This window comes from Lytechinus variegatus, chromosome 2 (genome assembly GCF_018143015.1).
Source record: "Lytechinus variegatus isolate NC3 chromosome 2, Lvar_3.0, whole genome shotgun sequence".
Lineage (NCBI taxonomy): Eukaryota > Metazoa > Echinodermata > Echinoidea > Temnopleuroida > Toxopneustidae > Lytechinus > Lytechinus variegatus.
The window spans coordinates 58,480,237-58,602,132 of NC_054741.1; the positions used below are offsets into that span (position 1 = coordinate 58,480,237).

At 36.7% G+C, this 121,896-nt stretch overlaps 3 protein-coding genes across 3 annotated transcripts; 2 read left to right on the forward strand and 1 right to left on the reverse strand.

The window, feature by feature from the left end:
• Positions 1–20,133: 20,133 nt before the first annotated feature.
• Positions 20,134–48,599, reverse strand: LOC121408476. Its single transcript, XM_041599956.1, has 8 exons — positions 48,327–48,599; positions 43,364–43,582; positions 41,714–41,805; positions 39,904–39,968; positions 38,939–39,053; positions 37,187–37,248; positions 34,649–34,773; positions 20,134–23,252 (listed from the first exon to the last, which is right to left on the reverse strand). The coding sequence occupies exons 1-8, from the start codon at positions 48,483–48,485 to the stop codon at positions 22,908–22,910; spliced, it is 1,182 nt and encodes a 393-aa protein (XP_041455890.1). The 5' UTR covers positions 48,486–48,599; the 3' UTR covers positions 20,134–22,907.
• A 2,902-nt stretch (positions 48,600–51,501) lies between these two features.
• On the forward strand, positions 51,502–52,059 carry LOC121406885. The gene has a single exon (XM_041597756.1). The coding sequence runs from the start codon at positions 51,502–51,504 to the stop codon at positions 52,057–52,059; it is 558 nt and encodes a 185-aa protein (XP_041453690.1).
• A 13,455-nt stretch (positions 52,060–65,514) lies between these two features.
• On the forward strand, positions 65,515–121,615 carry LOC121406886 (deleted in malignant brain tumors 1 protein-like). Its single transcript, XM_041597758.1, has 34 exons — positions 65,515–65,656; positions 67,691–68,011; positions 69,687–70,019; positions 70,686–71,018; positions 71,758–72,090; positions 72,824–73,156; positions 73,891–74,223; positions 74,956–75,288; positions 76,022–76,354; positions 77,088–77,420; positions 78,161–78,493; positions 81,475–81,807; positions 83,761–84,093; positions 84,843–85,175; positions 85,613–85,945; positions 86,681–86,998; positions 88,367–88,699; positions 89,916–90,248; positions 91,170–91,490; positions 91,892–92,206; positions 93,093–93,413; positions 95,168–95,500; positions 101,517–101,837; positions 102,225–102,545; positions 103,217–103,537; positions 104,201–104,533; positions 104,789–105,100; positions 105,447–105,767; positions 106,172–106,492; positions 108,437–108,748; positions 109,211–109,531; positions 118,439–118,759; positions 119,225–119,557; positions 120,871–121,615. Exons 1-34 carry the CDS (start codon positions 65,515–65,517, stop codon positions 120,876–120,878), a joined length of 10,611 nt encoding a protein of 3,536 aa, XP_041453692.1. The 3' UTR covers positions 120,879–121,615.
• The last annotated feature ends 281 nt before the right edge of the window (positions 121,616–121,896 follow it).

A 121,896-nucleotide genomic window follows, 5' to 3' on the forward strand; every position in this document is an offset into this window, starting at 1 on the left:
CAATATTCTTATGCGAAACTGAATTTTAATGATACCCTACCATGAGAATAAAAATTGGGTATAAAAGAAATCTACCTGTCTTCATATTTTTTTAGGATATTCTTTTCCAAAAAATCTGTGTTGACCTTTTGAAACTAAACTGAAATGGACCTAACCCCTTTTGAAAAAAATGTGATTTTTCTTTGCTTTCTTTTTTTAATAGGAATTTCAACTTTTCTTTGGTATCATCTTATGGAGCTACTAAAAATCTATATTACATTGAGACATAAAAATCAAATTTGATGAAAAATGGATCAAACCTCTTTGGCAAGTGAGCTATTTTATAAAGGCAGAGGTAGACAGCAAGTATTTAAGTGTGCGGTGTGAGGATAAGGGAGTGTGCGTGTGCGTGACAGTGTCTGTGAGTGTAGAGATAGAGAAAGGAACACTTGAAGTGTGTTCGTGTGTTCTGAGTTTGTGAAAAATGAGTAAATGTGTTTGAGGGTGTGCATGTGTGATAAAGAGAGAGATATAGTGTGTGTGTTAGTATATGTGCGTTGTGTTGAGTGTTAAAGAGAGATGAATAAGATGAAAAGAGAGAAATGTGTGTGCATGTAGAGAGGGAGAGAGAGAGAAGGAGGAATAAAACGATGTGAGGTGTGAGAAAGTGTAAGTGAGTGTACAAGTAGGTGTCTTGAAAAGGTGTCGAATTTCGACAGGTATAAATGCTTTAGACCGCACCGTCATCAGTTACTTTTTCCGAAGTAATCACGAGGAATAATGATCATGCTCATATTGGGATCTGAAAGAATATACTGTATCACAGTATTTCACGCCATTTCTAAACTACGTCGAAATATACAGTACATAGGTAGGGCTTAAATTTTAATGAAGTTTACATTCATTTCTCCCCATTCAAGTAATACCAGTAATAATGGCATTTATGATTTTCTACGCTACAGTTTTAGGTCTAACAGGTGTCTAATCCTTTCTTATTCATTATCACATCTATTATTTGATCATGGTTTGTGTGTACATTTCCTTGTGTAATAAAGAATTACAAAAATTAATGCAGATTCCTTTAAAAAGGTGAAACCGAAACAGTTTTCAATTTAAAATTTGTTGATGGGATTCCAACTAAAAGAACACAAGGGGAGGGGGAGGGGTTAGCGGCGTGTGTAAGAAATTATTCTAAACATACTTCATTCTTTTCATGTATAAAACGTCTGATAACGCCACCAAATGCAGATTCAGGACAAACTCTTGAGGAGCAAGCTTAAAAGTTATGACATTAAATTGCTTAGCTGGATGTGTTTTATCTTATTCTTATTCTTACTCATGCTATGTCAAATTTGATTTGTGTGTGTGTGTGAAAGGTGGGATACTTTTGGTATATCCCACTTTCTTCTGCTCTTCAGCCAAACACATTCATTCCGTCTTTGAATCATAGTTACATAGATGAAAAAGAAAGCATGATCATACAAGATTATGTCACGCATCGAATAATGAAATAATGAAAAATAAATGTTTGAAAAATATAGATCCCGATCGATGGCAGCGGAGGAAAATAACTCACATAATCAAGACAAATCTGTCATGATTTTTCTTCAAAGTTCCCATCTTAAATTTCATCTCATTCTGCACCGTGATTTGTTGCTCAATACATGATTGAGCCCTGTCTATGTATATATGTATGAGTCATGGAAGAATGTTATCATTTCTTAGACATGATTTTGCATTATGCATGAGGCCCTGTCATTAAGAGATATGACATGTGGATTTTATTTGAAAGGTTTATTGACCCCTCGTATTTGGAGGACGCTGTGGAATCATAATGTGGACGGTTACGGATGCAGTTGAGTGCTAGTTATATAATACGTGATTCTTATGGTGGCCCTGAAGGGACATCGCATATAGACCAAATCGCGAATATTCACGACGAAATTGGCGACTAAATTCACGACGTCGCCAATTTCGTCGTGAATTTCAAATTCACGACGAAATTGGCGACGTCGTGAATTTCGTTGCCAATTTCGTCGTGAATATTCGCGATTTGGTCTACATGCGATGTCCCTTCAGGGGCACGATAGATTCTGAATAAAATCTAGTAGTAAGAGATCGAAAGATCAGTGATAAACTCTATTTGAAAAAACAAATATGAGAAGTGACTGGCTCGTCCTGCTGACAACAAAGTGGGTGTATGGGACGGCTCGTACACAGCAAAAACTGTGGTTTTAACCGGTGTACATAGAGGACCACACCAGTTATTCTACACTGGTATTAAATTTGTGGTGTTAGTTTTACACCTACAGGTGTTATTACAACACCTTTTGTTGTTACATTTACACTCTTTAGTGTTATGTGTAATCTCGAGGGTGTAATTTTAACACCTCAGGGTGTGGTCCTCTATTAACACCAATTGGTGTCAGTTTTAACACCGCAGTTTTTACAGTGTACCATAGAGAATGGTTGACATTAGAAGACGTTATGTGTCCCTTGTAAAGGATTACAAAAGGAACACGTTTTGACATCATCATGGTTTACATAAATTAAAGTTACATATTAATAATTATATAGCACCTAAAACCTTTTATCAGAAGCCTATAAGCTTTCTATAACAAATGCAGCCTGGCTTTAGCCGATCTACTGTTACGCGTCCTAGGTTTCAAGGAAAAAAATTCTCCCAGGTACCTATTTACCTATATTATTTACGTAGCTACATTAACGATATCAGTATTCCGCTACAAGTTTTTAAAGGTTTCATTCGTTAGTGGAGTAGATTGAACAATATTCTTATCTTTCTTATCTTAAGCTAAACAAACCACAGCTACTGGAAAATTTCCTCAAATTAACATTAAAAATTATATAAAATGGTGCATTTTCATGAACTAGGTTATATTCGAAAGCAATATAATCTGTATGCATTGAAATATACACTCTATAAAATATTGGGTAAAAGTGCTCCATGAGGAATAAAGTAATTAAGTAATTAAAGTAATTAATGCTTATTATTTAACCTTACTGGACAATATGCTTCCCGCATTAGGTAAAGTACTGCCCAAAATTGGTTGAACACATAATTACCCTCGTGGCGGTGAAAATTTAACCCAATATTTTTTACAGTGTACAATACAGTACAGTCGCACTCAGAACATTGTTCATAGAAACATTTGCAAAAAGTACATCTCATCTAATTAGCTGATTGGAATTAGCAGTCTTAGCGAAAATTCGCAGTAATATCACATTAAGACACATTCAACTGCAAATGAGCGTCATATACATCTTTCGCTCTGTTACCATCACTTTGTATTAGATTGCTTTAATTCATGCCAACAAAATGCAATATACAGAATTATCAATATCCATAGTAATCATTACAGAATTAGATTTTGGAACGAAAATATAAATCGAATTATAATTATGTTTCATTATCATAAACATTAACCTTCAAACAAAGCAAAATTAAAGGACATGATCATTATGGCTGAATGTTTTTCATTCGTTTAAATAATGAATGGTCCATGCCTGTACTTCATGACTTATTAATTAATTTTAATTATTTTTTCTTGGGGCTGATCGTATAACTTTCAATATCAGCAGATGGCTTTTATACACGTAATTTATTTGTTACTTTCATTCCTCAAACTTTTTTTTTATTTTTCAACATAATCAACCACAAATATTCACCAAGTTATCTGATATGTTTGTTAAGCTCCAATAATAATGTCTGACAAAGGTAATAATCACTGTTGATTTGGCATATTAGCAAATGCAAATGAAATATTGAACAGTAATATATATGTAATAAAAAAGTAGCAATATTAAATATAAATAATAAAAATAATGTGAGATTTAGGAAACGATTTTTTTTTCGATTATGTAGATTTATTGTGAAGTATGCCCTTGTTTCCACGATATAAACAATAGATGGTTGATTAGAGTTTTTCATTGTCTATTCCTACTGTACATGTATAACGTATTTGGTGAAAACCTATTTTCGTTCGAGACACAAACCTATTATCCATTGCTAATGAGATAAAAACCTTTTATTAGACATGGTATTCTACAACAATGGCGTCGCGTGGGTGAAGAGAGGCTTATGGGATTGATCATATTTTTATATCAAATTTGAAATATCAAGAATTGCACATACAAATTCAGCAATTCAGCATTGGAGTTAAACATCAATCCTCTTAACTTTAAGGGATACATTATACACCAAGTGTTGAAGTTAGGGAAGAGAGGGAAGGAGAGAGAGAGAGGTGGAGAGAGAAACGAGAGATTATGGGAGAATGTCAAGGCAAATTATAAAGTCAACGCATCATGACATTTCATAAATGTTCGAGTATTCCCTAGATGTTCTGCCCTGTATCCAAAACAGGAAGGGGAGAGAGAAAAGAGAAAGGAGTGAGGAGACGGGGGATATGTGAGCCAGAAACTGAAAGGGGGGAGGGAAATTATGAACGGGGGAGCGAAAGAGATATATAAAAAGGGTAGAAAGAGTTATCAGGATTGACATGAAAAAGGGTGAGGAAGAAGAAGAAGAAGGAGTAGGAGGATGAGTAGTAGGAGAAGTTTCATGCCTTAGAAAGACGATTTTTTTGGGTCAAATTGACCTTTTTTGAATGTATGCCTAGTTTCACATCTACCTTAGATTGTTATAAAAGATTGTCATTTCTTGATTACTCACTATCCCATAATGATATTCATTTAAAATAATTCCTATGGACCATAATGATGAATCTTGCTACGAGGTGTAGCGATTGCAATCAAAATAATGAAAGCATGAAAAATCAGTCGTTTACAGAAAAAAAGAGAGAGAAAGGAAAAACGTAATGAGCAAAGACGTAGGTTTTAATGGAAGTTTTGAAGGCACGAATGCTGGCACCCACTTTTAATCAAAGATGAATATCATTCCAGGTCTTGGAGGCTATACTTCGTGTAAAAAAAAGCAAATCAAAACTAATGAATAAAACTGACATAAAATAGTGATGGTTTATATTTTTCTCTGGTCAGATTAAGTCAGACATAAAAAGCAACAGATAACTTAAGAATCAAAATACAATCAGTCAATATTGTATATTGTTAGTCTTTTATCTGGCGACATGACAATGACAGAAACAGGTATTGCGAGGAATATAGAAAGGAGAACAAAGAATTGGACCCAATTATGCCAAATGCCACACACAGACAAACCCACCCTCCCACACAGAGAACTAATTTTCGACCCGATGTTCCTCTCAATATCATTTTGTCATGTAAAATTTTACGAAAATATGCTCTCTGTAGTCAGGTAAACAAATGCTATCCTAATTGTCGCGTGAGGCAATGTTGAGGGTGGAAAAGCCAAAATATATAAGGTTAAATTGTTGGAAAGAGAAAACATGTAAGAATGATTTACGGGAGAGGACAGCCTCTGGCCGCAAAGAGAGCGATCATCATACATAATTCTTCGTTATATCACACGCTTTGGCTCCTTTTGGTCAGATCTACACAGTATATCATATAACCTATGATTAATGCATTGACGGAAAAGGCAATATGATATTGACGGTAAGGTTTGAAACACTGTTGTTATTATTATCAGTAATAAAATGAAAAATGGAAAATACGTTTAGTAAATTAGGAATATTACGTTTTAATTCTTTATCTACAGAAGAAGGAATGTTTGATAATAATTGAAAGGAAAAAGCAAAAGTCCATGCATTGGCATGTGCTATACTTGGCGCCAAATAAAATGAAAATATCTACTTTTTAATATCTATAAAATTCATATTCATGTATCAATTGAGGCATTTATAAATGGCCTATTTATATTTCTGGCTTATACACAATTTTACAAATCTGATTTTAAAATGATTTAAAAGTAAGTAAAACTACCGTTTCAAGGTCCGGATGATAGAGTATAGAAAACGATTTAAAAGTAACATTTTCACATTAGAATTTTAAACAACATCCTTCAGTGTCAAAATGTCTTTCTTGAATTTAAGAATTTTAGCGAAGGCTTTAAATCAAAGTTCATAAATAACTGATTAATTGTTTATCTCCTATCGGTAATCATAACACGAGAATGCTCAAATCCAGTCTGTTAGAATAATTACAAATAACCCATGAAAATTTTGACGCCCACATGTACTTTATTTCGCTCCCATCGCGATCATAAATGAAAGCTAGCCGATAAACGGTGTGCTGTAATTTCATAGACACCAGAAGATAGCTCACGATCAAACGATACCGCGGCAAATTTACAGCGAACAGGGCAAGATTGAAAAGTAATTCTAGCTAATATGAGCTTTACGAGAGTGAATTCACACAGGCTTACTCTGTCAGGCTAAACAGGGTTGGCTTAAGTTGCCTTTCACTCTCAAGAGCTATGAATATTTGATGAATTAAGTATCATAGCTCGTAAACTGGGCTATCATCATTTCCCCTCTCTTACAAATGCATCTCGCTGATAGCCGCGTCGCCCGCCAGATAAGCGCAGCATTACGACACTGGTCTCTATCATCAATGATCTTTGCCGGATCTTTGCAAAGGTGATCGAAATTAAGCGAATATGAAATGACGTTTTTGAATAGGTGTGTTATGTAGGTGTATGCAAAATGGTCTAGGGATCCGATGGAAATTAGAATAGGTGCTTGGGGCGGGGATAAGGTTGTATTATCGCACAACAGTCATTTTACGGTATAAATTTTTCACCTCGGGTAATCGCAGCGTTATTAATATCGCAGGACTCCTCTACCTCCAGTCGCGTGGGAACAGTCACTAATGGAGCCATGCATGATATTGTTGTACAACGAGGAGAGATAAGGGAAAATGTTGAAATTGGATGACCGTGTGCAGCTTAGGCGTTGTGTGAATGTGATTTCTGGGTTAATTTGTAAGAGAGAGGGAAACGGGTCGGTGTACCGTGAGCGAGAGAGCATGGCCCACGGCCCGAAAAGGTCATTTCATATTTTAATTCAAATAAGAAATAATTCAATCATGGCTATGACTTCCATCTCTTCCTTCGCACGGAAGTCACTCGCTTTAAAATGTATTTAGGTTGGGCGTACACAACCGGAAACCACGCCACATTTTTAAGGGAAAGGGAAAGAGAGAGGGGGAAGAGGGCAAACATAGGTAAGAAAAAGATAGACATATTTACAGAGAGAGAGATGGTGGGGGAGAGAGAAAGAGAGAGAGAGAGGGGGGGGGGCTACTGATAGGCCTATACCGGGACTTATAATTAACACTTGGTGTAATTTCAGACCATTTAAGCTGAAGAAAGTTCATTTGAAAAAATAACAGTAACAACGCAGCTGCCTTTAAATAATATCAACGTTCATGTTGCAAAATACAAGCATTTCTGAACATGCCAAAGCGGCGGGGGAGGGGGATTTTTATTCTTGATTCATATCTCATTATATTGCCATCCATCGACCCTTCCTTGATACCAACATGATAGAGCCTCACCTATTACCTGTATCTCGCATTACCCTCTTTTGCTATACATTTTCCTCAACTGCTCTAACATCCAATAACCCCTTTTCTGTAAACGCATAAATTCTAAGCATATCAGTGAAAGCAACCTCCCTGTAGCGTAAATCAAATTCTACTATTTTTTTAATACATATAAAACAAAAATCAGATAGACGCAAGAGAACCGAATACTAATGACCGCAGAATTCCCGGCGAAGCACCATAATTGCCCCAATTTACAAATTCGAGCACGAAATGAGTTAGCAGGTGAATAATAAACATTGAGGTCACCGTCCCTTGACTAGGTAATGAACTTACTTGCACTATCTTGATGTTAATATAGTTTCATCAAAGTGATGGAGATATTGTTTTTCACCTTCGGTATTGTATCCGTTAGATTACTGATGAAAAAATTCACTTCATATGATAAATAACTGTACGAAGAAAACCAACGTAAAAGTGCCTGTTGATAGGATAAGGGGTCTAACTTTTTTGGTCTTCTCCTTCTTATCAGATCATTTTGTATATTCTGCCGTAACTGCATTCCCTTTTTTGTATTGGGAGGTATGATTTGAATTAATTTATCATTGAATTGATTTGAGACAATACTGTTTCTTGATATAAATATTCTTATTCTAGCCCTTTTTTCAAGAAATAAAAAAGAAACAGGAAAAGGGCACTGGCGTTAGATCAAGTAGCAAACTTATATTGTTCGAGGGGGGGGGGGTAAACTATCGAAAGTGAAAGTGGTAGCAACGGGACTGGCAACTGGAATGACCATTGTTTTTGTAGAGGTCTTTGAATACCTAAAAAGTAATTATGTAGTTGTGTCACTCCCACATGTATAAAGAGGAGGGGGGGTCTGGGTTATGTAAATCTACATCAGTATAATTATTAAATGAAAATAATGACGTCATCTTTATGTCGTCTTGCGACCCCCATCCATCAATATACCCTGGCGCCACCCTTGCGAAAAATTTATCTATCAATTATCAATATTGTGATTAATAAAGTGGGTCTCGAAATATAAAAGCACATTCTATGGACTGTGGTCAAAAGTACAGCGAGGGAAACAGAACTCAATAGACGCAGTATACACACTGATGTACTTACAGCATGGACAACGTTGATGGCGTTATCACAATTCACTTTCATTTGGAAAGTGAAATTGGTAGCTGGAATAAGCCATTGTCTTTTTAGAAGTCTTAAATACCTAAAACAGTAATAATGAAATAACATAGCGACATTCACAATAAAACTCTCTTTTTTTACAAAAGCCTCCAAGATTAATGAAAAATTGGGAAGAGAAGCATAAATGGTAATAGGCAGATGAATCGTAGCTGACTAATAATAATGTGGTTAATTATGAATATGATGAGTAGATACGTTATCAGAGTGTCAACTATGTCTTAATAGATTCATTAAACGTATTAGAAATTACTAAATGTCATTTTAGCTCCGTTGATTCTTAGAACAATCTTGTATATTCATCGTGACATTACTGACATGTTCCTCCAATGAAATATCCTTTCAAATTCAGATCAGTTGATTTGAGAGTGTGAATAATGCAAACCTCACTTCACTGTTAAAAAACCTGATTTTACAGAAAAAAGAAGATTTTGCAGAAAGCAATAACAGAATCATTCTGTAAATTCATAAAACAGGAATTTTCTGCAATTTAACAGAACAGGTCTGTTTAAAAAGGGGAAAATTGTGTTTTCTTTAAAGAAATTTGTAAGGTTCCATACACCAAATACCAATTAAGATTACGCAACCTGGTAAGAATCTAGATTACAGGTGTTCTCGAGACTCTTCTGCATGAACTTCTTTTATTTCAAGGATAAATTTTCTAACAGTGTACCGGCTCACACACAAGGGGCCTGTTGCATAAAAATTTGTCATAAAAAACTGTCGAAAATAAGCAAAAATACTGGCAAACAAATTTATGTCAGAGACATATAGCATAATTATTGAAAGACTCTCTGGCAAAAAAAGCCAGAGTTTTATTTTTATGCAACAGGCCTCAGGCAAAGAAAAAAAAATGACGGTGGAAAGCGTTGAACAACAGGTCTCATGACTTGACCCTCATTTCATCAACCAAGATTGCAACCATTCTCTTGCAACATTGCTGGACTGGGGTCTAAATATGAATGTCGCTTTTAAACTGACAGCATCTCCTCGTTCATGTGATTGGCTAAACGAATATGGGTGACAGGAATGAACAATCACAGAATTAATTGATTTAAGTTTTGCGAGAGAGGAGTCTTCAAAAGCCATCCTTCCACGCTGTCATTCTCAACAGTCCTCATCTTGACCAAAGACCCGGATGTTACATTTCACCATGGGATCCTCCATTTTAGGGGCCGTTTCACAAAGCTGTTCGTAAGTTAAGAGCGACTTTAAGAACGACTGGTGATCCTTTCTTGTGGTAAATGTTATGTTCATTGGTGATTACTTAGCGCGTAAGAAAGGTTCACCAGTCGTTCTTAAAGTCGCTCTTAACTTACGAACAGCTTTATGAAACACCCACCTGGAAGGGGGGGGGGGTCGAGTGACTCAAAGGTGACTCTAATTCATTTCTCTTTTAATGAGTAGGCCTATTGCATATTTCATGAAGAATCCACACGATAAGTTTTTTTTACCTTAATTTAATAAATATCATTCCTTTTCATCCATTGTCTTAAGCAAAATTTTACCTTGTGCGGTTGACAAAGAAATAGTTGTATGTATGTTAAGTTATGATATTTTTCTTTTAAAACGGGACAATGTATTCTATATCTCGCATGCTGGAAATCAAATATGAACTTGAAGCTGAACTTAGTTAAACATCCCAGAACGCTCTCTTTTAATATATCTCTTTATACTCTCCTCTTTCATTTTCTCGTTTCCTCCATTTGTTATCACTTAAAAAATACGGGGGTCGCCCCTGCCCCCCTTAACGCCGCCCCTGATCTTTCTCCTTTACATTTCTTTGGGGGGTAGAGTTGGATAATCCAGCAGGAGGGATGATTGATGTTTTGAGGTGGTAGGCTCTTAGAAAAAAAGCAGATGAAGGAAGAGGAGAGCGTGACCAAGTCACGAACAAGTGGCGAGGAGAGACCAGAGTCCCATGTCCATCGTCCTTAAAGCTCAACAAATCTCTGCACCTCTTCAACAAACTCAATCATACTAATGGCTTTCATTTTGGGCGTTACACATATCAGAAGGGGTGCAAGGGGTTGAGGAGGCCTGGGGAGGGGTGGCCATTCACGTACATGATCACGACGATGCCGTCATGATGATGATGGCGGTGGGGGGGGGGTTGAGATAGATGACCATTCATGTCGTTGATAATCATGATAAAAGCGTAATGATTTAAGTCAGCTGACGGTACAAAGTTGAGCATTCGCATCGTTTGATAAGAAAAGAAGAAAATCATGAAGAATCATATTTTTCAAAATAAAATCCAAATTGGATGGCTAATTTATCACCGAAAAAACCTAGTAAAATAATTATTTTCCAATTATTTCATATTTTGCGCGGAGTGGCAAATTTTGATTCTCTTGTTTTTGTTCCTTATATTATTTTATTATCTTTCTTATATTTTTTCTTTATCTATTTTTTTTTTACTTTAGTTTGGTAAAGATCGAGCATGCGATCTTAAACACATAGGAGTAATGCCGACAATTTATTTACGAATTACTTTAGTTTACTCTCTCCTCTTTCCTTTCTTTCTTTCTTCCTTTCTTTCTTTCTTTCTTTCTTTCTCTCTTTCTTTCTTTCTCTCTTTCTTTTTTTTCTCTTTTTCTTTCTTTCTTTCTTTCATTCTTTCTTTCTTTCTTCCTTTCTTTTTTTCTTTTTTTTATTTCTTTCTTTCTATCTTTTTTTTTCTTTCTTTCTTTCTTTCTTTCTTTCTTTCTTTCCTTCCTTCCTTCCTTCCTTCCTTCCTTCTTTCTTTCTTTCTTCCTTTCTTCCTTTCTATCCCCCTCTCACATCCTGTTCCCTTGTCTGTCTCCCTCGCTCTCTATCCTCTTCGTCTCGTACTCTTTACATCAATCTCTTTAAACACACATTTTCAACCTTCTTATTAATTTTAGTATTATACTAGTAAAATTAATTTTCTTCCACCAATCGATGCTTATTTCAGCGCCGGTATCTGTGAGGTAATGAAATTGGTTGGAATGACAAGTGGTAGGGGGTGAAAGTCCCCTTTGATTTTGCAAGTAGTAGGGGAAACAGAGGAGGGGTTAACCCCCCCCCCCCAAAAAAAAAAAGGAGGAAGACGAATACGGGGTATGAAAAAGAGAGAGAAATGACGTCATCTTTAAGTCATGTTGCCCCTATCAAACTACTTTGGCCCCATCCCCTTATGATACCATGGAGCAATTAACACAGCTGTTAATAGCTCCATGATGATACAGATCATGCCGAGTTTCCCCACACGCCTGGGCAGTACACTTTCATCATTTTTTTTTTCTCTCTCTCTGACTGCATGTAGGGTCCTCAATGAGTCAAGGTGTTACTTCAAAGTGAAATAAACACATACATTTTAATTGAGGCCATGTTAAAGCTCTATCATAATTCTCGTTAGTAAGTGTTGACAAAAAACATTTGATATTTTTACGAAAAGATCTATATAAAACCAGCGTTTCTTAACATCTAGACGAGCATCATGAAAAGGGGCTGTAATTACAGAAGGACGCGTTTCTTGATACCAATAATACATTTCGTTAAATTCTTCACATTTTTTAAATCAAGAATATGAATACACTCCAAAAACACAGAAGAATTTTCCTAAATATTGGGTAGAAAGGGAACATTCATGTTTGATGGGTGATTTTTTTTACCCCATATTGGGCAAAATGCCTGTTTTAAGGGTAAATTTGACAAAATATTTCATATCATTTTAACCCCACCAACATGCATGTTCCCATTTTACCCAATATTGGGTAAACCTTTTTTTTTAGAATTTATGGCAAGCCGTAGTATCATTTATAAATGATACTACGGCTTGCCATAAATTCGTTAGCATGAAATGGCTTAGACTTTCAGCTGTGAACTGATTAAAAACGTCCAATAGAAAGTATCTTTGCATGTCAGTATGTGTTAGGGTTTATCCGCACACACACTTTTTTTTTGTTTTGAATGTTTTTATTCTGATTTCATGAACAAATAGTTACATAACATTTCAATTTAACATTTCAAATCATATATAATACTTTACACTTCATATTTTCACTTTTTTTCCACTAACTTAACAAAATCATGAGTCATATATATCTTTAAAAAAACAACAATGAAATCAGTTATTATAAAAATGCTTAAAGACCAAACTTCCCCCTCCCCCCACCACAAACACACCCAAACACACACACACACACCCAACACACCACTGCCCAGAAGATCTGCTCACACTCATTATAAATAAATCATGTTTAAAAGTACAAAACAATTCGATGAACAATTTTGAATATAACACACGTAACACCCACCCACTTTACGCACACACACACACCCTTGCATCATCACCCCTTTCAATATTTGGCGCCTAGCCATGCCTCCGTTTATTCCAATTTCCATCCGTGGTGTGCTGTGTACACAGTCGGGCTTTTTAGGGATTTCTTTTTGCTCCCATTTGCTTGCTCGATTCCATCACTTAGACAAATCTTGACAGAACCTGCATCTAACATTCGAGATGAATTATCTCGTCCTCTCTTAGAATGTTCAGAAAAATGACTTCAAACATGCCAAATCTAGGTCACACAAGTCGATAGCGAGATCGAATGGTCCACACACTAAACCCCGAGATTGGCGTACACTAGTCGAGTAACACGTTTGGAAGAGTTCATGTTAGTTCATTCGTTTAATATGAACATTAATACTCCTTTTATCTTTAGAAAGAAAAGGGAAATTTTATTCTTCAAAACGAGATATACAATGCTAATATAAAGAGCCAAAGCAGTTGAAATAAAGCAAAAAGGAAGGGGTTGTTTTGGAAGCGATGGACTAATATTAAAAGGTTGCGAGCGAGGATAGAGATTGAGCGTGTAAAAAATATAAATAAAAGTCAGATATATAAAATTAGATGAAATTTTGATGTTCAAAATACAATGATGTGACTACCACTTCTGTGTAGAAAGAAATGCATTTGTATCGTCTTCCCCTATATATACTGTATGGCCCGTATTCTGAAGTCGGGTTTAACTTAAACTAAGGTTTAAAGTTGTGGTTTAAGTATGGGAAGCCAAAAGTATCAAATTTTTTATTAAGTTGTATGTTTACTGTGCTCTTCCCTGATTCATCGATGGTGAATACAATCTTATACTTCCTACACAATTATGAATGATTTTAGAGCCGAATGAGCTGAAGTATGATCTCTCTATTGTTAATGATTATGTAACATTTGGCTGTCCATACTTAAACCACAACTTTAAACCTGAGTTTAAGTTAAACCCGACTTCACAATACGGGCCTATGAGAATAATCTAAAGAGATCAAAGAGTATTATATTCCCAAAAGTGGTGTTTTGAGTTCACAAGTCGTGTCAGATGGTAGGTCTTCATTTTAATAATATAATATAGCTAGGTATTTATATTGCGCACATATCCACCTTGTTAGGTGCTCAAGGCGATCCTATATTACCCGGCTAAGCTAGGCGTTCATAGCGCAAACAGCTTTTTAAGGAATTACTTCCTACCGGTACCCATTTACCTCACCTGGGTTGAGTGCAGCACACTGTGGATCAGTTTCTTTCTCGCCATGGCTGGGATTCGAACACACGACCCTCTGTGTCAAAGTCCGAAGACTAATCCACTGGGCCACAATGCTCCATTTTGTTAGATTCATGTCACAATAAGAATTACTTTATTATCTCAAGATGGCGTGTTTCACTTTTAAAAAATCTTGATGACACCCCCCCAAAAAAGATTTAGCAGAAAGCAAAAACAGAATCATTCTGTAAATTCATAAAACATAAATGTTTCTACAATTTAACAGAACAGGTCTGTTTAAAAAGGGAAAATGGTGTTTTATTTAAGGAAATTTTGTAAGGTTCCATACACCAAACACCAATTTTCTGCAATTTTACATGATATAATGTAAGATTACGCAATCTGGTAAGATTACAGTGTTCTCGAGACTCTGCTGCAGGAACTTCTTTTATTTTAAGGATAAATTTTCTAACAGTGTACATATATGTTTTCATAAGAAGCTGATGAGATTCTGAACGTTTAAATCATTTGATTTTTTTTGACAAATTTATTTAAAGCGATACACATTCAAAAATAAAAGTGTCAAATCGATTTTTCTGTCTGTCCTATCCCATTTTAGAGGCATTAGACTTATTATTGCCATATGCAGCAGGAATGACAAACAATAAAATTAAAAAAATAAAATCAAGTATATTATGCTTCCTAAAATAAAATAGCACACATCTCGTATTTACGGATTTCAACCGGAAAATAAAATGGAAATAGACAAACTGACTTGAGGTATTTACTTTTACAGGAGACTGTTACACCACTTAACCTCTTATGTAAATATGAAACACACGACATTAATTTCAAGTGCAGTTTGCTTTGTTTGTTTCTAGGCGCCGTATGCTTTAAGTGTCTAGTTATAAATATATATTAAAAATCAATGTTATTTTGGTAAATCATGAAAAACACAATCAAACCAAAATTTTCGACAAGAAGATAATAAATACGCACATTTTAATGACACTGCTTTTATGATAATTATAATGGAAAATAGAAATTCTTGAAGTTTGTGCTCGGTACACTTATAAGAAATTAGACATCCACCAACCAAAACATATAGGCCTAAAACTGAAAGGGAGTAAGGCTAATGAAATGAACACTTTGGTTTTTAGAAATATGACATCCAATCTCTTTGGATTTCGCGAAGGCATTTCTTGCACGACAGGAAAAATAAAAAAAAATATAGAAAAAAATACCCTGATGATTAATTTCTTAACCTATTTTTCTAAACAGCAATTAAGAATGAAAGAAAATATCTAAACAAATCTCATGTCCCCTTTATATTTGTCCACTGCACAATTATGATAATAAACATGTTTAGTTCTCAGCAGATCTAGAGGAATTTCTTTCTGTGAAGAAGTTTATTATTCTAGAATTTGGTGAAAATACATGAATCATTTGTGGAGTATATGACCGTAATAGAAGTCGGAACTAAAACAATTTACAAAATAATTCACAGCAATAAACAATCTTTATTCAATTTGATTGAGTGCTCGTCCGACTAGATAAGGATTCTTTTTTTCCAGTCTTAGAAATATAAAAGATTATGAATATAAGGAAAATTCATTCTTCTTCATACAGATACTTTTTAAATGTTTTAAGCATAGGCAGCGGAAGCGGGGGGGGGGGGTCCTGTCCCCTTTTATTTCAGGTGTGGGCGAACCCCCGCCTAAAATTTCTGTTGATAACCTTTTTTTTTTGTTTGTCGATGTTGTTTCCTGCGTCCCCCTTTAAAGTCAGGTGGACCCCCTAAAATTTTGGTTGATAACCCTTTTTTTTTTGCTTGTCCAATTTTTACCTGTGTCTATCCCAGAATTGCAGGTGGACCCCCCCCTAAATTTTTGGCTTCCGCCACCAATGGTTTAAAAACAAGAGACGTGATCCCTTTCTTTCAAGTAGACCTGGGCCTAATTTCACTAAACTTATCATAACATTACAACTACAAGCCACTTAAATTGTAATATCTGACTGTGACTGGCCGATAGCAAATTTGTCTTATATTTTCCATGTGCTGATGTAGCAAGGTCTTATGAAAGGGGGACCCATATCATCTTGTCCTCCATCTAAAGAATGATGAAGCATTAATTCTGATTGACAACATACGTCAGAGAGGGACTAAAATCTCAATAATAATCCAATCTGGATGGGGACACATCAGTATGACAACACGACTTTGTTTGTTGTGTCAATTTGCTCACATCACTAATTCGTGTAGTTTCCGCCTATTCCCCGCCACCTTACCTTACAGGCTAGCAGTGCAGCTTATATACCCGAGGATACGTGTGTTTATGAGTGTACAATATAGATTGCTAGTGGTCTGACCCTTTTATAAAACAATGCATTATTCAACACAGGAAATATAACAATATAAGTAGCACGTTAGCCATGTATTTTACAATAAAATAAATTTCCCATTTTATTCATTTAATAATTTACATAGTATATTGAGTAGGTCCTTATATTTCGAACTCTATTCCCCTTGTTGAATATCTATTTTATCTATCTTTCTATCTATCCATATTTCCATCCATATTTCCATCCACATTTCCATGATCCATCTATCTATCCATCGAACTATCTAAGAATCACGTTTCAGTTCGTATAGATTTATTTCATCTCTCCATTCATCTCTATTTCTTGCCTTTCTATACTTTCCATAATGATAATCATGGTAGGTAATAAAGTGACATTAAGACATCATATTTCGTTTATTTACAATACTAGTATTTGTGCTTATCCTAAACGCGAAAACATATTTCATGAATACTAAACCTTCGGAATTACGAAGTGTAACCATGAGATTCATATCAATGGGTGTCTGAGTATGGAGATAGATTATTACAACAGAGAAAAAAAGGAGACAAAATGGCATTCTGTCAATCTAGAATATAGGCCGAATTATAAAACATAATATACCATAATCCCCCCCCCCCCGACCTCTTTATGTGGATGACAGAATTTTCATCATCTTCCAATTACATATTCAGGTCATCGTGGAGCGACAAACTAATTACGAAACTAAAGGCAAAAGGATAGTGGAGACTATAGAAATTAGAAACAACAACTCGTGTATAGATTGCCATGGACAGCAAGCCAGGCAATATCAAAAGATATTCACCGACCCGGTCAATATAGTATCGGGCTGCCCGAATCGGGCATATTCATATTGAATAATAACTGGAGTAATGCTGATAATGCAGACTTTTTATTTTAATTCCAAGGCGATAGAAATAAATGACCCTCATTGTAGAGACGCCTTATACTCTTTTAAAATTCTCTCTCTTTTTACAAGGAGACAGGAGAGTGGGGAAGGGGGAGGGTTAATGACATTGTTTCGATAATATTTTGCAATCTTAGTCATCATTTTGGAATAAAAAACCTAATTAGCAATGTACTTTGAATAATAAATATTGTAAGTTGATTAAAAAAGTCATTGACTGGTATTCCTTCAATCACTAATTTTATTATTGATCAATTATAATTTATCAGTACTCAATAAAGGTCTATTTGTCTACAAAAAGCTATAATTTTATTTGTATGTATTTGTGTGTGTGTCGGAGGGTGGGTACTTAACACAATAAGCATAATTTCATGGCGTGCAGGATTGATCCAGGTGTTGATTAGTATAAACTGTAACTGTGACACACCAGGCCAATGGGGAAGAGAATGTGTGAGGAATACACAAAGTTATTGTTAACCATCGGGCTTTAAATTGAATGGGAGGAGGGGGGGGGGGGGGCTGGGTTGTGAGTTGCGTCCTTCCCTCTCCTATACTTAGGCCGCCAGTGGTCATGGATATGACTAAAATGAAAACCCTGACCGACTTGTACGTCCATTTACATTTTTCATTTAGCCTCTCGACAATGTTACCCATTTTGATTTGAAGATGGGCCTTACAAAATGAAACGGTAGTACAAGGAAAGCCGCACTGTTGATAAAAGCTGTTGGGCACAATAAATATAAATCCTTGTCATATTTTTGAGGGGTCTCCTATTCAAGATTGGGTATGTTGTTCGAGTAACCCAATTTCGGAGGGCAGTGACATTTACAAGCCTGAGTCATCAAACGAATGTTGCTCATGTGCGACAGAGAACATTGTTCTCTTTTCTCATTTCTTCCTGTTCCTATTTTCTTTGTCTTCCGCGACCCCCCCCCCCCCACCCCCATTTTTTTTTTTTTGCTTTTCGCATTCATATCGCCTTTCATATTATTCTTCCGTAAATAAGATAAAAACCCTCAAATGCTAGAAAAAAGCTCTCTGGATTATATTATATTGCATGAAATACGACTTGGCAAAGGTAGAATTGTGAGCTTCAATCGAACCCATATTTATCACCGCGCCCACAGCTGCCGCTTAAATTTTCGTTCTCTTCATTTTCATTGAAAAGTACAGTACGCGTTCATATAAATAAGAGCATATACCCAACAAGACATATAGAATTCAATAAGACAACATTAAACCATCCATCATTTTTATATCGCCAAAGCCTCTGTATTTTGACAGCAAAAACTATTTTAGTAATGTTTTAACAGGTTAATGGTCATTGTGCTAGATTTATGGTTTAAGTAATAACAGCTATATTTGGTTTATTGGCGCACATCCACATCTGATTTGGCAATAAAGACAAACAGTACTATTATTTAGCCAGCCCTTGCTGCAATCAAAAAGGAAAAATACCATCAATTGATTCAGCTAAAAAAAATGCCAAAAATTTAACGTCGTTTTTCTATCTTTCTATCTCTATCAGAGGCATTTTTTTTTCTTTTTGAAGAACTAAGTGATTTTCAAGTGCAAATTTTTAGAACATATCAGAATCAGATTCATATGTAACAATTATGTCCTTACAGCTCAAGATTATTAAAAATTCAAATCAATGTTAACTAATGCTTTTTAAGGTAAAATCCACCCTAGAAAAATGTTTTGAATCAATAGAGAAAAGTCAATCAAGCATAACGCTGAAAATTCCATTAAAACTGATGTAAAATAACAAAGTTATGACACTTTAAAATTTCGCTTATTTTTCACTAAACAATTATATGCACAGCTCGGTGATATGTAAATGGGTAAGTCGATGATGCCCCTCACTCACTTTTTTTTGAATCATACGATATTTCAATTATTACGGATTTAGCAATAATTACTGACTTGACAATGAGGGGAAAATGAAAATATTTCATATAATAAAATACAAAAGAAATAGTGAGTGGGTGATGTCATCAGACACCTCCTTTGCATACCGACCAGATGTGCAAATAACTGGGGGGGTTTTAATCAAGCGAAACTTTAAAATGTCATAACACCCTCTTAAATATTCTACTTCCGATTTTAATGAAATTTTCAGTATTGGGCTTGTTTGATTTTTCTTTTCTTATTCAAAACAACTTTTTGTTGTGGTGGACTTGTCCTTCAAACAAACCAATTAACGACAATGGCATTACCACTTAAAGAAAAACCTTTTAAATGAAAAATTGCATGGAAAAAAGGTAAAATGAAAGATATGCTTGGAAAGTGGTTATTATGCGGTTCTTTTTTACATCCACATTTTCTTATGAACGCATTTGAAACAATCTTTGATTGCATTAGTGAGTTTATCTTATGGGTATTTTCATATGGATTTTTTCTACAAGCATTCAGAATTCATTTATTTGTTTGTCTCTTGATTTGATTCCTCCATTCATTAACTCTATAAATCATTATTCAATTGTCATTCATTCATTTATCTATCCATTTATTTATCAATTTATTCACTCACTCACTCTCTCTACCATTGATTGCTTCATCCATCTGAATGTACGTTATGATTTGTAACATTATTCATTGAACCATACAAACATTTTTCCACTCCATTTTGTTCTCTCTCTCACTTATGGGCCCACTGTAACAATTTAAAACTTTCCAAAACATGAACACAGAACTCTACATGAAAAACAGATAATATACAAATTACACAAGGACTAATTATTTTGTAATTTATTCTATAAAATTCAGCTGCAAATGACTAAAGTCATCATATTCCATTCAACAAAACACAAAAAGAAGTGACACAAATAAACATTGCAAAGTTTCTTGGAAAATCTTTCAAATTTCGGTTGACAAAGTAATCAGAGGCACTTGTGATGTAAGATTAAATCCATCATATATAGTAGATCACACTTTATCACTTGCCCTCAACCTCTAACTCCCTTTCTTTTATTCATATTTCCTTGAATGGTATTTCTTAAAGAAAAGGAGATCTCAAATTATAATTTCTGAGTAAGGGCTTCTACAAATGATAATTTTGTTGGTAACGAATACAGTTCGCAAGAGTAGAAATAATTTAAAAGTGTATAAATAAGTTATTTTTGCAAAACGATAAATGAACATTCAACTTTTTTGTCCAACATTGAATAAAAATTAAACAAAATCATTGTCCTCTTTTCTCATATTGAGCTTCTATTCATATTTCAATCATTCATTTACAAAAGCAATTTACTAAAGCAATCAAATCTGAGCATCAAATACTGATTTGAAAATTGATCAGAAATGAAACATTTTTTTCCCATCATATATTTTCTTTTCAATTTTCTTTGTCTATGTGAAGTCATGCTATACCATATTCCAACTTACTTGTATGTACTGACACAAGAACCCCAAGATTTAGCCTGAATGTCATCTAGTGATGCCATATCCACTTTACTTCAACTAAGAAAATGAAAGACAGTGTAAATGTCAAAATATCTTGCTCAAGGTTTTTCTCTTGTCTCATCCTTATATTCTGGCTTGATAATAATAACTGCAGGCATAAATCATGCACTTCTGAAACCTATGGTTCCACATATATACCGTGTTTACACGCTCCATTGGCTCGCGGAGCAGAACTAAGAGTCAATGCAGAATCGAATAGTAGGATCAGAACCGCGAGCTGGTGCAAACACAACAATTTTTCTCTGTGTAAACACGAAGCCGAGTCTGCACCAGCAATTAACTGATTGCTCACCTGTTCACTTATTGTGACAACAATGCACATAGCATAAAATAAGCACAGATAGAATCCATTGATTTGTGTTTTGCCTTGCGAGCCAAGTCTGCATCACGAGCTGAGACAGCGTGTAAAAGACCGAAAATAGTAGGGGGGCATTCGATATTGTGTCCCCCCTACTATTTTGGGTAGGGGGGACACGTCTCCCCTGGGATTTCCGCCCATGAATTGTAGGCTTCATCTAACGTGGAAACTTATGAAATTACAGATATCACAGTGACTTTCTCCTCCTTTCTTCTGGGGTGAGACAGTATTGATGTTGCTTATGTGTAACAAGGGGTTGTAACATAACAGATTTTTCTTCTCCTTTTTCTGGTCTGTTTTGTTTTCTGTGGCCTGGGGAGTGTTTCATCAACATTTTTGTCCGACAAGTTGTCAGGTCTGACATCTTTCTCTGACTCTGATTGGCTGTGAGGCACTGTTACTATGGTAACTGTCGGATAAAATGGGACTTGTCGGATAAAACGTCCGACAAGTCCTTTCATGAAACGCTCCCCAGGCTTGTACCCCCCGGGGGGGGTACTCACATATATTGGTTGAACGGGGATGTGCCGCTTTGATGACCCCCCTTTTCTGACGTAATTTTCAGTTCTCTAGAAACTCAGAATGGCAAAATTTCAGTTCAGAAGCTGCTCAGCCCCGCTCGCAAGACCCCGTTATGAGACATCTCAGTTTCAAACCCTTTCGCAACTCCCTACATTATAACTGATAGTCGCTTTATGCATGGCTAGCGCAAGAACAGCGCTATTCCTACAGTGCCGCGATACTGTTCCGTAGACCCTGTTTTTCACACCAAGCAGTATATATTTAGTTCCAAAGAACCCATACTTTACCCTTTTAGTCAGTTCCTTAGACCCCCATTTCAGAGTTTTGAGAGGCACAAATCAAAAAATAATTTGAGTATCCCATCCCCCCCTTGCCCGGGGCCTAGTACCTTCCATTTATACCAAGCTCAAGCAAACATGGCTCACTTTTGTCACTGTACAAGATTATTCCCTTCATTTCTGCATACAGCCTATTTCACCATGACCACCCTGAGTCCTTAAGTCTAGGTACAAGTTCAACATTGTCTCTTTTTTTCTAGGTCTTGACTTACAGATTTGTCCATTTACATCATGTTCAAGCCAGCAAGGACCAGCTTTACTTCTGTGTGAGAAGGTCCAGTATCTCTCAATTATCATCTTCTTCCCCTTTCTATGTAACCTCAAGGGGGTGACCAACCCAAGGGTACAGATCGTGAAAGGCTGCAGATTCTACAAAACATCATCTTCCTCCCCCTCTCTATACAACCTAAAGGGGCAGACCAATCCTAGGGTACAGATCATGAAAGTGTCCAGATTCTACAAATCATCATCTTTTTCCTCTCTTTATGTCACCTCAAAGGGGTAGACTAAACCAAGTTACAGATCATGGAAAGATTAAGATTTCACTAATCATCATCTCCTTCCATCTTTCTATGTAACCTCAAGGGGTAGACCGACCACACGGGAACCGATCTCTCGAAAAGGACCAGCATTTACCAATCAAGATCAAGATTTCACTAATCACCATCTCCTTCTCTCTTTCTATGTAACCTCAAGGGGTAGACTGACCACAGGGTACAGATCTCGAAAAAGGACCAGAAATTTACCAATCACTATCTTTCTCCCGATATCTACACAACCAAAAGGATCAGACCAACCCTCGGTACCGATGGTGAAGCGCCAAGATTCTACCAGGCATCATCTTCCTCCCCTTCTCTATGTAACCTCAAGGGGTAGACCAGCCCTAAGGTACAGATCTGCAACATCCTGAAGACTCCTACTTGATTCCACACTCCAGACAACATCACCTCCCGAAAGCCAGCGGGGACCAGGGACCGGTATGGGCGATGCCCTCCGGACAGGGACATGGTTCGGAAGACAAGCTGAGTGTAGACAAAGATGAGGGAGAGTTTGGTAGGGAGGGCGGAGGGTTCTAAACACGTCGGTACGTTTGGAAGACAGGTTGGTTCCTCGATGACCTCCTCTAGGTAGGACTCTTCTTCCATCTCATTCTCTTCGTCATCCAGCATGTACTGAAGGGAGGAAAGCGAGATGATTAATATCGAACTTGGAAATAATTCATTAAAATTACTTTTTCATCAATATCATTATGATGATAATAATGACTATCATTATCATCATCATCATCATCATCACCACCACCACCACCATCATAAATGTAAAAACAAAAGTCACTTGGGTTTGTGGCATGTATGACAGATTTATAATTACATGGATATTAACCACACTTTACCAACCACACGATGTTTTAAAGGGAATACATGAGAGCATCAATTTATTTTACAATAGCTGATAATAAGTGCAAGACAAACATTTTGAGTATGTTTTTATTCAGTGCTATTTTGAGTATCAGTTATGTTCCATATAAAAGAAATAGATAACAGAATCAAAAGTAAAGTTGAAAAAAATCCAGGTGTTCCAATTTTTTGATGCTGTACGTAACACCTCAAGATTATTATTGATTGGGGGTAAACTATTCTTTCATACATTCCAGACAATGAGTCTCTAGAGGTTTGTTTTGTCCCCCTTTCTAATTTATTTATTTATATATCTTATTTATTCATTACTATTATTTTCTTTTTATTCATTTATTTTAATTTTTTTTTTTTTGGGGGGGGGTTAAATAAAAAAGTGGGAGGTCATATGTTACAACCACAGTCAACTTGATAATGATCACAAATGATTCCGTTTCCAGAGAAGACAAATGCACACAGGACAACACAATAGTGCAACCTTGTCTAATCATCCCAAATAACGCATGTTCAAGTAGAAAATAAAGATTAATTTATTCGCAGCCAATATAGAAATATCAAAACTATTGAAGCCATGGATTGTCCCTTAATGCAGCCATCAAAAATATAAATATATCCTTGAGTCATACTCTCTAAAGTGCAGGCCATTTCAATTGATACCTAACCTTTATGTGAAGGACAGAAAAATAGATCCATTAACTTAAGCCCTATTCACATTTAAATATAATGCACTTCTCAGAGATTTGTGTGGAGCGTTGTGGCCCAGTGGATAAGTCTTCTGACTTTGAAACAGAGGGTCGTGGGTTCGAATCCCAGCCATGGCGTAATTTCCCTTCAGCAAGAAATTTATCCACATTGTGCTGCACTCGACCCAGGTGAGGTGAATGGGTACCCCGCAGGATTAATTCCTTGAATGCATGAGCGCTGAAAGGCAGCTCGAACTAAAGCCAGGGTAATGATAATAATACCAACGCGCCTCGGAATCGAATATTTCTAGATAGATGGCGCTATATAAATGCCTATTATTATCATTAATAAGAACAGCTATATGTAATTCTGCTTCCCTGTGAATTTTAAAAAAGGACGCACAGAATGAATTTGCCTCCATACACATTGCAAAGATTCTTCTTAGTTTTATTCTGAAAGGGAGGGGAGCCAGGAGGGGGGGGGGGGGGGGGGCTAAGACACACATACAAAGGGTACATTTTGCGAGTTTGAATTGATACGATGTATGCTTGATGTATTTCGAGAGTCAATATACCAAAATCAGAAAAAGAAGGGCATGGTTTCTTGGGTTAAAAGCTCTCAAAATATATAAAAATATGTTTTTAAGTATATTTTTATCAAACCGTGTATGTACCCCTCCCAATAACAGTTTGGATTTTGTGTGACCTACATGTAGGATTCATATTGTAAAAGTACTTTATGAAGGGGTTTCAATATTATTGTTTAGGGGGTAACATGTACAAAGAAAACATGAAGAAATTCATTAATAGGAGAAAATATATCTAATACAAAAAAAGAGATGTTTCTGGGTGGTTTATGGCGCATCGGGGTTACGTTGTGTACATGTTCAAAATCAATTGCTCTGAAAATCGACAAATCAAGGAAACCTATGCCCAAGTATCTAATTACTTTCGTCATATTATTCAATTATAGATTATTATGTGGCAGTCATGGGCCACTTTTAATCAGTTCATGATGGCAACATCAGGTCAAAAGAACAATGTAAAAAAAAGAAAAACAAGTATATTTAGATGATATCCTTCATTTTTAAGGGTTAAAAAAAATTATATTCACTTGGTCTTTTTGAGAGCTATGCTCCTGCTGAGTCCTGCAAAATCAACAAATCAAGAAAATCTATGCTCAAGTATTTTCAGATGATATCCATAATTTTTAGGGTATTTTTATGATTAAATTCACTTCGTTTAACTACAGACTTCAGTCTAATCCTCAGACAAATTCAAATACAAATTTGTTTTTTAACAGTTAATCTTAGTAAATAGACTATAAAGGGTGTGTTCAATGTTGATTTTTAAACTTAAACAGCAACAACATTCATGATTGAAAACCCAATTACAAAACGCAGACGCAAACATGATCAGCGTTGCACTGTTCAGTGTCGAAAACGTAAATGTGATTATTTATCGATCGTGTTTGAATTTCCCGCTTTCATTAACGCAGCTTCAGTGCGCAGTTTGACCCATCACAAGAAAGGTCAATTCTGGCACCTGCTTGTGTAGGCTTCCACTGCGAGAGCAAATTTAAAGATGTTTCAAAACTCGATTGTATTCAGTGTTGCACTCGCGATGCTGAAGGTCATCAAATTTCAGATGATTGTGTTTACAAACGCATATTTTTTTACGTTTAAAGTTTCCTCTGAAACACGATTTGAAACACCTTTATTTCACAACCAGGAATAGAGGACACTGAACACATACATCCTTTGTTTCTCTTTACCTGGGAAGTAGGCATAAAGTTATACACAACTTATTTGCCCCTCTGTATCCAAACTGTTAGTACCAATTTACATCCATAATTTGTAATCACATTTTCAATCATGATTGACGTTGTGGTTTAAATTTGGAAATCGACATTGAACACACCCTAAGACCATGTATTAGACCATGTGGATATTACACAACATTGATAGAGCCTGACTGAAAATTGAGATAGGATGATACATGTATAAAATGGGCTAAATAGCAATTCGACCAAATTACTACATTTAAATGACAGACTGGTTGTAGATGAACACAGATTAGACCATGTGGGATGGGCTGACACAGGGAGTAGATAAAACAGTCCCAGAGGCAATACCAAACCGATTCGTTATCATGTCGAATGTGAAGAGGGCCTCGAAAATAAGGAAATTGACACAAGCTATAATCAGAAAGTAAACATCATAATCTTTTGATGCAATATTGTTGGAATGGAATGTGTCAATAACTGTTTATCATGTGCACACCTCTGGTCACACTTAATTACTAATCCAAATTTGATCAGCGTTTAAAGCTAAAAAGATCAGCATCAATAAGGACAAAATATTCAACATATCCTAGCTGAATGAAGTACATTAAATTTTATTGTACAGGTATAGCTGAGTGTGAAATCACACAGATGGGTACTGAATTAACGGTTGACTGTTATTTGAAATAACCTTCACTTATGAAACTAGGAATACAAATTTTAATAATGTAACATTACAGATAAAGAAATATCCTTTCACAGAGGCTAAAATTTTACAAAGGTGGTTTTGAAAACCCATGATTGAATCCATGGTTTATGCAGATTTCCTGTACTGTATAAATTAGGCTTAATTTAGTGCGTATCGGGCGTTGTTAAGATTCCTGTCCTTCTCAAAGAACTATGCTAATGCCATCAACAATGACTTGGGCAGCAGAGAGAAAAAAAAACAATTAGAATTCAAAATGGAAAACTGTTTGAAAACCAATTTGTAAAACACAGACAATTTACTATTAAAAGTAGCAGACAAAGTTTTTTAATTGAATGTTCAGGTGGGCATGGTTTCAGCTCACGTTTCATTCCAGTATGACCTACCATTTTATTGTTACTTTTGCATTTCTACGTTTTGCATTCGGGTATGTGTTCACCATCATTGAAGCTACCATAGTATGGCTGCCTTACAATTACCGTACATTACACTTAAACTTGGCTGGAAGGGGGGGGGGGTGGCAAGGAAGGCTTGAAGTTTAGACTTTACAGTCCAAACAAACCCAACCTAAGTCTGGGGTTTGATGTGTTTTCTTAAATCAATAATTGTCTCTCCCAACCAGTGATTCATCAACCTGTATCTTTCATCTCTGGTTGACTTTATGACCAAATATCTATCTTAGGACTAAGCCCAGAATCACAACAAGGGGTTGCTTATGTTCATTCAGCTGAAGAGGAAACATCAATTTCGTTCTCTTTGTTTATCAACCATCAATTTCTTTAAACCTTTGATGAGACACCGATGTTTAGTCTTCATCCCAGGTTTTCAATGCCAGAATCGAAGAAGATTATAGACAAGCGATCTCAACTTTTAACTTGCGTTAGAAATTACAGCTCTATTCTTCGGTGCTGATTGGTAAATTTGTAATTTTAAGAGTTATTCAATCAGTGTAGATGGCAAAAGGGTAGTTATCAATATCATGAATGTAAGGCAAAGTTTGCAGCATGGTTAAAAAGAGAATAGACCAAAACAATAGAACCTTCATGTGTTCATAAGTATTACATTCAGTACAATAATATGTATATCTTATACCATAGCTCCTTCACCTTCAATGCTGCAACCCTCTGGAACTCTCTCCCGCTTGTCATCCGCACTGCACCCACCATCCAAACCTTTAAGACTGCACTTAAAACGTACCTGTTTAACAACTGATTAATTGTATTTCTTAATTGTATAAGTTGAGATATTTAATTCTTGTATAAAATTATGTGAAGCGCATAGAGACCTTATGTATTATGCCCTACAAAATGTAATTCATTATCATTATTATTACTTAAGTCATCAATAGCCACATCACTCACACCGTTAATCTTTAAAAGACTAGAAAACAAGAACCATTACCATTCTCCAAGTCAAAGTAAAACATATCACTAATTCTCCCTCTTAGATGATTTATTCTATTTTATTTCATTATTATTATTTTTTTTGGGGGGGGGAGGTGATGTTTTGAATTCCCTAACATTTTGACGCATGCATTCATCACAAGTTCAATCTGGCCATATATTATTCTCCTACATCCTGAAGTTGAATTATCCACTTCTTCCATGAAGCAAATACAAACGAACAAGCCTTGCTGAAGACTAGGAACCATGTGAGTGCCTTTTCACACATAAGCACAAAGTTAGACATCCTTGTGTAAAGTCAAACAAAAAGGAATGGGATTAAAGAGTTCTCTATGAGTAATATAAATCAGAACCAAACAGGGCAAGGTTCAGCAGGTATTTGGAATAAACATAAATAAGGACTTGTTCCATTACAGTGTTTAGAAACCACATAGGAAGCCATATCTTATGGCCGAATGGTAAAATACAGCAATACTTGTAGTTGCTATTATCACTTTTATCGTCATCGTGTTTATCTTGTTTCATCAATTTATTTCAAGCATGTTGTTACTTATTCATTTGTTTATTTATTTATTTATCATTTATTTATTATTTTGGGGGGTTAGGGAGTTTATATCATTATGTGAGTATAAAGTCAAACTAGGAAGTAAATCTCATCGCATTCATGCATTCCCACTTGAAAATTGTGAGCATCAAAAACATAATCATGAATATTATATCATAATCATAACATATAAATTATAATTGCCTTGAGAGTGAAACCAGAATGCTCTTGTTCTTTACTCTATAGGAAATAATTGGTCATAATCTCATCACAACTAGACCAGATCCTAATATCTTCAAAATCTCTTTTGTTTTGGTTGCTGTCCGCAGGTGCCTTGAATGCTTCCATCAAGGGCTCACATTAATCAAGAAGCAGGTTGTTATAAATCATTAAGAAACAGGTTTTTATATCATCATTACGAAACTGGTTCTAATATTATCATTAAGAAACAGGTTATTATATATCATTAACGCTCGTTTAGATATGGCTTTAAAAAAAAAGCTCTAAAACATCCCTGTATACAAATTCAATTGGAAATATGAGCATGAAGCTAACATGAGGTATAAAAAATATGGTGCGAGACAAGCCTTGAAGCATCTTTTGTTGCAAGGCTGCAAACAGTACAAAACATCAGTGTACCAAGAAAATTCTTCAAAAACATAGCGCAAATCAAAACAAAGTAATACAAAATAATCTTTCAGAGTTTTACAGACAAACTTGTGACTTCATTCAATATGATGTAACAATGCAATCATTGTTGACATTACAATGAAATCTTTAGGATGTCGCCAGGCACGAATCCAGCTTTCACCAGGGGGGGGGTAGAAAAAATATTTTCATACATATTTTCCTGATCGGCTGTTAAAAGCTGATTTTTTTGTTGTTCTTTGAGGGGGTAGTCCTTACAACGGTTATATGACATTTGCTCGAATTGCTCCAGTGACAATTGATGCGAGCAAGAAGCACAAGCTGAAAATTCTTAATATTCCGACAAAACTTTAGACATTCTAAGCACCTAAATAAACATTTTGTGTGAGCATGAGCTGAAAATTTTGTGACATTTTGACCTAAAAGTTGGTCATTCTAAGCACTGTTTGTAAACCTGAACAAGACATGTAACTAATTTGAGCTGAAAATATTTCATATACTGACCTAAAAAAGGGATTTACCAAAGGAATTGGATGTTATTACCCCGGCTCTAACTCCGCAGCTTTTACAGTGTGGAGGTATTTCAAGGAATAAATTCCTGCCAGATACCAATTCACCTCATCTAGGTTGAGTGCAGCACAGTGTAGATGAATTTCTTGCCTAAGGAAATTACGCTGTGGCTGGAATTCAAATCCATGGCCACGACCCTCTGTTTCAAAGTCAGAAGACTATTCCACTGGGCAACATAAAATTCATTAAGATGATAAGCCTAAATCCCACTAATCATATAATGTGAGCATGAGCTGAATAATTCTTTTTTTTTACAGACATCAATTTTTTTTGTAACAATGAACAGGATGTATCTCTTGCTAAAACACAATATAATGACGAACAGAAGAATTTCTGCACATTGACTTAAAAACACGACATTTCATGCCCCATGTTCTGTTAGATTATTAAACCGAAGCAAAATTTTTATCTTTATATAATGACCTGAAAGTTTGTCTACTATTTATTTCCTTGCCTTCCCTTATTTCATACACTTTTATCAATATCCCTCCCTTTTTTCTCTCTCTTTCCTTTTCTCTTCCCTTCTTTTTTCTTTCCCTTTTTCATTTTTTTCTTCTTTTCTTTGTGCTGGTAATAGGGGAACAGGGGGGCCAAACCCTTGGGCCCCCACCTGGATCTGTTTCAATATGATCACAAGTTTGTTTGCATTAGCTACTTTTCAATAACATTTATAATTGGTGTATTTTGTCTCTCCATATATGAACACACTGATATACATGTATGTAGCTAAATTGTGTTGTATCATGTCTGAACAAGGTTTTACTGCACCACTTTAGGTCCATAATTATCACTGATACAAGATATATACAAAACTTGAGATGAGCATTACAAGCAAGACATCTTTTATAATACGAAACTTGAGACTCCATAAAAATTTTGCTTGTCTGAAATTAATGACTCACATGATTTATGGTTTTCTGCTTTGCTTCTATGTTTTTCTTTATAATAAATCATTTCAAGATTCGAAATTTAATTAAAGAGTGTCAAGGATTAAAATTTTATTAGGTAAGATTACAATGTTATATCTTATCTTGAAAATGATCAATGGTTTGAAGAATGCATACAAGAATTACTGCTTATAGGAACAAAGAAACTTCATAAAACATTTCCTATCGATGGACTAAAAACAAATTGAATATAGGATGAAAGTTTTATATATATATATATACATATATATATATATATATATATATATATATACATATATATATATATATATATATATATATATATATATATATCCTACAAGTTCTCCAAGCCCCCCCCCCCCCTCACACTGTGAGAAAGGAGATAAATTACTGTTGGAATTACTACACCCCTCGCCCCCATCCCATAGAAACATTGGCATTAACGTCCACTTGTAAACTGAACAATCCAACACTGTTTCATTGGCAATTGAGAGATTCATTGTAAAAGATTACAATTTGAGCTGTTCTTTGAAATGAATTTTGTTCCTTTTCTACTCATCTTTCTTAATTTTGGTTTCTTCTCTCCCTTTATATCTTCCTCCTACTCTTCCTCCTGATCTTAGCTTTTACAACATTCCCCCCCCCCCCCCTCCTTTTCCTGCCCCTTCCTTTGCACTTCTTCCTCCTCCTTTTCCTGCTCCTTCTTTTGCACTTCTTCCTTCTTCTTCCTTTCTCCCTTTCTTCCTCCTCCTTTTCCTGCTCCTTCTTTTGCACTTCTTCCTTCTTCCTCCTCCTTTTCCTGCTCCTTCTTTTGCACTTCTTCCTTCTTCTTCCTTTCTTCCTTCTTCCTCCTCCTTTTCCTGCTCCTTCTTTTGCACTTCTTCCTTCTTCTCCCTTTCTTCCTTCTTCCTCCTCCTTCTTCCCCTTCAACTTATTCAACAATTCATATACTACTTTGAGGATTTTGACATGGCACACGACTGGATTTATTCACTTATTGCAGGTATCAATTAGATACAGTGTATATCACAATGAATTCAGCTAAATAAAAATTCGTTTATTTCCACGATAATACACTCATGGCAAGACAGTTCCATAATTCTCACAATCGATAGGTCAAATACAAATAAGAAAGGCATAGCAAGTGTTTGATCATAGAATTGTGTTTGCATAAGTCTGCACAAATTTGCCTTGTGTGAGTAGTAATGGTATGTAGTGTATAGTTGCATCATTAGGTAGGTAATAGTAAGGCAGAACTAGAAGTGAGCTATAATTTCAAGAGAAAGTCTTGGAAATCAAAGCTAATTATTATCATAACATTAATATATATATTATTTTTACCTATGGACATACATGTATGCAAACAAAAATGTAAAACAATGAAAACCATTTGAAAAAAGACTATGCTTAAAATCCCCATACTGGACATGTAATGTATGATCATTAATAGCTTGGAAAAAACAAAAGACTTGTCTAATGAAGTAATTCAATGTTCATATTGTCTGGTTACTGAGAAATTATTTGTTGCCCACCAAGAGCACCAACACATAATACTTAATAAGCCTTCATATTAAAGCTTGATAGAAATTTGTTGAGTTTGGTTAGAATGAATTTTGTGATTCTTGAGTGGCTAAAAATGTTGAGATACCTACACAGCAGAATTCTTTAAACTTTAAAGAATGGATCAATTTTAAGGGATCTCCCCTTTGAAACATTACAACTGAGATTTACTGAGTACAACTTGTGAGATCTGTAAGTTTGTATATTCAATAAATCTGGTAACCACCCATACACACTAAACATGCATATTTTCCAACACAAGATGGCAGTCTTTTACTTCCAGAAATGCTTGTGATCAACCTGAGTGTACTTGGCAGAGTAAACACAACTTCTAGACCAAGTAGGCCAAGATTATAAAGCAATATGTGATTCACTTTTACATCTTGAATTTATTTCAGTGTAAAAAGTAGATCTAAAGTTCCCTCCAATCCCTCTCCTATAGGTATCACAGGCCTAATTCAATCCCCATAGACTCATGTGTTAAAGTGGCACCTAAAAAGAATTCATTAAAAATAAGAAGGAAATTCGAAGGTTGAATGTTTACTACCGGTAGATAGGATGAATGTCTGACATTCCATATCTGACCAGAAAAGGGTACCTCGACCGGCTCATTTTAAAAATAAATCAGCATTTATGAAGACTACACCTGACGGGATCAAATTCATCACATGAGAGAGTAAAATGGCCCTAATTCTTCCGCCATAAAAATTTAGTTCCATAGTGGTGATAAATCTTTCAAATAAATTTGGAAAAAAAAGTTCAGTAGGTACCCTCCCTAGAATCAGTGTTAGATTGTCAATCATATTCATTCATTTTTTCAATCAGCAATATCAAATTAAAAAATTGAGAATGGGTTGGGTCGAATGAACATTTTTTGCCTGCCAGTTGTAATTAGGCCTGTGTGACCCCTATGGAGTAGACTTGCGTGTGAAGGCATGAGGTTAAACATACTTGACTCCAGAGGGCTTAATATTTCTATTTTATTGGAAGAATACCTGATTGGAGAATGAGACCAGCAGAGATGCACCATTAAGATACAAAAAAAAATTGATATCAACCATTTTGAATCCAAAAATATAGGTAATGCCATGTGATGTTGGGTAAAACTTGTATACATGATATTCTTACTATATGAGGGACATGCAAAAATATGTTATCTATAAAACATTAAAGGGATGCTCCAGGCTGAAAGTATTTATATGTAAATAAATAAAGTAAAATTCACAGAGCACAATGCTGAAAATTTCATTAAAATCTGATGACATATAGCGAAGTTAAGGCATTTTAAAGATCTGTATTATTCTGGAGAAACAGTTGTAGGCATGTCTTCATGAATATTCAATGAGCAAACTGATGATGTCATATCCCCATTTAATCTTGTGTATTTTAGTATATGAAATTAGGTTTATTTTTTTTTTTTTTCTTTGAGAACCAAAAATATTGGAATAACAACTGATTAAGCGCATAAGATATTCATTGCTGCAACTTATTATACAAGAATAACAACTGATTAAGTGCATAAGATATTCATTGCTGCAACTTATTACATTACAAGGGAGACAAATATCATTCACACATGTATGAAAAATGAAACAAATATGATTTCTTGTAGTAACATTTAAGAGAAAGGAAAGTGGGGATGTGACATCAGCCCATCTAATGAATATTCATGATATATTCATGCATGTAACTGTTTTCACAATATATTGCTAAATTTAAAATTCAATACCTTTGCTATTTGTTATCAGATTTTGATGAAATTTTCAGCATTTTGCTCAGTGAATTTTACTCTTTTTATCTAGATATAAATATTCCCAGCCCGGAGCATCCTTTTAAGTACAATATTCTGTTTTTTCCTCCTTTCACAAACATCATTTTATTAGCCAGGTTGGATTCCCCTATGGAGAAATAATATGTCTTTTGTAACAATGTGGGACAAACCTACTCTAAACAATGACCATGATGAGGAGGAGAACAAGGATGACATTGATGATGATGATGGTGGTGATGATGATGAAAATGCTGATTATGATAATGATGATGATGGTGGTGATGATATGATGATGATGAGGATGAAGATGATGATGAAGAGGATGATGGCAGTGATGACAGTAATGATGATAAAGACAGTAATGATGCTGATGGTAAGGAGTAGGACTATGATGATGATAATGATGATGATAATGATGATGATAATGGTGATCTTGAGGAAAAGTAGATGGTGAAGACGATGATGATGATCATAAAACACTAACACCACCTGCACTCCCTGCCATGCTTGCCCCTGCTTTAAAGAAGAAACATTAGAGCAATTTCCAAATCTTCAATGAAATGTTTGATCTTCTTACCTGATAAAATCTTGTAAGCAGATGACCCATAACCTGCTGTATGCTGACCGTACGAACCACGATTAGGGAGATTAGAACAGGACTGACCAGCTTGTAGAGGAAACGAGTTGCCTTGGTTACATGACCTGAGAAGAGATACATAAAACCAATCCATTACTGCTTGACCACTGTCTACATGTAAATCTTATAAGCCTCTTATACCGCTTTCAGTAACTTGCTGGTCCGGACCAGCTCTGGGCTAAGTCGTAAAAATTTTGAGTTTAACAATAGCACAGGCTAAAATAGCCCACGTCAGGTACGGGCTATTTAGGTGCTGTTTTTTCAGCACCAGATCAGCGCCATCCTTTACCTGCCAGAGTACTTAAATGGGTGATCGTAAAAGAAGCGCCTCAAGCGCGACTCTGCTATGTACAGTTAAGGCCAAAAGTTTACATACACCCATGGAATTCAGTGAAATTTGTTTGCTTGCCAATCATCATAAAATTCACTTTATCTTCAGAAATATAAATACTAACATGACGAATTTTGGTATCAAATAAAAGAACATATTAAGCTCTTTCACATGATTGGGATGCCGTTGGGATAAAAGTATATTTCAGGTGAAATTTTCTTTGAAGGAAAAAATGAATATTCATGCCATCATGCCAAATGTATTCTATTGTTTGTTATTATATTTTCAAACATTATTTCATAGAAATATATAAATTCAAATCTATGATTTATATTACATTTTTTATCAGGATATGTCACCACTGAACAAAAAAATTGTAATCTGAAATGTTTGTGTTAAGAAGTAAGTAGCACAAATATGAAAAGTTTTGTGAAGTTTTTATTTCTAACTGGTATAAAGATTCTTGGGGAAAAAATGACACCAAAATATTTTTCAGCTCCTGATGACAAAGCAATGTGATGAAGGGGCATTACATACTCATTTGTTTGATATCAAATTCGTCATGATAGCTAAAATATTTCATAAGATACAGTAAATTTTATGGTGTTTGGCAAGTGTCAACTTTTGCTTAAATTTCCTGGGTGTATGTAAATTTCTGGCCTCAAATGTAGATACTGTATGCTTGTAGTGTGGACTATATAAGTGTGGGCCAGGTGCAAACCCCCAAAATCATGAGTTACTGAAAACAGTAATAGAGGGGTAATTTTTTTCATTCTAACTGCACGGGTTGGGGGCGGACTAGCAGCCCCCCTTGTCATGTATTGCAGTGAACCATCAATATAAATAGGTGGATAAAGCTTACAACAACTATATCAAGACCATCAGAAACACTTGAAAGTACTCCAACAGGTCAAGGGTGCACAAACTTGCACACTTTTTCTCTTTGAGTTTGTCTGAAAAAACTTTGAGTATACATCTCTGATTGGCAATTGACAGAAGCTCTTCGCAAAATAAAAGACAAATTTCTTGTTTAACATCTATCAGAGGATTGATAAATTTTTGGATGTGTTTTCTCTTTTCCTTTCATTGCTGGTTATTGCTGCAGTCACAAGTTTACCTTATCTTGGCAAATTGGTACAAAGTAACTCAGAGAAATGGGAAGAACAAGCATGGTTGAACGTGAAAGCATCAAAATATGTTACTGGTATGTAAATGCGATACATAAGAAATGGGATTGGGTTAAATTTTCCTAAAAGCTAGAAGATTTTTTCAATGTTTTTAAATTGTATATGGCAGGGTAAAAATAGGACCAAAAGACATGGAGTCTTTACAAGACCGCCAGAGCACTGATTCCCCCAGGACCAGGTCCACACTTACGCCATAAGTACCGCAGCACGCCTTGCAAACACTCACTCCTGAAGACCAGAAATGTTGAGTCCACCCAAGAGAAACATTCATTTGAATAAATAGAGAAAAATCAAACTAGCATAATGCTGAAAATTTCATCAAAATCGGATGTAAAATAAGAAAGTTATAACAATTTTAACTTTTGGTTTTTTTTCACAAAACAGTGATATGCATAACTCAGTGACATGCAAATGAGACAGTCCATGATGTACATCACTCGTCATTTCTTTTGTGTTTTATTGTTTGAGTTATAGATATTTCATATTTTGCAGATTAGACAATAAGGACCAACTTGACTGAACCATATTATAAACAATACTAATTTCACATGTTCAGGGAGGAATAAATTGTTATTTCACTTGACAATGAGAAGGAAATTAGAAAATTTCATATTTCATACAATAAAATACAAAACAAAATAGTTAGTGGATGATATCAGTTTCCTCATTTGCATACCAATCAGGATGTGCACAAAACTATATTTTCAATTAAGCGAAACTTTTAAAATGTCTTTATTTTTTTATTTTACATCCGAATTTGATGAAATTTTCAGTGCTTTTTATGCTTGTTGGATTTTTTCTCTTTTTATTCAAATCAACTTTTTGTTGGTGTGGACTTGTCCTCCAAATGCAGGAAGTATAAAAAATATTGCAGCAAATCATTTATGGGTGGGGGGGGGGGAGTGGTGAGGCAGGTTAGAATGTGAAATAAATTACTAATGAGTTTGTATGTTTACTTACTCATACTTGATGTTGCAGTAGATAATACAAGTTGAACTAGTGAAAGATGGTCAAATGATTCACTGTAAGGGCAAAAAATACATTAGTGTATTAAAAATATATAAATTCCCCAAAAGGAAGTTAGTTACTTGGTCCAAAATGAAATTAAATTAACTTTTCAATTACCTATTAACCAAGTATGTAGAGTAAATATGATGGGTTTGGTTAAGCAGTTAGAGCACCATCTAGGTGGCCAATATGATATTTCATTACATGTATCAGACATCTGAGCTGGTAGTTGAAACCGATTGGCCGTAGATTTTCTGAATATCGGGAAGGGATAGGTTTATTGTTTGTATTTTGCTCGGTCTATATGCGCATATTGACTTTGCATTCAGAGACGATGCAAAATATACCTTTGTATTTTCCCTGGTCTCACATCCAGGCATTTGAGAATGCGTAGAAAGAGAAACGGTTCGTAATGATCCGCACAGCAACAGTATACGTCATCTCTGGGGATGTGATCTTATAATTACGCATACGTCATTATCGTAAAGTGCACAGCCTGGCCCCTGATATAAACATGACGTAGTACAACCATATTCTTAAAAGAAATATTTCAATTTTCATGATTTTTGCTCTTGATGTCTGATTTGGATGATAATAAAAATATTGACTGGCTCTTCTTTTGGCGAACATCAAATATATTGCCCTTAAAAGAACCATTTTGCCCTTGTCTAAAGACTCGGGCCAATACGATTCTTTTGGGGGCAATATAGTTGATGTTCCCCTCAAGGCCAGTCAATGTTATATAATGATGCTGTAATCAAATTTGGTTGATCTCATGCAATTAAGTTACTTTTCCCTTATTGATATCATGATATCTGGATATTCATGATTATACCAATGAAATAAAAGCGTGGAATATTTAAAACTTGAGGTTGTTCACAAAAATTATAAGATCATTTCAAAATAATGAATTTCAAGCAGAAATTTGGGGTTCTTGTAAGATCAGTTGGCTATAAAAGGTAGACTGTGTGTGACTGTTGTGAATTATGTTGTGCATGTACATACTGACTACCCCATGTCTTTTAATCCATGGGTCAGGGCTGAAATCTGACCCCAAGAGTTTAATTTCTTCAGCAAGAAATTTATTGATAACATGCTATACGTGACCAAGGAGAGGTAAATGAGAGCCTGGCAGAAATTTATTTTTTGAAATGCAGAGCATGTAACAGCTGCTCTACTAAAAAAGTCAGGGTAACTATGTTGCACTGTTGTAGAGTGCTTTTTAATACTGATTTAATTGACTTTATGAAGTGCAGCATTATTATGAGTATTATCATTATACTATTATTTTATATTTTTATTTTATATAAACGTGTGAATTTTTAGAATTGACACCACTAATTAATCACTCCACCCCTTCGATAGGATAATTAACAAGACCTTTCTTTGAAGAAATATCATTCAAAAACTCTTTCTTGTGAAAAAAGATCATTCACAAAGTCATTCTTGTGAAGAAAATATCCTTCACATAGTCTTTCTGGTGAAGAAAGGATTATTCACATAGTCTTTCTGGTGAAGAAAATATCCTTCACAAAGTCTTTCTTGTGAAGAAAAGATAATTCATAAAGTCATTCTTGTGAAGAAAAGATCCTTCACAAAGTCTTTCTGGTGAAGAAAAGACAATTCTCAACGTCTTTCTTGTGGAGACAATATTTTTCATTGAAAAGGCCTTTCTGGTGATGAAAAATGAGAAAAGGGACTTACTCAGACCACTCCTTTGGTTCTGGAAGGGGATTATGAATAAGATTAGATTCATAGACTCCAGCACACAGGGAACCTATCATGCACAGGCAGACAATGGAACAATTGGATATGATACCTGAAATAGGAAGAATTAAGAAGTACTTTAAAATCATTCAACAGAGCTGCATCAAAAGTGTACATGTCATTTGATTATCACAAGCTATAATATCATGATATGGCAAATAGCATAAAAGATGAATGCTTACAAAATGATAATCACATACATGTATATCATTTTATCTTCAGCTTTCTAGGAACCTAGATGAATTGGTGCCTTTTATACTACTACTACTACTAGTTATTAATACCACCACTTCTACTATTAATATTATCTTTACTACTCCTACTACTACTACTACTACTACTACTACTACTACTACTACTACTACTACTACTACTACTACTACTACCACCACCACTACGACTACTACTTCTACTACTACTACTACTACATCACTACCTGTACTACTATTACTACTACTACTAATATTGAAGAGTAGACAGCATCTGCAAGAATACTCCTGAAAAAAACACCCTCAACAAGGATCCAAGGGCAGGTCGCTAAGACACTAAGTTTACACAATTTTTTGCAGACACCCCTGGAGATGTTCCTAATTTGCACACTCTAAACAGGGATTTTGTGCAGATGTCCCAGATTTGCAAATTACATACTTTATTCATGTTTAAGGCTATCATTTAGGGGCATTTTCTCATTTTTGGCATTTTTTGACACCCTACTCGCATTCAGCACATTTTGCGCCTACCCCAGAAACACACCCCTTTCCACATTTTTTTTTCTTCTCACAGATGATGCCAATGGCAGTCAACCCTACCATCCCAATCAGGCTACAACGTATACCACACCAAGTCCAATAGCATTTATTTTTTATCATTTTCTTCATAAATCACAAATTTCCTATTCTTACCGTGATCAGCTTTGATCGTCATAGCAAGATGGATGACAGAAACAAGAATGATGACCAATAGTATGCTGCGTGAAAATGAAATGACAAAGTGAAACATTAAATATTACAAGGTTCCTCCGTTTCATCTGTATTCTATCTAAAACGTATCTTTGATATAATTATTTGCGACAATGAAATGTAGAAATATTTATTTCATCAGCATTCATGTTAAAAATTTGCAACATCATTTTTTTCCTTCCACTTATACATTTTTTATTTTATAAATTAGTATCACACCAAAATGAATAAAACAGAGATAGAGAAGTAAGAAATTGGTAAAATGCCACTCTGCATGTATAAACAGTAATTTAATTTATTTTCCATTGTGTTACCAATTTCAAGATCTCAAATATCAAATTTTTGAATCAATGATGTACTAACAAAAGGCAGAGAAACTCTCTAGGTGTTGAGGTACAAATAATGTCAGTTTTATTACTTTTGTAAAAAACAAAACAAAACTTCAGGTCACAGTGAACTTCCCCTTCAGTTTAGATTCCAACATGAACACAAGAAGTGAACTAGAAATCACCCAAAATGACGGCTACATTAAACGTTTTCAGGTTTTTCACCCCACTGGTAATTCAAAGGAGGTGCATCAAGGGAGCATTTCATGCATATTTGTTGTCTGACGAGTTGTCAGATCTGACAATTTTTCTTGATTTTTATTGGCTGAGAAGCACTGTTACTATAGTAACTGTTGGATAAAGCCCTGTTTGTCTTGATGAAATGTCTGACAAGTCCTTTGATGATATGCTCCCATGGTGGCCATTTCATATTAGAGCATTATGATTTTACTCCTGATTCATGACCCATTTACAAACCACTTTCATTTCCATCAGAACTTCAGACCTACTCTTCCAAGATTAAAATCATTGTAGTAGACTACTGAATTCTTTAAATTCCCTTTCATTCATTTCATTTTAATCCATTTTCAACCGATCACACATCAGTTTGCTCAAATAAATGCTTTGTATAGGGGACCACTTGGTTCTAGTAGGAAATGGATTATCAAGCATCTCATATTTTTAGAGGAAAAAAGAAAAATCAGACAAGTTGATAGGTGAAAGTTTGAACAATATCTGACAAACAATAAGAAAGTTATGAATTTTTAAAAGTTGTAAAAATTGTTAATCACTATACCCATGGAGACTTCAAATTGGCAACATATGTGATGTCATAGTGATGTAAGGCAAGGGCTACTCTTCCATGTACTCCAATACATAAAATGGCTAAAACGTATTTTTTTTTTCAAAAGTAATACTTCAAATTATGATTTTCTTTCATGAGGACATAAAACAATTTACTACCTGGGTTATATTTAGATTACTGCCCCAGGGGAATTGGTACTTAGGAGAAAACCGCAAATCCCTAATAATTAAGTACATGGCCTATGGGAAAGTTGTCCTTGTCCCTTGTCATAATTTATTCACCCAGTTGCCAAAATGAAATCTACATAGTCTTAGGGATCTCAATTTTAAAGCAGCCATAACTTTCATATCGCTTGTCCGATTTCTTTCAAATTTGGAAAATTCTTTCTTCTGTATTTTTCTCCTTTCCAACACAACATTTATGACCAAGGCTTGGTTTCCTGTTAATAATTTTGCTTCCATTATTAAAAACACAATATTTGGAGTATCTCATTTAGCACAAGAACAGGACTGTCACCAGTCTTGCATGAAGTTATACTTAACCTACTAGCAGCTTTATGAAACAAAACCCTGGATAGTGGGGTCTGAAAGAAAAATAAACAAAACAAGACAGACAATCTCACCATGTGATTGGCTGCGACCCTGTCCTGTAGATACTAATGGCAAAGATGAAAGAAGCTGTATAGGCTATGACTGTTGTTGTGATGATTAAACCCTGTTTAGTGATACAAAAATGATGTTAAGTATGAAATACATTGATTAGAAATAGTTTGCAAGAGATATCGACATAAAGTTTGGACATTTTATGAAAAGCATCCAAGTAAACAAAGATCAGTTTCAAAGAAATGTGGTTATCAATTATAACATTTCATGATCTTGTCCACATTGGAAGTATGATTTGGATTGCGTGGAGAAATCATCCGAGAAAAATAATCCTTTTGGAGTTGAACAATATATTTTCAAGATGGACTATCAAAGAGAGAATGCAAAATTGGGTCAATAATTGCACATAAATGTTACCATAATAATCATAGACTTTGAGCAAAGGATAAAATAAAATAAAAATAGTGAGATGACCTCAGCTCACTCATTGCACATTCATGAAAACATGCATAGAACTGTTTCACCAAAAATTTGCAAAGCTGTAAATATTACTTGTCAAATTCTGATTAAATTTTCAGTGTTTCTGCCTGATTTTACTGTTCAAATCATTTTACTTTCAGCCACGTGTACCCCTTTAAAGATTATTTCAATGTCTGCAACATCAAACAGATTTCAAATTTAAACCTAAATCTTTGGGGCTAACTGTGGAAAAATGAATGTATAATGGCGTAGGGGTTTGGACTTCAATCGCTTAATCAGAGATATGAGGGTTCAAATCCTAGGCCTACTCCGGGGCCTCATGGCATAAAAGTTACCATTACGGTAACTTTGCCATCCAATGGTAACTACCATGGTAATGCTGATCAACAGCCAATCAAAATCAAGGATTCCATGCAAGTTACCATTGTGTGTGATAGTTACCATAATTTCTTTCAAGAAATGATTTAACCATATTATTATGCTGCTTTCAAAGGTGAGCTAAACGGGGCTCTGGTAGGAAGTTATTCCTCGATATGCAGAGCATGTAACTAGAAAAATACAAAAATCTTAGGAATTGGGGAGGGCCCTCTTTATCACCATCCTTCTGCTCCCTTGCCGAGCCTACTGATTTTAATTTGATATCAGAATTACATCAGTATGTGATCACGCTTCACTGGAGCATCTATTATCAATGACAGATTTTTCTACACAATCAGATCCACAAATATGCTTTGGCACAAGGCTTAATTTACTTCTTTGTTATATATTTTGAAAGTATAAAAAAACCCAGGGTTGTGTAATATACAACTGGCTTCCCACCAATAAAATGATTGCAAAATCCTGAAATGGCAGATTATCATTAGCACATCAATTACTCTCCCCTCTCCAATTGTTTTTTTTAAATGAGGACCGATAATGAATTATCAATACAATAATCCAAATTCAAAGGCAGGGGCCACAGAAATGGGGGGAGGGGGGCTTCCAAAACCATGTGCAAAAACGTAAAAATGACCATATGATTGTTTTTTTTGCATGGTCAGCCCCCCCCCCCCCCACTTTGAAAACTGTGGCCCCTGAAACGAGTTATTTTAAATCTATGTAATTGACACTGGTACAATGGTTCAGAACACAAGAGGAAATTGGGTTTGTTTCCCCTTCTGAATACAAACAAAATCATCACCCATACATACCTTGGCAAGAAGCTCATGATCATCAATGTGGTCCGTTACCTCTTTGCTGAGCCTCATAGAGATTCGAATCACCCCGATGGCTTCTACAAACAAGATCAAGGGTTCCGTGATCCAGATCAGCTGACCGTATAACCAGACCAGTGGGTAGGGTACAATGCTAATAGGAAGACACATGATGACCACGAAGAATCCAATGGTGAATACAGGCAGAAGGAAATTCTGTGGTGGTGGTGGAAACAGGAGAATGTGTCCATTGTGGATTCAGTGTTTGAATGTTTTCACATTCAGTATTTCAGAACAAGGAGAATACAGAATACACGTACAAGAAGAAAAAGAGAAGAGCGCTTAGAAACTCCCTGTATTAAGCGCTATATAAATACAATGTATTATTATCATTAAGAGCAAAATCATAATTACAGTGAATACACGAAAGGGATATACATGTAACCCTGTCCTGAATGAATGCTGCATACAGGCTACCTGGTGGTCCATAGCCTAGGCCCTAGGCTACAGGGCTTCTTAGTCCCATCTTCCCAAACTCTATAGGTCAGAATTATACAAAATCATAATGAAATATTATGTGTAGATTAAAAGTAAGACTGTAAATTGGCAAAACGATGGTTCATAATGCAACTTGAACATTTTAAGCAAACTCCATGTTTGAAAAAAAGGAGGTGGCGTAGATCTCAGATTTAGCGATATTATGGATTATCATTATCTTTGTTTTTCGCCAAGCTGCAAGACGTGTACTGAGGATATGCATCTTTTAGCTTGGCGAAAATCAAAGAACAAGATGGCGACGTTAACATCGTGGCAAGGTTTCCCCATCTTTTCATAATATATTTCTTTTCTTTTTTTTTAGATGAATTCTTGCTTAAAAATTAAATCAATATTTTAGAAATGTCGGAAACGAAGTTGTATCCCATTTACATGATTCAAGGCTAGATCTTTTCGAAGTAAAAATCTTGGGGGCAATCGTTTCAGTTTTTCACCTACACGCACATAAATGGGATGCAATTCCTGGCTCCGTGGACAGTAAGCACACGTTAGTGAATGATTTTTACTCTCTAGGAGGCTACTGGCCTGGCTAAGGTGGCCTGACACATGTATGGCAGTGAGTCCAAACTTCGCATGTGTCCATACTTCGCGGACAGTGTCATTATCTCAAAACTAGCCAATATCCTTAAAATCTGACATCATCAATGTGAAAAGTGACCTAAAATTATCCTTAAGCATAAGTTTCTTCAGGATGAGTTTTAATCCAACTTTCAATTCTAATTGGTATCCAGTCTCATTTCAGTTTGCATGTAAATACTCTTATTTTGATATGGAAATGAAATCTACAACCGATTTCTAAATTTTTATCCATCCGCTTTAATTTTGAGGTAATTTCGAGTTTATAATGAATCTTCACCATGTATCCCAATCAAGCCTAAATTTTTCTTAATATAAACTTCTTTCATAAATTTGGATGTACATTTCAGTTTTTAAAGTTTTTAAATTGTTGATGCATTATTTTCATATATGTTTGAATTCATCTAATTATGTTAAATTACTAGACTTTTTCGAGAATAAACAGGCTACTCAATTATGCACTCCGTGAAACCTTTATTTTTGCCATTTTTCCATAACTTTCTACACGATACTCAAATTTTTGCAATTTATTTCTTAAAACTCTATTCTTTATACCAACAATTTCAACTTCAATATAAGTTCATACGCATTGGTTTATCATGTCTCAAAATTTTACTGGAATATTAATTGGTTATTGGACATTTCTTTCAAAAAAAAAAATTTGTTTATTTTCAATGTTGTTGCGGTTATGATTTACATCAAATATTTCACTGTTTATGTTTATATATTATGTTTTTACTTTGTAAATCTTTCTCAATTCAGCCACTGGCTGCGATGAAATGATAATAAAACCTTCAATTCAATTAAAAAATCATCATCATCTGGTACAGCGTTCTCGCCAGTGTATAATACGCATGGTTCAAACACCATGCGTGCGGAAATGGAGACCAAGTGGAACCATGCGTAAAATTTCAGCGACATGCGTGGAAAAATTAAATGGAAATATTCAGAAAAAAAATAATACACTCCATGAACTCATCTTAGTGATATCAACTTCATTTATCGGGTTGCGCCGAAGTCCCACCAACTTAAGACCACTTACAGGCCTACTACGGCTAGGAAAGTGGCAAGGCGCCCAGCTAGCTCGCGGCTGCTATTGCGGGCATATGACGGCATGGTACGGTCGTTCCGTTGCCTATTCCCCGTCTGCCCCGCACATCACACCGGCTATGCTCCATGACCTACCGGTAGCTGCACTTACTGATATGATGGGAGTGGAACTTGGAATAAATGCATTGTATATACAAGGAACATGTACTGTGTTTGTCATTTATCCCGCCCTCTATACACACAATGAACGAATAGCAAAGGAGTTGTACTGTGTTTGTCATTTTATCCCGCCCTCTCTGCACACAATGAACGAATAGCAGAGGAGTTTGAGAACTGTGCGTGACCGCTATGGTGCATGGATGTTAGGCCTGGGACGATTGTCATTTTTACCATTCAATTATTTCCTGAAAAAATAATCGAATGATTCGATTGTTCGTCGGGAATCAGGTCTTTTAAGTCACAATAGTTGACCTACTTTATGGTGAAATCTCCATCAAAGTCACATGTTTAGAATAAATGAAAGTAGGACCTTTTTCCCCTTCTCCATGATATTTATATCAAAAGAAACTACATGAAATGAGATTAAAACTTTCAGTTTATTGTTCCAATGAAAATCCTTCCTAAATCCATGCTGGTACTCTGGTTATGCATGCATCCCTCCAAGTGCCACACCCCTGCATATGAATGAATCAGCCCAGATCAGCCGAGTCCAAAGTCCAAAGCCCAAAGATGTAAACAACTCATTCATGAACTATTCTTTGAGACTGACCCCAGGTGGAGCATTTCTTGAACAATTTCATCCCTTGCCCACACCATGTCCCCACCCCCACTTGCGGCACTGCCCAGGATTCTTCACATGTATTTCAAAAAAATATTTTGCAAAATATTTAATTTGAAATACCTTTTAAAATTACGATTTTTTATCATTTGAACCTACATGTATAACTGGGTCTATTTTTGGAGACTAGTCGAGAAAGTACCGGTGAAGACGGGCGCATGTTGGAATGTAGTTTTCATTGTGTGAGGGGGATAGAAAAAAGGTTGCATTATTGTTTTGAAACATGAAAGGAATTCTCTGGCTCCCACCCTTATCTTTCTCTCTCCCTCACACACACACAGATGGGGGAGGGGTCAATTTATTTCTGAAGTCATGACCTCTCCTGATAAGGGAACCACTGCCTTCTTCTTTGTTTCCCCAAAAGTTTCATTGGCTATCCAAAGGTCCAATCAGCTCAAGTGAGCTTGGTTGTGTGTTTTCATATTGTTTTGCACGCAGACAATGAACTCATTTTGTGTATCGAGGGCAAGGTTGGGTGGGATTAAAAAAAATTCGGAGCGCTTTCATGTTGGTACGCGTAACTGTGAATGTAATACAATCATTGATTATTTTTGAAAAATTATCTCGGTTACATAATTTTTAAACCTGTATGAAGTGTCATCATTGTTTTCTTGTCATTTTGTTATTATTACTTGGGTATTCGAGTTCTCCCAATGTCATAATCGGGATCTGCCGAACATTCGATTTGTGTAAATTTTGCTAATCGATTGGTGATTGGCGGCATGCCAATCGAACCATTCGATCAATCGATGTTTACTCCCAGGCCTAGCATTTATGTGCATTTGTGTGGGCTTAAAAATATGCCACAATGGGGCTTCCTTAGCGTCTCTATTTGATGAAAAGGCCGTCGCTTCCGCGCTCCGCGGGGAGGGGTGAACCCCCCTCCCCCACCCACCCCCCGGGGGTGGCAGCACAAGTCCCCGACATGGGTGAATTCTTTTCTGGCGAGAACGCTGATCTGGTATACGGGAGAGAGGTAAACCAGTAGATTTCCCGGTCGTCAACGAAGTCATAATGGATAACAAATTGCAAAACTGACACATGATGCCTGCGTGTGTGGATGTCGTCATGGTACATAGAACTGTTTGCTTTGCCAAGGTTTATCCAAGCCATTTTTGAAAGCAACAATATTATGTGCAGATAAGTGATTCAGGCAAGGCATTCCATGAAGTAATAATACGTATGTTGAAGTAACTACTTCTAACATTAAGTCTCTGATGTGTGCTAAAAAGCTTCAGAGTGACCACGAGTTGTACCATAATGTCTAAATGAGACCTTTCGAAAAAGTAATCTGGGGCAAGTCTGTCTAAGCCATTAAATATCTTGTAAACTTGAATCATTTCACGTCAGTACTCAGTACAGTAGTGAAGAGAGAAGAGTCTGTACCACGATTATGTGGTACAGACTGATTCTATCATTTCGTCGTCAATCTGATATAATATCTCACCTTTTGAGCTTGAGATTGAGTTTTTGTTAAAATCTCCTCAAATTAAAAGCTTTGGTCTACGAAGTTAAGTCACACTTTTTTAGAACGTTTTTCCAGCAAGCATTCGTCGATTGAAACAGAATTTTTAGATCATACCGGCGAAACCCCCTGACCTACTTCACATTTTCATCAATGATTTTATAGTTTACGATCTTGCCTTCAATGTGTCAATTATTTCTTGAATTGGTCGTGTATAAATTGTGAATATTTTGTGAACAAATTTAGGAACAAAATTTTTGAAAAGTCTGCAAAATTCGGACACCCCAAAGCAATATACATCAAATCAGCACTTGACTTGGCATACCATGTAAAGAATAAAGTAGATGACTATTCCATATAGATATAGAACACTACAAATGCATTAACAACTTTATATTGATAAATTGATAATGATCTGATGATAGGTCGATAAGGTTATCTTGGTTTCTTACCACAAGGTTATCTTAGTTTCTTACCACAAATTTCTTCATGAAACTTTCCAGCATCGAATACAACATCATGAGAAGAGAGAACCGGAGAGCAGTTTCTGGGCCACAAAAAGACCCCACGACTGGCATAGCAATTATCCACAACAGTGGCAGAAAACCGAGAATGTTGCCACAAGGGAGACACATTTTTGTATCAAATCAGCACGAATTTGGGCCCGAATTGTATTGTACATTTGCAGCTGTAACTTAGACGGTTTGGCCTTGCATTGGCTTATTCGTGTCGTGTGTTCCGCTAAATTCCCTTCGGCTTCGCCTGCGCTGCTGGCGTTCGATCGCGATTGGCTTTGAAATCACTTCTCGTGGACACTTGTCAGGTGACATGAGGTCAGTCACGTGACGTTGCTTGTCGTCTGCTGAAGCTTTTTTTGGGGGGGGGGGGAGGAGGCAAAACCATAACAAAAGGGAACCTAGTCTTAACAAGGGACGGGTATACATGCAACAAAATTTAGAAAATAATCTGTTCTTGCAAAACCATTGAGTATTATTTACTCAAACTCTCTTGCATCAGGCGTAGTACCAAATGTGTGGAAAAAGGCCAACGTCAGTGCCGTATTCAAAAAGGGTGATCGTAAACTCCCTTCTAACTACAGACCAATAAGTCTAACATGTATTGCAGGGGCCGCGGAACCGGGGGGCTGGGGGGCTGCAGCCCCTCCAATTTTTTGAGTAGATACGTTGAAAAAAATCCCCCAAACGCTGTTTTACAGTCATTTATTTAGTTATTTGAGTAGATTGAATAATTCAAACTTGGTATTCCTAATATATGAAATGAACTAAGGAACTCCTATTGTCGGTTTCATTCAAACAATCAAGACAATGGATTTCAAGTTGCTCTGTAAACCCGTGAATAGTACATTGCATACCATTTACTTGCAAAGTACACACGCGCTGCGCCATTCAACTGTTATCTAGCGTAGATATAGACCAATTATTGTGCGCAAGCTTTTCTCCCACATGTCTTATGAGATACAGTCCATAGCATCGCATTCACACGAAGGATTGTTCCTGTTTAATCGTTAAAGATAACCAATCCTGAATTTAAGGAATGGATCATTGTGAGGATAAGGAATATGAGGTATGTAGCATTAGAAATACTAAATATTGTGATCAAATAATTTGCAATCTCATTTTCATATTTACAAAATTAATGAATAATATCTGACTGGTCTTCAATCGAGGATCTATCGTGTTTATATTACGCTGGATCTAATGTAATCATGTCGAAACCAATCTGCTTTAAACATGTAGATCCAGGTCTACATTTTATTCTGATGAAAATAAGATTTGTTAGTAAAAACTGGTTGCTTGCAGGGTCTTAAAAATTTGAAGTTAAAAATGATAATAAACGTGTCGTGTGGACATTTGATAAAAGTTGTAACTGCGAACATACACCCTCCATGCACCCCATTCTTATACCTGCTTCTACCAGTTTATTATATGTATGTTCCTATTTAGTCTAAAATTGTCCTGTTTAATATGTTTTTTTTTCTCAAAGTGAATGAAAAGTGCTAACCTTATTTTGAACCTCATTGTGTATCACGAGTATTATATTAAGTAGTCCCTCCCCAACAGTTATCAATGAAAATGTGTAGCCCTATCTTATGAGTATGGTCCCAGTTCTAAGTTTTCTTGATCATGTATGTTGAATTGTCTTTTGTATAGCCCTATTGAACGATTCAAGAGCTTTATAGGCCAAATGATTTAGCTTTGAGCAATTGCTTTTAAAAAATGGAAGCAATCCACAAAACCTGTCTTCTTTGTTTACATTATTACTTTGGGAAATCCACTAACGAAAATGTAGTACAGTGCCATCTGCGTCAACAATCCATGATCCAATTTTACTTTCGTATTAATATTGCATGAAACCTACCATTTTATCTGCTGTTCTTTCTCTTGAAAGCGAGGAGTGGGGTATTTTTGTAGGAAAAAATTAAAGGATGGACTTATTTTTCATATCTTTTAAAGAAAAAATATTGTAAAATTTGTCTATGCCATTTTGTCTCTGGTTTTATTTAGAAACTGAAAGTTGGTTCCCTTTTCCCTTAATTTTGATAGGTCATGCTAGGGTCGCCTCCCAAAAGGCCCAAAACTCAGCTGAGCATAAATAATTTCTTCAATCCCAAACAAGCTGAATCGAATGAAAGTCAACAGAAATGTCCATCTACTGCTGATGAAAAAGATATCGCTAGATCATCTACACCAACTAAGTCATTGGAAGCTCCGGGAGTTAGCCTTCCATCTTCAAGCAAAGCTGAGGGTGCCAAATCTAATGAAGAAACAATAATCCCCCTCGAGCCTAACCAGCCACGGAACTTTCAGTTCCCTAAAAAGAGTACAAACAGTTCAAAAGGTCATTTCAGACTGGTTGGTTTGATGAATTTCCATGGTTGCATTACATCGAATCTCAAGATATTGTCCTTTGCCACACCTGCCTACTAGCTGAAAAGGGAAACAAAGTTATTGCCGCTAGAAACAAGGAATATGCTTTTATATCACATGGATTTTCAAACTGGAAGAAAGCCAGAGAAAAATTTCGGGAGCACCAAGTTTCTCACTGCCACAAGTCAGCGGTATCAGCTGTGATTGTTGTTCCTAAGCAGTGCCCAGATGTTGCCGAGATGATGCATAAGAACCTGACTGAGGAAAAGCGAGAAAGTCGGAGAAATGTTGCAAAGATAGTGCAAAACATACAGTTTCTGGGTAGACAAGGACTAGCGCTTCAAGGGAAGGAAGATGCAGACTCAAACGTTCTCCAACTGTATCACCTGAGAGCTACTGATGACCCCCAAATGTTGGATTGGTTAAAGAAGAAAACCAACAAGTACATGTCCCATGATATCCAAAACGAAATGTTAGAGATAATGGCACTTCAGGTATTGAGGGAGGTAGCGTCCTCTATCAGGAACGGTGTATTCTTCTCGATCTTGGCAGAGGAATGCACAGACATTTCGAATAAGGAACAACTGACACTTTGCATCAGGTGAATTGATGAGAAGCTTGAACCACATGAAGAATTCATCGGATTCTATCACATTCCGAACATCAAGGCAGATACTATTGTGGCAGTCATCAAGGATGCAGTCATGAGGATGAATTTGAGCTTGTCGAACTGCCGTGGACAATGCTACGATGCCGGTGGCCAATGGCTGGTTCACGTCGAGGTGTGGCTCAGCAAATTCTATCAGAGGCACCAGAGGCTCACCCGACACATTGCCATGGACACGCCCTTAATCTGGCAGTATGTGATGCAACGAAGAGTTCCAAGCTCCTATCGGATGCTTTGGATATCACATATGAACTTGGTAAGCTCATTAAGTTTTCACCCAAGCGTCAAGGCTTACTAGATCAAATTAAGGCGGACATTAACTTAGAGGCTGCTGGTTTGAAGGTGATTTGTCCAACACGATGGACTGTGCGTGGACAGAGTTTCGATCGCATAATCAAGAATTATGAGGCCCTTTTGATGGAATGGGATGCCTGTCTGGAAGATCGACTTGACTCAGCGATGAGAGCCAGGATCATTGGTGTGAAGTCACAGATGGAGAAGTTTGAATATTTCTTCGCTCTTCACCTGGGTGTCAAGGTATATTCTATGACTGACAATTTGTCAAAGACTTTACAGCAATCATCAATGTCTGCAGCACAAGGGCAGCGCAATGCCAAAAATAACGGCAGAAGCCCTAGGCAGGATCCGCTGTGACCAGAAGTTCGATAAGCTCTACGAGGATGTACTTCAAAGGTCAACGGAGCTTGGGTTATCTGGACCACAGTTACCAAGACACAGAAGAACCCCAAGCGTTTTGAAGTAGGAAGCGGAGAGGGCTCTTTTCCGTCTTCACCGAAGGAATACTACAAGAGGCAATACTTCGGTGTTGGATCTTGCTATTGCCGCTATTAACCGTAGGTTTGATCAGCCCGGTTTCCATGCGTATCATCAAATGGAAGAGCTTCTCCTTAAATCTCTACGAGAGGAAGAGATATCTCAGGAGTTGGGTTACTTGGAAAAGAACTATGCTGATGATATTAACATTGTAGGCTTAACAGCGCAACTGCCACTTCTTAGTTTGTTGTTGAAGTCTGATACTGAATATGATTGTTTCAATGACATTTACGTGCCTTTGAAGGAACTTGACACGGCTCAAAAGGGGCTGATATCAGAAATCCTAGTCTTGGTCAAGCTCATCCTTGTCAATCCGTCAACCAATGCAGTAGGGGAGAGGTCATTCTCAACGGCGCGTCGGTTGAAGACCTGGTTAAGATCCACCATGAACCAAGGCCGTTTCAATCACCTGGCAGTTCTAAATGTACATAAGGAACGTTCATCATCTCTGGACTTGGTAGCTGTCAGCAACGAGTTTGCCAGCAGAAATGACAGGAGAATGGGAAACCTTGGTGTATTCTCAAAGCAGGACTTTAGTGCACATATCTAATACCTTCATTGCGTACATTGACATGCATAGACACATGGAACACAATGTTAGTAAGGTACCTTAAATATGTTTTTTTTTCAATATCATGTACTTTTTTATTGCAGAAACAAAGTATGGGCACAAGTACACTAGCCCCGTCCCCTCTCTTGGGCTCTTTCTCTTCAGCATTATCGTGCTATGACGCAATAATAGTCTTATAGGTTTTTCCTCATCATCAGCCCCCCCACTTTCAAAACCGTTCCGCGGTCCCTGTATTGTATGTAAAATCATGGAGTCTATCCTGAGGGATGAATTATATGAGCATGTGAAGAGCAACAATCTTCTCAGTTCAAAATAATTTGGATTTGTATCAGGACGATCAACAATGTTGCAATTACTCAATGTGTTAGATGATATTGGACAAATATGTTGGAGGTTGGTGGTGCAGTTGATGTCATCTACCTAGATTTCATGAAAGCCTTTGATAAGGTCCCACACCAAAGACTTTTAGCCAAAGTTGAGGGATTTGGCATATCTAAGCTCATATGCGAGTGGGTTAGGCCATTTCTTGTTGGTCGACAGCACCGTGTTTGTGTGAATGGTGTCAGTGTTCTCTGACTGGGCTGATGTAACCAGCGGAATACCGCAAGGGAGTGTCCTCGGACCCCTGCTTTTTGTAATGTACATTAATGATCTACCAGATCAGATATTGTCAAGTACTGTTCATTTATTTGCAGATGACACCAAGTTATACAAGCATGTAAAAAATGCCAGAGATGCTGAGTTATTACAAGCGGACTTAGATCGTCTAGTTTCATGGTCAGACAAGTGGCTATTTAAGTTCCATCCGGATAAATGTTGTGTACTTACAATAGGTAAAAGAAATGATGATTCCAATGACTATACAATGACACATGATAATGCCTCACATAATCTATCACAAGTTGAAACTAGTAAAGATTTAGGAGTGATCGTTGACACAAAGCTTAGCTTTGACCAGCACTTTCAGTCAAAGATAAATAAAGCCAATAGGCTAACGAATCTTATTAGGAGAACATTTGTTTATCTTCACAAGGAGAACTTCTTGCTCCTATACAAAGCATTGATTAGACCTCATTTGGAGTATGCTCATGCAGTATGGAGTCCATACTTAAAGAAACATAATCAAGCAATAGAAAATGTACAAAGAAGGGCCACTAAGTTGGTACCTGAGGTTAAGAACCTCCCATATGAACAAAGATTGATTCAATTAAAACTTCCTACATTAGCTTATCGCCGTGCGCGAGGAGACATGATCGAAACATACAAGTTATTTCACAGGTATGACCAGGAAGTAGTGCCAGATTTGGGACAGGTGCAGGGGCCTACCAGGGGTCATGATAAAAAATTGTACATTCCGAGGTCAGTAACTGAGAAACGTAAGAATTCCTTTTACATAAGAATGAGGAAACCTTGGAATAGCCTAAGTAATGAATTAGTAAATGCACCCAGTGTCCACAGCTTCGAGAATGGATTGGATAAGTATTGGAGATGTGAACCTGTGAAGTTCAAGTTTGATGCTGACCCACCAGGACATGACCCGGCCAACCTAAAAAGGAGACAGAATTTGGAACTGAATATAGAGTCTTAGACTGCGTTCAGAAGCATCCATAGATATCCATAGGAAAATCCCCAACCCCTAAAAAGAGACCCTTATTAGACATGTTAGATTTCACGCAAGGGCGTAAATCCGGTCCCAATAGTGGGGCAATGATAGCAATAAATTGAGCCGAAAATTCAAATTTTAGGGGACGCCCCCACACTAAGGGCTGTGTATACGGGGGTATATGACCGTGGACAAATTACTACCATCTATCACTTTTGGTGATGGCAGTTGAAGGCCTGTCAAGGTATTCTTTCTTTCTTTCTTTTTAGGGGATTCTTGCTTTTTAATATGGGACAACCGTGATTTTTCTGTGTGTATGTGTCACAGGGGAGGATCCAGCTTCCGCCAGTATGGGGTGGGGCCAGAAATTATTTTCACCCATATTCATTTATTCACCCATATATAATTAGGTTTTATTTTTTTCGCGAGCAAGCGGTTTGGAAAATTTTTCAAGTCTGATGTGGTAAAACTCACTTTTTGGTCAATTCTGGACCGAATTACTATTAAAAGGGCATCCTCGCGAGATGTTGCGAGCGCGAATCACGAGCTCAAACTTTTGGAAATTTCATGTAATAAGACACGATAAGTAAACATTCTGAGCAGTTTTTGTGATCATGGCAAAAGGATATGAATCTAACTAAAGAATTAATGCGAGCGCGAAGCGCGAGCCGAAATTTTTAATGTACTGAGCAGAAAGGGAACCTTTAACAGACTTCATTTAGTGACTCATGAATAGGTTACCAGCTACATATCTCAACAATCGAATAATGCGTGCGCGAAGAGCGAGCTGAAAATTTGTGATATTCTAACCATGCAGAAAACTGGACATTCTATGCATTTCATTTAACCTGGATACATAATGACTACCTAATTTATAAACAATAATTGGTGTGAGCGCAAAACATGAGCTCAAACTTTCTGAAATTTCATGTACTAAGACATGAAAAGTAAACATTCGGAGCAGTTTTTGTATTCATGAAAAAAGAATGTGAAACGAAGCGCGAGCTAAAATTTTCAATATTCTGACCAGAAAAGGAATCTTTTAAAGAGTGCATTTAGTGACTCATGAATAGGATACGGGCTAAACTTCTCACCAATCAAATAATGCGAGCGCGAAGCGCGAGTTTAAAATTTGTGTTATTCTAACCAGACAACTGGAATTCTAAGCATTCTATTTAAGCAGGATCAAAATGACTACCTTAATAACCAATAATTGATGCGAGTGGAAAACAAGAGCCAAAATGTGTGATATCCCAACTAAACAATAATTGTGCGAAGTGCGAGCCCAAAAATTTGGCGATTTTCTAACCTAAAATGTATTTTGTTTTACTTTAAAATGGTATTTCATTATGAAATAGGGCACATTTCATTTTGAAAAAAGGGCAATTTCCATTTTGAAAAAATTCTGCCGCCCCTGAACCTAGACCTCCTATTCATAAGGCGAGTGCTCTACTATCTGAATTACATTTAATGTCTATTTGCAAGCGATTGAAGAGAGCGAGCGAATTTTCAGTATTAGTCTAGACTCTCAATCCAAGGGTTGAGTCAGTGTCCTGGGGAGCGTTTCATCAACTCGTTTGTTCGAAAAGTTGTCAGATCTGACAACTCTCCTGTGATAATGATTGGCTGAGAAGCAATGTTACCAGGGTAACAGGAATTGGTCTCACCTCAATACTTTTGCAAATCATGATGGATTAATCAAAATGACCTTCAATTTCAAGTGAAAAAATTGTTTGGGTCAAATTTCTCGCGACTCAGACCCAAATGATTTTCATTTGTAATGAACTCCCCCCCTTTTTTTTGCTTGCCAAATTTACCTCGGCAGCCCCTGTAAATTTTTCCCATATTTGTAGCCCTAATTCTACCTTAAACACTTTTTTTTCATACAGTCACTGTGCACTAATGTGGGCAATCCATCGTATTTTATATGTTTTTTTTTTATATTAATACAGAAATGAATACTACTACTACTATTACTACTACTACTACTACTACTTCTACTACTATTACTACTTCTCTTGATTATCACAAGCTATATTATTATGATATGACAAATAGCAAATAACGATGAATACTTACAAAATGATGCTCATTTATATCATTTTATCTTCAGCTTTCTAGGAACCTAGATGAATTGGTGTGTTTTACACTTCTACTACTACTACTACTACTATACTACTACTACTACTACTACTACTACTACTACTACTACTACTACTACCAATTATACTACTACTATACTACTACTAATATTTACTACTACTACTACTACTACTATTACTACTAATACTACTACTTCTACTACTAGTAGTCAGCGTAAAGCTGACGAAATTAGCATTGATTTATAATCCTAGAAAATGAAAAGATGTTATCTTCCGATATTTCATTTCACCGGTTTACCAAGGTCGCGTCTCCTCTTGCTATATTTGAGAGCTTTCATCGGATATGCCTACCGGGTTCTTCAACAGCAATAGGATCATCCTTAATATCTAGTTGCTGGCTCTTGTTATACTTCCGATGAATGTTTATTTTCGTTTCAACATCGGTAGATTACCTATGAACGACTCATGCGATGCTGTATAGGATGTGAGAGTTGACCTGGGAAACAGAGGCAAGGTGATGGCAGTGCCTCCACTTTTTGAATTAGCACTAAAAAGTGCCCCTTTTCACGCAAGAAAAATGCCCCCCCCCCCCCCCACGAACGTTTACTGTGCCCTTTTCACCTTAGGAGGAACCGTTTTAGGTGTTACCAAGTGCCCTTTCTCGCGTAAGTGCCATTTTTTTTTTTTACAAAACATTCCCCCTCTCGATCGTGTTCTATGCCCCTTTCACCTGAGAAGGACCCGTTTTTATGTTTTAGCAAGTTCCATTCTAGTATCAGTGCCAATCTCTTACAAAAAATGCCCCGCTCTTGAATGTGTATTGTGCCCCATTCACCTGAGAATGGCCCGTTTTATGCCGTTAGTAAGTGCCCTTTTCCCTTCTTATAGGTACACTTTCTCGTATCAGTGCCCCTTTTTACCAAAGAAAAGTGCCCCTCACGAACGTGTTCTGTGCCCCTTTTACCTGCGAAGTACCTGTTTTATGTATTAACAAGTGCCCTTTTGAAACAAGAAAACAATATTCTCATTTTTAGATGTTACTATACTTATGAAAGAAAGATCTTGTAAGAATAATACTACGTGCTTTCAGTTTTATGTGAGTGTGGGAGATAAGCAGTGGCGTACAGATGGGGGCTCGGGGGCTCTAGCCCCTCCCCCGATTTTTCACGACCAAGAAAAGAAAGAGAGAAAAAGAAACAAAGAAGGGTGAAATATGATATTATTTTATGAATATTATTATGTCAAAATCTATCACAAAATTGGATTTTCGTTTTAAAAATGTCAAACTTTGTACTCGCTTACTTCGCTCGCTCGCAGCTTCTTATATATATATATATATATTACGTGATACAACATATCTAGCCCCCTCAATTTTTTGGCTTATTACACCACTGTAGATAAGTCATTTTTTCTTTGTGCCCCTTTCCCACTAATCTGCTCCTCCGCCCCTAGAACAATAGATTCACAACGCAAATCGACACCGTGATGTAATTGGTCGGTTTGACGCCGTCTTCGATGATGTGACTCGGAGCATGAGAGAGTGGGTGCGAGCGTGTGTGAAAGGAAAAAGAAAGAGGGAAAGCAAGTGTGTGCTTTGTCGCTTACCTTGTCGGTTCCAGTATATTTGTACAAAAATCGCATTCAATATTATTTTGTACCTTTTTAATTTTCGTAATCTGTTATTTGAAGAATTTCACAATTTAACACTTCGAAATGATATAATTTTCAAAATAACTAATTAACCAGTTTAAATTTATTATAGTGTTATAGTATTTGTAAACAACACAAAATTGGATTTTCGTTATAAATATGTCAAACTTTGTACTCGCTTACTTTGCTCGCTCGCAGCTTGTTATATATATATTACGTGATACAACATATCAATCCAACACAAATTTGAGACAATATTTGAAAAAGGATTTTCATCTTTACTTAACCTGTCGTAGACTGAGTCCGCATTATGCGGGTTTGAGTCAAAGGAAAACATGTGTTATAGCAAAATCAATCAGTCACCAATGGGTTAACAAAATTATTCAGGTTTTGGGGACCGCAAGTTTCTATGTCGGGGGGGGGGGGGGAGGGAGAACATTCGAAATCGTTGATTATACGCACTTAAAATGCTGGGCAACATACTGTCCACTGTGTTGGGTAATGTGTGTTTGTAATATTCTGGGCAATTATTATCAAATTGAGCAAATTTATTACCCACTTATGAGTTGTTATTACCCATTTTAGACATATCTTAACCAATAGTTGTGTGGACAGTATGTTGCCAAGTGATAGCTACAACTTGGGCCTTTTTTGTCCAAACTTTTTAAGGGTGTGATTTAAAGCGGTTTGGGTAAAAAGAAGTATTTCGCAAGTTTTTACAGATACATAGCAAACATGTTGAAATAAATCTTAATAATGAATTTATGCATGCCATTGGAGTTAGGCATTTAATCTTTTTCTCATTTTGTCTCTTTCAATGCAGACCTTCTCATTCGCATGCTATTTTTTTTTTTAATATTGAGTGACTTACCAGAAAGAGAACAATTATTTCCACATTGGCATGTTATAAAAAAGTAGGACCCAAAATGCATTTCTACTTACATTTTTAAATAGTAATGATTTTGTAACACATACATAGATCTTTGGCAGCTGATTGGATGAATGCGCATCACATGACATTCAGAGGGAGCAGCTATAGCACGCCAACGCGTGACACGTACCAGCCCCGTGCAATAGTCGACTACTGCACGGTTAACCATTTCTTGTGTAGCACACAAAAGAAATAGTGTTTGAAATGTGTTTGAAATAGGAGAAACGGAAGAATTCATCCATATCAATTTAGTATTTAACAAAGGAATAAATAATGTATCTTTTCAAAAGAATCCAAAAATCTTGACCATCTGCCGAAATAATTCTTAAATATCTCCACTAATGAGGTAAAGGTAATTTGCCTTCTGAAAAAAATAAAATAAAAGTGGTAAAAACCAGGTGCTAAAAACCCTCGGTAATTTCTTGTATTCAAAATAATATATAAAGTACAGATGGAAACTGCGTGCGCTTTTTGCATGTACATTTATAAAGTAATTAAGAGTTAAATGAACTTGACTTGAGACAAGTGGTTTGTTTACCGCTACAAGGATTTTTAACCTTGTTGATCTCAAGTCGAACCCGATCTCATGTTGCTGGTTGTTCCAGGTCATTGTAAGATTTATCCAAGAAGCTGCCGCCCTCTTGTAAATGAACCACAGCCCTGTTTCACGTAACCCCTCATCAATAATAAGGCTGGAAATCAATGACAAACTTCGACATAATAGCCAATGAAATGATAGCATTTTTGTAACGCTTGTAATTTGAAATTGATAGTGAGCTTGACGATATTGAAAGTAGATCAGCAAAAATAAATATATCGATGGAAAATTAGGCACTTTCGTCAGTTGGTCGCCTTGAGAAGTTGGCGGGGGTTTGCGGTCTACTTTCTCACAAACTTTCATCAGAGTTGGACAGACTGGTGATCCATTTGTTCTCCCCCGGTGTGTACGAGAAACGCGCATCCTTTTAAAAGGATGAGGTTTTTCGCCTTTCTAATCGTCTGCTTTGGTTGGGCAACATCAACCGCGCAAGGTAATAACGAAAGTTGCAAATATTTATATTTTTACAGAAATTATTTGTATTCTTTGTTTGCGTTCAATATATTTCAATATCAAATATGACACAGTTAGATGTAATATGCAAAACAATAATTTACGGTGCCAGTTGTTTTGTTTCATCGTTGAAGGACGATGCAATAATTTATTTATCCTTTGATGGTTAAATTAGAATAAACAAGCTAAAACAAGATAAAAAAGAATAATCATGACCTATGAAAATTAGCATCATACTTCCTATGTTGTTTAAAGCCTTCGAATTGATATTGTGCAAGGTGGTATATATATAGTTTGGAAATTTTGCCTTGCATGCTACAGAATGGTGTTGTATTCAGTTATGGTAAATGTTAAAGTTGTGTGTAGAACTTTTTCAAATTTAAATTCGTATTGGATTCGTATTGGAACCAACAGGATTCTCAAAGTCATTGAATAGTATATGATTGGATAAAACATCATTCAAAACAGATAAAACAAGTTCACACGCATTCATATTTTTGAAATACCCCCGATGATTTATAAATATATATTGAAACGAAGAAAAGTTTGTGTAATGTGGATTATATACATCACCCACCCTGCCGCCCCCCCCCCATTTTCAAAGTTGAAATTAATTGTTAGATATATCATGGGAAGTAATCCCAGGGGGACGTTTCCCCCCTACTCAAAATAGTAGGGGGTACATAATATCAAATGCCCCCTACTATTTTTGGTCTTTTATGAAGGAAAGAAATATATAATAAAAATTTAAATTTAAATGAAACATGTATTTTGGACGGATAAACTTACTTTTTGGGTGATTACCTTTTTTCTTTGGGGGGGGGGGGGCTTGTCAAATCTATTTTGGTCGAAATTACCTGACATTTGGGGTGATAACATTTTTTGGGGCTTGTCAATTTTTCCAGCCCCTGGTCCCCCTACCTTTGGGGAGGGATTTCCGCCCTTGAGATAAATTGAAAGACATATCATAAAACATGATGTGTAAAAACTGTGATGTAAAATTCATGGGTAAAATGTAAAATAAAATGTTTAACTTTAGAAAGGTCGATCTCCGACAATTTCTTGAAGTCTTTTTTATTTCTTTTTGGTCGAAAATTTGGGTAGAGATTTCTGATATGCATTATCAGTATAGATAAGTGTAATTAAAATGAGAACATTGCCTAGAGAAGGCGCCACATCTGATAAATTGAAAACTACTAAATTCCATAAAGAATCAGTAAATGAAATGTGGTATAACGCGGTAAATAAGCAGGTCAGTGTAAATCTAGAATGGTAGAATAACAGATCAACATAATTATTAACCATTTTTACCCAGGTTGTAGACAGGCTTCATACTAATAACTTAGGCTATATCCTATACAATGTTATATCATCTGATATTAAAACATATATATATATATCTTGTGCTTATAGATCATGTAGATCGTAATGAATAGCACAAAATAGCACTGAATCAAGCACATAAACCCATGTTTATTTGTTGTTGCATATCTTTAATATTTAGGTGCTATATTAACTCTGTTCAAAATTTTGCGAAAATGACAAGGATTTCACTTTAACTGTGGAACGTCCTTAAAGGGGAAGTTCACCCTGACAAAAAGTTTATTGTAAAAATAGCAGAAAAAATAATGAAAAATATTGCCGAAGGTTTGAGAAAAATTCATAAAATAATTAAAAAGTTATTAGAATTTCAATTATTTGATTTGTGACGTCATATGCGAGCAGCATTCCTGCATAGCGAATGGTAAAAAATCAATGAAATGTAATTTTCTCAGAAAATTGAAAATGTTTTTTACTGTACCTTTTGTATATCAATAGAAAAATCATTTTACACCCGATCATGAATAGAAAACAAAATCAAGTCATCAGGAACCATATAAAATTTGAAATTCATGCGTTTTATATTACATAACACATGGGGCAGCTGCTCGTTTATGACGTCACAAATCCAAAACTTTGAACTCTAATAACTTTCTTAATCTTTAACGGATTTTCCTCAAACCTTCACCAATATTTTTTACTACTTTTTCTGCTATTTTTACAACAAAGTCTTCTTCAGGGTGAACTTCCCCTTTAAATATTTTTGAACGATATTTAGCATGCATCGGTTAATGCTGAGTGATGCTGGGAAGAAGTATTGACCATTTCAAACGTGTTTAGTTTAAAATCATGAAACATACCCACACAAATTATAAATTACATACAAACATAAGTTCTCCATTTTTCAAAGTGCCAGAATTATTAAATGAAATGTTTTTTAGCAAAATAATATGCCATGATTATTCAATGCACTCATTTAATAACAACATTGTGCAGGTGCTGATTCATCGACTCGATGCAGATGAGTGAGCTCGTAATTCATTTTTATTAGTCATGTACTTTGTTCTAAAAAAAAACCGAGAAACCTGGACTTGTTTTCACTGCATGTTACGTCCCTTTGTTTTATATTAAATAAAGGTGATACTTTGAAATATATATAGTTATGCTTCCCTGGTACAGACACACTTTTCCATATTTTTTTTACGTTTTCCCTTTCTAATTCCTTCTTTTTCTCTCATCATTTCTAGTCGTATTTTACGAGGAGTTTTTCTGACTAGAATATATGTAAGAAATGGGACGATCAGTGATTGTCATATCAGTTGCACCCAGCTGACTACTGGTCTATAGTCAATTTGACTGATTTGTTTTATGAGTGAAAGGCAGTAGCCATATATTCCCCCACTCTTTGTACCGCCCTGATTGATTGCAAGTTAGGAGTACACCTACAGAATATTCAATATTGAAGCCCGTATGACGTTAGATGTTTGATTTTCGTATTTTTAAAGCAATTCTGAATCAGTCATTGGTACTCTGAAGAACTTGCAGTTATCCGATTTGGCCACAAAAATTGTGAATTAATATGAAGGATAGCATAAATTCACAAAACATGTTCAATGAGTTATAATGTTTCATTCTCAAACTTTATCGGAGCTTTATTACCCAAGCTACACTGGCAGTTACGCCACAGTCACGCCGTCACTTACAGTAGCAGGGGATGCTTGCGGATGAAAATCCGTATTTCAGCATCCGCAAGGATCCGTTAGCATCCGTATCCATATCCACTGGATCCGCAAATCTGCAGAAGGAATTCGAAAATCTCAAAATTTTGCTGCAGACGAAAATTACGTAATCATCCGCAGAATATGCCTATTCATACGCTACTCATACGTAAGATACGTACACCCTTAAAAGATGCGTACACCCTTTAAACAAATCAGTCAAATTGACCAGTCGAGTAGTCAGCTGGGTGCAACTGATATGCTAGTCACATTTCTGACATATATTCTAGTTAAAAATAACTCTGTTCTAAGTAAAATAGTGCTAGAAAATAGTCAAATGTGTCTATAATAACAATTGCACCCAGCTGACCCTATTAACTAGTCACTTTTGACTGACTGGTTTTTAGAGCGTAAACCGATCCGAACAATACGTAGGATTCGTAAAGGCCACCGCACACCTTACGACTGTTTGCGATCCGATTTTTGAACAAATCGCATTTTGCTCATTTTCTGAAAAAGTGACTGGAACATTTTTATTTGAGGTTAAAATTAATTGAAAGAATACTAATATAACCATTTTGAAAGATTACAAGCCTTTATTTTAGGGTAAAGGCCAAATTAGTTTCAAATCGGAGGCAATCGTACGACTGCCATGATGTCATTACGACTAGATATTAAATTCGCTTTTTAAGGTTTCCACTTTGGCGAGTTAACATCGCGAGTTATGGCGAGTTATAGCGAGTTGCCAAAATGAGGCACTCGCGACAACTCGCATAAAGCTCACCATGAAACTCGGGATAACTCGCGACAACTCGGCATGACTCGGCGGAGCTCGTTCAAGCTCGGGACAACTCTCCTTGAAGTCGTGAGCAGTTTCAAAATTTTTGAACATGTTCAAAAATTTTGCTAACTCGCTGTAACTCGTGCTGAACTCACCTAAACTCGTTGTGTACTCGCAGTACTCGTAATAACTCGTAAGAAGCTCGAGATAAACTCACAATAACTCGTAATAACTCGCCACATCTGAGTATACGCGAGTGCGTTCCGAGTTTTCAAGAGCGAGATACGAGCATTGCGATCGTTTTACGAGTCAAGTGGAGGTGCCCACGAGATTAGCGCGACTTTAGATCGAGCACCCCGAGTTACAGCGAGTTTCGTATGAGTTTATTCCGAGTGCGTGGCAAGGGCTCAGAGGCATGCCAGCTGAATGATAAATGTCCAGTGATCTATATTTTCCCCACATATAAACCCCTCAAAAAAAGTTTGGAAATCTGAGTTTGGCCATTAATAATATTTCTCCCAACTCCAAAATTTACACATTGCATATTTGACATCATTTAAAAGGTCATTCGATTTTCTTTACAATGATACCATGCTTGTTATGATCATGTCATCACGAAAAGAGCAGGATTCAAAAGTGTTGGATGAAGTTTGAATTGAAAAGCTGCAAAACGAGCAAAAAAGTTTGGAAATCTGAGTTTGGCCATTAATTTCTCCCGACTCCAAATTTTACACAATGCATATTTGATATCTTTCAAAAGATCATTTGATTCCCTTTAAAATGATCCCATGCTTGTTATGATCATGCCATCAAAAAAAGAGCAAAATACAGAACATGATTCTTTTGTCTGTGTCAATACAGATGAAAATCCATTGGCCCTGCTTTTTCATATCATGTTTTCTTGTGGTTTATGTTTGTTTGTTGTGTGTTTGCTTGTGCAGAGGTATGTTTGATTCCATTTGAATGTTGATGTTAAGGTGCATGAAAACAATTGCTGAGAATCTCACTCATCATCATGGATGAAAAGAACAGTGACTTTCAATATTATGTCATTTTGCAAATTTTGAATTTTGACCTTGCCCCACATTTCAAGGCACTGCACCTCCATGTGAGCCAAAATCACATCATGGAAAGTATCATTTTAAAGAAAATTAAATGAACTATTCATTGATATTTACTAAAACCGAGGCGGGATTACCGATCAAACTCAAAAGAAACCGCTTAAAAAAACTCACTCATCACCACGGAAAAAGGAACAGTGACTTTCATTATTGTGTCACTTTGCAACTTAATTTTGAATTTTGACCTTGCCCCACATTTCAAGGCACTGCACCTCCATGTGAACCATAATCATATCATGTAGGGTATCATTTTAAAGAAAATTAGATGATCTAATCATTGATATTAATAACAATTGATATTTATTAAAACCGAGGAGGGAGTTTATTTTAAAGTGAACATTTTAACTGACCCACGCAATGTACACTTACTTTTAAAAAGGCTGTTGCCACTGCATTATTACAACTTTAAACAAATAAGGAGAGAAATATGCCTCGATCCAAAAGATCCAAGAGTTGTGGCCATTCAGGTAGGGAAACAGCGAAAGAAGATGACATTCAAACAAGGGTAGAAGAAGTGCAGGAAGAGACAATTGAAACAGAAGAAAAGTTCAATGACGAGCAGAGCCAAGGTAAAAGAACAAGACATCAAACTAGACAAGTTCCAAGTGGAGCGCCTCTGGCAGTCTAACCTGCTTCACGCTATCCAATATAGTAGCAGTGCTGACTTCAAAAACTACTATAAAATAATTATTCTTAAAAACACCATTCATACAATGATACAATACTACGTTCATTGACAATAAAATGACATTTGACCTTGATCATGTGACCTAAGACTTCAGTTGTCATTGATACTTGATTACCCTATATCCACATTTTATAAACTGTATCTAAACTTTGAAAGTTATATGACAGCAATATAGTATTAATCTCCAAAATGGCCAAAGTTCAATAACCTTAAATGACCTTTGACTTTGGTCATGTGACTTGAAACTGGCATGAAATGTTCGGTGATACTTGACTACTCTAAAATGTTCAAGTTTCATGAATCAGATTCATAAACTTTCAAAGTTATAATGTTAATTTAACAAATACCCCAATTAGCCAAAGTCCATTGACCCTAATTGACCTTTGACCTTAGTCAAGCAGGATGTTTATATTCTTTAATAACCTTATGTCCACGTTTCATGAACTAGGTTCAAATATTTTCTAAGTTATGATGACATTTCAAAAACTGAACCGTAGGTTAAGATTTTGATGTTGATTCCCTAAACATGGTCTAAGTTCATTGACCACAAATGACCTCTGACCTTGGTCTTGTGACCTGAAACTCAAGAAGGATGTTTAGTAATGATTGATTAACCTTGTGGTCAAGTTAGGTCCAAGTTATGATGCCATTTAATTTCAAAAACTTAACCTTCGGTTAAGATTTGGTGTTGACGCCACCGCCGCCGGCATCGATCTTTGAGTGCCAAAAATGTGCATATCCCACCCCTTGGTCGTATGAAACTCTTATCACTCGTAACAAAATCTTGATAACTCGTTCATAGCTCGCTTTAAGTCGTATAAAGGTCACCGCAACTCATACTAAGCTCGGCCTGACTCGTTTCGCGCTCGGTTCACTCGTACAGCGAGCGTAGTGAACTCGATGTTGAATCTTTCGTCACTGGAGCAAATTCCAGGAAAAAATGTAAATTTCACGCGAGCTTGTGCGAGCTAAGGCGAGTTAGAGCTCGCGCAGCTCGCGTATGACTCGCAACTCCAACTCGCCAAAGTGGAAACCTTGCTGAGTCAGTAACAGATTTGAACACAGGTATTCGTATGATGATTCGGAACATTATTAAAGATATTACAAGTCTCAATATTAGCATCAAATTCTGCTACATTTTATTGTTAAATCGGGTCGCAGACCAATAGTAAGGTGTGCGGTCGCCTTAACTGATCCGCACATCGATACATTCAAATGGGCTTATAATAACTTTTTTTTACAAGTCTATGGCGTTTGACACTTTCTAAGTGGGGGGGGGGGGGAGTCTAATAATCATTTAAACCATCTAAAGCCAACTGTTTTTCTATACAATATTAAAATGAAAATAGTTCTGCTCCCACACATCCAAAATCCATGTCATTTTAATCATGCTCTCTAGATTCGCAAAGGAATTTATTCTGAAGACGTTAAATTATTCAAAATTTGGGGTCCAAGTGCTCGTTTTTGAACTATCACTGTCCAATGTATTGCGAGTTGGCTTGGACAGCCCAAAATGCGCCGAAAACAAGTATGATAATACCGTCTAAAATGCAAAATCCTGGTGTTTTGGTGATTCCGGAATATGAAAGCTTTTAATAGTTAGGCCAAGATCTGCATCACAAATACTGAAATAGGCCTCCTGGATTGGACTTGACCATTTTATACACATATAGCCCCAGGGGCTTTTGGGCTGCCGCAGTAAGTATATACATGATGGTGAAAAATCTTTGGAGTGTCAAATATTAACACAATATACTCCTTCTTCTTCTTTTTCTTCTTCTTCTTCGGGGTTGATCTGCCTCCTTTAAACTTTGACCATATGTACTTCATTTCATTTTTTCTGTGTTTCTTATAGTACAAAGCATTTCCCAAACAAAGAAATGATTGTACCTTGATTTTTTGTTTATATTTAAAGCATCAATCCGGCTGGTTGATGGCACCACGGACTACAATGGACGGGTTGAAATCAGTTACTTTGGAGAATGGGGAACCGTCTGTGACGATCTCTGGGATGACACTGATGCTACAGTAGTGTGTCGGATCCTTGGTTTGGGTACTAATGGTATTGCGTATCAGAACGCCTACTTTGGGCAGGGTACAGGGAACATCATTCTCGACAATGTCCAGTGTGTGGGAACGGAAACAGACCTCGTGTCTTGTCCTAGTAATGGACTTTTAAATCACAATTGCGGACATTCTGAAGATGCAGGAGTACAATGCTTTAATGCAACATCTGGTGAGTTTCATATAGCAGAGTTATTAGAAAGACCATTTGATAATTATAGTGATGATAATGATAATAATAATGATGATGATAATAATAATATTAATAAGATCTCAGGTATCAATGGAGGATCCAGACGTGGTATTGAAATATTTTTTCTTCATTTTAAATCTTCAATGCGTCATCTTGAATTGTTCCATTTAAAGCTGAAATCAGTTTGGAAATGTTCAGTGAATGACCGCATCTCATATCTGGGACATGTTGATAATCTGATTCAGCCATCATCCAATGTTTGGTCATGCAGGATAGATGAATAACAGTGCCATCATCCCAAGTGACACAGTTGAAATCACAATACCATTTGTAGAGCATCTAATGTCACATCCATGTGAAAGGTGGTATAATTAATTGATGACTGGATTGCTTTCAAAATTAGTCCATCTTTAAAATGAAAATTGCTCATCCAATTAAAGGGGAATCCAGCCTTGGCCATAGAATGTTGTGTTGGGAAGGAGAAAAATGAATTAAACAGAATGGTGAAAGTTTGAAAGAAATCGGACAAGCAATAAGAAAAATATAGCTGCTTTAAAATTGAGATCACTAATACCATGTAGATTTCAAATTGGCAACTGGGTAAGTAAATTATGACAAGGGGCAAGGACAACTTTCCCATAGGCCATGTACTTTATTATCAGGGATTTGTGGTTTTCTCCTAAGTACCCATTCCCCTGGGGCAGTAATCTAAATATAACCCATGTAGTATATTGTTTAATGTCCTCATGAAAGAAAAATATAATTTGAAATAAAACTTTTGGGAAAAATGACATTTTAGCCATAATATGTATTGGAGTACATGGAAGAGTAGTCCTTGCCTTACATCACTATGACATCACATAAGTGGCCAATTTGAAGTCTCCATGGGTATAGTGATTACCAATATTTACAACTTTAAAAAATTCATAACTTTCTTGTTATTTGTCCAATGTTGTTCAAACTTTCACCTATCAACTTGTCTGATTTTTCTTTTTCTTATAAAAACAAGGTTTCATTTGGGTTGGATTCCCCTTTAATGGTGAGCCGTCTGATGGATCAATCTCAAAACTTGTCACATATATGCAGGAAGCATATCCTCAAATGGAAAAAAATAAATACCCCAAAATAAGTAAACTTTGACCATTTCTAGAATTCATATTTTTTAATTGCAGGTCAATGTATCCAGGAGACAAATCTTGACCCATAATTGTCCTCCATGGTCAACCATTTTTGTCTAGATCTGCAACAACTGATTAGTATCTTAGATCATGGAGCATTCGTTCCCTACTGTGTGCACCGTGACGTTGAAAATGTAGGAGTAGATTTGCACTAACACATTAACTACATCATGAATTTTGTGTAGGAGGCTATGATATTGTGCTGGAGACCCAAATCTGGGCCCATTTGTTATAGACATTGTAAGTTTTGAGTGATCAATGATGCTACAATTGTGATTTTGTCAGATTCTTGGTCTAGGTAGTTATTTGACTGTCTTTTGCCACAAAGGATGCATGCAGTCTTGACTTGACCTATTAGTGGGGGTTTCAGACATACCCTAAGTAGCACAAAGTGTACATGAAATGGAATTCAAAGAAGAATTTCAAAGTCATTGGTGAAATGAATTAGCATTTCCTCTTTCCTTCACCATTCTCAGAATCGATCCGTCTTGTGGGTGGCTCATCTGATACTGAAGGTCGAGTGGAAGTCTATTACAATGGAGAGTGGGGAACTGTATGTGATGATTTGTGGGATGACACTGATGCTGCAGTTGTGTGTCAGATCCTTGGTCTGGGTGATTCAGGGACTGCACGAACTAATGCTGCCTTTGGACAAGGTAGTGGAAGCATCATTCTTGACAACGTTCAGTGTGATGGAACTGAAACAGATCTCTTTGCTTGTCCTAGTAACGGTCCAAACAATCACAACTGTGGCCACGGTGAGGATGCAGGAGTAGAATGCACCAGCACAACCACATCTTCACCTGCTGGTGAGTTCTTTTTATTAAGAGGCTATACTAATATCTAATTGTTATGGAGACATGAAGAAGACATTTTTTGATATAATGATAATTTGATATCAAAACTGCATTTTTTGGTTGAATTATGTTCTAATAGGTCGACCAAATATCTAAGATCATTCCAGAGCGTCTACATTATCACATGTAGGTTGATGAGTTCTTAAATTCTTGATGTTCCTCAAAAACATTGAAAATTATGAATGACCTCCAGTCTTCCAATTTGCAAGTTACGGCTTTCAGATAAGATACTTTTGGATAGCTTGTATGCATTGTACAATTTCGGTACTTGGCTTATAATCATATAGAACTTTTTAAATGTAACATAAGTGGCAAATTAACTGAATGGTCTAAATGGTAATTGAAAATGCTTGTGAATCCTATTCATGAACTATAAAATTTCTTAACAGATCAGCTACAAAGAACTCTTGTTCGAATATTGTTGGAATGGATCCATATTGTGGGTGGCTCTATTATGAATACCAAGGCCAGGTTAGAGTCTATATCGATGTAGCTTAGAGTTTTGTGTCAGATCTTTGTTCCCGGTAGTTTTAGGACTGCCTTGCCGCAGATGCAGACAATATCCATTTATGGATCTTTATACATTTATCCTGCATTTCCTCTTTCTTTTACTTTCAGAAACAATTCGTCTTGTGGGTGGATCCTCAGATTCTGAAGGTCGAGTGGAAGTCTATTACGGTGGAGAGTGGGGAACTGTGTGCGATGATTTGTGGGATGACACTGATGCTGCAGTTGTGTGTCAGATCCTTGGTCTGGGTGATTCAGGGACTGCACAAGCTAATGCTGCCTTTGGACAAGGTAGTGGAAGCATCATTCTTGACAACGTTCAGTGTGATGGAACTGAAACAGATCTCTTTGCTTGTCCTAGTAACGGTCCAAACAATCACAACTGTGGCCACAGTGAGGATGCAGGAGTAGAATGCTCCAGCACAACGACATCTTCACCTACCGGTGAGTTCTTGTTTTAAAGGAGGGTACAATAATATCTAGTTGTTATGAAGACTTGAAGAAGGCCATCGTTGGAAGTTTTCTTTCATATAAAATCTCAAATGACAACCAAATATCAAAGATCATTCCAAAGTTTCTACATAATATCTTGTAGGTTCCTAAGTTTTTATGTCTTCATGTTTCTCAAAAACATGAAAAATTATGAATGACCTCCAGCCTTCCAATTTGCACGTTAAACTTTCAGATACGATACTTTTTGGATAGCTTGTAAACATTGTACAATTTCAGCACTTGGCTCATAATCACTGAATTTTCAGAATGTAACCTAGTTGGCAAATTAACTGAATGGTCTAACTGGTAATTGGATACATGAAAATGCTTGCGAATCCTATTGATAAACTATGATATTTCTTGACAGATCAGCTCCAGAAAATTCTTGGTTAAGAATAATTGTCAGACTCCTTCCGCATTGTGGGTGGCTTTATCATGAGTACCAAGGCCAAGTGGAAGTCCATTAGAATAAAGCTTACAGTGGTTCTAGGACTCTCTTTTGCCATTATTGTGATATTGATCTTGGCTTGATATCAGAATTGAGGTTTCAGACATATTCTGAGTAGGGGAAACTTGCATAACGTGACCACTTCTATATTACAATGGACACTTCGTAATTGAAAGAAAACTTTAAAAGGATAGAATCATAGGTGAAATATATTTACATTTCTTCTTTCCTTTGTTTTTTCAGAATCGATCCGTCTTGTGGATGGCGCATCAGATTCTGAAGGTCGAGTGGAAGTCTATTACGGTGGAGAGTGGGGAACTGTGTGCGATGATTTGTGGGATGACACTGATGCTGCAGTTGTGTGTCAGATCCTTGGTCTGGGTGATTCAGGGACTGCACGAAGTAATGCTGCCTTTGGACAAGGTAGTGGAAGCATCATTCTTGACAACGTTCAGTGTGATGGAACTGAAACAGATCTCTTTGCTTGTCCTAGTAACGGTCCAAACAATCACAACTGTGGCCACAGTGAGGATGCAGGAGTGGAATGCACCAGCACAACGACATCTTCACCTACCGGTGAGTTCTTGTTTTAAAGGAGGGTACAATAATATCTAGTTGTTATGAAGACTTGAAGAAGGCCATCATTGGAAGTTTTCTTTCAAATAAACTCTCAAATGTCAACCAAATATCAAAGATCATTCTAAAGTTTCTACATAATATCTTGTAAGTTGCTTAGTATTGATGTTTCTCAAACACATGAAAAATTATAAATGACGTCCAGCCTTCCAATTTGCACGTTAAAGCTTTCAGATACGATACTTTTTGGATAGCTTGTAAACATTGTACAATTTCAGCACTTGGCTCATAATCACTGAATTTTCAAAATGTAACCTAGGTGGCAAATTAACTGAATGGTCTAAATGGTAATTGGATACATGAAAATGCTTGCGAATCCTATTGATAAACTACGATATTTCTTGACAGATCAGCTCCAGAAAATTCTCGGTTAAGAATAATTGTCAGACTCCTTCCGTATTGTCGGTGGCTTTATCATGAGTACCAAGGCCAAGTGGAAGTCCATTGAAATATACCTTACAGTGGTTCTAGGACTCTCTTTTGCCATTAATGTGATATTAATCTTGGCTTGATATCAGAATTGAGGTTTCAGACATATACTGAGTAGGGGAAACTTGCATGACGTGACCACTTCTATATCATAATGGACACTTCGTAATTGAAAGAAAACTTTAAAAGGATAGAATCATAGGTGAAATATATTTACATTTCTTCTTTTCTTTTGTTTTTTCAGAATCGATCCGTCTTGTGGATGGCGCATCAGATTCTGAAGGTCGAGTGGAAGTCTATTACGGTGGAGAGTGGGGAACTGTGTGCGATGATTTGTGGGATGACACTGATGCTGCAGTTGTGTGTCAGATCCTTGGTCTGGGTGATTCAGGGACTGCACGAAGTAATGCTGCCTTTGGACAAGGTAGTGGAAGCATCATTCTTGACAACGTTCAGTGTGATGGAACTGAAACAGATCTCTTTGCTTGTCCTAGTAACGGTCCAAACAATCACAACTGTGGCCACAGTGAGGATGCAGGAGTGGAATGCACCAGCACAACGACATCCTCACCTACCGGTGAGTTCTTGTTTTAAAGGAGGGTACAATAATATCTAGTTGTTATGAAGACTTGAAGAAGGCCATCATTGGAAGTTTTCTTTCAAATAAACTCTCAAATGTCAACCAAATATCAAAGATCATTCTAAAGTTTCTACATAATATCTTGTAAGTTGCTAAGGCTTGATGCTTCTCAAATACATGAAAAATTATAAATGACCTCCAGCCTTCCAATTTGCATGTTAAAGCTTTCAGATACGATACTTTTTGGATAGCTTGTAAACATTGTACAATTTCAGCACTTGGCTCATAATCACTGAATTTTCAAAATGTAACCTAGGTGGCAAATTAACTGAATGGTCTAAATGGTAATTGGATACATGAAAATGCTTGCGAATCCTATTGATAAACTACGATATTTCTTGACAGATCAGCTCCAGAAAATTCTCGGTTAAGAATAATTGTCAGACTCCTTCCGTATTGTCGGTGGCTTTATCATGAGTACCAAGGCCAAGTGGAAGTCCATTGAAATATACCTTACAGTGGTTCTAGGACTCTCTTTTGCCATTAATGTGATATTAATCTTGGCTTGATATCAGAATTGAGGTTTCAGACATATATTGAGTAGGGGAAAATTTGCATGACGTGACCACTTCCATATCATAATGGACACTTCGTAATTGAAAGAAAACTTTAAAAGGATAGAATCATAGGTGAAATATATTTACATTTCTTCTTTCCTTTGTTTTTTTCAGAATCGATCCGTCTTGTGGATGGCGCATCAGATTCTGAAGGTCGAGTGGAAGTCTATTACGGTGGAGAGTGGGGAACTGTGTGCGATGATTTGTGGGATGACACTGATGCTGCAGTTGTGTGTCAGATCCTTGGTCTGGGTGATTCAGGGACTGCACGAACTAATGCTGCCTTTGGACAAGGAAGTGGAAGCATCATTCTTGACAACGTTCAGTGTGATGGAACTGAAACAGATCTCTTTGCTTGTCCTAGTAACGGTCCAAACAATCACAACTGTGGCCACAGTGAGGATGCAGGAGTAGAATGCACCAGCACAACGACATCTTCACCTACCGGTGAGTTCTTGTTTAAAAGGAGGGTACAATAATATCTAGTTGTTATGAAGACGTGAAGAAGGCCATCATTGGAAGTTTTCTTTTAAATAAACTCTCAAATGTCAACCAAATATCAAAGATCATTCTAAAGTTTCTACATTATATCTTGTAAGTTGCTAAGTCTTGATGTTTGTCAAACACATGAAAAATTATAAATAACCTCCAGCCTTCCAATTTGCACGTTAAAGCTTTCAGATACGATACTTTTTGGATAGCTTATAAACATTGTACAATTTCAGCACTTGGCTCATAATCACTGAATTTTCAGAATGTAACCTAGTTGGCAAATTAACTGAATGGTCTAAATGGTAATTGGATACATGAAAATGCTTGCGAATCCTATTGATAAACTACGATATTTCTTGACAGATCAGCTCCAGAAAATTCTCGGTTAAAAATAATTGTCAGACTCCTTCCGTATTGTGGGTGGCTTTATCATGAGTACCAAGGCCAAGTGGAAGTCCATTAAAATATACCTTACAGTGGTTCTAGGACTCTCTTTTGCCATTAATGTGATATTAATCTTGGCTTGATATCAAAATTGAGGTTTTAGACATATACTGAGTGGGGAAAATTGCATGACGTGACCACTTCTATATCATAATGGACACTTCGTAATTGAAAGAAAACTTTAAAAGGATAGAATCATAGGTGAAAATAATTTACATTTCTTCTTTCCTTTGTTATTTTCAGAATCGATCCGTCTTGTGGGTGGATCCTCAGATACTGAAGGTCGAGTGGAAGTCTATTACGGTGGAGAGTGGGGAACTGTGTGCGATGATTTGTGGGATGACACTGATGCTGCAGTTGTGTGTCAGATCCTTGGTCTGGGTGATTCAGGGACTGCACGAACTAATGCTGCCTTTGGACAAGGAAGTGGAAGCATCATTCTTGACAACGTTCAGTGTGATGGAACTGAATCAGATCTCTTTGCTTGTCCTAGTAACGGTCCAAACAATCACAACTGTGGCCACAGTGAGGATGCAGGAGTAGAATGCTCCAGCACAACGACATCTTCACCTACCGGTGAGTTCTTGTTTTAAAGGAGGGTACAATAATATCTAGTTGTTATGAAGACTTGAAGAAGGCCATCATTGGAAGTTTTCTTTTAAATAAACTCTCAAATGTCAACCAAATATCAAAGATCATTCTAAAGTTTCTACATAATATCTTGTAAGTTGCTAAGGCTTGATGCTTCTCAAATACATGAAAAATTATAAATGACCTCCAGCCTTCCAATTTGCACGTTAAAGCTTTCAGATACGATACTTTTTGGATAGCTTGTAAACATTGTACAATTTCAGCACTTGGCTCATAATCACTGAATTTTCAAAATGTAACCTAGGTGGCAAATTAACTGAATGGTCTAAATGGTAATTGGATACATGAAAATGCTTGCGAATCCTATTGATAAACTACGATATTTCTTGACAGATCAGCTCCAGAAAATTCTCGGTTAAGAATAATTGTCAGACTCCTTCCGTATTGTCGGTGGCTTTATCATGGGTACCAAGGCCAAGTGGAAGTCCATTGAAATATACCTTACAGTGGTTCTAGGACTCTCTTTTGCCATTATTGTGATATTGATCTTGGCTTGATATCAGAATTGAGGTTTGAGACATATACTGAGTGGGGAAAATTCGCATGACGTGACCACTTCCATATCATAATGGACACTTCGTAATTGAAAGAAAACTTTAAAAGGATAGAATCATAGGTGAAATATATTTACATTTCTTCTTTCCTTTGTTTTTTTCAGAATCGATCCGTCTTGTGGATGGCGCATCAGATTCTGAAGGTCGAGTGGAAGTCTATTACGGTGGAGAGTGGGGAACTGTGTGCGATGATTTGTGGGATGACACTGATGCTGCAGTTGTGTGTCAGATCCTTGGTCTGGGTGATTCAGGGACTGCACGAAGTAATGCTGCCTTTGGACAAGGTAGTGGAAGCATCATTCTTGACAACGTTCAGTGTGATGGAACTGAAACAGATCTCTTTGCTTGTCCCAGTAACGGTCCAAACAATCACAACTGTGGCCACAGTGAGGATGCAGGAGTGGAATGCACCAGCACAACGACATCTTCACCTACCGGTGAGTTCTTGTTTAAAAGGAGGGTACAATAATATCTAGTTGTTATGAAGACGTGAAGAAGGCCATCATCGGTAGTTTTGTTTTAAATAAACTCTCAAATGTCAACCAAATATCAAAGATCATTCTAAAGTTTCTACATTATATCTTGTAAGTTGCTAAGTCTTGATGTTTGTCAAACACATGAAAAATTATAAATAACCTCCAGCCTTCCAATTTGCACGTTAAAGCTTTTAGATACGATACTTTTTGGATAGCTTATAAACATTGTACAATTTCAGCACTTGGCTCATAATCACTGAATTTTCAGAATGTAAGCTAGGTGGCAAATTAACTGAATGGTCTAAATGGTAATTGGATACATGAAAATGCTTGCGAATCCTATTGATAAACTGCGACATTTCTTGACAGATCAGCTCCAGAAAATTCTCGGTTAAGAATAATTGTCAGACTCCTTCCGTATTGTGGGTGGCTTTATCATGAGTACCAAGGCCAAGTGGAAGTCCATTAAAATATAGCTTACAGTGGTTCTAGGACTCTCTTTTGCCATTAATGTGATATTAATCTTGGCTTGATATCAAAATTGAGGTTTTAGACATATACTGAGTGGGGAAAATTCGCATGACGTGACCACTTCTATATCATAATGGACACTTCGTAATTGAAAGAAAACTTTAAAAGGATAGAATCAGAGGTGAAAATAATTCACATTTCTTCTTTCCTTTGTTATTTTCAGAATCAATCCGTCTTGTGGGTGGATCCTCAGATACTGAAGGTCGAGTGGAAGTCTATTACGGTGGAGAGTGGGGAACTGTGTGCGATGATTTGTGGGATGACACTGATGCTGCAGTTGTGTGTCAGATCCTAGGTCTGGGTGATTCAGGGACTGCACGAACTAATGCTGCCTTTGGACAAGGTAGTGGAAGCATCATTCTTGACAACGTTCAGTGTGATGGAACTGAAACAGATCTCTTTGCTTGTCCTAGTAACGGTCCAAACAATCACAACTGTGGCCACAGTGAGGATGCAGGAGTAGAATGCTCCAGCACAACGACATCTTCACCTACCGGTGAGTTCTTGTTTTAAAGGAGGGTACAATAATATCTAGTTGTTATGAAGACTTGAAGAAGGCCATCATTGGAAGTTTTCTTTCATATAAACTCTCAAATGACAACCAAATATCAAAGATCATTCCAAAGTTTCTACATAATATCTTGTAGGTTCCTAAGTTTTTATGTCTTCATGTTTCTCAAAAACATGAAAAATTATGAATGACCTCCAGCCTTCCAATTTGCACGTTAAACTTTCAGATACGATACTTTTTGGATAGCTTGTAAACATTGTACAATTTCAGCACTTGGCTCATAATCACTGAATTTTCAAAATGTAACCTAGGTGGCAAATTAACTGAATGGTCTAACTGGTAATTGGATACATGAAAATGCTTGCGAATCCTATTGATAAACTATGATATTTCTTGACAGATCAGCTACAGAAAATTCTTGGTTAAGAATAATTGTCAGACTCCTTCCGCATTGTGGGTGGCTTTATCATGAGTACCAAGGCCAAGTGGAAGTCCATTAGAATAAAGCTTACAGTGGTTCTAGGACTCTCTTTTGCCATTATTGTGATATTGATCTTGGCTTGATATCAGAATTGAGGTTTCAGACATATTCTGAGTAGGGGAAACTTGCATAACGTGACCACTTCTATATTACAATGGACACTTCGTAATTGAAAGAAAACTTTAAAAGGATAGAATCATAGGTGAAATATATTTACATTTCTTCTTTCCTTTGTTTTTTTCAGAATCGATCCGTCTTGTGGATGGCGCATCAGATTCTGAAGGTCGAGTGGAAGTCTATTACGGTGGAGAGTGGGGAACTGTGTGCGATGATTTGTGGGATGACACTGATGCTACAGTTGTGTGTCAGATCCTTGGTCTGGGTGATTCAGGGACTGCACGAAGTAATGCTGCCTTTGGACAAGGTAGTGGAAGCATCATTCTTGACAACGTTCAGTGTGAAGGAACTGAAACAGATCTCTTTGCTTGTCCTAGTAACGGTCCAAACAATCACAACTGTGGCCACAGTGAGGATGCAGGAGTGGTTTGCTCCAGCACAACTACATCTTCACCTACTGGTGAGTGTGATCTTCAACAGAAGGCTATGATGATAACTAATTGTTGTGAAGACTTGGAGTCAGTGGCATACCATGGGTCACGGCAATGGGGAGGGGCACCTGCAAAAATTTTGAAATGCCAGGTATACTGACCTAATAGAGACATTAAGGACAATGTCATTAAACGGATTTGTATCTTACTGATCAAATATTTTTGATATTCAGTCCTAAAAAGGGACATTATAATTAAATTTTTGTAATCATGATGGTACCTGTCTCTCGAAACAATGCAAGTGGGAAGGGGCAAGCTAAAATATTTGTATATATTGACCCCATACAGGGAGATACACGGATATGTATCTCACTGATCAAAAAATGCGAGCGCGAAGCGTGAGCTGAAAATTTTTGATATTCAGTCCTAAAAAGGGACATTATAATCAAATTTTTGTAATCATGATGGGTACCTGTCTCGCGAAACAATGCAAGCGGGAAGCACGAACTGAAATTTTTGGATATATTGACCCCATACTCTGAGATTTTCGGGACTATATTTTAGGAATCTATTAAGAGTATACATGTTCATATCTCACTATAGTCATCTATTGCGAGTGCCAAGCCATGCTGATTTTGTTAGAGTTATATCTGAACACTTGGAGCACTTTTTTGTAGTCCTTGTAATCATGATTATCATACGCACCTCACAAATCCAATATTGTGAGCGCGAAGCGCGAGCTTAAAATTTAGATATTTCCGACCTGAAGTAAGTCATTCTAAGGGTTGTTTGTAGGAATTTACTAGGACCATACGTATTTCATTACCCAAATGATGCGAGCGCGAAGCGGGAGCTGAAAATATTTGATATTCCAATCAGAAAAAGGGACATTTTAAGAAATGACTTTAGGAATTCATGGAGAGCAGACATATCTCACCAATCCACTAATGCGAACGTAATCACGGACAGGAAATGTTTCATACATATCAAGACCTTAACATGGGGCAATTACTTTAAGTAGTCATGAAAAAAAAGCATATGTCACTACACAAAACAATGATAACTCAAAGTGCGAGGAAATATATTTGGTGTAAATTGACTTGAAAGCGGGCGGCCTTAGTAGAACAGGGTTACATATTTCGTTGCGAGCATCAGGAACAATGAAGACATAGGCCTTGAGCAAATTAAGTTTCATAAAGTTATGATAAAAATGTTTATTATGTAATGTAACATAACATAATTATAATATAACATTATAATGAATAATATTTTTTTCTTTGCCATTACTTTTCTCTTCCTTTCTCCCTCATTTTCTACTTTTCCCGGTTTCTTTTTTGTCAGCCGATTGGGGGGGACGTGCCCCCCATGCCCCCGGTAGTTACGCCACTGCCTGGAGTATACCTTATTTTTTAAAAAAGATGGCTAAGTCTCTGAGATACAAATTTCTGATATGTCAACCAAATAGCTTTCATCAGCTTCCAAGTCGTTGATGTTTTTTAAAGACTCTAAAATCATGAAGTACCTTCAGTATTCCAATAAGCTTTCGGATAAGACAAATTTTGGATAGTTTGTATACATCGTATAATTTCAGCCCTTAGGAATCTCTGAAACTTTTAAAGATAACCTAGGTTGCATACTTCATCATATGAAAAGATAAAAATGATCATACTGAAGATCATGTAAGAATAATAATGATATTCAACATTTATATAGCGCTTAATACAATGTTTCTAAGCGCTACTCACTATTTCAACGGCTTTACCATGTGTGTGTATTTGTGTATTTGAGTTTTGTCAGACGTGTATCAATCAGATATGATTATTTACGTCTGGGACCGACCTTTAACGTCACCATCCGAAAGATGTGACCAGGGCTCGAACCTCTGCATCAATTTGTAACTTCCCCACAGCTTGGATTACAGGCGCACGCCACAACGCCCAGTTGTGGCGTTGTGGCTACTCTTATCGGGTGATAAAGCATTTAAGAAATACTGGGTACCCAGTTACTTCACCTGGGTGGAGCATGGTAAATGTAGATCAACGCCTTTCTAAAGGACATGTGTGCTGTGTTGGGGTTCGAACCCCGGCTCTTGTGGTTCAATGTCTGGAGACTTATCCACTAAGCTACAACACCTAGAATTACTTTAGAGATCAGCATAAAAATTCTTACTTGAGTATTTCTAAGAATCGATCCGTCTTAAGGATGGCTCATAAATTCCAAGGCAAAGTGGAAATCTATGACGATATCAAATGCAATGGTGTGTTAGATGACTCAGATCCTTCTGTCTGGGTTATTCTTGGACTGCCTTTTGCCACAAAGGAGGCATGCAGTCTCCGTTTGTGTATCTTGATGTTATGCATCTTGATCTGCAGAGGTTGCAGACACATTCTCAGATAAAGTGAACAGCAATGGTTCTTTCTATATTGTAACACAAAGTGACTGAATATTCAAAGACAATTTTGAAAGAATAGAATCTTAGATGAAATCAATTGTATTTCCTCTCTCCTTTACTACTCTAGTTCCTACATGATCTGTTGAATTTTGACTACTTTTAAAATTATGGATAATTTTCAAAAATATAGAAAAGTATAAAGGACTTCAAGTCTTCCAGTTTTCGAGTTGAGGCTCTCAGATAAATCAACTTTTGAATAGCTTGCATACATTGTATAATTTCAGCACTTGTGTCGGAATCACCGAACATTTAAAGGAAACCAAGGGTGCATATTTGAGTACATTAAAAAGATATGTCATATTGAAAGCCATAAATTCAAGAATTACGAGACAGATTGCCTTCAAATTTCTTACTCGAGGATTGTCAGAATCCATCTGTTTTGTGGGTGGATCACAGTCAAGTACTACGGCTGAATGGAGGACTTACGACGCGGACCAAAGTAAGGTGTTATATCCTTGGTCTGGGCCATTCTGAGTGTTTTGCCACAAAGGATGCAGTCTTTATTTATGTATCTTGATACATGTATCTTGCATTTCCTCTTTCCTCCACTATGCTCAGAATTGATCCGTCTTGTGGGTGGCTCATCAGATTCTGAAGGCCGAGTAGAAGTCTATTACAATGGAGAGTGGGGAACTGTGTGTGACGATTACTGGGATGGCACTGATGCTACAGTGGTGTGTCAGATCCTTGGTCTGGGTGATTCAGGGACTGCGCAAACTAATGCTGCCTTTGGACAAGGTAGTGGTAGCATCATTCTTGACGATGTTCATTGTACTGGAACTGAATTGAGTATCTTTGACTGTCCTAGTAATGGCCCATACAATCACAACTGTGGCCACAGTGAGGATGCAGGAGTAGTATGCTCCAGCACAACAACATATCCACCTACCGGTGAGGTTTTTTTTTATAAGAGGCTATGGTATCTAATTTAATTTATGAATAAAAGAACATCTCAACTCCCTGTTAGATAATTATAAATAAATCAAGAATAAGCTAATGATTTTTGTCTCACCTGCGAAGCAGAGTGAGACTATAGGCGCCGCTTTTCCGACGGCGGCGGCGGCGGCGTCAACATCAAATCTTAACCTGAGGTTTTTTTTTTTTTTAAGTTTTTGAAATGATGTCATAACTTAAAAAGTATATGAACCTAGTTAATAAAAAATAGCCATAAGTTTAATCAAGTATTACTGAACATCCTATTAGAGTTTCATGTCACATGACTAAGGTCAAAGGTCATGTAGGGTCAATGAACTTAGACCATGTTGGAGGAATCAACATCAAAATCTTAACCTGAGGTTAAGTTTTTGAAATGTCATCATAACTTAGAAAATATATGAACCTAGTTCATGAAACTTGGACATAAGGTTAATCAATTATCAATAAACATCCTGCATGAGTTTCACGTCACATGACCAAGGTCAAAGGTCATTTAGGGTCAATGAACTTTGGCCGAATTGGGGATATCTGTTGAATTCCCATCATAACTTTGAAAGTTTATGGATCTGATTCATGAAACTTGGACATAATAGTAATCGAGCATCACTGAACATTTTGTGCAAGTTTCAGGTCTCATGATTAAGGTCAAAGGTCATTTATGGTCAATGAACTTTGGCCGAATCGGGGGTATCTGTTGAATTACCATCATTACTTTGAAAGTTTATTGGTCTAGTTCATTAAACTTGGACATTAGAGTAATCAAGTATCACTGAACATCCTGTGCGCATTTCAGGTCACATGACCAAGGTCAAAGGTCAATGAACTTTGGCTGAATTGGGTGTATCTGTTGAATTACCATCATAACTTTGAAAGTTTATGGATCTGATTCATGAAACTTGTACATAAGAGTAATCAAGTATCACTGAACATCCTGTTCAAGTTTCAGGTCACATGATCAAGGTCAAAGGTCATGTAAGGTCAATGAACTTTGGCCATGTTGGTTTTTTTTTGTTGAATAACCATCATTTCTCTGTAAGTTTATTGGTCTAGTTCATAAAAAGTGGACATAAGAGTAACCATGTATCACTGAACATCTTGTGCGAGTTAGAGTAGTATTCAAAGTCAGCACTGTTGCTATATTGAACCGCGTGATGCAGGTGAGACGGCCAGAGGCATTCCACTTGTTGTGTATATCCACTGAAGATTTTTTCGAGCTTTCATTCATTTATGTACTTGAAGGTGGAAATCCTAGATAAAAATTGCACATAACATGGGCTCTTAAATAAATCAATGTGGTGATGACCCAGACAGTCTCAACTGTGTGCACGGTGAAGATGCATGAGTAGAACAACACTAGTACATCTTCAACTGGTGTTGGTTTTTTTTCCATAGGAGGCTAAGATATCTTATGGTTATGGAGACCCAAAATATGCCATATATTTTATAAACACTGCAATCATCTTGACTTCTTATGACTCATTTCGAATTCTGGATGCTTCTCAAAATATTGAAAATTATGAAGAACAGATTGGTATCTTCGGCCGTGGCGCATAAGTTCCCGACTGTGGGCACATTGAAAATGTAGGAGTAAAATGCACCCCATGATAACTACATCATGAATTTTGTGTAGGAGGCTATAATGACATTGTTCTGGAGAACCTAATCAAGGGCCATTCATTCTGAACATTGTAATTTTTAAGTGATCAAAGATGCTACAGCAGTGAGTTTGTCAGATTCTTAGTGTAGATTGCACTTTGACTGTCTTTTGCCACAAAGGGTGCATGCAGTCTTGACTTGACCAATTAGTAGCGTAAAGTGTACATATGAAATGGAATTGAAAGAAAGATTTCAAAGGATATAATCATTGATGAAATTAATTGTATTTCCTTTTTCCTTCCCCATTCTCAGAATCGATCCGTCTTGTGGGTGGCTTATCAGATACTGAAGGTCGAGTGGAAGTCTACTACGGTGGAGAGTGGGGAACTGTATGTGATGATTTGTGGGATGACACTGATGCTACAGTTGTGTGTCAGATCCTTGGTCTGGGTGATTCAGGGATTGCACGAAGTAATGCTGCCTTTGGACAAGGTAGTGGAAGCATCATTCTTGACAACGTTCAGTGTGATGGAACTGAAACAGATCTCTTTGCTTGTCCTAGTAACGGTCCAAACAATCACAACTGTGTGCACAGTGAAGATGCGGGAGTAGAATGCACCAGCACAACTACACCTGCACCTACTGGTGAGTGTGTGTGTTTTTTAGAAGGCTATAATGATAACTAATTGTTGTGAAGACCTGAAGAAGGCAATCATCGGAAGTTTTCTTTTAAAGTTTTCTTTTAAATATAATATCTCAAATGTCAACCAAATATCAAAGAACATTCCTAAGTTTCTACATAATCACTTATAGGTTGATAGATTTTATATCTTGATGTTTCTGAAATACATGGAAAATATAAATGACCGCCAGCCTTCAAATTTGCACGTTAAAGCTTCCAGAGACGATACCTTTTAGATAGCTTGAATATTGTACAATTTCAGCACTTGGCTCTTAATCACTTAATTTTTAGAATTAAACCTAGGTGGCATATTAACTGAATGGTCTAAATGGTAATTGGATACATGAAAATGCTTGCGAATCCTATTGATGAACTATAAAATGTCTAGACAGATCAGCTACGTAAAGCGTTTAGGAATAATTGTTAGAATCCTTCCGTATTGTGGGTGGGTCTATCATGGGTACTAAGGCCAAGTGGAAGTCCATTAAAATATAGCTTACAGCTGTTCTAGGACTCTCTTTTGACATTGATGTAATATTGATCTTTGCTTAATATCAGAATAAAGGTTTTAGACATATACTGAGTAGGGAAAATTTGCATGAAGTGACCACTTCCATATCATAATGGACACTTTGTAATTGAAAGATAGCTTTAAAAGGATAGATCATAGGTGAAATTGATTTACATTTCTTCTTTCCTTTGCTATTTTCAGAATCGATCCGTCTTGTGAATGGCGCATCAAATTCTGAAGGTCGAGTGGAAGTCTATTACGGTGGAGAGTGGGGAACTGTATGTGATGATTTGTGGGATGACACTGATGCTACAGTTGTGTGTCAAATTCTTGGTCTGGGTGATTCAGGGATTGCTCTTAGTTATGCTGCCTTTGGAGAAGGTAGTGGAAGCATCATTCTTGACAATGTTGAATGTGACGGAACTGAAACAGATCTATTTGCTTGTCCTAGTAACGGTCCAAACAATCACAACTGTGGTCACGGTGAAGATGCAGGAGTTCAATGCACCAGCGCAACTACATCTTCACCTACTGGTGAGCTTTTTTTAAACAAGATTCCAAGATATTTCATTGTTGTTGAACTCCAACGTATGACAAATTTGTTATTAACATTTATAGATATTTACTTTTGGACAGTCTGTATGCAATATTCACTTTCAGACATACTCTGGTAGCATAAATGGTTGTCAGAATCCTTCCGTATTGTAGGTGGCTCTATCATGAGTATCAAGGCCAAGTGGAAGTCCATTAAAATATAGCTTACAGTTCTAGGACTCTCTTTTGCCATTGATGTAATATTGTTCTTCTCTTGATATCAGAATAGAGGATTCAGAAATATACTGAGTAGAAAAAAATTGCATGAAGTGATCACTTCTATATCATGGACATTTCGTAATTGAAAGAAAGCTTTTAAAAGGATAGAATCATAGGTGAAATTAATTTACATTTCTTCTTTCCTTTGCTATTTTCAGAATCGATCCGTCTTGTGGATGGCACATCAGATTCTGAAGGTCGAGTGGAAGTCTATTACGGTGGAGGGTGGGGAACTGTATGTGATGATTTGTGGGATGACACTGATGCTACAGTTGTGTGTCAAATCCTTGGTCTGGGTGATTCAGGGATTGCACGAAGTAATGCTGCCTTTGGAGAAGGTAGTGGAAGCATCATTCTTGACAACGTTCAGTGTGAAGGAACTGAAACAGATCTCTTTGCTTGTCCTAGTAACGGTCCAAACAATCACAACTGTGTGCACGGTGAAGATGCGGGAGCACAATGCACCAGCGCAACTACATCTGCATCTACTGGTGAGTGTGTGTGTTTTTTAGAAGGCTATAATGATAACTAATTGTTGTGAAGACCTGAAGAAGGCCATCATCGGAAGTTTTCTTTTGAATAAACTCTTAAATGTCAACCAAATATCAAAGAACATTCCTAAGTTTCTACATAATCACTTGTAGGTTGATAAGGTTTTATATCTTGATGTTTCTGAAATACATGGAAAATATAAATGACCTCCATCCTTCTAATTTGCACGTTAAAGCTTTCAGATACGATACTTTTTGGATAGCTTGTAAACATTGTACAATTTCAGCACTTGGCTCATAATCACTGAATTTCAAAATGTAACCTAGGTGGCAAATTAATGAATGGTCTAAATGGTAATTGGATACATGAAAATGCTTTCGAATGCTATTGATGAACAATAAAATGTCTTGACAGATCAGCTACGTAAAACGTTTAGGAATAATTGTCAGAATCCTTCCGTATTGTTGGTGGGTCTATCATGAGTACTAAGGCCAAGTGGAAGTCCATTAAAATATAGCTTACAGCTGTTCTAGGACTCTCTTTTGCCGTTGATGTAATATTGATCTTTGCTTAATATCAGAATAGAGGTTTTAGACATATACTGAGTAGGGAAAATTTGCATGAAGTGACCACTTCCATATCATAATGGACACTTTGTAATTGAAAGATAGCTTTAAAAGGATAGATCATAGGTGAAATTGATTTACATTTCTTCTTTCCTTTGCTATTTTCAGAATCGATCCGTCTTGTGAATGGCGCATCAGATTCTGAAGGTCGAGTGGAAGTCTATTACGGTGGAGAGTGGGGAACTGTATGTGATGATTTCTGGGATGACACTGATGCTACAGTTGTGTGTCAGATCCTTGGTCTGGGTGATACAGGGATTGCTCTTAGTTATGCTGCCTTTGGAGAAGGTAGTGGAAGCATCATTCTTGACAACGTTCAGTGTGAAGGAACTGAGACAGATCTCTTTGCTTGTCCTAATAATGGACCAAACATTCACAACTGTGTACATAATGAAGATGCAGGAGTTTCATGCAGCAACACACTTGGTGAGTTTTGTTTTCTCGCCTGCATACCCAAGCGAGACTAAAGGCGCCGCTTTTCTGACGGCTCACCGCGGTGGCGTCGTCAAATGGAAATCTTAACCAAAGTTAATTTCTTAAAATGTTATTGTAACTTAAAATTATTTTAAGCTAGTTCATGAAATATGAATGTAAGGATAATCAAGTATTACTGTACATACTGCCTGAGTTTCAGTACACATGACTAAGGTCAAATGTCATTTAGGCTCAAAGAACTTAGACCGTGTTGGGGGGAATCAATATCGAATCTTAACGCCATAACTTAAAAATTACATCTACCTAGTCCATGAAACTTAGATATAATGATGAAAGTGTATCACTGAAGACCCTTCACGAGTTTAAGGTCACAAGGTCAAAGGTCACTTAGGGTCAATGAACTTTGACCTTATTGGGGGTATTTGTTGAATTGTCATAACTTTAAAAAAATTTAAGGCCTGTTCACACCGCCCGAGCGTTGTTGGAGCGGTCGTGGAGCGGAGAGAAAAAAAATCATCACCGCTCGCTACCGTTCCAACAACGATCGGGCGGTGTGACCAGGCCTTTATTGATCTAGTTTATGGAACTTACACAAAAGAGCAATTATGTATCCCTGAACATACTGTGTGTGTTTCAGGTCATATGACCAAGATCAAAAGTCATATAAGGTCAATGAAATTTTGTCGTATTAGGGGTATTTGTTAAATTGGTATCATAACTTTATGAATCTACACTTGTAGTTCATAAAACATAGACGGGTTATTAAGTATGTTTTGCACACGTCTTAATTCACATGATATGGCCAAATGTCATGTTGCCAAATGTCAAATTCCAATGGACATAGAATTTGATTATCATATTATAAGTTTTTTCATTTGTGAATAGTTATTCAATAACTGTTTTCAAAGTCAGCACTGTTACTATAATGACTTGATTAATGCAGGTGCATGATACAGCCAGAGGCGTTCCACTTGTTTGAAACGAGATGGCTAAAATACTAACTTTCATGAGATCAGAGATACCGTTAAGGTGAATCCCACAAGAAATTGTTATAGAGTCATTCCTGATATGGGTGCAACCTTGAACTGACCCACAGGTTTGAATCCAGGCCTTTCTGCATTTAGAAAAAAGAAAGAGCTGTTACAAATTATTAATGCCGATGGACTGTGTCTTTGCAGAATCATTTTTAGAAAGCCACCTCTGCTTTCCTTGGGATGAGGCATTGTTACAAGAGAGAAGAATCTGTTTCATGGACAAGGCTATGTCATCTCAAACCCCATATCAAACCAAAGACTATATATGCAACAATTTAAAGGAGAGAAGTTTATGTCTAATTATATTTTTGCTTCTTTGAACTAGAATTGATCCGTCTTGTTGATGGCTCATCAGATTCTGAAGGTCGAGTGGAAGTCTATTACAATGGAGAGTGGGGAACTGTATGTGATGATTCCTGGGATGACACTGATGCTACAGTGGTGTGTCAGGTCCTTGGTCTGGGTGATTCAGGGACTGCACGAGGTAATGCTGCCTTTGGAGAAGGTAGTGGAAACATCATTCTTGACAACGTTCAGTGTGACGGAACCGAAGCAAATCTCTTTTCTTGTCCTAATAATGGACCAAACATTCACAACTGTGGCCATTACGAGGATGCAGGAGTGGTATGCTCAAGCACAACGACATCTTCACCTACTGGTGAGATTTACTATTAAATAAGAGGCTATGATATCTAATTCAAAGTATGAATATAAGAACAATTAAATTCACAGATAATTTTTAGTAAATCATGAATAGGCGAATGATGTGTGTGTGTTAAGGGCAGATTTTGTCACATATTTATTCCTTTTTGGTTCTTCGGGGTGGAATTGCAAGATATAAATTGCACATAAGATGGGATTTTGGAATACTTCATTTGGGGCAAGAGATGGACTTCGGCGGATCTTCTGTTCATATACTGAAGTTATATGAAGCTCCAAAGTAGTCCCCATTGTTATAAACATTGCAAGTTTTAATTTAGATATAAAGTTCTCAACTGTCCACCCTCTATCGAATTTCATTCCTAGGTTTTCTACATGATCTGTCGAACAGTCTTCGAATTCTGGATATTTCTCAAAAGCATAGAAAATTATGAAGGACTTCAAGTCTTCAAATTTTCAAGTTTCGGCTTTCAGATAAAATAAGATTTTTATAACTTGTATACATATTACAATATCAACACTTGTGCCGGAATCGCTGAACTTCTAAGGGTAACCAAGGGTGCACATTTTAGTTTAAAAAAAAATCATACTGAAAGTCATAAACTAAAGAATCATTTGACAGATTGCTTTGACATTTCTTACTAGAGTAATGTCAGTATCAACTCTTTTTTGGGGTGCCCCTACAGAAATTTAAGCGTGCCGCATGTTAGTAACTAGCATGCGACTAGCAGGGCGGTCGCTTAATAAGCGAGTGCATGCTAGCGAACAGTCCCTGCTCGCTACAAGATCGCTTAACTATTACTCTGCACGCATATTACACGCTTATTAAGCCAGCCGCATGCTAGTTACTAGCATGCCACAAGCTTGCGCAAGCTTGTCGCATGCTTGCCGCAAGCTTGAAAATTTCTGTGGGGATGGCTCACAAGTCTCAAATACAAGTGAAAATCTATTAAGATATGAAATACAGTAGTGTGTAAGATCCTTTTTTCTGGATGATTCTTGGAGTGCCTATTGCCACAAAAAAATGCATGCACTCTCGATTTTATGTAATCTTGATATCGGCGTTTCATTCAAGGATGCATATACGCCCTCAGATACAAGAAAAGGCTGCTTTGATATCATAATGCGCACTCTCAGTGATACAAAGAAGAAATTCAAAGGATTGAGTCATAGGTTAAATGAATTTGCATTCCTATTTCCTTTACTTTTTTCAGAATCGATCCGTCTTGTGGGTGGCTCATCAGATACTGAAGGTCGAGTGGAGGTCTATTACAATGGAGAGTGGGGAACTGTATGTGATGATCTTTGGGGTAGCACCGATGCCACAGTGGTATGTCAGATCCTTGGTCTGGGTGATTCAGGGATTCCCGTTAGTTTTGCTGCGTTTGGAGAAGGTAGTGGAAGCATCATTCTCGACAATGTTGAGTGTGTCGGAACTGAAACAGATCTTTTTGCTTGTCCTAGTAACGGTCCAAACAATCACAACTGTGGTCACAGTGAAGATGCAGGAGTTCAATGCACTACTGCAACTACACCTTCACCTACTGGTGAGTTTTTTAAACAAGATTCCAAGATATCTAATTGTGATTGAGTTTCAAAGTAGACATCATTTGTTATAAACATTGTATTGAATTCATTAATGTTTTTCAAAAAGTAATTAAGGACCTTTAGGTGCTCCACAAATTGTCACCACAGTACAAATTGTCACTCTGCGACGATTGTGCGAAATTGACGTTTTCCCCATCACAAAAATAATACTTTGTGTTTCCGTCACAAAGATATTTCCAATATTTTATTTTGATATTTTTTTCCTTTCAGACGGACTTTGGCGTACTTTGAGAGGGTTTTGAGATAATTTCTAAACTTGTCGTGGAGGCATCTTCTGAATCCCGGCGACATTTTATGAGTCTCGAAAATTTCAAAACTGTGTCAGAATAGTCCCAAATCCGTCTCAGAGACATCTCCAATCTTTTTTTTCTTCGGGAATACAATACTTTTTTCAGTCACAGAGATAGATGGGACACACTTTGGATTAAGGAGACATTTTACAATTTCAGCGCTTGGGTCAGAATCACTGAACTTTTTATAGGCTACCTAGCTCGCAAGAAGAAAGTGCTCAGACTCAAGATTGTGCACTTCTACAGAATTACTTGAGAGATCACCTTGAAAATTCTTACTTGGGTATTGTCAGAATCGATCCATTTTGTGGATGGTTCTATCCTGAGTACAAAGGCTGAGTGGAAATCTGTTACGATACGGCCTAAGGTAGTAAGGATGCACTAAGTCTCCATTTATATAATCATGGTTTTGACTTATCAGTATTGAGGTTTCAGATGCACCCTCATTTAGGGAAAGTGTATGTGAAATGAACCCTTCCTTAATGCACACTTGAAAATCAAAGAAGAATTTAAAGGATAGACTCATAAGTGAAATAAATTTGCATTTCCTCTTTCCTTTGTTATATTCAGAATCGATCCGTCTTGTGGGTGGATCCTCAGATACTGAAGGTCGAGTGGAAGTCTATTACGGTGGAGAGTGGGGAACTGTATGTGATGATATGTGGGATGACACTGATGCTACAGTTGTTTGTCAAATCCTTGGTCTGGGTGATTCAGGGACTGCCCTTAGTTTTGCTGCCTTTGGAGGAGGTAGTGGAAGCATCATTCTTGACAACGTTCAGTGTTATGGAACTGAAACAGATCTCTTCGCTTGTCCTAATAGTGGACCAAACATTCACAACTGTGTACATGCTGAAGATGCAGGAGTTTCATGCAGCAACACACCTTCTGGTGAGTTTTATTTGATATTAAATGGCTAAAATACTATTTTTTTGCTCAGAGATAGGATACAGGTGAATCCCACAAGAACTAGTTATAGTGTTATAGTCATTCCTTATATGGCTGTAACTTTGAAGTGGCTTGCATGCTTGAATCCAGGTCTTTCTGTATTTAGAAAAATAAAAAAGAGCTTTTATAAGAAATTCATGCAGATGGAATGCGTCTTTGCAGAGATAGCCAACTCTCTGCACTTGCATAGGGCGGCGCGCATGCAGTGTTACGAGAGAGCAGATCCTGGGTCATGGGCAAAGTTGTTTAATCTGAACCCCCATATGAAACCAGAGACTATATAATGCATCAATTTTAGGAGAGAAGTTTATGTCTGATTTTATTTTTGATCACTGAACTAGTAGTGATCCGTCTTGTGGATGGCTCATCAGACACTGAAGGTCGAGTTGAAGTCTATTACAACGGAGAGTGGGGAACAGTATGTGACGATTCCTGGGATGACACTGATGCTACAGTGGTCTGTCAGATCCTTGGTCTGGGTGATTCAGGGACTGCACAAAGTAATGCTGCCTTTGGAGAAGGTAGTGGAAGCATCATTCTTGACAATGTTGAGTGTGACGGAACTGAAACAGATCTCGTTGCTTGTCCTAGTAACGGTCCATACAATCACAACTGTGGTCACGATGAGGATGCAGGAGTCTTATGCAGCAGCAACACTGGTGAGTTTTGTTTGATATTAGATGGCTAAAATACTAACTTTCATGAGATCAGATATACGATTAACTACAGAAATATGCGGCGGCATTTCATTCCTTATATGGGTGCAGTCTTGAAGTAATTTACAGATTTCTGCAATTAAAAAAAGCTGTTATTAATTCTATACTATGGATTTGGCCTTATCCGCCCCCCAGAGAATTCCTTGTGAGCGCTCTACTTGCTGCATTTCTTCTCCGATCATCTCCAAATGTGACATGAAGGTCCATTTAGCAAAGCCACCTATTGATTTTGATGTGGGCGGAAACATGGTTGCCATGGTAACCATATTTTTGTGGAAAGTTTTTTTTATTCTTGTAACTTATGTTTTTCCCCAATTTGTCATAACAGTTGGCACACAGAAGCAATATTAGAAGGTAAAGTGAAGATGCCTATCATTTTTGGTGGGGGGGGGGGTCTTAGGGTTAGGTTTACAAAATATATCTAGATTACTCTATAATTGTATTCCCTAACAGGTGCTACTGGACAATACTTTAGGTTCTGCAGAGTCACGCTGCGGCGTCATATTATTGTCATCAAATTTGGTACCACAGGCAAAATGTGGGCAGCGTCATTGTTGCGATGGGTTCGGGTGATACATGTGCTAGGCCGCACGACCCGCCGAGCATCTCTAGTAATTTATGCGGATCTTGGACTGGGTCTTTGCAGAATTCTTTGGAGAAAGCTACCTCTCTGCACTCCTTGGGACGACGCATTGCTACAGGAAAGAAGATTCTGTGCCATGGGCAAAGTTGTGTAATCTGAAACCCATATTAAACCAAATACTATATAATGCACCAAGTTAAAGGAGAGAAGTTTATGTCTAATTATATTTTCGCTTCTTTGAACTAGGATCTATCCGTCTTGTGGGTGGCTTATCCGAGACCGAAGGCCGAGTGGAAGTCCAATACAACGGTGAATGGGGAACTGTATGTGATGATTTCTGGGATGACACTGATGCTACAGTTGTTTGTCAGATCCTTGATCTGGGTGATATTGGGACTGCTTATTCTAGTGCCCACTTTGGAGAAGGTAGTGGCAGCATCATTCTTAACGAAGTTCAGTGTAACGGAACTGAAGCAGATCTCTTTGCTTGTCCCCATAGTGGACCAAATATTTATAACTGTGGTCACTTTGAGGATGCAGGAGTTTCATGCAGCAACACACCTTCTGGTGAGTTTTGTTTGATTAGATGGCTAAAATACTAATTTTCATGAGATAGAGATATGATTAAGATTATTCCAACAAGAAATGGTTGCAAAATTATAATTATTCCATATGCATGGGCATAACCATGAAATAGCTGACAGGTTTGAATTCAAGTGTTTCTGCATTTAGAAAAAAAAAACATTTTAAATTATTTTTATGGTTGGACTGCGCCTTTGCAGAATCATTTGGAGAGCGCCAACTCTCTGCACTTGCATAGGGCAAGGCATGCATGTAGTGTTACATGAGGGAAGATCTGTGCCATTGGCAAAGTTGTGAAATCTGAAACCCCATATTAAACCAGAGACTATACAGTGCGTATCAACAAAAAACGGGACAGATTTGAAAAGTCTATAAAATTTTTGTTTCAAATTACGATGTCTATATTTTGGTGTTAATAGGTGCTCTAAGGTCTTATCTTTCAAATGCTATTAAAAAAATCATTTCGTTCCTGCTTGAGCGAACACGGAATGTTTTTGTCTGGGGTTAAAAAGGAGGCTTGCGCCAAAATGGCATAAAATTATAAATATGATGATCGGACTTCTTGCTTATTAGCAGACTTCCTCTTATCCTTTTCATTATCTTTGCCATAATTTTCAAATTTTCAAAATTCATTTTCAGATCTATTTATTTACTTAAATTGTTATGTTATTGTTTCTTTTTAATATGCTCTCTATTAGCTTTGAATATTCCTTCTTCAAGCTAAAACGATTTTCAACCGAAGTATGAGAGTAGATTTTTTTTTCAAATCCTTTCATTGTGTGCTAAAAAGGTTATGGTCCCTTTTGAACAGTGCCACACAGATGGGCGGGGGCTCGGGATGCCCCCCCCCCTCAATTAAAAAAAATCATGACAAGAAAAAAAGTGGACAGGAAAAGGAAAGGTAGAAAGCAAAATATGATATGATTTTCTGAATATAATGTCAAAATCTATCACAAAATTTGATATTATAATAAAAAAGTGGGAATATTTGCATGCTCACTTCGCTCGCTCACAACTTTTTAATACATTTTACCTGATCTGCCATATCTACCTCCTTCAAAATTGACTCAATACACTATTGTCATTGAAAGACATGAATCCCTTCCTGTGTTTCCTATCAAGCAATTTAACATGGTCAAAGAATCAATGACCCCTTGAAAATAGATCCATGTCTTTTAAAGGTACATAACATAATTTGTTTCATATAATAAAAGGATTTGAATAATCACGATTTTTTTCCAATTAATAATGCAAATCTTCTTGCTTGGGTTGACAAAAAATCTTTTTTTCTCAGTTACTTATGAAGGAAAATTAAAAGGTAAGAGAAGTTTAAATGAAAAAAAATAATAATTCAAGTAAATAAATAAATTTGTAAATAAAATTTGACAGCATAATTCGAAAATTGTGGCACAAATAATGAAAAGGTCCAACTCTCCTGATTAGCAAGAAGTCTGATCATCATATTACTCATATTCTGCAATTCTGGCGCAAGCCTCTTTTTGAACCCCCAACCAAAACGTCCCGTGTTTGCTCAAGCATGGACAAAATTCATTTTTTTTTTATTTCAAAGATAAGACCTTAGAGCACCTATTAGCACCAAAATATAGACATCATAATTTGAAACAAAAATTTTATAGACTTTTCAAATCTGTCCCGTTTTTTTTTATACGCACTGTATAGTGCATCAATTTGAAGGAGAGAAGTTTATGTCTGGTTATATTTTTGCTTTTTTGAACTAGGATCAATCCGTCTTGTTGATGGCTTATCAGAGACCGAAGGTCGAGTGGAAGTCTATTACGGTGGAGAGTGGGGAACTGTATGTGATGATTTATGGGATGACACTGATGCTACAGTGGTGTGTCAGATCCTTGGTCTGGGTGATTCAGGGACTGCACGAGGTAATGCTGCCTTTGGAGAAGGTAGTGGAAGCATCATTCTTGACGATGTTGAGTGTGACGGAACTGAAACAAATCTCTTTGCCTGTCACAGTAACGGCCCATACAATCACAACTGTGTGCACGGTGAAGATGCAGGAGTAGAATGCACCAGCACAACTACATCTTCATCTATTGGTTAGTCTCTTTAACTTTATTCCAAAATATCTAGTTGAGATTGAACCCCTAAGTATGCCGGATATATTAACATTGAAAGTTTTTTTTTAGATGTAAAGTTTTGGATAGCCTGTATACATTGTAAAATGTCAGCCTACCCTGAGTAATGTGAAGTGTACATGAAATGCACAGTGGTGTAACAGGGGTCGGTGGCCAAGGGGGGGGGGAGCAAGAGCCAAAAAATTTCCCGGTCATATCATGGTATGAACAGGAGTAATGGTGTAATGAGGCGACGATTCTGAGAGGGCCAGATAGCGCATCGGGCAGAATTTATTATTATTATTATTTATATACTGCGCTTTTCCCAGAATGGCCCAAAGCGCTTACAAAAAGAAAAAGATATTGTTACAAATATACAAATGAAAACTTACAATCCTCAAAATCTGGATTGGAAAAGAGAAAGGTTTTAAGTCCCTTTTTTAAATGAAGCAACAGATGGTGATTGTCTCAGAGTAAAAGGTAAGCGATTCCAATATTTTGAAGCGGTTATGGTAAAAGTCCTATCTACATGTATAGCCAGTTTCTTAGTGCTTTTATATGTGAGACGGAATGGGTCACTGGAGGCTCGTACATTCCTGCGAGGGGTGTATAGGGTCAAACAATCACGCAGGTATAAAGGTGCCTGCTTATTGAGAGACTTAAAAACTAACAGAAGTAACTTAAAAACTATACGATGTCGTATGGGAAGCCAGTGTAGCGATTCAAGGAGTGGTTTAGAGAAGTGAAATCTTGTTACTTGATAAATTATTCGAGCTGCCCAATTTTAAAGCCTTTGAATACGATCTACTTGAGTAATGGGGATGTTAGAGAGAAGACCATTGCAGTAATCTAAACGGGACAGAAGTAGAGAACGAATTGCATTGTTACGGGCAGATTGAGTAATATATCTTCTAATTCGAGAAATATTCCTTAAATGAAAAGTTACAGTAGTGCATATTTGAGAAACACGGTCCACCATTGACATTTCTCTATCAAAAATTACACCAAGATTTTTAACAGTAACTGAAGGGCTTATGGATATATCGCCGACTGTTAACTTTTATTTTTTTTTTCAATTTGTTTCCCCTCCACAGGGATTTTATGACTATTTCAAACATAACAAGATATCTTTTCAATGACAAATCAAATTAATAACAACGAAATACAGTACAACAGTAATTGCAACAAATATATAAATTGAACTGTCAGGTTCACATAATAGTAAACAATTTAAGAAACAAGCGAGGAGTAAATGAACAATAATATTCATATGTATAATTGTACATGGAAAGGGAACTGAACAGATCACCTCATGTAAACATGGCACGTAATTGAAACCATTTCTTTGTAAACTTTACCATTTTACAATTTGACTCTGCGATATATTTTTCATTCTTGAAATAATTCTGAAGTGCAAATTTGATATTATCAAAAACAGGTAATTGATGTTTTACTCTGGAAGTGTAAATCATTAGCCGTATCACTATCAATAAACAATTTAATGCATGATTACTTGAACCTCTTAAGCCAAATATTTTTTCTTTATTAGAGAAAAATATTCTATTTCCAGTTTTAAGAAATATCCATTGCTCAAACCTGTCCCATATATGTTTAATACATGTACATTCACAAAGTAGATGAGTGACTGTTTCACGGTGTACATTACAAAAAGTACATTCTTTTTGTTGAGCTAAATTAATTTTAAAGAATATTTCATTTGTATATAAAATGCGTTGCATTATTTTGAACTGAAACCAACGTAAATTCACATCGGTAGTACAACTGAATCCAATAGAGCAGGGCTTCTCAAACTACGGCCCGCGGGCCGGATCCGGCCCTTGGAACTTCTCGATCCGGCCCGCGAGACTCTGCTGCTTTTTTTATATAAATTTTAAGTCACAATATGAAACATTGCTCAATATGATTACATTGATCCATGTTAGACCTAATCGTAATAAAAGTAATGAAAGTCAAAACATATGAAACTGTTATAAATTTGTTGGATTAAATGCTCCCAAAATAATGGCAAGATTGCACAAGAGAGCATCTAGGACCCCGACCGCAAGGGTCTTTGCACTTCGCGCACATTTTTTTTCTAAGTATCCACTTCAACCGGGCCCTTTCAGGTTTACTTGGAGTCTAATCTGGCCCTTCAAAGAAAAAGTTTGAGAACCCCTGCAATAGAGCAATACGACTGCCATTGCTTATCTTTCATATCGAATATACACTTCCACTTAAGAAAAATTTAACACTCCACTTTTCTTTTCTTTTTAAGAATCGTATAGATGTGTGAACAACCTTATCATATTTTAGAACAAGTGCTATTGTATCAGGGATAATAGATTCTTGGAACTTGCTAAAGTGTGTGCCATTGCTAAAACCGTCTCTTATAGCATCACATAATCCACGGTAAAAAAGAAAATTTATTTGAACATTGTATTTTTCCTGAAGGTCATTCAAAGAGAGGAAATTGCCATGTGCATCTGAAATATCAACAAAACGAACACCCCTATTATTTAGAGATCTACTGTGAATTGAGCTATTACCTATTTTGATAAAATCATTGTTCCATAAGGGTTGGCAAGGTATATCATTACAGTGCATAGATAACAGTGTGCTATACGCTAAGAACATTTCTTTCCAAAAAGTATGTTTAATTTCGTGTGCCAGTCTAAAAAAATAGCTATTTCCCATATAAAGATCCAAGTTTTGAGTTTTATGCGAAAAAGACTGGAGAAGACAAATAATATTACCGTCAATGGAACCGTTTATCATTTTTTTCATCCAAGAAATTTTCAATGACTGGCAATGCAGATTTATGTCTATCATTTTTACTCCACCTTCAGAATAACTCTGAGACATTTGATTTCTACTTACTTTATCTGGTTTCTCTCCCCATATGAATCTATGAAATTGGGAATTTACATCTTTTAGAAATAACTCACTTGGATTCGGGAGAGAAAGAATTAAGTAGTTCAATTTAGACACAAACAATGACTTGACAACCGTAACTCTTCCAAGGACCGTCAGGTAACGTCTCAACCATGAAGTCATTTTACTTTTGATTTCTTTAAACTTATCATTGTAATTATGCACTGTCATTTTCTGAAGATCTGTACAAAAATCTATACCTAAATATCTGAAGTATTCATCAAATACCCAATTCAAATTCCTGTTGGCAAGAATACAGTCTTTCTTGTTCTTGTATCCTCCAATCCATATTGCATGTGTCTTTGTTATATTAACAGTCAAACCTGATATTGTTTTATATTTTTCCAAGATGTCAAAAGCACTACTCAATTCTCTTTCTGAACCGTTTAATGTCAGAAGAGTGTCATCTGCATACTGTAATATTTTATCTTTAAGAACAAAAGTTTCGAGCGAAGCAAGCAAGCAAAATTTTTGACAATTTTTTTAAATCAAATTTTGTGATAGATTTTGACATGACATCAAGAGAATAATATATTTCACTTTTCTCTCATTCAATTCCTTTATTTTGTGGTCTGTACGCCACTGTTAACTGGATACTTTGCAGGCAGTAGCGTGAAGAGTAAAAAAAAAAAAAAAAAACGAGGGGCGCAGTATGGCCCATGTGCTAAAACCTAAACAGGTCGGGGGAGTTGAATCACCCCCCCCCCTCAACATTTTCTGCGATCATTCAGCCGATCAAAATTTTGTGACCACGCCACTCGCAGAGTTTATACTTTTAGGTCTCACGCATCTTTTGAGACCAAATTTACGATGCCCGGGTACGCTGTTTCCAAATTACGCAACATTTCGTAAGTTCATGTCAGACCAAAAATTGTTCCAAAACGTGATTTTGTATAAAAAGTCATTGCAAATTGAGTCTTTCTATTCTTATTCATAAAGATATGATTATATTTACTTTAAACAGCTGAAATCAATTGATTTTAGCATAATTACGCTTTAAAAAGGTTGTGCAATAAATCTGGTGAAAAAAAACAAAGAAATACGTAAGAAATTCATAAAACAATAAAATACATAAGAAATTGATTTCCAAACCGAAGTTTTTTTTTTAATTGCGATTGTGAAGAATGCTACAAAGAAAATCTTTACCAAAAATTAGCATTCTAGGAGCTTTATTCAGTGAATTAGAGCAAAAAGATATAATTTATGCATAAATGAGCAATGAATTAATTCATATTAAATATAATCTCATTATTTTGGACAATTTTACCATACAGACTTGTAGATTACATCGCACATTACCAGTGTGCAAATTTTTGCGGCGCTCGCGCGATCGGCGGCAGAGATCTCAGGGGGGTTGAATCAACTTTGAAATATAACCCGGCCTAGTTAGGGTTAAGTCCCGAGGGAGCGAAGCGGGCGAGAAAAAAAATCACCTTTTCCTGATAATCTAACTTTGAGATATTTTTTACATTATATTCAGTAAATAATATCATATCCTACACTTTTCCTTTGCTTTTCTTTCCTACTTTTTCTTTTGTTCTTGGTTGTAGAACTTTTGGGGCCATGGCCAAGCCCAGCCATACTATACGGCAGTGCTTCGCGGTGATATCAAAGCCATTTAAACCTCGCAGATTGCCGCTATTTGTAATCAAATCGCGGGTATATATACAAAATAAAGCTTTTACACAACACATTTATTCAACCCAGTTGCGTAATAAACCAAATATTTTGAGGGGGCAAAACATAGCAATGTGAGAAAATTTGTAAAAAGTCGCCAGCGAGCAAAGCGAGCTGGAAAAAAATGTCTTTTGAAATTAAATTCTAATTATGTGATAGATTTTCCATTATATTCAGCAAATAACAAATTTCATTGTTTCCATTCATTGTATTATACGTTGTCTCCTATAATTTATTTTATTTCTTCTCGGGTGTGGAACAAAGACCCCCCCCTTTCCGAACCTGTACGCCAGTGATTGTCTGGGGCAAAGTCCTGGTAGCTTAATTATTTGCATAACATTTAGCAAGCTTACAGCACAGTGTTGTAAGCTGTCCATCTTTCTTCCCGCTCAATCCTCGATCGGCAGCCCAGTCGTGTTACTAAAGGACAAGTCCACCTTAATGTAAAGTTGATTCACATAACACTGAAAGTTTCATCGAAATCGGATGTAAAATAAGGAAGTTATGACATTTTAAAGTTTCGCTTAATTTCACAAAACAGTTATAATTCACATCTTATCGATATGCAAATGAGGAGACTGATGACATCACTAACTATTTATTTTGTATTTTATTATATGGAATATGAAATATTCAAATTTTCTCCCTGTTGTCCTGTGAAAAGACGATTAATTCCTCCCAGAGCATGTGGAGTTAGCATTGTTTAATACTATATGGTTCAATCAAGTTGGTCCTTATTATCAAATCTGTAAAAAATAAAATATTATATAATTCAAACTATGACAAAAAAAATGAGTGAAGGACATCATCGACTGTCTCATTTGCGTGTCACTGAGTTGTGCATATCACTGTTTTGTGAAAAATAAACGAAAGTGTAAAATGTCATAACTTTCTTATTTTATATTTTTATTTTTGTATTTTTATATTTTATATTTTTGATGACATTTTCAGCATAATGCTTGTTTTATTTTTCTCAATTTATGCTATAAGCTTGCTAAATTTTATTATTCTGGGGTGGACTTTAAGTTTTCTTTTCTTTGTTTTCCAATTAAGCTTTTGACTAATTCCATTCTACCTTCGTGTCCCGCTATTGTTTGGCATTTTGTCATCTTTTGATTTATTTCCCATCATTACATAGGCCTATTTCGGAATGATTTATTCTTAAATGTTCTTCTTTCACTCCTTTTCCCGCTTTTCTTTCTTTCCTTTTCCCCTTTCCTTCCCCTTTCTCTTTCTTTCTCCCTCCCTTTTTCTTTTTCCCGTTTTTTGAATTTTCCCGGTGAAATCCGCCAGGGTGGGGGGGGGGGGGGCAGCTTGCCCTTGCCCTATAATGCATCAATTTAAAAGAGAGAAGTTCATGTCTAATTATATTTTTGCTTCTTTGGACTAGGATTGATCCGTCTTGTGGGTGGCTCATCAGATACTGAAGGTCGAGTGGAAGTCAATTACGGTGGAGAGTGGGGAACTGTATGTGATGATTTGTGGGATGACACTGATGCTACAGTGGTGTGTCAGATCCTTGGTCTGGGTGATTCAGGGACTGCTTATTCTGGTGCCTACTTTGGAGAAGGTAGTGGAAACATCATTCTTGACAATGTTGAGTGTGATGGGGGTGAAACAGATCTCTTTGCTTGTCCTAATAATGGACCAAACATTCACAACTGCGGTCACTATGAGGATGCAGGAGTTTCATGCAGCAATGCACCTTCTGGTGAGTTTTGTTAGATATTAGAAGTTGAAAATTCTAACTTTTATGTGATTAAGGTGAATCCCACAAGAAATGGTTTTAAAGTTATAATCATTCATTATATGGCGGTTACCTTGAAGTAGCTGGCAGGTTTAAATCCCAGTCTCTCAGTATTATAAAAAAGAAAGATATCAATAATAAATTATTTATGCGTATGGACTGCGTCTTTGCAGAATTATTTGGAGAAAGTGACCTCGCTGCATTCCTTGGGACGAGGCATAGTGTTATGGGAGACAAGATACTGTGTCATGGGCAAAATTGTGTAATCTTGAAACCCCATACATGTATTTTATGCGTCAATTTAAAGGAGAGAGTTTTATGTCTGATTATATCTTTACTTCTTTGAAATAGGATCGATCCGTCTTGTTGATGGCTCATCAGAGACTGAAGGCCGCGTGGAAGTCCAATACAACGGTGAATGGGGAACTGTATGTGATGATTACTGGGATGACACTGATGCTACAGTTGTTTGTCAGTTCCTTGGTCTTGGTTATATTGGTACTGCTTATTCTGGTGCACACTTTGGAGAAGGTAGTGGAAGCATCATTCTTGATGATGTTCAGTGTGACGGAACAGAGTCTAGTATCTTTGATTGTCCTAATAATGGAGAATTCAATCACAACTGTGGTCACTATGAGGATGCAGGAGTTTCATGCACTATTGCACCTTCTGGTGAGTTTTGTTCATGAGATCAAACATACAGTTTAGGTGAATCCCACAGGAAATGGCCATAACAGGGGCATAGTAGTCTTATGGTTACGATTCTCGTCTTTCAATGAGAGGGACGTGGGTTCGAATCCGAACCATTGCATGCTTTCCTCCAGCAAGAAATTAACTCACTTTGTGCTGCACCTGGAAAAGGTGAGGTGAATGGGTATCTGGTAGGATTTATTCCTTTAATAATTCATCAGAAACAGGAAGGGTAATTCATATGAAACCAAGTATCAAACTCAGTAGAGTATATGTTCTTTGTAGTAGATGCTCTTTGTAATTATAAATGGACCATATTATCATTATTATAATTATTGTCATCACTATATCAAACTTATGATTATGTGTGTAACCTTTAACTAGTTGACAGGTTTCAATCTAGATCTTTCTGCATTAAAGATGAAATAGCATTACAAATTATTTACGTGGTTGGACTGCGTCTTTTGAAGAATTATTTGGAGAAAGTCACCTCTCTGCACTCCTTGAGACAAGGCATTGTTACCAGAGAGAAGATTCATGTCATGGGCAAAGTTGTGTAATCTGAAGCCCAATATTAGACCAGAGAATATATAATGCATCCATTTAAAAGAGAGAAGTGTATGTCTGATTATTTCTTTACTTCTTTGAACTAGGATCAATCCGTCTTGTGGATGGCTCATCAGAGACTGAAGGCCGAGTGGAAGTCCAATACAACGGTGAATGGGGAACTGTATGTGATGATTACTGGGATGACACTGATGCTACAGTTGTTTGTCAGTTCCTTGGTCTTGGTGATATTGGTACTGCTTATTCTGGTGCACACTTTGGAGAAGGTAGTGGAAGCATCATTCTTGATGATGTTCAATGTGACGGAACAGAGTCTAATATATTTGATTGTCCTAATAATGGAGAATTCAATCACAACTGTGGTCACTATGAGGATGCAGGAGTTTCATGCAGCAACGCACCTTCTGGTGAGTTTTGTTCATGAGATCAGAGATACACTTTAGGTGAATCCCACAGGAAATAGCCATAACAGGGGCGTAGTGGTCTTACGGTTACGATTCTCGTTTTTGGATGAAAGGGACGTGGGTTCGAATCCGAACCATTGCATGCTTTCCTCCAGCAAGTAATTAACTCACTTTGTGCTGCACCTGGAAAAGGTGAGATGAATGGGTATCTGGTAGGATTTATTCATTGAATATTTCATCAGCTACAGCAGGGGTAAATCATATGAAACCAAGTATCAAAGTCGGTAGAGTATATGTTCTTTGTAGTAGATGCTCATTGTAATTATGAATGGACCATATTATCATTATAATTATTGTCATCACTATATCAAACTTATTATTATGTGTGTAACCTTTAACTAGTTGGCAGGTTTCAATCTAGGTCTTTCTGCATTAAGATGAAATAGCATTACAAATTATTTACGTGGTTGGACTGCGCCTTTTGTAGAATTATTTGGAGAAAGTCACCTCTCTGCACTCCTTGAGACGAGGCATTGTTACAAGAGATAGCATTCTGTGTCATAGGCAAAGATGTGTAATCTGACACCCCTTATTAAATTGAAGATATAATGCATCAATTTAAAGGAGAGAATTTCACGTATACTTATATTTGCTTCTTTGAACTAGGATCAATCCGTCTTGTTGATGGCTTATCAGAGACAGAAGGCCGAGTGGAAGTCTATTACGGTGGAGAGTGGGGAACTGTATGTGATGATTTGTGGGATGAAACTGATGCTACAGTAGTTTGTCAAATCCTTGGTCTGGGTGATTCAGGGATTGCTCTTAGTTATGCTGCCTTTGGAGAAGGTAGTGGAAGCATCATTCTTGACAATGTTGAATGTGACGGAACTGAAACAGATCTCTTTGCTTGTCCTAGTAACGGTCCAAACAATCACAACTGTGGTCACGGTGAAGATGCAGGAGTTCAATGCACCAGCGCAACTACATCTTCACCTACTGGTGTGTTACTTGAACTTGATTCTAATTGTGATTGAGTCCCTACGTATGCCAGATATGATATAAATATTGCAAATGTGTTTTAAGAATGTAATGTTTTGGATAGCCTGTCTTCATTGTCGAATTTTAGCCTACCGTGAGTAGTGTTAAGTGCACATGATGAAATGCTATTTTTAAGGAAAATTTTTAAAGGAAAGAGTCATTGGTGAAATAAATTTGCATTTTCTCCGCATTTCTTATTTCCTTTAATATTTTTAGAATCGATCCGTCTTGTTGATGGCTCATCATATTTTGAAGGCCGAGTAGAAGTCTATTACAATGGAGAGTGGGGAACTGTATGTGATGATTCCTGGGATAACACTGATGCTACGGTGGTGTGTCGGATCCTTGGTCTTGGTGATGTTGGTATGGTTGCCTACTTTGGAGAAGGTAGTGGAAGCATCATTCTTGACGATGTTCAGTGTGAAGGAACTGAAACAAATCTCTTTGATTGTCCTAATAATGGACCAAATATTCACAACTGCGGTCATTATGAGGATGTAGGAGTTTCATGCAGCAATACACCTTCTGGTGAGTTTTAACTTTTATGAGACCTTAGATGTGATTAAGGTGAATCCCACAAGAAATATTTACAATTATACCTTGCATGGCTGTTACCTTGACGTAGCAGGCAGGTTTCAATCAAATCTCTCTGTTTTATGAAAAAGAGAGCTATTATAAATTATTTATGCATAACTGAATCTTTCCAGAATTATTTGGATAAAGCCACCTCGCTGCACTCATCGGGACGAGACCTAGTGTTATGGGAGACAAGATACATTGCCAAAATTGCCAAAATCTTGAAACGCCATATTTTAGTCTTCAATTTAAAGGAGAGAAGTGTATGTCTGATCATATTTTTGCTTCTTTGAACTAGGATCAATCCGTCTTGTGGGTGGCTCATCTGATACTGAAGGTCGTGTGGAAGTCAGATACAATGAAGAGTGGGGAACTGTATGTGATGATTACTGGGATGACACTGATGCTACAGTTGTTTGCCAGTTCCTTGGTCTGGGTGATAATGGTACCGCTTATTCTAGTGCCTATTTTGGAGAAGGTAGTGGAAGCATCATACTTGATGATGTTCAATGTGACGGAACAGAGTCTAATATATTTGATTGTCCTAACAATGGAGAATTCAATCACAACTGTGGTCACTACGAGGATGCAGGAGTGTCATGCAGCAACACACCTTCTGGTGAGTTTTGATTTATATTTGATGGTTAAAATATTAACTTTTATGAGACTAGAGATACGATTAAGGTGAGCCCGGAAGACATATCTAAATTATGTATAGAGTTATAATAATTCCTTATATGGGTGTAATCTTGAAGTAGCTGACAGATTTGAAACCAGGCATTTCTATATGTTTAAAATCAAATAAGCAATTAAAAATTATGTGCGGTCGGATTACATCTTTTCAGACTAATTTTGAGAGAGCCACCTCTCTGCACTTGCTTTGGACAAGGCATATTAAGGAAGAGAAGATTCTTCCTTATGGGCAAAATTGCGCAATCTGAATCGCCATATCAAACTAAACAGTATATCCTGCATCAATTTATAGAAGAATACTCTGATTATATTTTTGCTTCTTTGAACTAGGATCGATCCGTCTTGTCGGTGGAGCATCAGATACTGAAGGACGAGTGGAAGTCTATTACAATGGAGAGTGGGGAACTGTATGTGATGATTTCTGGGATGACACTGATGCTACAGTGGTGTGTCAGATCCTTGGTCTTGGTGATTCAGGAACTGCACAAAGTAATGCTGCCTTTGGAGAAGGTAGTGGAAGCATCATTCTGGACAACGTTCAATGTGATGGAACTGAGACAGATCTCTTTGCCTGTCCTAGTAACGGTCCAAACAATCACAACTGTGGTCACTATGAGGATGCAGGAGTTTCATGCAGCAACACACCTTTTGGTGAGGTTTGTTAGATATTAGGTCAAAATAATAACTTTTATGAGACCTTAGATATGATTAAAATTGTTATCATTCCTTGTACGGGTGCAAACTTGAAGCAACTGACATTTGTTAGTCTAGGTCTTTCTGTATTAAAAAAAAGCTATTACAAATTATTCATCCGGTGGGTATTTGCAGAATTATTTGGAGAACGCTGCCTCGTCTCACCAAAGTTGTATGTAAGTAACTTTCTTGCAAGTCCAAGTCAAGTCTGAAGTCATGTGGGCATTTTGTAAGTCAAGTTGCAAGTCACCAAAGTAGTGACTTCAGTCCAAATCGCACAACTGAAGTCTACAACTCTGCTCTGCACTTGTCGTGTAGGGCAAGGCATAGTGTTTTGGAAGAGAAGATTCTGTGTCATGGGTAAAATTGTGTAATCTGAAACCCTATATCACACCAAAGAGTATACGAGGGGCACCTGAAATGTTTTGAGCGTAACATAGAAAGGATTAAGATATGAAAACCAAATGTAGGCCATGATTTTTTTGTCTCACCTGCGAAGCAGAGTGAGACTATAGGCGCCGCTTTTCCGACGGCGGCGGCGTCAACATCAAATCTTAACCTGAGGTTAAGTTTTTGAAATGATGTCATAACTTAGAAAGTATATAGACCTAGTTAATAAAACTTGGCCATAAAATTAATCAAGTATTACTCAACATCCTATTAGAGTTTCATGTCACATGATCAAGGTTAAAGGTCATTTAGGGTCAATGAACTTAGACCATGTTGGAGGAATCAACATCGAAATCTTAACCTGAGGTTAAGTTTTTGAAATGTCATCATAACTTCGAAAATATATGGACCTAGTTCATGAAACTTGGACATAAGGTTAATCAAGTATCACTAAACATCCTGCATGAGTTTCACGTCACATGACCAAGGTCAAAGGTCATTTAGGGTCAATGAACTTTGGCCGAATCGGGGGTATCTGTTGAATTACCATCATAACTTTGAAAGTTTATTGGTCTAGTTCATTAAACTTGGACATTAGAGTAATCAAGTATCACTGAACATCCTGTGCGCGTTTCAGGTCACATGACCAAGGTCAAAGGTCAATGAACTTTGGCCGAATTGGGTGTATCTGTTGAATTACCATCATAACTTTGAAAGTTTATGGATCTGATTCATGAAACGTGTACATAAGAGTAATCAAGTATCACTGAACACCCTGTTTGAGTTTCAGGTCACATGATCAAGGTCAAAGGTCATGTAAGGTCAATGAAATTTTGCCATGTTGGGGTTTTTTGTTGAATAACCATCATATCTCTGTAAGTTTATTGGTCTAGTTCATAAAAAGTGGACATAAGAGTAACCATGTATCACTGAACATCTTGTGCGAGTTAGAGTAGTATTCAAAGTCAGCACTGCTGCTATATTGAACTGCGTGATGCAGGTGAGATGGCCAGAGGCATTCCACTTGTTACATCTTTTATTCCTACCCACCAATTTATTTGGTTGTAGCAATATCTTGTCTTATTTTACAGGTTCCAAAATTTTTGGTGTCTCATGAAAAATGGACAAACCTGAATATTGAGCTGTCATCAAGTTTCTGCGCTGAAAGGCATGATCCCAGCTGAGACTTGGCAGTCTTGAGGATAACCCATCCAATATTGTAGAATGGGTTGTGAATATGTATGAGACATGGGTTCATCATTATCACCCCGAGACCATGGAGTAGTCAAACAATGGAACTATCCCATGTCATCAACCCAAAAGGAGGGCAACTCAAGTTTGTCAATTTTTCACCAGGCACTTAGTTCAGACTCAATATAGCTATGACCAAGAATTTGTTGAGTATGATTAAGAAATGTAAAAGATTTCATGGAGCGAATTTTGTCTTCATATCTCGATACTTTCTATGTGAGGCTCCAAATGTCTGATTGTACTTTCGTTTCTTTGAACTAGGATCTATCCGTCTTGTGGATGGCTCATCAGAGACCGAAGGCCGAGTGGAAGTCCAATACAACGGTGAATGGGGAACTGTATGTGATGATTACTGGGATGACACTGATGCTACAGTTGTTTGTCAGTTCCTTGGTCTGGGTAATGTCGGTACTGTTGCCTACTTTGGAGAAGGAAGTGGCAGCATCATTCTTGATGATGTTGAGTGTGACGGAACTGAAATAAATCTCTTTGATTGTCCTCATAATGGAGTATTCAATCACAACTGTGGTCATTATGAGGATGCAGGAGTGTCATGCAGCAACACACCTTCTGGTAAGTTTTGTTTGATAAAAATTAGAACATTAATATACTAAGTTTCATGGGACCAGAGATACGATTGTGTGAGCGCGTCGTGGTCTAGTGGTTCTGACTCTTGCCTTTCAAACAGAAGGTCGTGGGTTCGAGCCATGGCGTGTTTTCCCTCAGCAAGAATTTTATCCACACTGTGCTGCAGTCGACCCAGGTGAGGTAAATGGGTACCGGCAGGAAGTAATTTCTCAAAAGCTGTGCGCACCAGAATCGGTAGACTAGCTTAGCCGGGGTAATATAGGAGCGTCTTGAGCACCTTTATAATTTTATTATTTTTTTAAGCCTTATCTCACAAGAAGTGGTTAAAATGTTGTAATCATTCCTTATATGGATGTAACCTTGAAGTAACTGACAGGTTTGAATCCAGGTACATCAATTTATAGAGAGAAGTTCATGTCTGACTTTAATTTTGCTTCTTTGAACTAGGATCGGTCCGTCTTGTCGGTGGAACATCAGATACCGAAGGTCGAGTGGAAGTCTATTACGGTGGAGAGTGGGGAACTGTATGTGATGATTTGTGGGATGATACTGATGCTACAGTAGTTTGTCAAATCCTCGGCCTGGGTGATTCCGGGGTTGCTCGTAGTTATGCTGCCTTTGGAGAAGGTAGTGGAAGCATCATTCTTGACAACGTTGAGTGTGAAGGAACTGAAACAGATCTATTTGCTTGTCCTAATAATGGACCAAACGTTCACAACTGTGTGCATGCTGAAGATGCAGGAGTTTCATGCAGCAACGCACCTTCTGGTGAGTTTTGTTTGATATTAGATGGCTAAAATACTAACTTTCTTGAGACCAAAGGGATACAATTAAGATGAACCGCACAAGGATTGGTTATGATGAAGTTATAATAAGTCCATATGTTGGTGTAACCTTGAAGTAGACAGGATTAACATTTTAAACCCTGATCTTCATGCATTTTTTGCATTTAAATTACAAATTCTTTGGACTTTTGCATCAAATTAATGTTGTGTTGGGATCGTTTATATCTTAGTTGGGAGCATCATTAACCACGCAGAAACGTTCGATGTACATTTCAATCAAGAAACTTTATTAATAATCAATCTTCAGCAATATTACATGTAGAGTTGAAAAGCATATCACAACGTACGACGATGTAGATCTTAACTCTGTGATGATCTTAAGTTATCTCTTCTCGACCCTTGGGTGTACACTCAATATATACATCTACCCAAATTATAATCCAAGGGTTTGGATATAGGACTAAAGGGGGTTTAATTATTGGGAAGGGGAAGGCAGTTCTTTGTTCTCTGATTGGAGTTTGTTTGACTATGAACAATAAGGGTTTTAATGGCTTGGATTAAATTAATGATAAGGGTACTGAGAAGGGGGTTGAAAAGGATGGTTCTGAGAAGGGGCATATACATTATGAAGTCTAGACTGTGTATATGTAGTGATTTATACAATCACTACATTACATCCCCTTTCTTTGGAAAACTGAGGCTCCCCTCCTTGTGGAAAAAAAAATTATCAAAGAAAGCAAAACCAGAGGAATAGATACCATGGGGCCAATGAACTATATACATTATAAAGTCAATACAAAGAAATAGAAATGTAAATATATACAACATAGAGTAAATACAGAAAAATAGAAAAGAAAACGATAAGTGAAACATTGACCATTGTTCCGTGTTCTCTTACGCTCATTCTCTCTCCCAAACGAATACTTCAAACCTATATACATATTTACAGTAAATTCATAGTAAATAATTAGCATAAATCTTTCCATTATTGTGGTATCGATAAACTGAGACATAATGCTAACCTTACTCAAAAATTCACAACATAAATTTCATTTTTCAGAAACCAGTGCAGGTTTATGCACTTAAACTAAACAAAATTAATCACAAATTGTGCAGACTTATGCACTTAAAAGACAAAGTAAAATGCAGGGAAAAAGAAAAATTAGATTAACAATCAAGTATCAATAACATAATGTATCAAATATCCTTATTACTAGCTAAGGAAATTCAGTAATGGATAACAAATGTTTTTATAATGTGAGTGAAACAAATCTGGTACAGTTGTAGGTTGAAGATATGTAGATACCAATGTCCTGTATATGTAATAATTTACAATCAATATATAAGCCAAGTTTGCTAGCGTGTCTCTCTCTACACCGCTATCTACCATTAATTAATAAATTCCCATCATACTCGGATGATAGACAAACCAAAGATACAAATGTGATATTCCAACATGATTATATATAAGAAAAACAGGTGCGCTCTAAGTATTGAAAGTGTGTCTATGTCCAAATAGGCCATATTATACTTCATACGAAGCATCAACATAGAAACCTGAGTCACTAACAACCTAACCTGTCAAATATCTCTTTTTACAATCATATTTAATGAAAAAAAAGTTTAACAAGTAATTCAAACTTGTTTAGTATCACTAACAAGAGTATGTTTAAACCTTGTTTTGTCATTAAAATGATGATCTATGATATATAACTTTGTTCATGAACAAAATCCATTCTAACACGTGTTCAATTCAACACATCAACAAACATACCGTCATCAAGATTTTAACTACAAACTGCTTGTAGATATATACAGGTCTTATTCAAACCATTATGACTGGGAACAATATCTAGGAAGTAAACTCTTCCAAGAATAAGAAAGGTACAATATATCTATAAAATTACAATAGGGTATACACTATTGTAAAGAGATTAAAGCTTATGCATACATAGACTTGTAAAATCTTGCTGGGGACCCTGTTATTGGTATTTGTCTATTAGTCAATATGTCATTAATTAAATCATCCATGCCCTTATACAAATCGACATTCCACCAAAATCTTACTTGTTTGGTGGCGTTATTAAAGCTTTGGTCGAATGAGGTCAGTAATTTTAAATGTCCATTCTTAAAACGTCCTCTATGTAGAGTCATGTTCTTATCAATGGGGGCATTTACAAGCATTTCAAACTGTTTTTCCAGGTCAGTCTTTGCCAAAGGTCTGGGGCAGCTATACCATTGTTGTCCGCTAATGCATACAAGTAATCTGAATCATGGATTGGGTCTGATAATTGGGTACACATAATTTGCTCAGCATTGAACTCTGGAAGTTTCTCATCATTCTCATTGATGAAGTTCACTGATGGTTTTTCAGTGTTTTGTTTCCCTTGTTCTTGAGCAGTTGTGTTCTTCCCTAAAGCTTCTTTGATACTTGTAAGATTCCAGAAAATAGTGATGTCACCAAAGTAGTTTCTATACACTCCGCAACAATATTATATAAATCGATCAATTTGTGAGCGGTGGGCGTCCTCATCATAGGGAAATGTGCTTCTATTTTCACTTCAAATTCCGAAGTATATTTATGTCATAGGATTACGCACCAAATCTTCTATATGAGTTTCACTCCTAATTTGCTCTGATAATGTCTTAATGGTCATTTTCAAGTACATTCAAACTTGACAAGTTTCATGCTATACACAAAGCGGTGAAATACTAAAGAAAATAATAAAAGCCAAAAATAAAATTGTATTTCTTGACACATTAGGCCTATGTGTAGTCCAGTATCATTCATCACTGGAAAATGCTTTGCTTTACATGTTAATGTTAACCAAATACAACATCATCATGATTTTGATTGAAATATAAAAATTCTTGCTTCATAATGTCATTAACCTTGATTACATCACATCCAATGTTGTTTGAGAAGTAATGAAATAACACATGTTACATAAACTTAGTTAATCCTTATCTAGCTCAGTATTTGAAAGTGTCAATGTCAATGACTTCGTCTTAAGTTTTAGAGGTGGTTTATTTTTCATCGTGGTCAATTTTAAATGAGACTGGTTAGAGTCAGTGTTTGTCAAATATTGCTATTTCCAATGTCAAATCAAAGGATAAAGATGATGTTATCATAACAAATTAATGTAGCTGTGTACAATGAAAATACATTTATGCGCATGTAATGGACATTAAATCAAATATAGCCTCTCGCACTCTCTCATATGCCAGTGGAACAATAAAGAAAATGGTTTCACTTACCGATCAGAGATATAACTCAAAAGAATGATTAAAATGTAGTCTTAGCACAATTAAAGTAATGTCCAGTGTTTGATATATTCGGGGAAGAGTCAAAGTTATTCATTCTATAATTCAAGATTCATGTTGTTGTAGTGGTGATCTGCGTCTTTGGCGTTGACGATGGCGTCTTATCATGTTTCCAGTTAGATTCATTGTCATCTGTGTTGTCATCGATGTCCTTGTCCATATTGTTCCTCCGTCTGTATCGTCCGTCTGTTCTTCCGTCTGTATCTTCCGTCTGTTCATCCGTCTTTGTCTTCCGTCTATGTGTTTCTGTAGTGCGGTAATTGTAGTCATCGATTTTTGTCATCCGATGTAGCTCAGGATCTAACAGGGGTTCATGCCGGTGCTAACACATGTAGGATAGATGGTATCTTAACTGTCTTTTCATGAGAGCAATTCTCAGTCTTTTCTCGAAGCACATAGCCATGTTAATGAAGTATTTTTTCAATTAGAAAACCGGGTTCTCCACCATGTTGTGTTGGGATCGTTTATATCTTAGTTGGGAGCATCATTAACCACGCAGAAACGTTCGATGTACATTTCAATCAAGAAACTTTATTAATAATCAATCTTCAGCAATATTACATGTAGAGTTGAAAAGCATATCACAACGTACGACGATGTAGATCTTAACTCTGTGATGATCTTAAGTTATCTCTTCTCGACCCTTGGGTGTACACTCAATATATACATCTACCCAAATTATAATCCAAGGGTTTGGATATAGGACTAAAGGGGGTTTAATTATTGGGAAGGGGAAGGCAGTTCTTTGTTCTCTGATTGGAGTTTGTTTGACTATGAACAATAAGGGTTTTAATGGCTTGGATTAAATTAATGATAAGGGTACTGAGAAGGGGGTTGAAAAGGATGGTTCTGAGAAGGGGTATATACATTATGAAGTCTAGACTGTGTATATGTAGTGATTTATACAATCACTACATTACATTAATTTAATACCTACAAGCATACTTTAAAAAATTCTCTATGGCTAACATGTTAATTTACACAATAAGAATAAATGATTGCACCAGGTGAGGGATTCAAAACTTGTACACAGAAATTTGAAACTCATTAATAGTGTTAATCTATGCGCATTTCTTAAAATTCACAAAAAATGCTTCTCTTCATTTATTGAGCTATATTGATTTTTGGGCTTCCATATGGTAGTGCTTCATGAGTTTCAGCCAACTTCTACACAGACTTTTGAAATTTTGATTAGAGAGATTTTTTATGCTAATTAATGCGTAATTTTCAAAATTCACATAAAATGCTTTTTTATTTGTTTATCGATTTTGATTTTGTTGGAGTTCCATCTGAGAGCAACATGAGGTTCAACAAGGTTCTCCACAGAATTTAAAAATTCAACTAGAATATTTTAGTGCTAATTTATATTAAATTTATTCATAAAACACAAAAAAATGCTTCTTCTCTGTTAGTTTCTTCGTCGATTTCAATTCTGTTTCCTCAATTTATGTCACCAATACATAGGCGGATCCAGGGGGGCCGAGGGGCCCGGCCCCCCCCCCCCCCCCCCATTGGCGGAACAAAAAAAAAGAAAAAAAGGGGAAAAGAAAGGAAACAAGAAAAAGAAGGGAAAAGAGAGGAGAAAAGAAGGAAAACAAGCATAAGAGGAGGAAGATCAGTGAATAAAATACGATGAGGGGAAGACTTTGAAAATAATTTCTAACAAAATCTTTCATGTTGGGATATAAATTTTTCGCTCGCGCTTCGCGCTCGCATTGCCTTTTAGGTGATATCTTACTCAATATGGACCTTAAAGTTAAAATATCAAATTTTGAAGTCAATATCAAAACATATTTCAGCTGGGAAATTGAACTTTCATTATTCAGTTTTATTTACAAATTGATTTTTTAAGAGTGTAAAAATTTCTGTTTTATGGTCTGAATATTAACGATTTCTGCTTGCGCTGCGCGCTCGCAAAATTTGATTTGTCAGGTACCTATTATTCTCCTGTATTTCATAAAGTTCTCAAAATATCCCTATTTTGGTCAGATTTTCAAAACGTATCAGCTAGCGCTGCACGCTCGCATTTTGATTACTGAGTTATGTATACTGATCTCAATATTATTTCTAAAACAAACTACTTAAAATCACCATTTGATGACAATTAATCATAAATTTCTGCTCGCGATTTGCGCTTGCATTGATAGATATTAAACTCATGCATCTTATGCATATTACAAAAGTGCTTTAAATGTCCAGTTTTCAGGCCATAATATTAATAGATTTCGCGCTCTCATGCTTAGGAAGAGAAATAGGAAGATATTCATCATTTTCTTATGATGACATAATGTCCTTATAGAATATCCCGGTCCTATGTCATACACTCAAAGTAACAATAATGAAAAATATCAGCTCTGTTTTAACTGTGATCCTTTTTCACCTCACAATTTTTTCCACAAAGTGCTTGCAATACAGAGCTTAAAGTGACCCCTTTTCAGATCGAAATATCATATATTTTTAGCTCGCGCTTTGCGCTCGCTTTATTGATTTTCATGATGAAAAAAGGTGTTTGGAATACCCAAATTCTAGGTCGAAATCTGAAACACACATTTATTCAGATACACAGCTTGTTCTCCATTTAAATAATTATCCAGTTTTAGAGCACAATATAAAAAAATTGTCTGCTCGCGCTTTTTGCTCGCATTATTAATGTATGAAAAGTGTCCAGAATTTTTCCGCTCGCGCTTCTCTCTTGCATCAGTACTGTTAAGTTTTTCGTCTTATCCTTTCCACGATTGCAAAAATTGCTTAAAATTTCCATTATTCAGGTACAAATGTCAAAAATTTTCAGCTCGCGCTTCGCGCTTGCAATATTTGTATGTTGAAAAATGTAACGTCTTTCATGGCTGAGTTCAAGCAGTCCATAACAGGTACGTTTTCGATCAGCTCAAAACGTATATAAAAATTTTCCGCTCGCGCTCTGCGCTCGCATTAATAATGTAAAGAAGATCCCCACTTCCTCATCCTTTTCATGATTTATAAAACTTGAATAGAGTGTCTCGTTCAGTAGGTCTAAATCTCGAAATTTTTTGCTCACGCTTACCTCCTTACTTTTATGTTACCATGGTTAATACAGATATTCCTATACTTTTAAATCTTTTCAGATAGTATTAGTAATCCAATGATTTTGTCCATAATAATCCTTATATTTCATTTGTTGTAACATACAATTCCCCTATTCCTATTTAATATTGATGTTACATTGCTTTTATGTGTAATGATCCTAACCCTTTGATATCTTATAGTTAAACATACATTTATAACTGATTGCCATTTTTTTTTTATTTTTCACTCGATTTTCTATTGTGCCAAGATTATTTCATTGTTCATTGTTTTTATCAGCGAATAAATTATACAATTAGTAGTATTAAAATTAGTTACTGTTCCTTTTAATAATTTGAAATATTTTAGTTTGATTAATATTACCATTTAAGTAACAATATTTGTTTATTTATGTTACTAAGTATTGTTATCTTTGATTTAGATTTTGACTATATTTTCATGTATGATGTGATGATTTATGTTATTCTTTATGTTTTCATCAGGTCATTGATGAAAAACAGTTTTATACTGATCTTTTGTACCTGATTAAATATGTTCTAATAAATAAATAAATAAATAAATCTTTTAATTATATACCTATTCTGTTAAGTTACAAAAAAGTGCTTAGAATTACCATTCCTTACGGGTAAAAATGTCAAAAATTTTCAGCTCGCACTTCGCACTCGCATTGTTTGATTTTTTTAAATATGTAGCGTCTTCATCATGGCTAACTGCAAGCAAGTCCTTTAACAGTACCTTTTACATCAGTTCATTTCTGCTCGCACTTCACGTTCGTAATAATTATTCACTTGCATACACATCTTTTTTCAGGGTAACAAACATTGCCCAGAATGTTCAAAACTTTAGGAAAAAGTACATAAGATTCCCCCCTCAAAAAACAAAAAACAAATAGCTCGCGCTTCGCGCTCGCATTATATGAATAAGGATTATGGTTTATATATGTTTATTCATAAGAATAAAGCTAAGAAGTGACTTTTAGGACTACCCATTTAAAGAAACCAAAAATCCCGGCAAATATCATATTTGAGTGGCCGATCGGGGAAAATATCGGGCTGAAAAAAAATTCCGGGCCCTCCCCTATTGGCGAAGGCTGAATCTGCCCCTGCCAATATAATTCTCTCCAGTGTCAACTGGACTGAAATTGAAAATTATGCTAAATTTCGTTGCAAGATGCCAAATGAGCTCCTCAACATTGATGTGCTAGTTATTTTACTTTTTCTTATTCAATTTATTACATATTTTTTATGTTGAGAAAATAATTGCTGACAATCTTTATCTGAAAACATTAAAAGAAAGATAAAGATATGAAAAGATACATAATTTTTTTTAAATGACATACACGAAACATTTCAGTTTTATTTCATGTGCAATTTGATCAATATCCCACCAAGAGTGTCTGAACAAAAGATGAACTGGGGCTCGTTGCAGAAAGAGTTGCAATCAATCGCAACTCTAAAAATCATGCGCAACTTGATTTTCAACCAATCAACAGCGCGCATTTGGGACTTGCGATTGATGTTTTGACTTGCGTTTAAACGCAACTCTTTCTGCAACGGGCCCCTGTTCAAGGATTTTACTTATAAATTAACAACCACATTCTAATTTCATGAATAAATTGAAATATATCATATAAAGTGAAATACATTCAGTTTAATTCAGCTATGTAGCCAATTAGCAGATGACATATTTTTCTACCATGCAAAATCGTAAAAAATGCAAAGCATAAAGCAAAGATGTAATTACATATACATGTTTTTTAAAAAGGGATATAGTTCAGAGGCAGTATGTTTAGAAGCCATTCAATCAGTCCCATTTTAACAATAACTAAACCATTTGACGGATCATTATAAATAACCACATGAGGAATCAGATTCAAACATGGTTCATGTACCCATTTTAAAGTGAAGATCACCTAAATAGACCGTAAGGTCACAATGTAAAAGCAAAACGGTTATTTAGGTCATCATATGAAATTTTCAAAAGTGATGTCTTTGAGATATTTTTGATCCAACAATCGCAGAGGCATCGATTTCGAATTCTAGCAATCGAGAAGCCATCTATATTTTTGTTCTTCACATGATTTACAAAAAAATGGTGCGTTGATAACCAAACAAATAGTAAAATATTTGTAGGCCAAATTTCATTCATGTAGAATTGATTAGTCTTGTCGATGACACATCAGATACTGAAGGTCGTATGGAGTTATATTTTGGTGGAGAATGGAGTACTATATGTGATGGTTTGGGGGATGAGATAAACACTGATGCTATACAGTCTCAAGTCTTTTGGGCATGTAGCAATTCAAGTCAGAACTCAAGTCCAAGTCGCACGACTGAAAGTATTCAACTCTCATCTGCACTTGCTCATGACAAGCCAGACGGAAGGGAAAATTCTGTGTCATGCATAAAATCTGGCACCCCACTTTAAATAAATAGTATACCATAAATATTAATTTAAAACAGAGAAGTTTATATCTGATTATATTTATGCTTCTACTTACTAGGATCGGTCCGTCTTGTGGGCGGTTCGTTGAATACCGAAGGCCGCGTGGAAGTCCAATACAACGGTGAATGGGGAACTGTATGTGATGATTACTGGGATGACACTGATGCAACAGTGGTGTGTCAGATCCTTGGTCTGGGTGATTCAGGGACTGCTTATTCTAATGCCCACTTTGGAGAAGGCAGTGGAAGCATCATTCTTGACGATGTTGAGTGCGACGGAACTGAAACAAACATCTTGGATTGTCCTAATAATGGAGCATTCGATCACAATTGTGTACATGGTGAAGATGCGGGAGTTTCATGCAGCCCTGTAGCACCTGGTGAGTGAGGTTGAAAATAGAACGAGATGATGTCTTTGTTTTAGTAGACACCTCGGCTTGTTCAGGTCAAGCTGAGCCAGCAGTAGATGATAGGTTGTTTTTTATTATTTATTTTGTTGGAAGCTGAATATACCTTTCCACTGATGTACCCTTCTTTATGATTCTTAGCTAATCAGTAACTGACATCCAAACAAAATTTCTAAAGAAGTGATACCCAGGTTGGATTGATTGATTGATTGATAGACCAAAGTAATACTGTGCTTCAAAGTATTGACAGACCTGGGTCCCGTAACACAAATGTTAGCGATTGATCGTACGCTTGATTGTAACGATTGATTGTACATTGTAGTCAGTGGAATCAATCGTATAAAATGTACTACGATCAATTGCTAACCTTTGCGTTATGGGCCCCTGGTTTGGAGAGGATGTACCTTATATCTTTCAAACCGATTTACAATTGTGCAGGTCTGTTGCTCTCCCAGGACTCAATCCGTCTAGTTGGAGGATCATCATTCAATGAAGGCCGGGTAGAGGTCCGTTACCAAGGAGAGTGGGGAACAGTTTGTGATGATCTCTGGGACGAGCACGCTGCCCGGGTGGTCTGTCAAGCTCTTGGACTTGGAGATGTGGCGATTCCTTTTGGAAATGCTATGTTCGGGGAAGGGACCGGGAAGATTATCCTGGACAACGTCCAGTGTCGAGGGACTGAAGCCGATCTCTTTGAGTGTCCCGGTAATCATCCACTCGTCCACGACTGTAACCACTTCGAGGATGCTGGAGTCCACTGCTACATTTCTGGTATGTAGTTTTATTTGGCTTTCTGGCCAATCGCATTTGCTCTAATTAGGACTTATTGTTAAAGCAGTAACATTGATAGACCTTAATCACCCAAAGAAGGAGAACAATCACACTAAGACTGTGCAATGATAATCAGTATTGGTATATGTTTTTGTTTATGTACCAAAAAATGTTTTTATTCTGTTACCTCTTTTTATTCAGTATCTTTTATATTTCATTAAACAATTTACAAATTCACACCACATAAGACCACATAAGACCATATAATACCATATAAATGTACTTTATACCAAGGAACCGGGAAGATTATCCTGGACAACATCCAGTGTAAACACATATGTAAACACAATAGATGATAAATGAATTGCATAGTTCATTCTTGTCCGGGGGGGGGGGGGCACAAAAAAGTGGTATGGGTGTGCCCCGGGCGAGACAAAAAACGGGGGCCTTGGATCGGTCTTATTGTAAAAAGGAGGGTCCTCGGAACGGGCTTCGGAACTACAATTTTATGAAAACGGGGTTCCTTGGAACGGATCGGCAGCGTGTGAGTACGTGTGTATGGACCCCTATGGAACGGGCATGCGTGCATGATCTAACTAGCGCGGCCTCCGCCGGGTGCACTCGTGCGCAGAGACGATGGTCAGAGAGCGCTCGGCGGCCGCTTTCCACCAAAATTGCAGCAGATCAATGCAACCGGAACGGGGTAACGAAAAATATGCGAAGCTTTGGAGCGGATCTCTTCCTTTTTCTTGATAAGAACAAAATGCTATGCCTTGGAACGGCTTTCTTTGGGTTGTTTTTCCTCAATAAGACAAAAGTGCTATGCCTTGGAACGGAAATTTCGGTGTAAAAATGGGGTCCCCTCCACGGCACATACCCACTCTGCATTATATACTGAGTGCCCCCTCCCCCCGGAATTCTTGTACAATAAAGAAGACGAGGAATAGGGTGAACTAAAAAAGCAAAGCTTGTGGGTTAAAATTAAGGTGAAAGGTAAAAACAAGGCACAAAAACTCTGGCAAGATTGGTAATTGAAAGGTTCCCCATGTGGATTCTGATTTTTCCAATTTAAAAAAATATAATTTTGGTAGTTAATCTCACCAGATGAGATCGCGGTATGAGAGTGATATGATTGAAAAATAAATGAAACAATACAATGACCAAATAATAAAAAGCTATTTTATTACATTGTATTATTGCAATGCTCTATATAACATGATAAAAAAATATTTGATCATATCAATCTGGATGTCTTGTTTAGGTGGGGTTCCAGTTTGCTTGTTTACTGATGATTGATTTGTGTTTTTCTCCAGATGACTGATCTGACTTTTCCTGATCGTAAGGCAGGATGTCCATTTCAATTCGGTACTGACTTTGGATTTGTTTCTTCTCATTGGTATATCATGAGTCATCTCTCCTTTTTGCATTTTTTTAGCATGTATTACTACAAGTGTATTTATTTAGGGTTTAATTCATACTTTCAATTAAGTCATTAGTAGAAACGAGACACACATCGTTTGTAATTTCCATAGTCTTTGTTCAAGGACAACCTGATTTCAGTGGACAATAATTGGTTTAACTGTTGAATTTTGTAGTTGAAGAAGTTACCTTTTGACTATCAAACTTTCTTATCCCCATAGTCTTCGTCCAGGGCCCAGTTGAATAAAAGTTTGCTATTATGGTAACCACCATGGTAACGCTGATCAACAGCCAATCAAAATCAAGGATTCCATGCAAGTTACTATTGCATGAAAAGGTTACCATAATTGTCACTATTGTAACTTTTGTGCAACGGGCCCAGGGACTACTTGGTTCCAGTAGACAGTGAGTTAACCTGTTGACTACGAATTTCTGTAATTCCCCTAACCCTTGTCAAGGGACTACTTGGTTCCAGGAAACAGTGAGTTAACCTGTTGAGTATTAAATTCTGTAATTTACAGTCTTTGCCCACAGACCAGCTGGGTCCATTATGCCATGGGTTAATCGGGGGGGGGGGGCGTTTCATCAATATTTTCGTCCGACAAGTTGTCAGATCTGACAGCTTTCCTGGATTCTGATTGGTTGAAAAGCACTGTTACTGTACTGTCGGATAAAACGTTCGACAAGTCCTTTCATGAAACGCTCCCCTGTTGTCTACCAAATTCTGTAATTCCTATAGTCTTCGTCCAAGGACTATCTGGGTCCAGAAAGCCGTGGGTTAATCTATTAACTACTGATTTTCAGTGGTACACATGTTACGTGAATATATTAACTGATTTTATCTTGTGTGTAGAGGTAGAGAACTGGCCAGTTTATGGAAGGAATGATAATGATAAAATAATAAGATTGTTTGATCATAC

Coding starts and splice junctions, on each gene's coding strand:
- LOC121408476 (XM_041599956.1), bottom strand. CDS start 48,485: ATGTGTCTCCCTTGTGGCAACATTCTCGGTTTTCTGCCACTGTTGTGG. Junction 39,054..39,903: donor GACGATCAAAGCTGATCACG/GTAAGAATAGGA, acceptor TTCCTATTTCAG/GTATCATATCCAATTGTTCC. Junction 23,253..34,648: donor TGCTTACAAGATTTTATCAG/GTAAGAAGATCA, acceptor TCCTCCCTTCAG/TACATGCTGGATGACGAAGA.
- LOC121406885 (XM_041597756.1), top strand. CDS start 51,502: ATGGCTGGTTCACGTCGAGGTGTGGCTCAGCAAATTCTATCAGAGGCA.
- LOC121406886 (XM_041597758.1), top strand. CDS start 65,515: ATGCCTCGATCCAAAAGATCCAAGAGTTGTGGCCATTCAGGTAGGGAA. Junction 68,012..69,686: donor ATGCTTTAATGCAACATCTG/GTGAGTTTCATA, acceptor CACCATTCTCAG/AATCGATCCGTCTTGTGGGT. Junction 102,546..103,216: donor ATGCACTATTGCACCTTCTG/GTGAGTTTTGTT, acceptor TCTTTGAACTAG/GATCAATCCGTCTTGTGGAT.